The sequence below is a fragment of the Corvus moneduloides genome, chromosome 17 (assembly GCF_009650955.1).
Source record: "Corvus moneduloides isolate bCorMon1 chromosome 17, bCorMon1.pri, whole genome shotgun sequence".
Lineage (NCBI taxonomy): Eukaryota > Metazoa > Chordata > Aves > Passeriformes > Corvidae > Corvus > Corvus moneduloides.
Genome location: NC_045492.1, coordinates 8,709,251 through 8,818,991, shown reverse-complemented (window position 1 = coordinate 8,818,991; position 109,741 = coordinate 8,709,251). Strand labels below are relative to the sequence as shown.

Here is a 109,741-nt window from a genome sequence, read left to right as displayed (position 1 = left end):
CCTGGGACTTATGATTCTCCCCATCACAGCACTAGTGGGATTTTAAGCACGTGCTTGGCCGGATGGTGGCAGCTCCTTCTCCAAAGCCTTCAGAGATATCAAACCTAAATTCCCCTTACATCCCCCAGCTTAGGAGGTGGGAAGAGCCAGGTGGGAAGTGCACAGTCCCTGCCTGGAGCTCCAGGTCAGCAGGGACATTCTGACCACCCCCAAGTCATGGTGCAGGACGAGGACAAAGCCCAGTGGGGACACATTGGCAGCAGCTCGAAGAAAGACCATAGGAACTAAAGTCACAAACAGAACTGGGTTTTATTATGAAATAACCCTGCCAGTACATAAGGAAGTTCTGTCTGCAAAATACATTTCCTGAGGAAAGTAGATCACAGTATTCGTTTTCACAGAATAACATGTAGCCTGCTATAACTTTCAATGTGACTCTTTATTATTTAAATATTAACAGTATTCCTTCACATAAACAAGTACTCAGTCATCACATAACCAACACACAAACAACAAAATAAATATACAACAAGAGCACAGTTCATTTTTTTTCCCGACTTAAATATTAAATAAATAATAAATACAGAATTTTCATTTCCTGTTATCAGTGCCTGAAACAATATGAATGAAAAAGAAAAGAAAAACTGAAAAAGTCTCTCTTCCCCCCAGTGCCCCTGACCCCGCAAAAAAACAAACCAAAAAATTATCAAAATGTCTCAGTTATAAAATATCTTTAAAAAAATTCCCATCATTAAAAGAATAAATAACAAAATATATAAAAAATAACTTGGTTGCATCAAAATTACAAGTAGGAGTTGTAGATAGGGTTTTTTTTCTTTTTTTTCTTTTTTTTTGGAATATCATTTTTTATGGTCAAAGGTTTTAATTTTTAACTTTTTTTTTGCTTCTTTTTTCTTCATTTCTATGGTGCAGTGTCCAGTTTAAAATAAGTATAAAATTAATAAATAAAAAAGTTAAATAAATAGCAAAAAGTTAACATAAGGTGTTGTAAATATAAATTACATACATCTTGCCAAAATTAAATAATTTACAGGATAATTAAACTAACTACTTTTTTTTTCTTCTCTTTCTTCCAGTAAGTGCAATTTCTCTACTTTTAAATACTAACTGAATTGCAGTCACAATCAATTTGGACTCTATTTACATGTTAAGAATGTTGTGTTTTTAACACCTCAAATTTTATACCTTTTTTTTTTACCTTTTCTTTTCTATTTTTGCACTTGGAATGGGTTCTAAAGTAAGTGAACTCGTGGAGCCTGATCCTGCAAACACTTAATTATGGGAGCAAACCCACGCAGGCCAACTGCCCTATGGAACTCAACACGGGGGACGACTCCAATCAAGCCACTCATGGGCTTCCAGGCCGGATCCAGTGGCCATGGTAGTCACCAGGACTTTCCACTGACTTCTCCAAATTGTGAATTACACCTTAAATATCTACAGGATTTGGCTCGAAATGACACCACAGTCTTGCCTTTAGCTGGGGTCAACAAGATCCTCCCCAGTTCTGCCCACCCCATGGCCGGGAGGGATGCAGGATATGGGATGTGGAATGCCCCCACGCTGGGACCCCTCAGGGGGTTTTGCCTCACTGAAGTGTTTGGAGAAGGAAGCGAGCTCCGGATGGGAGCAAAGGTGAGGAGCAGCCCCGTGGGGTGACAGCTGGCCCTGGCCATGGAGTGGCTGCTGCAGAGCAGCGTTGCAAAGACATTCATAGAGTTGTTCTCTAAATGCACAGAGGGCTGCATGTACCCAGCTGCTTACAACTGCTTCTTTGGAAGAATTCCCAATACCTGAATCCTCTTTTTCTTTTCCATTTTTCCCTTTTTTTTTTGTTGCAGAATGGCGCTCGCGCTGTGATTTCACGCAAATCCTAGAACACCAAACCAAACCGTCCTCATTGCCCTGTGGATACGTGTAAGAAATCAACTCCTGGTTCACGGTACATAAGCACTTTTCTGGCCATCAATTAACATCTCTCTTTTTGTTGGTTTTTGCTTCTTTTTGATTTGTTTTGTTTTGTTCATTGCAATCTCAACCGTTCTCTGGCATTGATGTATGATCTCTGGACTGGCAGTACTGCGCCACTGTAGGGATGATCACAATAATGAAAAGAACCAGAACTGTCATCAAACAGATTTCCAAAAAATCATATACACCGGACCATGACACATTAAAGAAATTCTTCTGTTTGAAATATCTGGAATTGGCCTATTCATAATAGCTACTCTCATATTTAAGACAGACAAAGGAATACTGTAGTTGCAAACTCCAAAAGCTTCCCTGAGAACCTTTTTTCCATTGCGCTTTCCACTGGAGATCCAGAACTGCTCTTCAGATTTCTTTCAGAAAATAAAAATAAGCTACTTTATAATACTTCAGAGTTCCCATGCCCAGTGGATATCTGAACACTTCACGGTTGGGAGGCCCAGCACAGGTTCAGATTTACAGGTAGCTTGCAGCTCCAGCACTTGTAGCAACATAGAACATAACTCATGTGTGAGTAGGTGATCTGGACATACGACCATAGACAACATGAGGGTTTAAGCCAGTCATACACTAGTCTTGGATTGGACAAGACCCTGTTCTTGTAACATTTTAACCCTTGGATCAACTCTGCAAGAGCACAGCAACTCATGAAAGATGCCTACTCTTCACCTGCTACCAAGCCCCACAGCCTACTGGAGAATTTAACCTTCCATCCTGATCTACCTTGTGGTCCAGGTAGAAAAAAATCCCACTTTTCTCAAGAAGGTCCAAAGTTAAGTAAACGAGAACATTGAGTTCGATCAGTTCCACGTCTCAGAAATGGCCTCTTGGTTACATTTTGGTCCTTTTTTTTTTTTTTTTTCTTTTTTTTCATTCATTAAACAAGTTTTCTAACTTGTAAACCTGAATACTTGGAGGGAAAGTTCCATCTTACAGTCTGTTTGCTTGCTGCTCTCCATCCCACGGCACTACACCTGGATGCCTTTGACGGCTTGCTTGATGCTCTCCAGCAGGTCCTTGTTCTCTGGGTTCTGGTAGCACTCCTGGTTAGTGTACATGTCTGTCAGCGTGTTCACATAGGCATCAAAGTTCTGCTCACTAATTGGTTCCTGCAGCCAAAAAAAAAAAAGCCAAATAAAAGTGTTAGTAGAAGAGCAGGAAGCGAATGAGAGTCTTTGCAATAAACCTTCTGTGTATTTTAGTGCCCAGAGAAGTTGTGGCCTCTTGAAAGTGCTCAACGCCAGGCTTGGAGAAACCTGGTCTGGTGGAAGCTATCCCTACCCATGGCAGGGGGCTGGAACAAGGTGAGGTTTAAGGTCCCTTCTGACCCAAACCATTCCATGATTCTCTGTATGTACAGACAGATAAAGGTCTCCCCATCGGAGCTTTTTTGTGTGCAGTGCTGCACCTACGGCAATCTCATCATCTCCCTGATCCCACCGGATCTTAACCAGGTCCTTAATTTTATGCACTGGCCTTGTGGAACTATTAACAGCATCAGGTTAAGTGTGTACAGGCAGCCTGACAGGCTGGAGGCTGAATTAAGGCATGGAAATGAAGGGCTGGAGGACGACAGGACTGCTGAAACATCACGGAGAGAACCAAAGTCAAAGTCAGGTCACCTTGGGCTCACAGCTGCCCAGCCCAGCTCTCTGCTGCAGTACAGCTTCTGCTTTTGAGGGGCATTGCAAATATCTAACTTGGGCTTAGTGGGGGAAAAGAGAGAGCAGGAAGAAAAAGAACGGGAATAAAATGAGCATACAAGTCTCATGGGCATCATTTAATTGGAGTTGCCTGAAACCTTGAAAAAATATTTGCTGAACAGTTTATTTGACCTTTATGTGTCAAATATCTTACAAAAAAGCTCTCAGTGAGTGGTTTTCTGCCAGTTAGGCAGCTGGGTGAATACTATCCAAAACTGCTCTGCTGGAGGATGGCTTCTCTCCAGCCAGCCTGAATTTAAATACAAGCCCCAATGAAAAGGATTCCAAAAAAAAAAAAGAAAAACAAAAAAAAAAAAAAAGGATGGAAGAAAAAATAAATCAAAAGCTCGTTCCTCTGATCATTGCAATGGTCTTTATGAGTTGTAAGAGGACAGCTTTCTCAACAACACGAGCCCCACCTCCACACACCTGGTTTTGACAACAGTAATTACATTCCTGGGAATAGAGAGAAGGTAATTAATAGCCTTTTGTGGTTTTACTATTTTAATGCAGTCTTTTCATTTCTCAGTAACTCTATGGTAACATGCTGTGGGCTGTTAGACCTTGTTAAATTAAACAAAATACACTCTCTTTAAGAATGCTATTCTTTAGCTGCCAGCTATTCAAAACTGAATTGAAACTACCTGCATTATAATAGGAGCTCTAAGATCTTTCTGACGTTGAAATCCAATCCCTCCTGATCTCTGCTTGTGCTGTCTTAGCCTAAAAGGCACTGGGTGCCCTTGATAAAGTTTCCTATTTTGTGATAGTGCTTCCAGATGTAATGAGACAGAACAATAGATACAAAGGGAGATCAGCAGAAAATGACAACAAAAGGGAGATAAAATGCAAGCTTCAGAGATAAGGGAAAAGTACTGATTTTATAAAGGACACATAGGTGTACGGAAAGAAATTCTCCCACTCTTTAATTGTGAATAAGCCTTATCATGAATTGGGTTTGGCACAGCTCCCTCGGTGACGCCGGCTCGGGCCGAGCACTGTCGAAGTTTCTTACCATGTGCGGAAGGCGGATATTGGCAAGACTTTGGATGAGAGCCTGGCTCAACCCTGAGAGCTCCAGGAACAGGGCTTCATTTTGCTCCTCTATGATTTTGTTTTCCTCCTCAATGTTCTTCAGGTTCTTCTCCATGGTGGAGATCTGTGGAGCAAGGAGCATGGCAGGGTTACCAACCCTCACCAGTGGCACCCACCAACACCCTGCACCCCTGGGCTTGAATGCATGGACAAACCTGGGACTGGAGTTTCACCATGGCCGCTTCCATCTCTGAGTTGGACTCGTTCAGCTCACTGATCTCCTTGTTCAGCTGCTTGATCTCCTCATCGTTCTCCAGAACTGCGGGAGGGAAGGTCACGGGCAGTCAGCTAATGCTCTTGGGTAAAACAAAAGTGTTGGGCTTTCTGCTGAGCCCATCCTGCTGCACCATCCTCTCTAAACAGGACATACCTCTCACCTGCCTTTTTTCTTCTATTTTTTTTTTATAATTAATGTTTTTATCATCACAGTTCAATGATACTTGAACAGGTCAATATGCAAATGCAAAAGCAAAGGACAGCAGAGCAGTTGGAGTCCAACATATCCCCATACCCAGCAAGGTTGATTGTCCTTAACAACCAGGTCACTTTCTCCAATCCTGAGTTTGGAATGATGCCACTTAAAAAACTAATGCATGTCTTGATGAGAAATTACAAGGTCCATAAAATAAAGCAATAATTCTAGAGGAGGGCAGGTATTTATAGGTTCCAAACTATCTAAGTATTCAAGTTCAATGCCTGAAACTTGTCAAATACCACAGAAAGCTCAGTAATAGCACTGGAAATGCAAAGTGCCATTGCTAACAAAATTCCAGATCCAGAAATATCTCAGTATTAAAAGCCCTGAATAGGTGAAAATTGCTGAATGACTGCAAGGGATTTGTAAAAATGCCAGTGAATATATGAAGGGAAAAAAAAATCTGAATTTCAGCATTACTTCTTTTGCCTTCTTTATTGTTGCTCCCTTAAAATATGTGACTCAAGGAGTGAGACTGGTACCATGCCACCACAAGCACCCAGAAAACCCAAGGAATGGGTGTCCTTGAAATCTGTGTCTAGATTTCAGCTGAAATCTCCCTAGTCTATTAAGAAAAAGATCCACAGGCTCAATACCCTGACACGCCTGCAAGGCAAAGGAGTGAAAAACCTTACCATCGCTGGTCTTGAACTTTGTGTTGAGAATTTCATCCCCTGAGAGTTTTCCTTTCTTCCCAGCAAAAGTAGCTCTTGGACACCCTGACAAACTGAAAAACAAGTAAAAATGGGTTTCATAAACTCTCAGTATTTATAGGTGCTTATGTTCCAACATAAGAGCATGTGCCATTTGGTGGAATTCAAGCTGCGAGACAGTTCTTCTAAAAGCTTTTTATGGAACAGAGGAAATTGCTTTATGAATAATGCCACAAAACTCCCCATTTATAAAGTGAGAGCAATTTTCTTTAAGCAAAGATTAAAAACACATTGCTTCCTAAGAGAGTTGTGCCAGGTGAGGAGGGGGAGATGAGTCTGGTTCTCTTGGGCACCAGACTCCTATTTGTGGTGCTCAAGTTCTGTTCCAGCATGCAAATAGAGATTTAGATTAGAGGTTAGGAAGAAATTCTTCCCTGTGAGGGTGGGGAGGCCAGAGTTCCCCAGAGAAGCTGTGACTGCCCCATCCCTGGAAGTGTCCAATGCCAGGTTGGACAGGGCTTAGAACAACCTGGGACAGAGCAAGGTGTCCCTGCCTGTGGCAGGAGGTTGGAGTGAGGTGATCTTTAAGGTCCCTTCCAACCCAAACCGTTCTGTGATTCTGTGAATATCAAAATAACCACACATTTCTCTGTTCAGTAAACTTCAACCTGACTGAACTCAGCATCAAAAGCACCAGTTCTCGAGCCTTGCCTGAGGAGCTGAACACTGCTCAAGCAGCATCTTGGGGCAGGTAATCAGTCCACAGCAACATCATCACACACTGATTTGAACCCTGGGATTTACCTTCTGTGAGTGAGGAAGCTCCCGTTGGCATGGCCAGAACCATCACAGCCTGGGGTGGGGCAGGTTGGGCCTTCGTTCTTCAAGGACTTCCAGGAAAATGAGGAGCCGTTGAGGGATCCTTCCTTCTGCCTGCGGGCTGCCAGAGGGCACCCGGAGGCGCTCCGGTGAGACGCGTATTTGCCGCTGATGTGTCCCAGCCCAACACAGCCCGGAACCGGACACCTGGGCACAGGGAATCACCCCAAGTTACAGCACAGTAATCAAGAGGAAGGAACAAAAGGAAGGAATAAAGGCGTAAGGAAATTATTGAGGAGCAGGAATGAGGAAGCCTGGGAAGAGAGCGTTTGCATTTGGGTCTCATCTGGAGTTTACAGGGGAGGTACTTGGTTGATGGAAATAGCAGATGGGAAATTAAGAGCTACGAACTGCTCCTTCAAAAGAGCCAAAGAGAATCAAGGAGAATTCTGCGGGAGGGAAGTCTGTGGAGGTCACATCACGTGAAGCAAAAGTAGGTCCCAATGGTGTCAGAAACCAGGTATTTGGTGCCTCACTGGGGACAAAAATGGCAGGTTGGGCTGCCTGACATGGGATCCTGATGTACCCCGAGGCTGACACCCACACTGAACCATCACACACGTACTGCTGGCTCTGCCCGGTGTCGCTGCTGATGAACCCAGACTCATCGCTTATCACCTTCCACTAGCACAGTCAACACAATGTAGGAGCACTGTCTGTGCCCTTGGGGACACAGCCCTCCCCAGGAGCCAGTTCCTGAGCCAGGAGCTGTTCAGGCTGTGCACAAAGAGCTGCAGCCCTGTTCCTGCCAGGTGGGCATCCGAGGGGTTTCTGAGCCTGCACCCTTTCAGACAGGACAAGTCACTGGGCCATCACTCAGCCTGCAGCCACGGCATGGCCTCACTTGCCTCCTCCTCCTCCTCCTCCTGGCTCACATCCTGCCTCTGGGGAGATCAACCCACGCTCACAAGGGGATAAAGTGGGAATTATCATCGAGGCAGCACACGAGCCCTGCCACTGCCAGACTTCTGCCTCCTTATTGCCAGTTGAAACACACAGGAACTGTGAGGAGCCTCGTGGAAGCACCAACACAACTTGTGCTGCTGCCAAGCACACGAGTGGCTCTCTAAAAGGCACCTCTTTCCTCCCTCCTCACCTAATGGCATTCTCCCTAAATCCAGCCATCCCACAAGCCCCATGTATCTATCAGGGTTTCTGCTGGGGTTTGCATTTGTTTTAAAAATGCTTGTCAATTATAAATACAGTTAAAAGTTTATTACTCAAGGGAGGTTACTCAAAAATAGGGGAGGTGGAAGGAGGTAAGAAATGACAAAAACGATCTCCATATCCTCAGTTTGGGAGCAATTAGGGACTTTGAGGCTCCCCAGCAAAAACATTCGCGGAGCTGCTCCTGAAAATCGCAAGCTGTGTTTCACCGCAGAAATTATTGCCCTGATTGTTTACATTCCACACAAAAGGGAGATGACAGCAAAGGGGGGGGCCTACACCCAGCCTTTTCCCAAGATAATTTGAAAAATGCTGATCTCGATTTTAATCAGCTGCAAATGCAGCACAATTCACTTATAATATCCCTGCCAGCAGGATCCTCAGTAAATTCATAACATCATTGCTTTTATATGATCACGAGCAAATTACTGAATCCTCAGGAGGAAAAGGAGAAGGGGGAGAGGGGGGAAGAGCAAGAGAGAAAGAGACAAACCCCAGCATTTCATATGCAGCCATTACGGCCCAGCCATTACATATTTTACACCGTTAATTTAACTTTTATTACACTTTCATTGTTAAAAAATAAACCAGAGCCTTATTCTGCAAAACATCTGTCTTGGACATCTTTTAAATTTTTTTTTTTTTACAATATTATTATTTAGTGGGAGCACCAGTAGCATTTGATCAATTGGACACCTGTGGGTGCTTCCGCTCTGTGGGCTCGCTGAAGGTTGAGGCGATCTGTTCAATCACGTCTGCAGCAAATTACTTGAAGGATGAACAGCAGAAACAACAGGCACTAAATTACTTTCTCCTCGGTGACGATGTGCAAAACTCGGCCGGGTTCCAAGCGGAGCTCGGTGCAGACGGAGGAAGGATTTAGAGCCAAAGCTCCTTAACGTAAACCCACACCGGGCGCACCTTGCCGTGGGTGGTGGAACAAACACTTCCACAGGCTGGGGGAAGGCACCAGCCAGGGATTGTTGTGCCACGTTGTCTTGCACATCTCAGAGGAGCTTCTGTTCCTCCTGGGTGTACTGGAAGAGGGGGGGTTGGTGCCTGGGCCATGGGATGTTAGGGAATGCCTTCACCTCCTGTTGCCACAGAGACCCTCACAGCCCATCCCACACTTCCTGCACCCATGTCCATGGTCCCACGAGGCCTCTCTGGGGGTGGATGACATTAGGTTTCTAGGAGTCAGAAAATCCTCCAACGCCATTTGGAGCCTGGAATCTAGAGAATCTATGGATGCCCCCCCGCCCGAAGTGTTTAAGGCCAGACTGGATGGGCCTTTGAGAAATCTGCTCTAGTGGAAGATGTCCCACCCCATGGCAGGGGGTTGGAATGAGGTGAGATTTAAGATCCCTTCCAACCCAAACAATTATATGATTTCTTGCCATTTTACCTTCCCAGTGTTTGCATCTTTAGGGTGGGCTAGGAGAAACCCAACCCCTGGTGAGGATGCTGGTGGGGACCCTCACTCTGCTGTGGCTGTCCTGCCAGCCCATCCCATGCTCCTACACAAGGCCCAGCTGAACCATAACAAAACAGCCACACAAAAACCCCTTTTCTCCTTGCACTGGGAAGTGATTTCTGTGCAGAGAAACCACACTGGGGAAACTGCTTGGCACATTTCTGCCCTGTCCTGCCCTGAATGGGGAAGGCACAAATGAGCAAAACCACAGCTTCCCCAGCTCCACAGGGCACGTGTCCCCGGGGAAACCATGCAGAGGGGTGACCTCCCAGCTGGGGGCTCCAGCCATGGTGAGAGCAAAGGTACAACAGCCAGCACTTGCACAACACCAGTCTGCTCCTTGTCCTTTCCTTCCCTGTGTCACTGGTTAATGGCACAGCATTGCAACACCACCAGCAATTCAGTGTATTTGAGCCAAAAGAGGCTTTTTTCCCACAAATTCACAAGTAGGTTGCTTAATTTTTAATAAAGTCTCCTAAATCCTGCTAATTATCACACGGCTCATTTAACTGGGAGGCTTTCCTTCCTGTAGACTGAGGAGGAAGAACAGAGCAGATGGCTCAAATATCATCTTTTTCTGAAAGGTTCTTCCCCCCCAGTGGGCACATCCCGGCTTCCCACAGACCCCACAGGGTTCTTCCACACCCACTGGGTCCTGCTTTGGCTCAGCCTCTGCTCCAGGCCAAAACCTGAGCACATGGAGATATCCACCTCTGATCCTCTGTGAGGGCAAGACCTGCCCTGGGGCTAAAATAAGTAAAAAAAGATCCATTTGGAGACAGTGTGCTGGGCCAACGGGGTTTGAACAGATATGCCAGCGCTCAGGGGCAACCAGAAACTCTTGGAGGGGGTTGATAATTTTTTCCATGTTTCTTTTTACCCCCTTCCACCTGCACTTGCTGGGTGAGTGGACAGGCTCCAGAAAGGCTGGAAATGCTCTGAGGTAACAATAAAAAATAGGGTCCTGGAGTCAGTGTTGCCTTTGATGCCCTATAGGTGTGTAAGGAGATATAGATCCAGACCCCACGTGCTGAGCCTGTGATGCTCAGACTTGCTAAAAGTCAGGACAAATGGATTTCACAGCTCGTGAAAACTCCTGAGGTGGACTAAGCAATTTCAAATCTCTATTCCCCGCAGGAATAAACCCCCTTGGATGTTTTGAAAACTTCAGCCTGAGGCAGCAGAGAAAGGTTTTTTCAGTTCACTTCAAATATTCTGCCCTGGCAAAGACTCTACAAAACACAGTTTATTCAGGGTTACCAGGTCCTGACCCAGCTCAGAGCTGGGTAGTTTCTATTTCTGTGTTCCTGGCACACTGTAAGCCAGTCCATCAGCCCTTGCCTGCCCATTGCTTCCCCAAAACCTGCAATGTTTGGCTTGACGTGGGGTTTTACCCTCATTTACAACACTGGTGTGATTTTTCTGGAATTATATAAAGTACAGCTAGCAGAGAGGGCCCTACCAGCCTACCTTTCACATCTGCAGGAACAAATAAGAAAAAATAGAGCATTACCCCACCACCACCCAATTTTTCCATCAAATCTCAGAACTGCAACACCAAAACACAGCAAAGAGCTTCAGTAGAGGATGCTCAAAGCAGCGTGACTGAGGAGGGATGTGGGGTGGGTGCTGATCCCCCACGTAAATCTGTGTGAGGCAAAGGGGATGGAGTGACAAGCTTTGTTCAGGAGTTATTTTCCAGACTTACTTCATCAGCTCTGGGTCTTCTTTATCATCCTTTGTCGGGGTAATCTTGATCCCACTTTTCTTGGCACGAGGGCAGCCTGACAGACTGTGGTTAAAAAGAGAAGAAAGGCCTGTCTCACTGGCAGAATCCCTGCATTTGCTATTCCCCCGCTTCAGTCATCTTTCCCTTGAATTTGGCACAGTGTTTTTGATCTCTCTCGTTTTGCAGCTTCACATCACGAGGAGAAGTCAGAAGGAAAAAAAAATAGTAAAAAATTGAGGGAGATGGACAGTAATTAATGGTGTCTAGATAAGAAGATATCTGCTAACAGCCTGCAATGTTTAATGGAATTGTTGGAACAGAAGGCTCAGATCTCTGCTATTAATGTTCTAAAGCGATAATAGAAGTCATAAATAGGTAGCAATATTAACAGGAACATTGCATCAGCTAAAATCTGACCCTTTGTCTTTTATTCTGTTGAAAGGAGCTTCTAATCAGATGCTGGAAACATCAGAAAAAAAAAGAGAAGTCAGATTAAAGAGATGAAAATAGGCTTCAGTTGTCAGTAACATTAATGTTTTATTCAGAACTTTACAACTCTGCCCACTGCAGGGGAAAAAAAAAAAAAAAAAGGAAAGAAAGCAACACAGAAAGAGGGAGAGAGAAAATAATTTAAGGGAGATCTTACCTTCTATGCGATGCATAATTTCCTGTTATGTGACCAGAGCCATCACAACCAGGAGTAGGGCACCTGCGGAGGCAAGGGAGGCTCGGATTAGCCTGGGGATGTGAGCAGGGGATTGACACTCTGTGACAGCTCTTTTCAAAGAGAAATCTGGGCACTGTCAACACAGGAGCAGGCTTTTCCTTCCTGCGCCTTCTGCCTCTGTAAGGACAAGATTTGGTCTGTAATATCCGTGGTACGGAAGTCAGTGCATCACTGCATGATGTGGTGTTGGAGAGGAACATCTGTGGAATGTTGGGAGCACAGTGAGTGGCTGCTCTCCCATGAGGGACTCAGGTCCCAGCCTGTGTCCCCAGTCTTGTGAAGGGGACAGCTCAGGAGCAGATAATGAGCTAAAAAATCCCTCCAGGACAATGTTTGTCATCTTGAGGAAGCCATAAGGAGACAGCAGGGGCCATCCAGGGCCAGCAGGATGGACCCAAGCAGAGACAAGAAACCAGAAAAACACCCTACAGATGTGGACAGCAGGGCCCCATGGCCACCACCAAGAAGAAGCCCAGCAGAAGGTCTTGGCTCAGTTCCAGGTGACTTTGGGGGCATAATCTCAGTGAGGGCAAATGGGCAGCCCATGGCAGAAGAGTCCTCAGAGTGCAAAACTGGCTGGTGCTTTTGAGGGAAAATGATGAAGGAAGAGGTGGGAAAAGGTTAGGTTATCCCTGGGTCCTGTCCTTCCACAACACCATGGGCAGGCGACAGAGGGTCAGCAGGGGGACAGCCCGTGAGGGGCTTCGGCTGGGGATCACTGGGTCACCACACAGGTGCACCAGCAGCTTTTGGTGCAGAATCTGCCCCTCAGTCCTCAGCCACTGCGTTACAAAGTGACCTTTGAAGGTGCATCCGTGGCCGTGGGGTTCCAGGTGAGCATCCAGCAAAGGCTCGAGAACGCTTCTGTGATCACCCAAACCTGCACAAAGGCTGGTGGGGGCTGCGAGCCCACCCAGCGGCACGAAGATAATGGCCCGAGTTAAGCACCACATCATTAAGGGCTCAGAGAGGGAACGGTGAGGGGATGTGAAGTACCACGAGCACAAAGATCTCTTCCCAATGCTGTAGGTGACGCGGCGGACATAAAAGTTGTCATGGGGACAAGGAAGAGAGGCGAGGAGTGTTTGCAGAGGATGTGCACGCCAGCCTGCCAATTAGCCAGGGCTTTTTGAGTCAAGTGATTAGGGCCAGGGGAGGGGGTGTGGGGAGGAAATCCACGATGCTCAGCTGCTCCTTCCGAGCAGAGCGAGCAAGGCTCAGGGCACATCCACGAGCTTGCAGAGCACCCGGTCTCCTCTTCCTCCATCCCTATTTTTAAAGCTACCGGTGCCTGGTGGGGATGACTGGTTGGTACCTGCAGCAGGGCAGGGGTCGGTGTCCCTCGGACATGCCAGTGAAATGATGGGCAACGTGGTGGTGCACGGGCAGCCCCTGGTGTCAGTGCCCTTGGGAAGGCAAGATGCTTTCCCAAAGGTTGGACAGGGCTCTGAGCAGCCTGAGGTAGCTGAAGGTGTCCCTGCTCACTTGCAGGGGATCGGACTCGATGGCCTTTAAGGTCTCTTCCAACCCAAACTATTCTGTGATTCTATGCTGGTGCTCTGGCCCCGAGAGTCAGTGGAGCAATGGTTTCCACAGGTGACTTTAGTTTGCCAGCTTGGAAAACAGCTTTTTTAAAGTCTTCTTTTTTTGTTCAGAAAATATCAAAACTCTCCTCTTTGCAGCATCTCTGAGGGAGACTTTGGCATTTGCAGGTCTCTGAATAATCTCCACTGGTAAAAAAAATTGGTACCTCACCTTGGGTAGGAGAGCAAGAACATATCCTGGACTCACAGGGGTAACAGGGAGGCTCAGAGCCAGGAAAACATAAGTGCACATAGGTCTGATGCAGTAAGAGCAGGGACACATCCAGCAGGACCTCAATGAGGGTGCAAATTCTTCAACTCATTCAGAAATTACAGGTTTGGGAGATGACTGTGGTATTTCCCAGCTCTACACTGTTACAGTAGAAAGCAAAACTATTTCTCTGTTGTTCTAGCTTCAGGGTGGGAGGAAATTATGAAAACATTAACACCGAACACTTTCTTCCTTTCAGGACTTTTAAAGAGGAGAGAGAAGTAATTTGATTTTTATTTTTAATTATCTGGAGACAAATCATACCAACAGAGACCTTTTATTGCATGTTCCAGCCTGGAGCTATTTTTTTTATATCAGCGATATTAACCCCTGAAATAGAATTTATAATAGAAACACTGACATGGTCTTATCTGGAGTTGTGAAAAGCTATGACTGTGCAATCAATAATATCTCAAAATCCCTTCCTTCTTCCTCTGCTCCCATCCTCACCAGGACATAGAAAAAAGTAGTATTTGAGGAAATAATATTAACAAGCCTTTTTTGGGCCAGAAGTCTCCCATTTTCCACAGTATTTTGATAAAAACCACTGACATTGTATGCCAGAGGGGAACAGGGGATGCTGCACAGCAAGGCTGGACACGATGCTTGGTCTCAGGGATGAGTCTGTTTGCTTTTTGTCTGGCCCTTGCTGGAAGTGGCCACTGCTCCTGAGAGCTTTTGATATCTTTAACACTAATTGTTTGATCACTTGGCTATTCTTTCAAGCTGTTGGAGAAACACCAGTTCAGCAAAGCTCTCTTAAGAGGTCCTTTCAAAACGTGTATCGTCTATGGTGTGTGATTAAGTGTACTTAGCACTAATCACAGCAGCCCTTGCCATCCACCAGCATATTCTATTAATATCAACTAATCCTGCCACCTCTTCCACCTCTGTGATAAGGAGCAGGTTAACAAACACTTTTCCTAGCACCAGCTCCATGTTGGTGGTGGGGCACAGAGGAGTCCAGGTGCCACCACAGAGGGATTTGGGACTTTTCCAGTGACCTTAGTGACCAGTTGGGATCCCACTGACTCACCTACGGCTCCAGAAATCCCTGGTTGCACACAGGACACAGCACATTTGGATTTTTTAAGCCTGTGCAATGTGAAGCCCTTCATGAGGTTTAACTCTCAGTGGAGGCTCCTCAGCTGTAGTTATGGTATCTAATTTGTAACTAATGTGTCTAAATGATCCAAAACCTGGATTCAGCAAAGTGGGGAACTCAGAGGAGACTCAGCCTGCAAGGATAGTCTGGGCCCACAAAAGTGATGATGAAAAAAATTCACAATGAGCTTTACCCCAGAGATGCAGATTCGGTAGAGAGGGTTGGGGTCTCCCCAGTGTCCCAAGTAAATACAATTTCACCTTTCTTTAGGGAAAGCACCCTGAGAGAGCATTTGAGAGAGCCACCTGTGAAGAATAAGCTCCTACTGAAAAGGAGGAGTTTGGAGGAGACAGCAGCAAAGCTGAATACAGGATTTAGAGGAAGATTCCTGAATGAAAATGTCAAAACCAGGTTCCTCCCCTCAGGAGCAGCAATGGAAATGGGGAAGTTGGAATTTCCATGAGCCCTTGCCCACTGGCTCAGGATCTGGCCTCACCATGCTTTTGCTTTTCATTCCCCCACAAACCATGGAAATGAAGAGGAACCTCTCTCACTGCATCCTGAACAGCCCTTAAAATGCAGCATTAAAAATAGCACCCCAGGTTCTCCAAAAGAGTTGGCTTGGCTGTGTGCTGGTGGTGACTTCCCAGCTGTGTCTCTAGCCAAAAATAAATCCAGGCTTTGGATTATTTGAGATGGACAAAAATGTTAAATGAAAAGGGTTATGGCCCAAACTAGGCAACAAGAGCTTGGGAAAAGATGCCAAGTGGCAAAGAAAATAACATGTCTACAGTGCCCAGAGGAAAGCTGCCAGGTGTCCAGGTTATTTCCAATCATTGCCATCAGCCCCCTCCCCAAAATTATCCTTTCTCTATGCCATTGCCTCTTCAATGCAGCATCTGGAAGCTGGACTCCACCAGAGCTCCTCGGAGGCAGGTTTTGATCAGCTCTTTGAAAGGAGAAGGGAGGGGATGGAAAAGCAAAAGCAGAGCAAGAAGTGTGGGGGCAGGAAGGGAGAAGAGAGAAAAAAAGGGTGGAAATAAAGAAAAAAAAGGAGTTCCAAGTTGAGCGCAAACATACTTGAGGTCAGCAGAGTGGGCAGCCATGAGGTTTCTGAGGCTCTTGTCAGCAAGAGGACAACCAGAAAGGCTGAAAGAGAAGAGATGGAATATCTGGATAAGCAAAAAAAAAAAAAAAAAAAAAAGAAAAAGGAAAAAGAAAAAGGGCTGGGGCATGGGGAGGGAGAGGGGCAACAGAAGGGGGGAGGAAACGGAACCAAACTATCCACATGGTCACAAACTATACCAAAAGAAAAAAAAAGTTGTCTTTAGAGTTCAAACCATGAAAAGAATGTCGACCCACCTGCGGTGAGAGGCATAGTTCCCCGTTATGTGTCCACTGCCATCACAGCCTGGGGTTGGGCAACTGGGCAACAACAAAAACAAAGAGCATAAGTGTGGGAAAGGAATTGATTCCCCAAGACCCACGGGTGGGCAAAACCAGCAGAGCCCCCTCAGGGTCTGTCTGGGGGGGTCTTAGTCCAGCCCTGCTGCCTGACTCCTTACACCAGTCCCATCCATCAGACCTTGTGTGTTTCTGTTTGCATGAATATAAACCATCTGTTTCCCTTTCAGCTCCCCTTCCTCCCCTTTTACTTCTAAAAGACCATAAGGATCCTAAAAACACATTTTGAAAAAAAAAAATTGAGAAAAATTGTGTCAAAGGCAAAGAAAGTGTTTAAAAGCCGTAGTTGCTGGGAGGGCTGGGTGGCAGTGGGGGACTGGCAGCAGCCTGCTGGGTGGCATGGCCTGACAGACGTGGCCACCCCTGGTGGCTGCTGCCAGGTTGGATGATTCCTGCAATACTGAAGCTCTGGCCGCAGGAATCATCTTGTTCAGATTTCATATCTGAATGAGGTCCTTCAGATTTCAGCTTCCTGAAATGATTTTTTTTTTTTTTGTTCCTCCCAACCCTTACAGCTGCAAAGAAAAGCTTGCAAACACTGTTTGCTGCAGAAAGGGAATGACAGTAACCTCTGGCTGTGCCTGGGGGTGATGGGAAGATACAGGTGAGGAGCACCTGCCTGGAAGTGGCCCAAGAACTGCACCCAGACACAGAGCATCAGACACAGCAGGTGAGTCTGCTCCTGAGTTAACTACAGCTAATTCATTACAGCCCTTGGGCCAGAGAGGAACAAGGATATTAAACGGGGAGGGAAGGCTCAGGGCTGCCCACCACACCATTTATTTATTCCAGGGCTGTTTCTATTTAGGAAATTTCTCTACCATCACAATAAAATTAAAGCACAGGAGGACTTCAGGGCTCTACCTCAGAAATGGCTGTTCACATCACTGGTGGGTTTTAAAAAACCCTTTACAGCTTTGTGTAGGGCAGCTGGTCTGAGCCTTGCTCATTTAGGGAAGATGCTGCTGCTGCTCTGCCCCCACAGATCTCCTCCCTGCCTGGCTGCTCCCTCAGCCTCCTGCCTGCAGATGAGGGGTGATTTGGATGAGATCGGCAAAACAGTGCCCACTGGCTCTTCCTGCGTAATGTGTGGGAGGGTCAGATGCACATGAAAGGAGCCAGGAACAGCTGGGATGCCTGGAAACCTCCCCATCACTACCTCCAGGCTGATCCCAACATGCTGTTAGACCAGAGCCAGGCCCAAGCTGCCGTGTTTGGCTCAAACTCTTAAACATGAACCATTCCTGTGGGAATCAGTGTGGATGCAGAGCCATACTCCATCTGATAGGGCAGATGTGGGTCTGTACTTCCAGCCACACAATGGACAGACAGATGTGAGCTGGGTCAAGGTCTCTCTCCAGTGCAAAATGCAACACAACAGCAAACTTGCTGCAGCTTCAGGTCCCACTTTGTGACCCTGCAGTATCACAATGCTGGGACCCATTGCTCTAAGCCAACAAATCCTGTCTTCTTGTGTTCAACACCCCATTCAAGAAGGTGCTGAGGTCCCTTGGGTGATCTTGGCTGCGCAGCACCAGCCAGTGTCCCAAACAATCAGGACATTGGGTAGGCACCATCACTGTGCCAGAAACACTCTTGCTGGAAAACATCAGGAAAAACTGGCCCTGAAAGGAGTTTCCCACAACCCTGTCCATGAATCTCAAGAGCACCAAGCTCTCAGGTTGCTTTCATCACTGCAAACTAAGGCCACATAGGAACATACTTTGCTTCATTGATCAGCAGTTGTAGGAGGATGAGTAAGATCAATCACAGTAAGAAGGGGAATTACAGTTCTTATTTTTAAAATGCGTTTACTAATTTTGTTTCCTAGCATCCTGGCTAAGTACCTATTAATAGATTTTGGAGGAAGAGACTAGAAGGCAGGACTCACGTGAGCAGCTCTTTCTTGATGTCCTTTGAGAGGAATTTCAGCTTGAAGTTGGTTAAAGTAACTTCACCTGGGTATTTTCTCTCTTCAAAGTTCTCCTCTGACACTTCTTGCTCATCAGCTTCCGAGGAGGCAAAAGAGTGAGCAGCAGGCTCTGACTGCAAGGAAAGGGGCAGAGTTGTGGTGGGGTCACTGCTGCTGAGCTGTGGTGGGAAAGGATCCCAAGTTCATCCTAGCTGAGGGTTAGTGCACCATTGCCAACATTCCTGAGCCCCCTGCAAGCACCTCACAATACCCAACCCAGAGATCCAACAGCCTGTAATTTCCTGGGGTTTTAGTAGAAATGGGTAAAACATGTCTGTACAGGGATTTACACGTGGCTTTCCCAAGGTCTTGAAGGGATGAAGCTCTGTGCAATCCCCTCACACTATTCCTCAACAGCCTCCCCATGGGCAGAGGCAGGTGATGCTCCCAGAGCCAGGCACCTCAGCCCAGCTGGGGGGTCATGGCTGAGTTCCCCACCTGCAGGATTAATGTCAGTGCCATGCAGGGCTGTAGCTGCTAATGGCAGATATAAATCATCCCAGGAAACATCACCAGGAGCAGCACTGCTGCAAGAGAGCTGACAGGATTTACAACAAAAAAAGCCTTGCAGACACAGGGCAAGGGAAGTGGTGGGTTCTTCCTTCGCAAGGGCATCCCAACAGATCCAAGAGCAATTGCTTCCTGCCTGGTTTGCCCTGGCTGATACCTGATAGGACTGACAAAGCTAGGAATATTTCTTTCCTTGGCTCAAAGGACAAACTGGGGGTTCTGTGGGAAATTGGACAACTCTGCAGGCAAACATGGCATTCAACATCCCATGAGTTGTTATTCAAGCATCAAGAGCCACTGCTCACCTCCTCTGGCTCCTCTTCCCGCTGACGGTTTGGTTTAGTGTAGTCAATGGGTCCATCCCATTCATCCTGGCGGGAGGTCTGGCTGGACTGGGGGGAGGTCATGGTGCTGCTCGTGGCACTGGTGCTGTTTTGGCGCTGGGACACATCTGGGGACTTCATGCTGGGACTACTGCTGCAGCTGCTGCTGCTGGGGAAGGTGCTCTCCCGTTTGCGGTGTTTGTTCATACTCAAGTCCAGAGTCCCGTTTTCATCCACCTCAATGTCCATGGACTGAAAAGTTGGAAACAAACCCAATGTTAGCAGCTGCCAGAAATTCCCCATGGAAGTCTTGCTCCTGTTTGTCTTCTGCAGTGCAGCAGGCAGGTTTTCATGTTGCATCCTCTCCACAGTCAGGTAGGAGGAACTGAATAACAAGGGTTGCTCTTCCTAAATATTTCAGGAACGTGTCATGCAAAGGCACGCCTCTACTACCAGCAGTGTGGCATTTTGACTCAGTTGATTGAACACAGGCATCTAGTGCCACTTAGGATGCCTCATGGCATCCAAAACATCTGCCCAAGGTTGGGAGTGCTCCATGGGACTTCTGGAGAACCTGTGTTCCTCTGAAAAATAGGTGGAGGTCAGACTGGACAAAACTGGGGAATCTTAAATGGCATCAGATACAGATCAGGGAACAACTGAAACCAGCTCTGAGAATCATAGAATTACAGAATTGTTTGGGTTGGAAAAGCCCTCTGAGATCATGAAGTCTAAACATTCACCCACAGCATTGCCAAGCCTGTCACTAAACCATGTCCCTAGGTGCCACATACACATGTCCTTCAAATCCCTCCAGGGATGGTGACTCCACCACTGCCCTGGACAGCCAGTTCCAGGGCTTGACCATCATCATAAATCATAAACTTTTCCTAATATCCAATCTCAGCCCGAGACTTGGCTTGGGATTGATGCTCATCTCACGTGGTTAATTTGAACCACGAGGCACCTCCACATCACTCTAAGAGCCGAGATTCTCTCCTCCAAACCCAAAGCGGGAAGCCAAAGGGGGATTTTGTACGAGTGCCTGCATTCCTTCTATATTTAAAAAAACAAAATGAAAGGAAGGGTAAACCAAGATATTTCTCCCATCCCAAACTTCAAGCCTGGCCCCTGGGCAGTAGTGCCTGGGCACATTCACCCACCTTGCTGGGGGCCTCTTGCTGCTTGGTGCTGAGATTCTCGGGCATCTCCCAGCAGCGGGTGGAGAGGTTGAGGATGGCGGTGGCCGCCATGTGTGCAGCCTCAGCGTCATGGGAGTAGTCAAAGCCTGTGGAGGAAGATGAAGTGCTCTTCACGTAACTGCTGGAGGGGCTGTGGCTGGGGGAAGAGGCCTTTGGAAAAGGTTTGGCTGGAATAAAAAGAGAAGGAACAACACAAGGCTAATGTATAAGCAGCATGAGCAGCAGGGAAAGGTTAAGTCAGTGTGACACGGTTAATGTATGCACAGTTCCTGGGGTTATTCCCGATCCAAGGGCTGGTTTGTTGCCTGGGACGTGCAACAGGAGCAGTGCTGGCTGCAGCTTGTGCTTGGTGTGAAAGGTTAATTCATTAACTGACTCTGCCATCAATACCCAAAACACAAGTGCTTCTCTTCATTAGAGCTGCTCCTTCAGTGGAAGCAGTTAAAGGAGAAAGCTTAGAGAAGCTTGCTGGCTCTTTTTTTATTCTTCTCTTTCTTTCCATAATTTATCTGCAGGGCTGCCTTACAGGGAGATTTCTAGTAGCATGTTTGGAAACTTAAAATTTATAAAATTACATTAATAGAAAAAACGTGGTCATAAAATATGAGCTTCCAAGGATGACACTGGTGAAATATGGATTTTCTGACAGCTGACATATCATTTAAATATGTCAGAGTAACAGGATTTATTACACAGCTGCACACTGCTCCCGTATGTCACAGCAGCAGCAGTGCCAGCCTGGAAATGCAATTTTTCTTCATACCCTGTGAAATGAAAGGTTTTCTCAGGGTGGATGCACAATAAAACTTTCCCTAATAATAACTAATAATTCCCTGTTAATAAAACTTGAAGCTGGTCCCATTTAGAGGCCCTCAGTATTTTCAGTGGGTGCAAACAGGACATCATTTGATTTAGAACAGCCCCAGGATTGTATTCTGAATGAATTATCGAAACCTTCGAATTCTTAATTCATTCCACCGTGCTCTTTCTGGAGGAAACCATCTCCCCTTTAGTGGGAGGCTCACCCAGGGAAACTCATAAGCTTCAGCCTGATCATGGCAAAGCAAAGCCAACCTCAGCTGATGCAGCCGCAAAGTGATTTCATTATTCCCATTACAAACTTGTAATATAAGACACTATAAAATACTAATCTTCCCCAGCACTGCTTTCTTCCTCGTTGCGTGTGTGTATAATGCATATTGACATTAATGGGAGTTATGCACACACATGCGGGGGAATATAAATCCCTCTGGATGAAGATCTCTTTAAAATAAGTTCTCAGCGAAAGGAGCAGATTTCCCTGCTATGATTGGCGATCATATTCATCTTGTCGCTTTGATTAACTCATTGGAGGTTTGGCCACATGGTTATTCTTGTGTCTGGCTGCTTGTTTTCCTGTCCAGTTTAATCCATGTCTTCGAGGCGGGGTGCAAGTATCCGCCAACCCAACCTGACAATATCCAGGATCGGGAGATGCCAATTTCAATTTCACACCGTAGGCTCAGCGATGCTTTTCCATCTCATAAGTATTTCTATCACTAATAGACTCGCAATCAGCAAATTAGTGAAATAAGTGATGAGAAAAAATAGAAAGGATTATCCTAGTGGGTCTGCTGGAATTATTTTTGTCAGTACAATTACCCTGAAAATTCTTTGCTAATATTGCAAATAACACAATCTATTCAGTGAGAGAATCACTTGTACTGGGAAACAAATTACTTTTCCATCAGCCCTAACCCAGGATGACAGTGGCAGTTGTGCTCTCTGGCCTCCATCCAATTTCATTGTCTGATCCTGTACAGATTTAGTACTGTAATAAAGGGCGCTCCCATTGTAGTGCAACAACCGGGATGCTTTCAAGTACGAGCACTTTTTTAGAGAGCAGCTGCATCAGGATTAAACAGGATTGTGGAAGTGGGATTAGCCAGACAGAAAGCCCTCTTGAGGCTGCTGACTTCTACAGACTGGGCTCCTAAATAATTTTTTTACCCCCTCAGAAAAATGTCTTGAGGTGCACAGTTGGCATCAAATAACACGTTTGCATGGGCTGTGTCCCCATGCAGTGTCCCTCTTGCCCCTGGTAGCCTGGCCCCTCAGAGTTTATTCATTTTCACCCAGAGTTATAACCAGTGCAAGGTCCTCAGAACAGAGCAGAGATGGGTGGCTACGACAGGAAAGAGCTGGAAGATAGAGGTGGGTGATCGATAGGTAGAGCTGGAGAGCAGAGCACAGCAGGGAAGACAAATGGGGGGAGTGGGTCATATATAAGATGGAAGAGAAGAAAACTGTAATCCATTTAGCCAGATGAGGAAAGCCAGATCAATAGATATGAGCTGCAAAGCAACGGGGACCAACTGAGGACAGCTGTATAACTTATCCCACCTCGAGACATCACTCAGATTAGTGTTCCCACCACAGTTCTTCCCAAAGCTGAAGTCAAAGAGAATCTCCTCCAAACAAAGCTTTCCCAGCAGCCACTGACTCCCCTCACCATCAAAGGTGCCCACCTTGGGACCCATCTCCCCCTCCCCATCCCAGGAGGGTCCAGCAGCTCAGACCCAAGCCACGATCCCAAGAGCCTCACAACACCGAGAAAGGCAGAAAATGCAAAAACCGAGTCCATCTCTGCTCCCAACTTACATTTAAAGGCTTTAGGTGAGGTTTCGCTAGTCTGAATCTTTGGGGCAAGCATGCGTTTGCCAAAAACCTGAGCATCAAAACTTGCATAATCGAAGGTGACCTTGGAGTACTTCTCCAGCTCCTTGGCCAGGTTGGCCCGGGGGGTTGCTGGGACCATGTTGGGCCGGTAGCTTCCATACTGAGGGATCTCCAGTTGCTTCACGAAGCACATAGGCCTGAGGATGAAACAATGAACAGCAATTATTTCTCTTTTCCTTGACAAGGTGACTGTTGAGAGGGGACCAGACACGATGGGGGTGCAGCTGCACCTTGTTCCTGAGGGCTTACTGGGGACAAGGAGGCAGTGACAGCCCTTTTGCTCTCCCTCAGTGAGTCTGCATCTGGTTTGGATCTCTCAGACTCCAGTTTTATTTTTTCTATCATTTTTAACCTGCTTTTCTTTTTTTCCTCTTTTTAAGCAAAACACCGAGGTGTCAGCCTCATCCAACACAATGTTCTTGCAGGCTGTCATGGTGTGGCAGCATTTTCCAGAAGAGAACAAGCTTGGGCATCACTCCCTCACGGGACCCATGACACAGGGTGGCACACAAAGGCCTGAGGACCCCAGTTCAGCTCGGCCCCTGCTGCAGGTTCATTGCAGGGGCGCCAGGGCCTCTCCCCTGCCTGCAGCCCCTCCTAGAGACTGGCTGCTGCAGGGCTGCCTATCATGAATCAATTTGTCTTGCATATAAATTGTATATAAATGGCCTATTGTTATTCTCCTTCCCGTGACCTCTTTCCACCAGAGAGTCCTCGGAGCGGGAGCTCCTTGGAGCATGGACCATCCTCGTGATGCGCTCAGAGCGCTCTGTGCCGGGCGCGAGCTCCGCTGCAAATAAATAAGTAATCGCCCTAAATGGCCTTTCCAAAGTAGCAAGAGCTGGAGCACCAGGGTGCTCAGCAGTCCTGGTGAGCAAATAAATAAATGAATCAGAGCTCAATGCCTTTGTGGGAGGGCTGCTCGGGGCTCGTACTGTGGTTTTTATCTTGCTCCCATTGCAAAATAACCAACCATATTCCAATCCATCTGTAGCCTCATGAATCACATCAGCTACGGAAGCCAGCATCTATCAGGGACATCCTTAATGGGAGACAGCCCTTTCTCCCAGGAAGAGAGAGACAGGCAAAGTATCAAAATTAATGCGACTGGTTTGGAAACAAGAGGCAGGTTCCTCTCCTCTGAAACATGCACGCTAAGGAAGAAAAGCAGGTGGACTTTAATGCACAACTGCCATGGAGTGATCTGTGGGTAGCCTAAATCTCCTCCTCCTCCTCCTCATCTCCCTCCCTGAGCCCACCCTATTTATAATGCTGGTATAATAACCAGCCCTTGCTGGCAGTTTGTGCTGTGGAGCAATCGGCACAAGTGCCTTCTGCTGCACTGCTAAAACCCTTTGGCCTGTAGCCTCAGCATTAATTGATGCTACAGAAGCAATTCATTGTCTTCAATGCTCTCCCTGGGATCATCAATTAAATACCTCCCCACCTTGGCGAGACCTATGATCATAACAACAGGGCTCAGCAGTACCAAGATACAGCTGGAGGGAGCTGTGGCAGCTGTTCCTGTGAGTGTGGCAGGGTGGGAAGGGCTGGGGCAGTGTGGGGACGTAGAGTTGAGCCTTCCTGTCCCCCTTACCTGAGTATCCGGTCAGAATTGGAGCTGGTCTTCGCAGGATCACCAGATTGGGTCTGTTGCTTTTCATGTGATTTGGCTAATTTTTCAGCAGCAGCAATGGGGCACCCAGATAAACTGTGGGAGTTGGTTGGGGGTTTTTTTGAAGGAGAAAAAAAGAGAGAGGGAAACCAAGCATGAGGAATGAGCACAGAAGCCTTCATTTCAGGGACCCAAACTGCACTGAGCCTGTGAGAAAAGTGTTTGCTTCCTCCACACTGAATGAGTAGTAAGACAAACTCACCTTGCACCTCATCAAGATAGAATCACAGAGCCATGGATTATGGAATGGTTTGGGTTGGAAAGGACCTTAAAGCTCATCTCGTTCCAACCCCCCTGCCATGAACAGGGACACCTTCCCCTATCCCAGGTTGCTCCAAGCCCCATCCAACCTGGCCTTGAACTCTTCCAGGGATGGGGCAGCCACAGCTTCTCTGGGCACCCTGTGCCAGAGCCTCCCCACCCTCAGAGGGAAGAATTTCTTCCAATCTAGCCCTGTCCTCTGCCAATTTGAAGCCATTCCCCCTGTCCTGTCCCTGTGCTTGTGTAAGAAGAAGCCAAAGGTGGTACCTCCTGTGCGTGTTGCGGTTGCTGTTGACGTGACCCTGTCCTGTGCACCCGGGCGTGGGGCATTTCAAAACGTTCTCGTGCATTGCCAAGACTTCGGAGCAAGAAGGGGAAGAGGAGAAGGGAAGGGAAAGAAAAACAACTTAATAAAAATCAAAGAGAAAGAAAAAAGAGAAAATCATCAAGCCTTGTACGCTGGTTTCCTAGAAATCAGGAAACGTGAAATGCTATAATTAGAATTTGCAGAGAAAAAATAAAAGATTTACAATGCAGCAGTGCCCAGGTCAGCACTAGATTAGCATCTCTGCACACAGCCTGGGCTTTCTCCTCATTTTCTGATTGCAATCCAGTTTCCCTCATCCAGCCCCTCCTCCCCACGTCTGTTTTGGAACAGGTCTCCCAGTTTCAGGTAGTTTTAAGTGATTGAAGTTGTAGCTCTGCTTTTATCCTTAGGACTGATCTTTGTTTGATTTTTTTTTTAATTTTTAATCTTCAGGATTATTGCTTCCTGCAGCGCTGACCTTAAAAGTAAAGCAAATAATTTGATCTGCAAGCTTTTGTTAAGCCCGCAGCTTGTGTTATTTATTTATTAATATTTTTGCTTGCATTCCAGCCTGTGAAGATAGCTGTATTTTCTCCTTGTTTCTTCCAGTTCTGTGTTTATGTCAGGTCTGCAACCTTTGAAATTACTGATAAGGAAGGGCTCCTCTTTTTTTTTCATCTATTATGCCATTATCATAAACATACAACATTGATATTTATGTATCTGTACAGGGAAAGAGAGGTAGAAATAAAATCTCTCTCTGTGCATATGTATATACAAAAATCTGTTATGAGGATGATAAATATTTTCTGTAGAATAGGTGAATCTTGGCATAGCACCTTGGGAATTTTGCAGTGATGAGAGCACAGGAGACTCAGCAATCCTGCACAATCCTAAATGACTCCTCTCCTTTCCTGCATGGCAACACATCTGGACAGCAAGGAAGAACAATATTCCCTTTTCCCCTACGTAATATCCCAAGTAGGGAAAAATATGCAACTTCTAGTGTAAAGATGGGCACTTCTTAATACACCTCTGGAGGTGGGCAGGCATGATTTTTAAAGCCCCTCTTTGATTTTCAGAGAAGGGATCTAATTCTCCACAGGATGGTGCTAAAAATCCTTTAAGAAGGACAGGACTTTCAAGTAAATCCCCATCACATTTCCTGTGAGTAGCAATAACACTTTGGTGAATAGCAGCACCCAGGATCAACTTGGAAAAGGACCATCCCATGCCAAAAACAACGTTATACTCCAAGGAATAACATCAGACTTTTTCTAGGCACTCAGTCATCAAATTCATATCATTTGAGAAATTCCCTCAAGAAAATTAGGCTCCAGCCTAATTGAAGCAGCCCTTGGTATCCACCATGTACTCACTCTCGGGGGGGATCCTGTCTTTGTGCGGACAACCGGAGAGGCTGCGATGGTGAGGGTAAAGTCCCGTGACGTGGCCGGTCCCATCGCAACCAGGAGTTGGACATTTGATTTCTCGCTTCTCGGGTCTTGAAGGATCTAAGGATTGTGGGGAAAGGCAGAGGGAAGCAGGTTAGTGGATTTGGAGGTGAAGAAGTGGAAAGAAGACAAGTGCTGAGGGTGCTTCTCACCACTTTTCCAGTCAAGCAGCAAGAAATCTTTGTGTTTGGAGGTTTGTGGGGTTCTTTTTTCTGGAGGTGGAAGTGTAATACTGAAAGTTTCAAAAATTGAAATCAGCAAAGTGATTTGAGGAACATGGCTCGGGGCATGGAGCCACTCACAGCAACTGAGCAGGCAGCCCAGCTCAGAGCCAGGGGATGCTGGAGCCCCTGCCCTCATGTTTCTGTGGCCAGACTCCTACCACTATTTTAAAAACCACTTGGATTTCAGACCACCCCTTTTGCTCAGGCTGAGATTTTCAAGGTTAACTGACAATTTAGCCAAGCAAATCCTCTTCTCAGAGGGAGAAACCCTTGTGACAGTGTAGAGGACACCATCATTTTGTGCATTCACTCTTGACCTCTAGGATGTCCCCATCCCTCTGTGCATTGAGGATTTGTGGTTAAATTCCACCTGTGGTCTGTGAGCTCCCCCCCATCATCCATTGCTGAGCAGACAAGTTCAGCTCTTCCACCAGGGATGTGAAGGAGGGAGATACACAAATGTTTGTCCCATACCTTTGCCGTAGTAGCTCTTCCGGATGCTGTCCAGCGGTTTGTTCTGTTTGTCCTCCACCTGGAAGTGCTTCACGTGCTCTCCCGGCAGCCGGCTCGGCTCCCGCACGATTTTCACCTGCTCAGCTTTCAGGGCAATGGCTTGTTCCAGCAGCCCCAGGTTCCCCCTGGTCATCATGTCGTACATCTCCGACTCATCGGTCACAGCTGATTTCTGGGAGCGGGCATCGTCGTCCTTGTCATCGTCCGACCGGACCTCCACAATGACCGAGTACTCAGGCTTGGGGCTGAACTGCCCTTCACAGTGGCTTTTCTGGGTGTCCTGAGAAGTGTGAGGAGCTTCCTCGCAGATCACTTCAGGAGCCATCTCCTCCTCCTCTTCATCCTCCTCTTCTTCCTCTTCCTCCTCCTCCTCCTCATCCTCTTCCTCTTCTTCCTCCTCATCATCATCCTCCTCCTCCTCCTCCTCCTCATCCTCTTCTTCCGCTTCAGCCTTTTCCAGTTTGCAGGACTCCTCTCCGTTCGCGTCATCTCGGGGCTCTGGACACAACTCGCTGCTGCGCTCGCTGGTGACCTCGATGACCTCCTCTGCGTCCTCCGTCTGGATGATGATCTCCTTGTCGCACTCCTCCTCCATGATGATCTCCTTGTCGCACTCCTCCTCCACCAACTCCTCTCCCGCATCCTCATGGACCAAATGCACAACGCTGGATGCCGGCTTGGAGCTCTGCAGCTCCGCTTCGGGCAGCTGCCCTTCGATGGCGAGGGTTTCCTCTGCTATTTGGCCTAAGTTTAGGAGAGAGTTGGCGATTATTTCTTGGTAGCTGCTGTAGTTGGCCTTGCTGGGCCCAGATGTAGTTGTTGCTGTGTTTTGTCCATAGTGGGTTGATTTCGCTGGGCTTCTCTCTGAAGCAGGGAAAGAATGAATAGAAAGAAAAAGGGAAAAAGAAAGAAAATGTGGAAAAGAACAAAAGAAAAGTGAGGAAATGAGAAAAGGAGGAAAAGAAGAAAGGAGTAAAAGAGAAAAAGAGGGGGAAGAGAAAAGGAAGGGGAAGGGAAAAGGAGGGCGAAGAGAAAAGGAGGGGGAAGAGAAAAGGAGGGGGAAGAGAAAAGGAGGCAAAGAAAGTAATTACATAAACTCATAAAATACAACTTTGTTGCACTTAAATTTAATTGAAACTGGAGCCTGACAGTTCCACCCCTGGAGCTGCCTAATTTATTGAATTTGGGGATGGCAGGTAGAAAGAGGATTTCCACACAGGACTGATCAGATGTACCGTCTTCCCACTGCCTGCCCCATCAGCAGATATCTTACACCCCTGCTCCCAGTGCTCCCCTGGCCAGGGCTCCAAACCAGTGAGCAAGGCAGTGTCAGGACCCCAGATGAACATCCACGTCCTTTGCCACGTCCTTTTCCTATCACTCCTCTGCTCTTGGATAGTGGCCAGATCTGTCCAGGGAGAAGGCTCCTGCTGAGCCCGTCACGGCACCGGTGAGGGACCCTGGCCTCCTTCCCTGCCACACAGCAGGCTCCTCTGTGCTTTCCATGGGTCTTTCCCTAGGGAGCATCCCTGATGGAAAAGCTGTCATTTTTGAGACACTGGAGGCACTGTGCCCTCTCAGCTTAACCAGAGCATTGCCATTGTGCTTCTACCCCACGTAATAACTGAGGGACCCATCCTGTACATAATTCAGAGGAGCTATAACTCCTGGCTGTCAACACTTCCTGCCCTTTCTTCATCTGCAGAACACAGCTCTGCAGTCAATAATGATAAAGCACCTTCTGCTGCCTCGGGGCTGCGGGTCTCCTCCTGCTCCATGGCCTCCGCCTCGTCCTCCTCCAGCATCCCCTCTGACTCATCAGAGCCGGACTCCTCCTTGGCCTCGGCCTCCTCGCTGCCATCGCTGTCGACGTTGTAGCCTTCATCCAAGGCCAGTTTGAGCGGATGGGATTTCCTCTTTGACACCAGGTGTTCAGCCTCCGCATCCTGAAGTTTCCTCTTCTTGGCAAGAGGGCAGCTTTGTAAACTGCAGATGGGATCAAGGAGCAGAGAGGAGGCATTGCCCAGTGAGAAAGGCCTGGCTACCTCATCCCAACTGGTTAGGTAAAGGCAAGTGGGACAAATACACAAATACCACCAAAAAAATCATCCAGCACCCCAGATTTTTAGCTAGTTTAACCCCTTGTGACCAGATGTGCTCTTAGACCTTGACTTTGTGCAACTACATCAACTATTTCCTGGAAATCAGCACATGGATGTTGGGATGTGGCATCCCAGGACTAATGTTGGTGACAGGCACCAAGAAACCAGGCATGGGATGCAGAACCAGCCCCTGGGACACGTCCACCAACTTCTCCAATTTCACCATCATGGCGTGATGAAAACCCTCAGTTAAGGCTGGCATGGCCTCCAAAGCAGCCAATGTGTTCTCATTTGCCTTCCCTATCCATAGAGACACCAGGCAGACCAAAATCTCCACCCATCAGCAGCTCCCACCAACCCCAGACAGTGGAGTCAGGTACTTCTGGCCAAGTTTGGGGTCTGTAGGAAGGCTACTATGAGCCTGGAAAAGCAGATCCCCTCAGGATCCCTTAGGGATGGATGGAGAGCCAGAAACAGGAAGATTTGGGGCAGACAAGTTGGGTTGCTGCTCTGAACCAGACTTTCTCCAGTGAATGCCTGTCTTTGGGTCTGTTGCTCACATTTTTCCATCCCCACTACCTCCAACCCCGCCTCACCTTCTGTGTCTCGCATACTTCCCACGGATATGTCCTGAGCCGTTACAGCCTGGGGTTGGACAGCTTGGGAGGGAAACAAACAACCATCAGGAACTGCAAGAGGACTCAGAGAATTCATTTTTAATTAGAATTGTATTAACTACAGTCAGTTGGACAGGTCCTGTGCCCAAGGAACAAGCCAACTGCAGACAGGAAGGTAATTTCCTTCAAACGGTTCAGTTTGTCTCTTTGAATTCCAAGGGAGGAGGGCAGGAGAACAGCCTTGCAGTTTGATAAAAATTAATGAAATTACTCACCCCATTTAATTAGATGAACGGTTCACTATAGTTTTATGAGTATGTTTAATTAAAGATTTGCATGTGTAAGAGCAAGCTTTTAAAGGCAGACTGCTACTGCACTCTGCCTCCCCGCTGCTACTCTCCAGTTTTCTTTTTCTCAGGAGGAAAACATGGGTTTTTCCCTTATCTGGTGGCTTGTCAGGGACCTGGGGCTCCTCACAGTAAGAAATGTGTGGGTTTTTGGGGAGAGCAGACTGGGACTCTATCAAGGAGGTTTTAGCCAGACACATTAGATGGAGATCACCAGGACTAAAATCCTGAAAACCTCACTTTTGGGGGAATGGATGGGATTTAATTGACTAGATCTCCCAAATCCCTGCAATTTTTTCCTACTGCTCTGCAGAAGAGGATGAGTTAAAGGCTTGCAGGGAGCTCTGAGCCCGCTCACAGCCACTGCCGCCTTTGCTTGAGCATCCCTCGCACGGGACCGCGCACCTCCCCTGCAGGGGTAATTAGTCCCAGCTTCAGGAGCTGTAAGGGCTCCAGATAAGAAGCATTAAAGCAAACATTTTCTGGCAAAACCAGATTATGGCATTGATTATAGGATGCCCAAGTGACTTGCCTGATGTCTGAGGAATTCTGGAGTCGTGTAGGATTAATAACCTCATTTAGCACTGTATCACCCTCAGCCTGGGAAGTTGGAAGTGCTAATGAAATCTCTTGATGACAGTGCAAAGGAAGAAGGCACCGCCAGTCCAGAGGGGATCTGGCCAGCCTGTTATTCTTGGAGTAAAAGACATGGGACAACATTAAACAGTACCAAGTGCCAAGTAAGGCTTTAGGGACTCAGAATTTCTGCTCTCAGCAGAGCTCAGCCCTTGCAGAAGGCTGAGGACACGGAGAGTCTGGCTTCACTAATGGGTGCCAGAGCTTGGGAGCACCAGCGGGTTATTAATGGTTCACCTCCCCAGAATACAAGTCAGATCTTTGTGTTCAAACAATATAATTCAATCCAGAACCGGGGTAGGACAGGGCTGCTGAGCTGTCAGGAGAGCTGGAATCTTTCCTTCAGGGAGACCAGCTTGCTTTAGGTTAGCAAAGCAAATGCTGAGAGGGCAAATGGTGGCAGCGCATCCCTTAAGGGGACACAGTGCTCTGGGGAGGTGGAAGCTGCACCTCATGGCTCCTCCAGATAAGTCCCCCCTTTCTGCTGTCCCCTTTGCTCCTGACCTGGCTTGAACCCGTGATGCTGAACACCTTCCAACGCCATCTCTTGTGGGATGGCTCCCAGCTCTTCCGGCATTCACACACAGGCCCAGACCCACCACGCCTGGGGTCTGGCCTGGCAGCGCGGTGTCCCTTCTCCAGCAGGACACTCCAGCTCACAGAGAACAAGATCTCATCCCACTAATGTGTAATGGGAAGAAGGAGCTTCCTTCTTCGCTGCTTATGATCTAAAAGTCTTTAATTTTAATTGCCCTCAGTCCTGACTGAGGCTGCTCTGTCCCGAGCAGCCCCAGCCACGCTTTCAGTGACTGCACACCAAAAGACAGAGTGGTGTTTATGTCACCAGTGACTTGCCTGAAAAAGGCCTTATTCAATGGCAAACAAGAGCAGCTCTGATGAAGACGTTACAGGCTTTTATAAGTTTTCCTGTATCGATTAAAGCTGATTACCCATCACCCCATTTTTGATGTGGTTAAATGAAGCCTGCAGCAAAAAGTATGTAGGAAAGAGCCAAGCGGTTCAGCATCGAGGTTTGCCGAAGCAGGTGTCGATTTGGAATGTTTCTGGCTTCAGTGTGTTGATTTAATGCCTTTAAAAAGCACCAGCACAAAGGTGATGCCCTACATGCTCTGGGCCAGGCTTTCCCTCCCCACTCTCCGTTGGGGAGGTTTCGTGTATTTTGGCAGGAGTCCCAAAATGGGGAACGGGCTTCGAGGTCTATTAAAGCTGCTCTCCATCCCTCAAGAGCCACCACACCGACCAGCTCTCCCCCTCTCCGCAGCCTTCATCTGCTTGACAAAAGGGCTTCTTATTGTTATGCAGACGATGCCCTGCTTCCAATTAGTCGATTAATCGTCCAGTTATTCAGGCAATTAGGTGACAGCTGCAGAGATGGCTTTGTGGAGCACTCTGTCCTGCCCCTTAGATATGTCACCTGCTCCAATTACCACCTCCACTCAAGTGTTCAGCAATAAAAGTTGGAGAAGGGGCATGCCCAGCGCTGGCTCCTCCCGGCTCTCCAGAGTAATAGGAGAGTGGAGGAGCAAAATGCTCTGAAATTGGGTTGGTTTAGGTCCAATTACTCTTTGACACTCCCTTTTTAAGGGAGGCTGCAAGGAGAAGCGGCCCGTGCTCTTACTGCCTGTCCAGGTTAAAGGCTCCTGCCTCTGGCATAAGCCCCTGTGCAAGGTTTAGTGGGAGCTTAGAGGTGGAGGAGGCTGTTACATCTAATGAGAAGCTCTGGAGGGCTGCAAAGGCTCAGCTCCTGCTCTTTTGGCTGCTGCGGTTGGCATCCCAGCACTGCTTAATGAGTGACAACAGGACCCCGGTGAGTGAACAGGGAACAGGGGGCCCAAGGAGCATCTGGCACCAGAAGTGATGTGACAAATATGTGGAAAAAACCTCTGTTTAGTAGGATGTTGACCCTAATGATCCTGAAACACAAACTGTGGGTATTAGGTTTGGCTGGGGTTTAGATCTGGGGTGGGACAGTGGATGCCTGGAGGGTCTCCAGTCTTATGTGATTCATCCAGAGCTCCTGTTTTAATTTCTTTAACTCTTGTGATTCCTCTGATGTGTTGTCAAGTGGTACCCTGAGGGCTTGGACACAACCACCAATACAAGCCCCCCAGCAAGACCCCATTAGTCCCACGGGCTTGCTCCCCTCACCCAGGTTTCCAAGCTGAGGGGCTTATCTCAAGCCATGTGTCCCACCCATCCCTCCCATAGCCAAGGAGGAGCAGGGTCCTTACCTCACCTCCTGGCCGATGAGCTCCGTGGGCACTGGGAGAAGGGCAGGATGCAGCAATGGAAACAAACACAAGATCAGAAACACCCCGAGGGTGCCTGCCCCCCCCCCCCCCCCCCCCCCCAAGACTGAAACTCTCCCGCCTGCGGCTGGGTTTCTATTGCTTCCCTGGGCATCCCATTTGGAAAAGAAAGGGCCAATCTACCCTGCTGCCATTTGCTGCATGCCAGCCTGTAGTAAATTATAATCCTGCCTTGTAAATCCTCACGCCTGTGCTTATTTTCAAGCAGGTGAGTGCATGTTGGCAGCATCAGGGACTACCTCTCTTCTTTGAATCTGTGATGACTTTGAAGTCAATGGAGCTGTTCTGACATGCATGCATGTAACTCGAACACTTCTAAATAAAGACCGAGTTTTCTCATGCCCTCGTCTCTCTTTTTGCCCTTTAAAGCTGCTCATCAATTTCTTCTTTCACAGTTCACGACTGTTTTCCTGCAATGGCCGCATTCACCTCTATAACACCAGCATTTTTCTCCTTTCCTTGTCACATCAGACTGATGCAGGAGCCACTGCCAATGCTCAGACATATGGTGGGGATTTGTTACTTGGGGTTTAGGGTAAACAGGAGTTTGTAGGATTTTCAGGGAGTATTCCCCACTTGTGAATAAGAGGGTTTCTCACTGCTCACAATAAGAACATACAACAACTTCACATCACAGCTGAAACCTTACATCCAGCCAGAAATCCAAATAATCAACAGGAAAAAAAAAAAAATCCCTCAGCACAAGTCTAAATTTGCCCAGGCTAAAAACCATAACACGTTTGCTCAATTTGTTTGAGCTAATTGGGTTTCCTGGGATCCAGCTCCCGGTGGGATGACTCACAAGCTTCAACAAACTGGAGGCAGTGACGAGTCCCAGGGTGCAGGCAGTAAATTACCTTTTCACATCAAGAACCCGGATTCAAGCACGGGGAAGGCAGGGTGCGAGAAAATAAATAGAATCAGGGCGCTCTCATTTGCAACCTGAACGAGCACCTCTGTGTGTGTGCAACAAAGCAACGAAATCCAAATATTCAAGCTCAGTTCAACACAGCTGGCAACATCTGGGTTTGGTTTTTTTTTAAAAGGTGCAGATGCTGTGAAGAGCAAGAAGGAAGGAAGATGAGGACGAAAGGAAGGTGGTCCAGCCCAGATGTAGGACGAAGCTGCAGTCCCTGCAGCCATCACACCTTTCCAACCTTGTTGGTGTCTCACTTCCAGCCTTCTTTGTCACTCGTCACATCTACAGCCACAAAAATGAACCAAAAAATAGAGGGGCAGGTCTGTAACCATCACACATGGCTATGGGACCACCTGAGGTGACACCCTGGGCTCTATCTGAGCCTCTCACCTTCTCCCAGAGGGAAAGCATGAAAAGAATTTCAGTTCTCCTTTTTTTTTTTAATCAGGAAATAAATTGCAATCAATCTTTGCATTAACCAGTTGTTTGTCCTCCCATCCCTGCCAGGGGATGGCCCATTTGCTTCTCCAGCGTGAGCTACTTCTGCCAGGCGCTCTCAGATGTGCGACTTCAAAGCCGCTGGCAGAGTGAGCGTGATGAAAGCCCCGGGAGCTGATCTGAAGCTCCAGTGATTGCCATCCCCTACAGCAAAGCAGGCACAGGGGCTTTTTTTCCTTATTTGCTTGTTATTTTCCTTCAGCTGGGTATAGAGGATGAGGGTTAAGTATCATAAGGACCTGTAAAGTTTAGTCATTGGGACTTTTGGAGGTTTGTTTAGAGAAATTTTGGTGGGGTTGGGGCGGGGGAAATGAGCATAACTTGATGAGTCAAGCCTGGACTTGAAAAATCAAAGCCTATTTGGGACAAGGAAAGGGCAGGGAGCTGAGGTCTGTACAGCCCAGTGCTCCCGCTCACCTCGGATAGACTTGGATCGCGTGCGTGCTCTCTTATCGTCATTTTCTAAACTCATCTGCAACAGAAGGAAAGAAATCATTACTGAAAGATAACCAGAAAATGATCATTAAGGGACAAGCTCATATGTGGTTGTGGCTTTGTGTAAATACTTGGGCGGCTGGGAAAGCTTTCCCGTGTTTTTGAGATGGAGGCTTCTTGCCTCGATGCTGTTGTTCAACCCACAGTGCACAGATTTAGCAATTTTAAATTCATTTTCACATCCTGGGACACAGGAAGGACTTTTTCTGTCAAGTAGCACAGAGGGACAAACACCCAGATGTGTTGGCTGTGCCTGAGATAGGGCAGAACTGATTTCTCTGGATTTACAGCACAGAACTGCTGTGAGCACCTGGGTGGAATGCCAACACAGAATCAGAAACCTCTGAATATGTGCCTGAGCTGATCTCCTGCCTGAAAAGGGCAATTTTGCACAAGTGCCCTAAAGAACAACCTCTCCTCTCTGCTTAAATTTGCCACAAAGAGGTCTGCATCTAAATAACCCACAACGTGGACATCAAACATGAGGTCTGCAGGGAACACGGGCATGAATAAGTAACATCGGGGACTTCAATGTTCTGGATATTAATTAAACATCACCACATGCCACAAGGTAGCAGAAGGATGAAGTGCAGCCGCCTCTGGAGTGCAGCACCTTTGAAACCAGGCAGTGCCTGGAGGTGGGAGCAGGAAAGCATGGACCTCCATGGCACAGCACAGAAGTGTGGCTGGAATAATATAAATGGGATTTCATTAAAGTTGTCAAAGGAGCTGCTGAAGTGGTCAAAGAGCTGTTTTACGTCTCCCCCTCAACACAGATGCTCTCTCTGCAGGCAGGAGTGTTTGGCAGTAAATGCCAAGGGGGAATGGCAAGATCAGGGTGTGAGCAGGGAGGGGGATCAGAGCCTGGTAGGTTGGGAAGACAGTTTAGGTTTTACTGCAGTGTTACCGTGTGGGACAGTTCCTCCAGAGATTACAAGGAGAGAGAAAAGGAGACGAAAGAACCATTTACAAGTGGGATTTGACATAATAAAAACAAACTCTCTCTGGAATATCCTCTACAGGCCCAGTTAGAGAAGGAACAAACCAGCTCCTGTATCATTCCTAAAGGAGGAGATTCCATGGCTCCAGCACTCCTGACAGAGCAGGGACACCATCAGCTGCTCTCCCCAGTCCAGAGGCAGGAAGGGACATGCAGCAGAGCACGTGCTGCTCCACTGGCAGTCGGGATGGTGCAGGTAGGGTATGTGCTACTGCATCCCCACATGCACCCTACAAAACTTTCTCAATGAATGCAAGTCCCAGTTCCCAGCAGAAGGGCCAGGGCTCCCCATCCTCAAAGGAGGCCCTGCTTGGCTCTTTCCCTGAGGTTTGGGAGCAGCAAGGAGGGAGGGAGGGAGGCTGCTGGGGCAGGCAGGGAGAGGGGACCAAGGTCCCCAGCCCTCGGGGCACCACAGCTAAAATCCCCTTGGAGAGGAGGGATGAAGTTTCCCCAAGCACCTCTCTCCTTCACCCTGCCACCTTCCAGAAATTCAGTGTTAACATGCCGTGATTTGTTAGACAGGAAAGCTGGAGAGGAAAGAAGAAGGAAAAAAATAGTGGGGCTGGGGGGAATCAAAACCTGGAGCAATTTATGCACCCTGTCAGCATTCTGCTCATGGCACGGCAGTGTTGTGCTCCACGTTTATTACAATCTTCCCAATAACACAGCGGACAATTACTATAATTTGTATTTTTAAAGCCGCGGCTCCCTGCGGACCAATGGCTCCCGTTTAAAGTGTGGAGAGGAGCAGGTGTCACAGGGACTTCATTACGTTTATGAGCCTTTCAGCGCCGGTGTGCGCTGAGCTCGCTCCCTAATGCCGCCGCACGCCGCCAGTACAACGGCACCTCGGATTGCTGGGAGCCTCCAACCTACAGGAATTTCAGAGAGGGCTTTTTCTTTCTTTTTTCTCTCTCTTTTTTTTTCTTTTTTGACAATTCTCTCAGGGAATTGGCATGTGCTGGGGTGGTGACCCGGCAATGTGGCTTTTCTGCAGATCAAAGTGGCAGAGGAGGTCAGGCTGTGGGAAGGGCAATGGGCATTGCCTGCAAGGGGCCAGCTCCAGCCAAAAAAGAGGGACTGGGACCCACATGGACAGCATGGAAAAGCAAAGCACAATTTCATTTTTCTTAGCCAGGGAGGTGGGATGGGCTCAAGCTGCTTGTCTATAAATGGGGGAGATCCCATTTCAGGTCACATTTGCCTTCAGGAGTTAAAGATCACATCTGAGCTGGCATCCAGGCCCCTCACTACTCCACAGCACCTCAGAGCAATTCCTCCCATTGCCTCCCCTTCCTCTTTCAAGCCAGGATCAAATGCCCTGGGAAGACAGGAACCGATTCAGTCACCACATGAGGAAAGGGGATAGGAGCTACCTAAGGCAGGGACAGACCCACAGAATCACAGAATTCTCAGGGTTGGAAGGGACATCTGGTGACCCAACCTTGCTGAGGACCAAAGAATGGAAAAGCCAAACAGGCTGCCTTGCCTGGCCTATTATACAAGAAAAAAAACCAACCCAACTCCAAACTTCTAAATTATTGGGAGTTTTCCCCATAGGCAAGACCCCATTACTTGTTTAGAGAACTTGGCACAGCCTCACTGCGGTGTACTTAAAATGTTTCACTTACATCACCATGGGGATGGGGTGGGTTCTGCGCTCCCAGATTCTGTTTTCTACAATCAAGCTCCTTTTTTCAGCTTAAACCAACAGCAGGATCATCCTCAAAAATCCTCGTTTCCCTCCAAAGTGCAGAAACATCAGGAATAAGATCCATTTCATAGCTCAGCCCCTGCTCCTCCCAGGCAACTTAAATAACCGGCAGAGCCATGACTGCATTTCTGGAGCCTCCATGATATCAGGCTCAGATGCAGGAAGGTTACATGAAACCATTGTCCTTTATTGTTGCCATCTCAGCCAGAAGCCCTCTAGACAGATCGTTTTAATGTGAAATTTCAGGTCACACAGTGCATGTTTGCAGTCCTGGAGACCAACAGGGTATTTTCATTAGGTCTCTCTCTTGTTCACGTAACAGCCAGGCTGAGGAGCTGTCTGGATTTCACTCTTATTGCTTTAACTCTGAATGAAAACAAAGCAATCCAAAAGGAAACCTGCAAATAAATTATTGCTGCCAGATGCCAGCCACAAGCACATTAGCCTGGCTAGAAAAGACAGAGGTTCATTCCACACCTCCTCACCTTATCGATGGGTTATCTCTCAGATTAAATCAAAATAAGCATCCAGCAAATTTCCTAACCCAACACTACAGGAAAGGACCCTGTGCTGCTTCTCAAAGTACTCCTCCAAGATTCAGCCCAGTGCTCTGCCTGTGGTAGTCAGGGCAACCTTGGGAACATCACTTTTTCTCTACATGCCCCTTTTCCCTCTCTTCTCCAAAAGTAAGAAATTTTGCCTCATGTGTTTACCCTGCACTAAGAAGCTCCCTGACATGAGCAGAATACAAGTTAGAATGATAATTTGTCAATACTGCAGACCTAAATCAATGATGTTCAGACAGATGAACTTGAAAAATAGTTTAACCCGAGCACAATGTGAATTTTAACAGCCAGATTCTACAGTAAAGGTCTTGTTCTGCTGCCAAGGCAGCAATACAGCACGGATCTGAAGTTCCATTTTATGGAGTACCTACAGGCTTGACATTTTCTTCTTCCTTCTTGTCTTAATACAAATTTCCTTTCCAATGGAAGCCTGAGGAACATAACAGAACACAAAACCCACTGGGAGCCCAGCACATGCTGATGCCCAGGTGTGCCTGGGCTTCGACAGCTCTATGCAAATCTGCCATTAAAGGCCCTGCCGAAATTCCCCCTGGTCAGCAGTAATACTTTATATGTATTCAAGAGCACCACAGAGCTCAGAGAAAATAAACACCCTGAAAAAGCCTTCAGCTGGACAAAGGGAGGTAAGGATTCAGCAGGAATATTTATTTTACACTGAAAGCAGCAGAACTTCCATCGGTGCTTATTTGTGGATGTAGCAAAATGCCAATTGCAAGTGCCTGAGCTTTAGAGGGACAGACAGACACACACTGCCTCTATTTTTAGTTTTTTAAACCCCCAAACTTATATTTGCCTAGCAGCAGAAGGAAAATGCCAGAAGAAATGATATTCTTTCCTATAGAACTGTTGAAAAGGGGTTTTCTGTTTGGTCCTCCCCCTCTTGCAGATCCAAAGAGTCCCTTCTTTAGTTCCTCAAGGGAAAAGGCAGCAAAACTGCCTCTCAGTGAGGATGGGTTGGAATGGCCTGTCCTGATTTCTCTTCCCTTGTTCTGTTTTCCTGTGAGGAATTCCTTCTTGGCTGTTCGAAGGCTGAACACATTTGGAAAGACCTGGATCTGGGTCTCCAAATTTCTCCCCTTTCCTTTTTGTAAAGTGTCACGGTTCCTTTCGTCACTGCAGAAAATGAGGAGGACTTTGTCCTGCTGGACCTTCTCTAACTGGGAATTTTTTAAATAAATAAATAAGGGGTGATGGAGGAAAAAATACCCTTGATCGACAGTGTGCCTCTACTCTTAAAAAAAGGCTCAAGAGTAGCTCCCAGCTGCTGTTTTATAACCACGCTCTGAGATTAGGAGGATTTTTTTCCCTCTGCTTCCTTTAGGATCTTCCTAGCTGCTTGATTTAAATCCTCCTGACGTTCCACCTATTGTGAGTCCTGTTCTCGGCTGAATAAGCTCCCGTCTGCCTTTTGCTCTGACTGCTTCCAGGAAAGGACACCCTGCACGGTGTTCCCGGGCTCGGACTCGGCAGGGGGAGGATTTTGCCTTGACACGTTGAAATGCAAACCCACAGCTTGTACCCACCTCGAATCCGACACTCCAGCTGTGTCACAAACATCCTCCTGAAGCCGTGCTGTCACTTTGCATTTGCAGAAAGGCCCAGCTCCCCCCCTCAAAAGCACCCAGTGCTGCGAGTGAAGTGCTTCCCGAGTGCTGCTGCTCCGCAGCGATGGCAGCAGCATCCGCCACACTCGAGGGAAGCGGAGCAGAAGAGCTGCTCCTGAGCATCACGTCTGACACAGGCGCAGCTGCACCGTTGCCTCCGCAGCGCTGACAGCCCAGCATTAGGCTGGGTGACTTCAGAGGCCGTGGTTGAAGTTGACACACACTTTCCTCTCGACTCTTGGGAAGTGCTACAGCGCTCATTCCCAATGCCAGCGAGACCTAAGTGGCTCTGTACGTGCCGACGGCTCCCACGCCAGAAGAGGAGGGGTAGGGAAGGGGGGGGGGAAAATTGTAGTTCTTCAATCTCATTGTTTTCCAGTTCGGTGATACGACAGCTGCCGTTTCCATGAGATTATCTTTGAGTGGTACAGTGTGAGGGGATTGCCAAGGTGCATCTCTGCGAAGGGGACAGCAGGGATGGGCTCTGCTGGCCCCACCACCATCCGCCCTACCTGTCCTGACAGCAATCAGCCCTCACCAACAACCTGCCTGCTATTCAGCCGCCTCCCAGGAAAATAGAGAAGATTTGAGAGACAAAGGTTCATTTTGCCACCAGACACCGTGGTCCAGGATGAGCCCTGGCAGCAGTACCCAGGCTCAGCTGGCTCTTGTGCAGAGATCAGCTCTCCCCAGCACTGCAGAGATCTCATTTCAAACCTGTCATGGGAAATTTTATCCCATGCCTGGACTTCTTTAGAGACAAAAATAAATAAGTAAACGTGCCCCACATCCCATTGTCCTTCACCGCTGCACATCCTGTGGATTATGAGCTGTGACTGGCATGAAAAACTGCATTTAAATACAATATATATTTATGAGCACACAGAGAAGTGCAAGCATGTGCACACAATGCAGGCCCAAAGGTTAGAGAGTGATCGAGACCTCTCCCCCCGTGAGGTAAGAGGGCTGCACACTCTCATAATATCCACACTCCCTTCAGACTCCCCCTCCCCATCCCCTCCTCTCACCCCGAGCCAGGCACTCAGATAAAACACAGATAAGCAGAGCTGAGAATTGCAGGAAATGGTTAATGTTCCTGATGTGCTTGTTAGAGGCAGAGCACCAGATGAGCACCAGGTACTGGGAATGTTACCTTTTGTCATCATTACTTTATTAACATACGACAATCTTATTAAATCTAACCTAAGTGCTTATTTGGCAGGTTCAATAGAAAAGCCTTAATTGAGCTCATTTTAAATATAGCAACAACTGCTTACTCTGCTTTCTAAGAAGGTGTGAGCTTTCCTGGCGACACCTGCGTGCAGCTGACAGCTTGTTAGTGAAGAAGGATGTTTTTAAGAGTGGATTTTTGCTGGTTTGGGGTTTTCCCAGGGTTTGGTTTATCTGGGGATACAGGAAGAGTTGATAACATCAGTCACCTAAGGAAGCTTCCTCATCACCCAGGTGGGTCCATCCAGTCATTGGAGACAGTGCCTCACTACTGAGAGGCCAAAATAGGACAGGAAGTGCCATTTGTGTAGTGAACAGCCCGGTTCTCTGCTTAATTAAAGCTTCCTAATCTGCTGGGAGTGAATCTGCCAGGAGGTTTGACAGCCTTGGCTGTACCTCTTTCATCAGCCACAGCTGCAGCAGTAAATGAGTGGCTCTGTTGAGCCCCAGGAGCTGTCCAGGGTCCCGGTGGGGATGAATGACTCGCTTGTCCCCTCCAAAGGCACCACAGCTTCACCTGGTGTTCAAGGGGCTCCTTCCGACCAGCCGGAGCCTTGGAGAAAGGGCCTATTTTAACAAGCCTGGGAGTGACCTAAATACCCAGATCTGAGCCACCCTTGAAGGATGGCACCGGAGAGGAAGACAAGGATTTAAATATCTGGACTCCAAGCCAAATTTTGACAGCTGGAAGCCCTCCCTGCCCGGATTCACTATACAGGAGGTTTGGCTGTAGCAAGGGGACAGAGATTTCCAAGTCCTGCCCATCACTTTGTGGGTACCAGAAAGGCCCCATTCCCCCAGGAGCAGCTGGTCCATAAGGAGCTGGAGCACATGTGGCCCTCATCCCATGGCCAACACATGGGGTGGGGGGGGTCACTGTCCTAAAAAGTCCCTGCTTGTGTGCTCACCTTGATGTGTGCGCCGTGCAGGCCGGCGGCTCCTTCGCAGCTGCTGATCTTCTCTCCACAGGTCCACCTCTGATTCAGCAGCTCACCCCGAAACTCATTTTCTGAGGAGGGAAAGAGGAGCATGGGGTCAGGACCCAGAGTCAGCCCAGCATCCCATCAGCAGCATCAACCAGAGGTGGCAATGCAGTATTTATTCCCTGCCTGCTTTCTTTAATGGCCGTACAAATCCTGAGGGCCTCCATGTCCCAAGCAGGACCCCAGGGTTCTGTGCCAAGGCCAAGAGCCCCAACCATAAAGAATTTCCACCCTTAGCCTACCCCAAGCGCTGCAACTCTGCTCAGCTTGGTCCTCAGCTGGAAAACATGCTGTTAACAGCTGAAAATTAACATTGGAAGACTGGTATAATTCAATTTTAGGGTGATGTACATCCAAAATGGTTCCTAAGATAGGTGACTGTCAAAGTCACCTTTATGTATTTGTCCTTAAACAGCTGTTCTCAAGCCAGGAGGGCAGCCAGGGGGACTTTTCAAAGTGTCACAGGAGAATCATTTGTGTTAGAGACTCCAAATCCTGTTTGAAGCACTGTGTTCCAGCCTGGACCTTCAGAAAAGGCTCAGGGCTTTGAGACAAAATCCAAGACTTGCTGAAACATTATTCTGCTTTGGAGAAACTCCGAGGAAAGGGAGTGGGGAGGCACAGATGGCCAAGCAGATGATGAAAACCAAGCAAAATGAGGGAAAGAAGCTAGAAATGGACAGAAGAAAGGAGAACAGAGGGAGAAAATATCAAAAAATAAGAAATAAAGATGTTTCAATAGCACATTCATAGGCCAGCACTGCCTGCCTGCTTATCTAAAGCATTTCCCTCAGCATCCTTCTCCCAACAGCACGTTCTAAAGCAGGAGCATCCTCTATGGGATGCGGTGGGGGCAGGAGCAGAGAGAGGGTTAAACTGTGGAAACAATGGATCCTGGATAGCCCCAAAGATAGCTCAGAAGATTTTTCAAAGGTTGAGAGGTCACAAGATTCAACCATGAGGAGGAAAAACTAGCAACACACATGCAGACTCGTCCTCTCTGGGCCTGTTTTCTCATGTGTGCCCAAGTCACAGGCAAAGGGTGAATCCTGGAAGCTGCTGTGCGTAAATCTGGCTCAAGGTGCCAGCTTGTCCTTGCCAGAGGCCCTATCCCAAAGTCCCGTGCCTTCATCCCTTTAAGCAAGAGGAGAGGAAGGGACTGAGTGTTGGGGCACGGAGCCTTGCCCAGGCTGAAGGTGTGTTGGCCACACCAGCTCAGAGCCTTCCAGCCTGCTCCAGTCACTCTGCCCAGCCCAGCTGGAATGGCCAAGGCAGCTCTGTCAACACTGGAATCAGGTTTCCTCTATTCCATGCTGCTTAAATGCATCTGGTCTCCAGGGAGGATCAGCTTGCACTGCTGGCTCTGCCCTTTCCACCTCCCTCCGGATCCTGGCTTCAGCAGAAATGAAGCTCACTGGTTATGTGAAGGACACATCTGTTAACCCCTGCCTGGGCAACCCACGAGGAAGTGGGGGATATTGCCTTAAATACATTTTCTAGCCCATGGGAAGCAGATCCCAGAGGGAATGGCATATTCTGGGGTCCCCCTCCTGGCCCTGAAGTGGGACAGTGATAGCTCAGAGCCTGGAGCACTTGCATCCACACCCCTTGGAAAATTACCTAGATGCTCAGCTGGTCTGATGGATCACTGCCTGGCATTCACATCCCAAGGGAAACCACCAGCTTTCCCCCAACAGCTCCCTCCTCAGTACCATCCACCCACTCAGGACTGGAGCACACACTGGACTCTCAGACAGGCTGCTTTTCCCCATCAACATTTATGACAAGCCACCGCCATCCTCTGCCAAACTGTGTTCTTTCCCAGACCTTGAATCTCTGTCCCCTTCTGGGATATCTACAGCTGTGAGCCAAAGCACTACAAGTTGTGTGGAATCCTGGTACTAAAGAACCAGTTCCTTGAAATGTTTGGGTCGCCCTCATCCACCCCAAACAAGATGATGTGGAAACTTGGGAGGGAGACCATAGCAATTTGGAGCGTTAATCAGACTAACATGTGTTTTACTTTACATTTCCAATGAGAGAAGAAAGCATTAATTTGCCAGAAAAAAAAAATTAACCCTCCAAAGAATCACAAAAAAGTCCCCCAAAAATAAACCTCATAGGAAGCTTTGGGGTGAGGATGACTAGAAAACAAGGAGGGGGCTTCCTGGTGACAATCAGCTCTCACACATGTCCTCACAGTGCCAGGGGAGCCCCCACTGCAGCCCCGCCCTGTCCCCAAATCTCTGCAGAGGTTACACCTGCTATAGCAAAGTGATGGGGTGAGGGGAAGGTTCTGTAGAGAAAACATGGGGGGGTGCAGGCTTCCTTTCCTCATAAGATGCATCACTGCATATTTAAACTGAAAGACTAGGAGGAAAACATATCAATCTTCATTTGTTCCTCCAAGTGTAAGAAAAGGAAAAGGAAGGGAGGAAAATTTTTCTTCATTTTTCTTCAGGCGCATTTTTCATGGGAAAGGTGAATCCTGAGTTAACGAGGCAGCAGCGTGCTGCAAACAGTCTGGGTCCTTCAGAATCCCACCAGACAATGTGGGCTCACTTCTCAGAGCAGACACTGCAGCCGTGCAAGGGATCAGAGGGAGAATTTTGTGGCCCCAACTTTTATGTGAATTAAAAAAAAAAAATCTCAAAACCAAATTTTACACCTTCTCCAATCTGGAGAAGCCACTCCTGGGCTGCTGCACCCCTCTGCACTGCTGGCTGCCTGACACCCCTGCATTTTATAGAAAACAGGGAGAACAACTTTTTACATGGGCAAATAGTGATGGGATAAGGAGGAACAGCTTAAAACTAAACCAAGATTTAGATTTGCTGTTAGGAAGAAGTTCTTTATTCAGAGGGTGGGGAGGCCCTGGCACAGGCTGCCCAGAGAAGCTGTGGCTGCCCCATCCCTGGAAGTGTCCATGGCCAGGTTGGACAGGGCTTGGAGCAACCTGCAATCATGGAAGGTGTCCCTGACTGGAAAGAACTGGAACAAGATGATCTTTAAGGTCACTTCCAACCCAAACCATTCTGTGATTCTGTGATTTTGCAGTTCATTGCCCACACATGCAGCTCTGTGGCCACTGCCTGGAGAATACCAAGAAGTGAATTTACTTCCCTGCATGGCCCCCAGCCCTTGGTACAATGAGAGCATTCCTGCTGGCAGGTAACATGAGCCTTTTCTTTGATTTAAGGCCTCAGTCTCAGCTCCAAACTGCAGCACTGAATGCCCTCACACGGCTCCCAGGACTCAGCACAATTCATTGCCCCGCGCTCCTGCCCAACCTTTGCCAAGAAAAGACCCCTGTGAGCCAGCACTCCACGCAGCTCAACGTTCCCACTTGCAGGAACACAGTAGCTCTGCATCAGGGTGCTTTTTTCCAAAGGAAAGGAATTAAAACCTCTGTAGGAATCAAAATATACTGAAAAAGTAGAACCCAGCTTCTTCAGCAATTCTCCTGCATTCATCCCCGATTCCAGGAGTGTTGGTTTAGCCCCCTCTCAGGGCACAGGAATGCTGCTGGTTCCAGGCAATTATCTCTGTTTACTGCAGCAGGGCTGTGTTCAGTGCTGCAAATTTAGCTTCCCAAACACACATTTAATTTAAGATCTAATACCGGATGTTAATTGTATATTGCACAGTAAACGACTGATCATTAAAACATATTAATTGAGGTTTAACAGCTGTGTAATAGATATTACATCTCATACTTATCAGCAAATATGATTTAATAATTAGTTAAGATGGGATATATGGATGGGAGGTGTAGCATGGCTGGCTGGATTATGGTTCTACTTTGTTCATTTGCTGGCCTAAAGATACTTTTCCTTATCACATTTAGAGAGGAGCTGGGCAATCACCAGGGAGATCATTGAATGGTTTGGGTTGGAAAAGACAAAGATAATCTCATTCCAACCCCTTGCCATGGGCAGAGACACCTTCCACTAGACCAGGTTGCTCCAAGCCCCATTCAACCTGGCCTTGAACACTTCCAGGGATGGGGATGTTGAGCTTTGTTGTTCACCCCTGAGACAAGTCCCAAAGAGTTTGTAATCTCTAGAAAAAGAAAAATTGAGGGGTCATGAGCAGTTTCCTCCTCAGCTGGGGCTGAGCTGTGGGGACCTGACCCCATGGCTGTGTTTGCACAGCTCACAACGTTTGCTCAGGAGCTCTCTGCTCCTTATCCCCACGTCATTCCCAGCCGTGGCTCCTCTCACGGCAGCACAGAGCCAGAGGGTGCCTTGCAGCACTACATGGCTGTCCAGAGACCCAACAACTCATTGCACCAGTGAACTGCATTTGTGATTCCACTGCCCCAACAAACACAGTGCTGGCTTAACCCACCCTGCTCCCAAACCACACGCTGTGATGTCGGGAAATCTGTGATGCGCACTCTGACCTTTTATTTTCCCCTTACCCAAAGGAAAGGAAGGGTTTGATTTCAGTAGGAACAAGCCTTTCTAGTGCTTTCCCTGCCAAACGGCCCCCTGTAGTACAGCGTGCCTTGCTGAGCCACTGGCTCAGCACCAGCACAGCTCTGAGGTGTTTGGTGCTGACAGCAAAGTACAGCCTGCTCAGCTCTGCGGGTCCTGGGGCACAGGGCACCGGAGGGGAGCACCACACAATGCCAAAGGAAAGAGGTCAGGGCACTGCCAGCACCGTGCTTCTGCTTCCCCATTTCCAGCCACAAGAACCTGCCCCTCTCCTTCCAGCCATTCCTGCAGCCCAGGGAGCATCCGCTGCCTCAGCTCCCTCCTCCAGCACTGCCTGAAGCACAGTGACTCACACTCCTCTTCCCAGCCCCTGCCACCTCACCTCTTGGCTCATCCTGCTTCTGGTGCTGTTGGCTGCCCAGGCAGCTGTGTCAGCCCCTGTGGTCACCTCAGCTGTGCCAGCTCATGCTTTGTCCTGTCATACCTGGCAATTTCGAATGCTCTTGAACTCTTTGTCAGGCCCTTGATGGGAACAGGGAATCATCCCTTCCCCACAGCCCTAGGACAGGACAGTGAGCAACTGGCTGAATCACAAAAAGATTCAAATTTCCCAAGCACAAAAACACGCTGCAATGGGAAGAAGCATGGAAAACTGGTCCTTGGAGAGGGAGCAAAACCCTCAGTGGTGGGGTTCATTAACAAGCTCAAAATCCACCAGGAGCAGGGTACAGACACCACCCTGCTGTGGGACCTGGCATCCCCAGACCCTGGTGATGGCTGTGCTGCCATCTGGGGTCCTCTTTGCACCCCTGCCCAGCACCTCTGCACACCAAATTGTGCTCTAGGGAAGGACCAACATTCCATCCTGACCCTCTGTATCACCCAGGGCTGCAGGAGCCAAAGCCCTGTGCGCCTACAATGCCAGGGAAGCAAATGAGGCTGCGGCGTCTCCTCATTAAGAGCAATATTCATGCTCCAGTGTTCATGGCCAGTTAATAAGAGTTTTTATTAGAGCCTTTTTTCTTTTCCTACCGAGTGGCAGCAGCACAGTGCACAGCAGCAGGACACAGCAGAAGGTATAAAACGAGGTGGTTTTCACCCTCCACCCTTGTACCACTTGTGTACTCTTCGAGAGAGGAACAAAAGCTGCGTGCCCACAGCACCGCTGCTGTCTGCACGGTGTTCTTAAGTATTGATCAAAAAGATTAAAGAGTGAACATTGTTCAACATCCCATTTTCTCCCAGCTCCGTGGGGGAGCTGTCAAAGCACAAAGCTGCTCTGAGTGTGGTGAGCGAGGCCACCAACAAGAGGGGAAACAAAGACTGGGGTTCTCCACCAGAGAATCCTTTTGGTGTTTCCAAGGCCCAGGGCAGCAGCAGGGCCTGGAAAATCTCTTGGCCAATGTAGACCCCTCCAAGATAAGAGCAAGACCTGAGTTGTGGATTTCTCTGCCTCCTGCCTTGGCCCTGCCAGCCACGAAGTGTGAATGTTCCTACTGCAATTGGAGGAACCTCACTGAGATGGCTGATAATTCCTCTCCAAACATACCTGAGCCTGAATTAAAAGAAAAAATAACAATATTAAAAAATAAAAAAGTAAAAAATCAAGCAAGCCCCAGCATATCACTTCCAAATGATGAGCACCGTCATCCTCCTTTCTGCCAGGCTTATTCACAGCAGGGACCACTCCTGCCACTGGCACCCTCTCCAGCATCCATCCTTTTGTACATGCAAAGGGAGCCATTCCCAGCCACGCTCATCCACGCGTGCCCAGCGCATGTACAAGCAGGCGTGGGAGGTGTCAGGCATCCAGGAGAGCATCTCCCAGAAACAGGATGTTGCTTCTTTCTTCTTGCACATTTCCCTCATTATTTTGTTCTAATTTGCCTTTCCTGGTACCTTCTCTATTCAACAAAAGCCAAATGCAAACGGCGTCCCTTAATCTCCAGAACAGCAGCTCACTGCTGAGAAAATAATATAGATGTAACTTCCAGCATCACACACTTTCTTTTCCATTTATATGCAAATGCCGACCTTTCACCCAAGCTGTCTCAAAGAAGTATTTCCTTAAAAATGCAAATAGCATGTTGCAGGCGGTTACTCTGGCTGAGTCTTTCTTGTATTATTATTATTATTTCTTTTAACCTTACCAGCACTGTAAAACACAACAGCTAAACTGCACCCTGGCAATAATTACTTTTCATACCAAATTGAAAGCCTCTGTGGAGCTGACGTGTCGAAACACCAGCAGGAGAATTCAGTGCACATAAATTCTTGGAGATGCTTTTGGAGAAGCATGTCTTGGACCAGTGGGAAGGAAGCAGCCCAGAGACGCGTTGCTGCTGAAGGAAACCACCTGATGGCTCAGGGTAAGGCTGCAAGAGTCTTGTAAAACCCTTCCCATGGTGCTGCTGATGCACAGGAGCCCTCGGGAGTGGGAAAGCAACCTGTGTAAGCCAGGGTGAGAACAGGAACAAGGAGTGTGTCCACTGGCAGTGCCAGTGTTGGGCACGGATGTCCCTCCCCACCTGAGAAGGTCTGGGAAGACCTTTAGGGCTGTGTGTGCTCTTTGCTGTACCAAGGGGCTCCAGGGCAATATTAGGACTCCTGGGCCTGAAGAGGAACAAGGAGAAGGGTGGCTGAAGAAGGGGTTGGTGAGAAAGGAGCCACGATGATTCAGAGGAACAAACGAGAGTTGAGGATTTCAGCTCCAAGACTCCCCCGGTTCACCTCTCTTTCTCCCAGCTGTTGGGACAACCTCTGGGGAGAGCAGCACAGTGCTGCTTCCACCTCCACCATGGCAGCAGCAGTCACAGCACCAGCTCTCTGTGCATCTCCTCAAACATGGGCATGGGGACAGGGCCGTCCCCCCAGACTGGTGACACAAGCCCACCCCAACAAGTTGAGGGGTGAAAGGAGGCGTCAGCAAGTGCTGAAACCAAAGTCCCCTTCCCCACAGCTGCTGTAAGCCTGCACAGGGCAGTACTCCCAGCATGGATGGATGTAAACAGACTGAGTTGGAGGCATTGATCCAGCTTGAGTATCTGACACACTGCATCCAAACCTCTCTATCATCAGCTTGGAAACTAAGAGATAAGGGAAGAGAGAGCCTGAGCATGGTGCTTGCACAGGGGGGTACAAGGCTGAGCACTGAGGGGAAGCCAAATGTAAAAAGGCCACTACAGACAACCTTCCTGGGATGGAGCAGCACAGTGTTCAGTATCTGCTTCTGAGAAGCAAATACAGATTTCCTCAGCGTGCAGGGAAAGAGTAGAAGAAATGGGAAATATGAACTGGTCTTTCCTCTACCACTTTAGCTATCCATAGATTTAGCTGTCAATGATTCTTGAGTTCCTTCTGAGCTCCAAACCTCCTGAGATGCCCCAGTGCTGACTGTCACAGCCCAAGTTACTTTGAATCTGCTGTGGCACCTCACCCTCAGCCCTGTAGGTTCTGGGTAAAAACAACTGCAAAACCCCAAAAGCTAAAACAAAACTCCACATTGTTTCTGCCCAAATTTGGCCCAAGCTGGGCATGCAGATGTGTTTGTGGAACACAAACCTCCTTGCCCCCAGCACAGGACTGGGGTCCATCAACAGTGTCTGCTCAAGGAGGTGTTTTCCTGACAGGGATTTCTACCACATGTGACACCAGGTCGGGCAGAGGAGGGAGAAGCTGCCTGGAAGAGCCAGGGAAGGGGCTGGCAGTGCCTCTGACGCAAAGTTAGATGACTAAATGGACTACTTCCCAGCTGCCAGCTTGTCTTTATGATATTAAGCCTTTTCTCTCTGCTGCCATATAAGAAGTGAAAAGTTGACACGTAAGCATGTGTCATATGGAGTCAGGGAGACAGAAGCAATAAGGCATAAAAGGAGGTGAGATCATCGTGCAGCAACAACTCCCCAGGGGTATGAGGCAGCTCTGCTCAGTGCCCGCTGGCTCTCAGCCCCCACCAGCATCCCCCTCCCAGGCTTGGCACACTCAAACCAAGCCAGAACCCCCAGAGCAGGGCCAGGCACAGGGTGCCACGCTGCCCACCACGAAATGAGGCAATTAATGCCTTCTGAAGGGTCAGCTCATTAAACAGGAGTCACCACTGCAGCACGAGTGTCACAGCCCCCCAGGATTATTGCTGTTGAATGGGCCGGCTGCTGTGCACCATTTGCCTGAAAAAAAGGAGAATCATCAAATATGTTGAGTTTATAGCCCTGCTGGCACCGCTCTGAGCACTCCTGCGGGCTCTGTGTAATTGAAATTAAATAGAGGCGAGTGATACCTTTCTGTCCTTCCTGCAGCCTTCACTTGCTTGGGAATGCAGTGCAGGGACAACAAGGAGGAGGGTGAGGCAGCAGCTGGATGCCCATGGGCACTGCTCCTGGAGCAGCTTTCATCCCCACTTCCAGCTCCTTTCATGGGCTGAGCCCTCTGTGCTGCATCGGTTTTGTCCCAAAACTGAGCCAGGAGCAGGGAAAGCCCACACAGTCCCACAGGTACCCTCAGACCCCACAGCCAAGGATCAGCTTCTACCCATCAAGCTTGAAGTTTCTCCCTCCTCCAAATCATTTTCTCCCAATCCTCCCGTTTCTGGCAGGGTGTCCTCGCTTGGTGGGTGAGTGCAGAGGGAGCAGCCAACCTGCCAGAGCCACCTGCCTCCCTGGGAGCCAGGAAAGCTGCTCCATGATGAGAGGGAGTTGGAAGTTTCTAGGGAATGTGGGACAGGAGCTGACAACTCTGTGCTCTGCTGAGACACCGCAGGCAGAGTTAACCGTTTCGAATGTCATTTTTTTTAAAGCAACAACATTGCTCACAGGCACGCTTTTTTTTTTTTTCCCTCCACTTTCTTTTTTTTTTCTTTTTTATTAAATAAAAAATGGAGCAGCTCTCTCCAGAAGGCTATTAATCCTCTCCTGTCACTTGTGTTCTTGGAGAGCGCGTTTCTCTGGGCAAAAGCAGCGAGTTGCTCACTGACTAATTACATCAAAATATTGAGGGCAACAAACAAACCTTTAACTCCACTTGCCAGAAGCTCACTAGATGCAAAGCTTCAGAATTATGGAAGAGAAACGGATGCACAAGCAGGAGAAGCTGGGACTCCAGACGTGCTCATGGCCACATCAGCATTTAGAGGGATGAACTCTTTCCTCTCTGCAAAGCCACTCAAGTTTGGCTAACTTTGCCCAACATAACTTTACCCAGAATCTCATCCACCCAAGGACTCTGATTTCCTACAAATAAAGATTTTGTTTTCCTTTGCCATGGAAGTGAATTCATTTATTTTCCTCTCATTCCCACACAGGCACTGGGGCTTTGTGTGCAGAGCAAGGACTGGACACATGTTCCCCAGAAAGGCTGAGTTTAGGCTTTAGGCCCCACTAGAAGGCAGTTTTAGGCTGAAATCAGACAACTTTTCTCAAAGCCCACCTGACACCTTCACTTATCCTAGCAGCTCACCAGAGCAGCCTTTCTTTGGGACACAGTATTGCAGATTTGACCCTTCCCTGCCCCAAAACTTTTGCCAGACATTCAGCCAGCAAGGTTTTGGCATTGACAATTCCCATCCCATCACCCTGTATCGCCCACACAGCCACAGTGGGAAGAGTCAGTGCTAAAAGGAAAGCCTAATTCTGCATTTAGGTGCTAAACCTGATGTGCTTCCAAGACAGTTTGGATAGCCAAGAGCTGAAACAGGTGACTTGAATGCAAGCTTTGGCCCCAGACCCACAGCTGCCACAGAGCCACTGCCTGCCACCCCCCAGAGCTGCATCACCCAGGCTGGAGAGCATGAGGAGCAGGGAAATGCTCCAGCTCTGAAATGTGGGTTAACCAAAGGCAGCTGCTGGGGAGGTTTCTCTGCATTCTGGAGGTGTTTCTGTGCTCAGAGAATGGGGTGCTCACCACACATCTTAACCAGCCACACTCAGTGACAAGCATGAGTTGTTCAACGTCAAATTGTTGGTTTCAAGGGATTGTTTGAAAAAAGAGAAAAGATTTTCAAAAGTGCTCAGACTGTCACCTATAGATTTTGCCAGCAATAACTTGGTTTTTAAATACTGTGTGCAAGAAAGCTCCCCCAGAGCCATCTCTTGTACCTTATAATAATATTCACCAGGGGATCCTCCTAATGCTGGGTTTGAATCCTTTGCTGCTGAATGCACCCGACCCTGGACATGCAGAGAGGGCTCAGATAAACATGCCTGGGAGCTGTTGCTCAGAGAGACGATTACAGCCCTCAGCATCGATCAGAAAGGTTCTGATTGCACCCACAAGGAGCGAGAGGCTTCCCCAAAACTGGCACCAACCTCGCTTGCAGATGCTGTCCTAGGGAGAGCCACACGCTTGCCAAACAATTTCAAGCAGAGGAACGAAGAAAGCTGAGTCTCTACTGCAGTTTATATTTAATTAGAGGGAAGGCAGCTTACGCAGCAGTTTCGGAAACATATTGTCTTACAGCATATTGGATATTTGTATCTTAACAGCTCGACATCGATTTCTTTTATGTAAAGGAAGAGGGGGGAAGAGCACGGCGTGCCCTAAGTTGTGTAAGCTCCAAAGAGACGCCCGCACTGCTTGGACTAATGTTTGGAGTAATCAAAGGCGTGAACTCATGTATTATGGATGGGAACGAGAGTTTTCAGGCTTCTGCAAAAAGGAATCTCCAGCGTTTGGTATTTTGTTAGCAGCCTGGCACCATATGGCTCTCCCCTGCTGATATTCTTTCACACCAGAACTTTATGTTCAGATGCTTTAGTTAATATTTTACCCAGCAAGCATAAACAAGATGCAAAGATTGCAGTCGACAGCAACCTTCTCTTAAACCATATATGCACGTTAATAGGGAAGGCTTCTTTCAGCAAGTACTTTACCCAGCACATGCCTGGCTTTATTTTTTCCTTAGGGGTCCAAGCTGGGCCATTTACTTTAACAGCCTTCCCATCAAGCAAAAAGCAAGCAGCAGACCCATGAAGGACATTTTCACTCCCTCCCTACTCTGTTTCCTGGCTGGTCCAAAGCAGCGCTGGATGAGGGCAGGCGACACACACGGGAGTTGTGCTGTATCTCTGCTTCTGCACCATTTCAGCCTACATTTTATCTTGGAAAGGCAGAGTTTCCCCTTCTCCACTCCCTAAGCAGGGATGGAACCCTAGGCAAAGCTCCCAGCCCAAAGGGAAGCCTCACACAAGCACCACCAGCCTAAACTGACCACGAACAACAACATGGAGCATCCAACTTGAGGTCCAAGATTTATGTTTCCCCCTTCCACACACGAAGTTAGACCCAAAATCACTTCGGAAAACTGCAGCTCTGAGACACACACCCCACACACCCCCGCCCTCCAATATTCTTATTAGTCTTTAATATTCTTAAAACAAATAGGACCTAACAGATGTCTTTTCAGCCTGCGCTCTTATTAATGAGAATATTGTAAGAATGGAAATCAGGTCACAAATGTTTAATACTTTGTTTAAAAAGTCTTCAGCTTCTTTAAAGAGTTCCACTAATCCCAACATGACAGATGTACAAGGCAGTTTTGCTTGGGGCAGATTAAAATTCTCGCTCTGATTTGCTCTTTCATTTGGTCTGATTAAAATAACATTGCGATTTTTTTTTTTTTTAACATGCTGACTTCAAAATAAAAAAGGAAAGAATAAAAAGTGACCAGTAAAGGCCAGCATGATCACAATAAAAGCAAAGTTATTGTTGTTAAGATAAAAAAAAAAGCGAGGGAAAAGAAATGGGGGAACAGCCGACTCATACCCAGGTTAGCATTAAAGCTCTGTGTTAAAGATGAAAGGGGAACCTTTCCAAACTATGTTTTTCAATTTGAAAGTGTTTATTAATCTATTCTCTCTGAAGCAAAGAGTTCAATGAAAGACAAAGATCAAAAGTATTTTAATTTAGGTGAAATTTTTTTTCCCTTTTTTTTTCCTTTTCCCTAAACCGAACCAAAGTGAAAATCAGAGCATTGCAGAGCGTGGCACTTCAGCATTCTGCTCTAAGACTGACATTGCTGGGAACAGCCCAGCTGGCAGAACAAGGTGATCCCAGCCACTTTTTCCTCAACTAAACTACGCCTGGGAATTCCCTATTTCCCTTTCCTGACATCCTTTCACACCAGACCACCCCACCCTGGGCAAGATTTCCCAGCTAATTCATTTCCTTGCTGCTGCAAAACACTCCTGGCATCTGAGTCAGACCTGAACGTGTGTGTGGCAGTGGGTACTCCAGGATGCTCTGATGGGAGCAGGAAAGGAGCAGGGCAGCGGGATGGAGCCCCAGCTCACCTCCTGTCCCTCCACTCATCCATAAACAAGCCACAGCCACATCTGCCTTTTCCCTCTTGGGTCTGCCCAAAACCAGCCACAATTCCCGGTGCTGAATCCATCCAGGGCACTGCTGGATCAGTTTCCTACAGGCATTGCCTCACCAAAGGCTCCTGTAGCATGGGGGGTCCATGGATTTAGAAAGGAGCTGGAGCTGTTCACTGTACAGCTGCTCAAAGGGCAAACTCCTGCTTCAAGAGAACATTTCACAGAAAGTGGTCAGTGTGTTTGTCTGGACTTCTCCCACCCAGAAAGCTTCTCTGCCTCCCCACCCACTCCTGCAAACCCTCAGCAAGGCCTCACAGGAGCAGTGTGGGGATGAGTAACCTCAACAATAGAAAACCACTCGTTTTGGGGGTGTATATTTGCCATTTTTCCTAAAAACTCCGGCTTGTGCCTTCTATGAAAGAGTCCATAGAAAATCCACAGTGTTTCAAGTTTTTGAGGATCTGCTCCACTCTGGTGATTTTTAATATTTACAGTCTTTAAGCATAATTGTTCAATACATGTTCCTGCCCCTGAGATGTCCTCACCTCAATGCCCAACTTGAGCCATTTCCAGGGCAGAAACGACCTCCCTGCCAGGCAAGGTGCTGTGGGAAAGCAGCTCAGGGGAGCCAAGGGATACCCTCCCATGCTGCTGCTCCCAGGGAAGCTGCATGGGGGGGAGATGCTTGGAAAGCTCTCTTTACCTTCTGTGTGTCAGCCCTGTCCCAAAGGGCAAAGCCACCACACAGCTGCTCCCAGCGAAGCAGCTCCTGAGCTCGGCAAGGGCAAACGCTGCACTTTCAGAAATCCCCTTTGACAGATTAACCTGACAAGAGGGGAAACTCCAAATATAAACCCATAAAGCCCTTCTCTCCTTGGTGAAAATATTTGTGGGGAGTGGGAGGGGACAGATTCCCCCCCTCCCATCTCTGAAGAGAGCTGAAGGGATGTCCTAACCCTGCTCTTTGTCATTGCTCATTACCTGGATCCCAGATCCCAGAGAAGAAACTCTCACATAAATTCATTTCATTCTAGGAACAAGGTATTTTGGGGCCTTTCTTCACTCCAGAAACTTTTCACAGCCTGTGCTTATCACCCCACTTCTCTATTCACACCGTGATTCTCCTTTCTAAGGCCTGGGCTATGGATCAAACTTCTACTTTGCAAAGGTAAACAGCCTCAGAACTGATACAAAATATTTGAAGATGGGAAGTATCTCACAATCCAGCTTTAAGGGTGTCAGAGACACCAGTGGGCTCTGCACCACACACCCAGGAAGACCAGCATGGGTACATGGGTAGAGTTATTCTTTGTAGAAACCAGTAAAACACAGGAGAACGAAGGAAAAGGAAGAGAAAAGGAAGAGAAAAGGATGGAAAGGCCTTGTTGACAGCAACTTCTGCTCTGTCAAAGCTCCAGAAATACTTGGGAACTGAGAGGCTGTGTGGCACTTAAGCCCAGGCTGACAATCCTTTCACACAGCTTCCAAAACGCCAAATAAACCTGCAGTGTGGGGGCACCTCAGCCTCCCTCCTTGTCTGCACAGCCAGGGAGCAAACAGTATCTGCACAACAAATAACCCAAAGGGGGATTTGTTGGGGAAAGAAGAGTAACACACAGTGGTGTATTCCCAGCTCTGGAAGTTTGCAGCAAGGGTCCTCCATGCTCAGCTCCCGTGCATGAGAAAGAGGAACAGCTATAAAGTGACGGCTGGAGATGCCCTTTGCCATTAAGGGAAGAGCTCTACAAATGCAGCCATAGAGTTTACAGCTGGAAAAATAAGCCTTTCCATCTACAAACTCACACAAAGCAAAGGAAAGAGTGGGTCCTGTACCCCACTCGGCCATTAAAGTTCCTCATCTGACTTCCCCGTGGTAAAGCGATGCTTCCCCGCCTCTCCCTCCCCTTCACATGCCTCATTTCAAGTCTTCTGGGAAGCCCAGCCCAGCCCTGGCTCCAGCCTTTACTGTAAATCCTCCGCTTCCCCTTCCTCTCTCTCTGCTCTCAGGGGGCAGAGGGTCCCGGTCCCCCCAACCTTAGAGCTGGGCACAGCAGCATCCCTTGCTAAATAAATCGCCCCCAAGGCTGCAAAAGGAGGGCTCTGCCCCTCGCCGGATAGGGAGAGAGAGACCATTGAGCATTACACAGACTGATTTTGGGGGTTCAGGAGCATAACCTCACCTGCCCTCCTCAAGTCCTGATGCAAAACTACGGTGGGATTTCAGGGAGGGAAAAGAGTTTCTATTCCTGAGCTCTAAAGCTGTGTCATTCAGCCGCTTCCGAGAGAATTGCTGACTTAGGGCGCACTGCTCCCCCCAAAGCCCGAGAAGAGCAGCGTGTCCCATGCAGAACGCAAGTTTGGAGGCAGCACCCCAAAGCCGAGCCTTCCGGGGGGTGGAGGGGGTTTAGTACTGTCTGCTAAAATGGCAGCTGCTCTGACGCCGAGCTACGTCTTGCGAAGTCAGCCCTGCCCTCATCATCATCATCATCATCATCTGACTGCCGGGAACTGCTCCGGCTCCCGGGGCTCTGCGGGACGGGGCGGGGGCGGCGCAGAGCCGGAGCTTCGCCTGCCCCTGCCCACCCCCAGCCCCCAGTTTGTGACTCCGGGCTGTTGGGAACAGTCCCGGCCCCGCTGGGCAGCCACCGGCCGGGAGGCACCTGTGCCGCCCTTGTCTCCCAGCCCAGCCCGGGCCATTCACGGGTGTAGCCCGGATCTCCAAAACAAGAACCGGGAAGTGTAGGGGTAGCAGGCGTCCCGACCCCTGGTCTGCTGCCCTCCTGCTTCGTGTTCCGCCTGCCTTGGGGACAAGGATGATTCCGGGGGCAAAGGGACCGAATAGCTCAGACCGACGGGGAGTGGAGGTGGTGGAGGTGGGGTGAGAATGGGGGAGATTTGGGGTCTTCAGGGGAGGGGGTCCTCGCCCACTTCCAGCCCAGGATCTGCCAAACGGGGAGGGGTCACCCCCGTCCCAAAGTCACCAACGCCACCCTTGGCAGTGACCTTAAGCACCGTCCGGCAGCGGGACCGCCCTCCAGCCGGGCCAAGCGCCGGGACTCCCAGGAGGAGGAGAGGGGGCCGAATCCCTGTCCTTCCTACAGCACGAGGTGCCCCCGCTGCCCCCTCGCCCCACGAGAGCTGCCGCGGGACGGCGGCAACCCCGCAGGGGAAAGGGATGCGGATTCACCACCCCTCACTCGGGACTGAGCAGGGGACAAGCGGCGCTGCCCGCCCAGGCCCCTCCTCGACGAGACCCCCGGGAAATCGCCAACCCCGACCGCGGCCGCCCAGCCCGGGGGGACCGGGACTGCTCGGTAACAGCACCCGGGACAGAGCCGGAGCCGCCGCTCCGGACCCCAACTCCAGCGGGACACAGGGGACAGCTCCCGTCTGCTTTCCGGGAAGGGAAAAACCCAACTTCCCAGACTTTTCCTACTCCTTGTGCGGCGGGGATCCCACAGACCCACAGTATCACTTGGAGGGGAAAAAAAAATTTTAAAAAGAAAAGAAAGCAAGAGGAAGGAAAAAAAAAAAAAAACCAAAAAGGAAAACCAAGTTCTCCTTGTTCTTCCCGAGGCAGGTGAAGGAGGAGAGAGAAGGGGGGAGGGCACGCAGGTTTGAAAGAGCCGAAGGGGACAAGTTGTGCCCGGGTTTCCCGGCGGTAGCAGCCGGCGCTGGTTTGTGCTTTGCAACACGCGCCTGCTCCAATCTGCGCCGCTCGGGAACAATAAACAGGATCATACAAAGAAGTGGAAAGGCGGCATCTTTGCTTCTGGTTTCTATGACAGCATCAGAGAGAGACAAACCAACTATAAACTCTAATTCCTAGATTCCTCCTCCCCCCCCCCCCCCAAACTCCCTTTTGTCTGCCATTAATTAAAGTGGCCATATGGAAAAGGCTGATAATAACAGCAGATGAGCCAACGAGAGAGAGGGAAAGGGAAAAAAAGAAAAAAAAAATAACTAAAAGTAGCGGCAGGGCGATGACGAAGGTTTAGCCGGGGCTTTTCGCACTTGTTTTCAGCGGCTGCTCGAAGCGAGGGGGCTCAACAATAGCGGGAGGCGAGCGGCTGCCCCCGCACTGCTGCCCGGCTGGGTCGAGGGGGGCAGTGGGCAACCTGCCCCCTTCCCCTGCCCGGCTCCGGGGAGCCGGGCATGCCCCAAGCCTCCTGCTCCGAGAGCGCTGATCCCCACGAGCTGCCCCTTTGTGTGGGAGAGCCTCCGAGGGTGCCGACCCCCCTTCGGGGCCGCCTCCCCGGGGAGGGTCGGTCCTACCCGCCGGCAAACTGCACCCCAAACTCAGCCCAACTCGGCGGGGCCGATGGCAGCGCCAGCACATCCCCAGGCACCAACCCCCTGCCCCTCGCTCCTTCTCCGAATAACCCACGGAACAACAACAACAACAACAAACTTTGCTAAAATTGATAAAGAGATTAGCCAAGCAAAGCCTCTTCCGAGCAAGCTAAAAATAAGAACACGCAGATTTCTGTCGTGGTCAACGTAAAGAGAGAAATCCACAAACATGGCACACTTCCCTTGTGCCTCGCTGCTATAAATAGAGAACTCTAAAGTAGGCAATAATCGGAAAGCAGAGTGGGGGGAAAGGGAAAAAAAGGACAAAAAAGAAAAGTCTGGCAGTGGCAGGAGGGAGCAGCCGCCAGCCCTCCGCACCCACGTCCCCGGGCGAGGGGGCCGCGGAGCTCCCCAACGCCCCAGGAGTGCGGAGCTGCGGACTTGGGCTGGAGTTTTGGCAGGAAGGGGCCTGGGGGTGAGGGGAGAGCGGCGAGGGACGCGTGGAGCCCCGGTCCCGCCCGGCCGTCAGCACCTCCGAGAGCTCCGCGGCCGCGGGGCCGCCGGCGCAAACTCCTCCCGGCGCCCAGGAGCGTCTTCTGCTAACACCTCCCTCCGGATAAACATCCACCGATCTCGCGGTTCACAAACCCGGCAAGCATCCTCTTCCAGAAATATTCAGAAAGTTTCCCGGCTGAATGCGACGTTGTGCTTTTTTTTTTTTTTTTTTAATAAATCTCCTCCTTTCTCATCTTATTCAACCTCTTTTCAGTCAGAAGCATAACATGTCCACTAGCGTCTCGCAGCCGGCGAGAGAGCGAGCGAGCAAAGATGGACCTAGGAGCATGATGATCATCATAAAAATCCCCTCGGTTCTCCAGTGCAATTTTCAAAACAACAACCCAGCCTTCGTGCTGTAAAGGCGAAACGCCTGCGTCTGTTTACATCAACTGTGTGCTCCGAAAGCCTTTCCCCTCTGTCTCAATCCAAGGGAGGGGAGGGGAAAAAAAAAAAAAAAAAAAAAAAGAAGAGGGAAAAAAAAAGAAAAAAAAAAAAAGAAAGGAAAAAAAGCCAGCATAATATGCCTTTGTCAGCGAAAGAACATAATATTGACTTACCTTTCCCCACAGCTATTGTCTGCCCCTTTACAAAATGACATCACGGAAACCAATCATGAAATTTGCATGGGGGAGGTTGTGGGGGGAGAGTTCTTGGAGGGCAGCCCACTTCCCTACACCAGTAACACGCGTGTAAGACGGGTTGTTGGTTTCAATTAAATATCTGATACTCCTTAGTGTGTGAACTCTTAAGCCTGCTAAAGGCAATGTCTCATTTACTTAATGACCGCTCTCATTAATGGAAATGGCACAGAGGGGGCTTGCTGCGCCTTCCCTTTGTAAATACACTACCCATGAACCCTTGGGGTTGCAATATATCTGTTTACTCTCTGAGGTGAAATAAATTTACAGTATAGCATCAAAGAGAGCGAGCGAGAGAGATGGAGCGGCTGCCTTGAGTGCACCGAGAGTTGGGGCTCTCCCAGCCCCGCCGGCCCCTCTCTCCTCGCTCTCCCCCCTCCCCAAGACCCGGCAGAAGGTGAATGATTTTGCCCGAGCTGATTCATAATTAATATGCACGAGGCTCGGGGCTCCTCTGACAGCAGCAACACAAAAGGACGGCGAGCGCGACGAGCGCCGTTCCGTGTCCCCCCCGCGCATCCCGGCGCGTGGTACGGCCCAATAATTCCTAATAGCAGCAAGCAGCGAGTGACAGATGCCCTGGGTTAGCACAGCTCCAGCGAAAGTACTTTACAATATTTATTGGTGGTTAGGAAGATGACCTATCACCATAAAGAACAGACTGGGAAATTTATCGCCTCTATGAACCTGGAAGTATTGCATATTAGCTGATATACATATTCAAAAGCCGGTGGTTAAAAGGTGTATAAATATTTTAATTTTTTTTTCCTCCCCTTAAAAGCAAAAAAAAAAAAAAAAAAAAAAAAAAAAAAAAAAATTAAAAATGACGCAATGTATTCCCAGCAGACAAAACCTCACCCCGGAGAAGGTGCTTTACATTATGGGTGTTGGGATGGGAAGAACAACATAAGGAAAAGTCCTAAAAGAAAACGGTGGCTAAAACAGTTTAGGGATTGTTTCTAAGTGAGAAAAGTGAACGTTCTTGCATTTTGCATCTTTTCCCCCAAAAAAGAGTCACACTTTCCAGGAGTTAGCATCGCCTTTCCATGAAAATGCTCATTTCGTGGAGGTCCGGCCACCCCGGGAGGAGAAAGTACTCGCCGAGCTGGAGGGAGGGAGGCTCCGGGGAGAGAGCCCGGCACGGTGACGCAGGAAGGGCATTAGCACATCGCATCCCTGCCCCCTGCCAGACGGGAGCATCAGCACTTGGGACTGCAACTTTTCTGAAATAGCGGGGGAAAACACAGGCAGGCTGCAGCCCCACGGGTTGGGGAGAGGAGGGGAGGGAACGACACTTTTCTACCCAGTGCTTTTCCCCGCACCCTCGTGCCATCCCCAGCATCGCCGAGACAATTAAGACTTCCCTGTCGTCTTAATGAAGATTTCCAAAAAGGTGCGGGAGCTCACAAATGGACAGAAACCCCAGGAGCCCTGAGAGAGCTGAGGCAGAGCCTGGCAGGGAAAGCTGAATCCTGCTGAGGATGCACTCTCCTGTGGGAAACTCCAGCTCCAGAGCTGCAGGGCCTCAGACTCCTCTCCAGCTCACCCCCACCCTGGGCACGTTAGGTGCAGGCAGCAGTGGGAAAAGCCTCTCGAACTGCCCAAAACCTGGCAGATTGGGCTGGAGTAGGTGCTGCCGGCAACTCCATCTCACCCACAGACCATTGCAGGGCACATGGCAGGAAGGAGTGATTCAATTTCCCATCTCAGGGCTTTTATTGAGGAGAGGGTGGCAGAGATACTAATTTTAAACAGTTGAGGCCGCTTTGGGGGTTGTTAGGATGCCCATTTCCATGGCTTACCAGCCTGGTGTGCTCCTAAACCATTAACATAAAGGAGATATTCAGCAGAGAGTACTCCTGAAAAGCTGTTTTCTATCTCCTTTGGACACACCACGAAGACAGGGATATTTTACATCCTAAACCTTTGGCATTCAGAAATTCTATTAAACTCTTATCTGCAGGCAGCAGGCCTGGTGCTACACTGCATCTCCATTGTTCTGCACCCGCGATAGAATCAAAGGGAGGGCTGGGTGGACTCGGCTCCCCTCCGCTCACAATGCTGCCTGCTCCTCTCCACCGCTGTTTCATTTAGAGCCGTAATGCTAAAACTTGAGAAACAAAAGCACAATAGATTCGGCAGGGAGGCAGCAGGGAAGTGTGTTTACTTGTGTGTGCTCCCCCATAAATTGGAGCACACGCAGCCTGCATGGATATGAGCACACACATGTGCCTCTCCGTGCGTTAAGAGAGGAATTTTATTACTGCTGCTGTTGCATTTATTAACACGCGACGCACCTACGAGCCCTAAGGCAGCTGACAGCTCTGATACCATCCGGCTGAGCTCTGGGCTGCGAGAGGGTGTTCGGCTTTTCTTTGTTCCCAAACTCGCCAGACTTCCCTCTGCTCTCCTCCCAAAACGCTGCAAAGAAGCGGCGCCTTCCCCGGAGTTTCTCACCGCCACCAACTTCAGCAGCGGCAGGAATTCCCATCTCGCAGCCCCCAAATCCCTTCTCACCCCCAGAAAATCTCCGTCTCAGGCAACAGCCCCACACCCCGCGCTGGAGGAGCCCGCGGCGCAACGCGAGGCCACGCGTGGGCTCCAGGCGGCGGCGGGTCAGCACCACGGACAGCTCCGCCCGCTCCCTCCTGCGCACACTTCCGACCTTCTAAACTATTTTTTCAGCCATTTTTTAATCGTGTTTCTCCCCCACACACTCTCCCTAAACCTCTCCAGAGCCACTCCACAGCTGTTTTCAGGAAGAAGATAATTATCGTGCGTTTCCAGGTCTCAAAGAGCCGTCGCTTCCCTAAAGGGAGCCGTGCAATTGAGAGGTCTAAAATAAATGTTCACGTATTTTCATCTTCAGTGGTTTTAAGACGGGGGCTCCGAGAGTCCCTGCCTGCAGGGCGCCTTCAGAGCTGAACCCAGAGAGGATTTTTAAAAACAGATTCCCTTCACGCCCCTCCCCTGCTCTCCATGCCATTTCCCCTCCTTCGTGTTTTCAGATCAGGCTCTTCAAGTTTGAAATTATTTAAAATAAAACTCCATTTGCTTGTGTAAACACAGCCATAAACCCACCACACTGTGTTCCATTGGCTTCTTTGAGTCTGTTTCAAAGAAAATTAGATCTCAAACTTTACGCATTTGTAATTGGCACCAACTTCTCCGATTACCAGCTGGGGGTGAAAGATTTTTTTTTTTCCTTGTTTCTTTCTGAAAGCTTCTATGCAGATGGGCTGGCTGCCTTAATGCCTCAGACTACAATTAGTGCTGTTGTATGCCGAATAGAAATGGCCAGCATTAATATTGTATATGGAACAGCTGAAGGGTTGCGAAGAAACCTGCCCACTACAGGCCCCTGGCAGATGGAACAACATGCACAGGCACAAAAAAACTTTTAATAACCCTTCGCTCGCTCTCCAGCGCGCCCCTTCGCTCCGGTTTGGGCGGGTTCTTCCCGAAGAGGCAATGCCTTTGTCTAAGCCAAATCTAGAGCCCTTTTCTCCCTGAAGAACAACAATTGGAGCAATCACCATCTTTTGCAAAAGGCACCTCGCATTATCCCAAAACTTCCTCCTTTGTGCCTCGGGTAATGCGGGCGCTGAAACACACACCCAGATGAACAGGCACGAACTAACTTTTTATTTAATAACATCCCCCTCACCCCTTTATTATCCAGCAATGTGCAAGAGGGGGAAACAAAAACCCCACAAAACCAAACCAACCACCACCACCCCCTTCCCCAGCAGAACTGTGACCAGAAGCTGCAGAAAACAGGATTTTCTCCTCGCCCCCCTCCCCTTCGCTCCTCGTCCTTTGTAATTAGGTGAAACCCGCGGCAGCGGGGACAAAGCCCCGCCGGTGCCTCGGAGCAGCAGCACCGGGGGTCGCGCACCCCCGCACCTGTAGCCCCTTCGCAGCTGAGCCCGGAGCGCAGCGAGGAGAGGCGGGGGTGACACCGGCACCTCGCTCGCAAAACGCGAACACGGAAGACCTGCGCTCCGAAATATACTCGGGAACCTCTTTCTACCGCCTAACTGGGGGCAAAATACTATAAAACAAGGAGGAATAGTTTGCGGGCTCGCATTCCCCCGCCCTCGGCGACCGAGCCCCTTTGCCAAGGCGTGACTCAGGCAGAATTGAGCAACTCAAGTGTTTTAGAGGAGAAACGGGGGAGACACACTAAGGAATACCCTCCCTACACTCCCACCGCACCCCCCGCATCCGCCGGCGAACGGCTACGAACCGAGGAAAGTCCCGCAGAGCTTCATCCTTGCCGGGTGGCGGTGGCTGCCTGGCCCGGGGTGGCGGGGGGAGCGGGCGCGGAGCCGCCCGAGGTTACTCCATCATCCCTGGGAAAAGTTCCCGTCCGGAGCAAAAACTTATGGGCGGCGGCGGCCAATGGGGCCGCGCCGCAAAATCCTCGCAGCGCACTCGGCGGCCAATCCGGTCCCCCCCGCCCCCGCCCCGGGGATGCGCACCCCCCTCCCGGCCCCCCCTCCGGGCTGGCAGCGAGGGGAGCAGGGGAAGGGGACCCGTCCTCCCGAGCGGGCGGGGGATCCGCGCATCCCTCCCGCCGGTAATGAGGCGAGAGAAGAAGCGACAACGGGCACATCCCAGTGCAGGGGGGAAGGGAACACACACCCCAGTTACTCCCCCAGGCGAAGCATCCCCAGGGAGCCCAGTCATGGAATGGTTTGGGTTGGAAGGGACCTTTAAGCTCATCTCATTCCAATCCCCTGTCACGGGCAGGGACACCTTCCACTATTCCAGGTTCCAACCTGGCCTTGGGCACTTCCCAGGATGGGGCAGCCACAACTTCTCTGGGCACCCTGTGCACACCTGAGCCCCCAGATGACCCTGTGGATGGGGACAGAGTCCACTGCCCTGAGGGCAATCCACAGGCTGGCTGTGGACAGCCAACAGTCCACTCACTGGACTCTCACATGCCCAAGTCAATTTAGAAATGCACGTGTCTAATGATGGTCACATGCAGTTTGTTGGATGCTTTGGTCGAGTCCAGGGTGCACTGGGGAAGGGAAAGGGGGAATTGGTTCTGGGCGAGGCCCAAAATGGAAGAGGATGTCCCCCTGCCTCAAAGGACAGATGGCAACATTGGACTGAACTGATCCCAGCTGGAGAAAACTGGATGCAGGCCAGAAAGCAATATTCTCACTGGCCTCCCAGATGGAAAAGCAGGGAAATAGTTACCAGGAAATAATAATAATAATAATAACAGTAATAATAATAATAATAATAATAATACAACTAACCAGGGATAGCACTGAACTTTGATACCCCATTGGCTTAGAGGACAAAGTGCTGTCTCCAGGTTGTAGACTCCTTGTTCCCAGTTTATCACCTGAGGTTAAAACAAGCCCAGTTCTTTTCATGGATCAGCCCTGGTCTGAAGAGAAGGAAAAGTGTCATTTCTGAAAGTGGGATAGGGAAGGGATTACCTTGCAAAAATTGATTGTCAGCGTAAAAACTCAGCACCCTCACCTGGGTGGGCAAAAAGGCACATTTGCAAAAAGAGAGCAAACCTGGCCCAGTCTCAGCTCCAGTAATTTGGGAAAGGGAGAGGGGAAAAACCTGTGCTTGGAGAGACAGTTGGCACCAGTAATAAGGAGGATGGGACAAGCTGATATTAGCGGAAGGAGAATTGAAAGCATTTTATCTCAGCAGGACATGTCTGCATATTTAGGTATTTGTTATTTCATAAACATAGTGGGGGATGCAGTTGGAATAAATGTTGGCAAAGTCTGCAGAAAAAGAGGACAATTCACTCATTGGGGCAAGACCCTGGGCCAAACTCTTGTTGAATACACCTAACTCCGTAACCCAGATTTCTTTGCAGGCAGAGGGCTGGAAGAGAGGGCAGGGAGGAACACCTTTGCTGGGTTGGGGCAGAGGGGTGTGAATATCTAAGTGCACCTTTTCTTCCACACCTCTATCTGCTGGTCTCAGGGAGATCTGAGAAAATAATGATCTCAATAATCATTATCATTGCCATTGGATTGAAAGTCAGGAGTTTGAGTCAAATTAAAAATCGAACTGTTGAATAGGGGGGCTTCTTTTGAGATCCTTAGTCTTAGAAGGGCCTGGACAAGCCAGCTGGGTCCTGCATCCAGCCTGGATACGGTTCAGGAAAGGAGCTGGAGCTGGGCCCTTGTACAGCTACGTCTGACTGCACAGCTCTCCAGCAGAAAGGGGTGCGACACAGACCGTTTGGGGACTGGCACCTCTTCCCTCTTTGAATTAGCAGCTCTGCCTTTGCAGAATATTCTGTGCTTTATTGTTCCTTCAATCCCCACCTTGGAAGATGAGAGGTGACATTGCGGAGAGCTCTGCGCTTGGAAAATGACTTTCAGAATTACGTTCTGGCAATTTGAAACTTCCGCTCTCTCATCTTCAGCCTCTTGGGGCTTTAATGGGAGACAGCAAAGTGCCTCTTCCTCCTCCCCTCCTTTCTTTTCCTCCCCTGTTCTCTGGCAGCTGCAGCGGCCAGGATTCAGCAAGGTCACTCAACTCCATTGCTGCCTGCATGCAGGAGTTCTCAAATTAGGGGGTGTTGGGAGCAGCCTGTTGAGATGAAACAGCCTTCACTCAGCTCCAGCAAGCAAGGAAACAAAACCCCTTCACAGTGGTTCCAGACTGGCTCACCTTCCCTGAGCATTAGCTGGGGGAAAAGGTAAAGGCATGGAGGAGCAAAAAGCAGGATAAAAGAAGAGTCCCTCCTTGAGCTGCAAAGCTGCTGTCTTTTGTCTAGCAGAGCAAGCTCCAACATTTTATTAGAGACCTTGTGGCTGCAGCCACCTTGTCCACTCCTTGATGTTTTCATCAGCATCTCACCCCAGTTCTTCTTTTCCCAAAATTCCTGCTGCTGTCTCCCTTTCCCCGCCACCCTGTTCAGCAGCAAGGCAGAGTTGGCCTCGTCCATCCTCCGGTCTTGGGGTGCAGTGCAGAGATGGGAGCTCATCCCTGTGCAGGCATTAAGGGGAGCAGAAGAGAACACAAATGGGAATGGAGAAGAATCACAGAAACTCCACTAATATCTGGGTGGTTCCCTGCTGAGGGGCCTGGGAAGCCATGTGGCTCACATGAAAAAGACCAAAGGAAATACCATGCCTTTGTAGTCTGATTTCTGTTGATGCACTGCCAGACTGGGGGGGGGGGGGGGGGAGGGGAGGGGAGGGGGTATTGTTCCATGTGTGCAGTTTTGCATCTGAAATAAATAAAATCACCAAGATATTTCTCTGTGTGCCCCAGCACCATCTCACCAACAACCTAAACATCTCTCCTGGCCCATGGCAGCCCTGGCTTTTCCACAAAGGAGGGGATAGCTCCAATTATCTGTTGACTGTTTTATTCTGTCTTAAATCCCTCTCATGGCTGCGTGAGGGAAAGCTGGAGAAGCCGTATGCAGATATTGTCAAGCTCAACGTGATAGGTACTGTCAAAACTGCCAGAGTGTGGTGACAATAAACATTTTAGCTGGCTAACAATTTGCTGCAAAAAGGGTTGACCCTGAAATCAAGTTCTGCTGTAATGAACACTTTGTCTCTAAATATTTGCATTTTTGCTGACAAGGTTCACTCTCCAGGAGATTTCCTCCGCCCGTGAACAATCTGCCTTCACATGAGATGCAGGATGGATGCGGTTTCCTGAGCCAGTTCCTTATCTGGCGTGAAGGAAGGATGAGCACATGCCCAAAATCAGCAGAGGCACCATGGATGGGGGACATCCAACCAGGGGAGTTGCTCAGCTCCAGGGTGCTGATCCCACTCACTGAGAAGGCCCTTTTCTTTCAGGTCCTGTGTGGCAGTGCAACACTGACAGCCCAACGCTGGAATCAAGGCTTATCCTCATTTGACAGATCGGGAAATTGAGGCACATGGTGATTCTGGATCATATTTGGACTGTGTTTGCTGAGCTGGAGATAGAGCAACCAAAAAAGAGGCAGCCAGTGCAGACTGCCTGTTATCCACAGCTGCCCCAAACCAGCTGTGAAGGAGGAGGAAGAGGAGGAGGATGAAGCCGTACTGGAACTCTCAGCAGCTCCGGTTTGGTGATGCACCTGCTCCACTCCTTCAAGCACATGGAAAGCTGGGACTGTCCACCCTCAGGAGCTGCCGCACTGTCCATCCTCTTCCAGGTGATTTGGGCAAAGTTACAGAGAGAATCTCAGGCAGAGCTAAGAGCCAAGAATCATCTTCCTTAGCCCCAAAGCCAAAAGCCAGGCTGGCTCCTCTGTGTAAGCAATGAGGCTCAGAGTGCCCTCGCTGCAAAGGTTCGTGTGTTTGAGAATTAAACCTCCCAGGATAATTCTGTCCTGGCCACCAAGGGCTGACCACCACCTTGGTGGCCATGTTTTTGTCTGCTCCCATTAATGATGGGCAAACAACTCTGCCTAATTCCCCAGGGACAAGGTGTCCAGCCAGGATGGGGTGGGGATTTACCTGCTCAGGGCATCTCTGTGGGATAAATGTCCTCCAAGCCTCGCCTGGCCAAGTCAAGGACCTCCTGTGCTCTCGACCATTACAGGGAAAAGCTGCAGAGTTTGATCCCACAACCTCCAAGATGCTGTGTGTGGGAATGTCTGCTGGCTGCAAACAAGTGGGTCAGTGCATGGCCTCAAGTCTCCCATGTGACATCTGTCCCCAAGTTGGGCATGGGACAGAGAAACAGTCAGGGCAGGTTGCTGCTTTCTAGCTTAGGACTTCAGCATCCCAGCTCCATTGCTACAATTAATCCTTAACACCAGGGAAAAGTCCCCCACTGGGCAGGTTTTCACACAGAGGGAGAAGATGTGAATTTCATTTCTACTCCTGGCACTGATTGTTTGGGGGTGGCTGTGGGAAAGGGTCTTCATCCATTTTCCCTCAGTCATCTGTCTTCTGTTTCGAATAAAAGGTGCTCAGAGCACACCCTGCCTTTTACTACAACTATTAGCTGTACTCACCAGGCTGAGGCTGTGATTTGTTTGAGACCCCTAAATTCCTAGAAAAGTGCGCAATAAATTGTAATAAAACCTCTCACTGCTGCAGGAAACTGTGGTGGGGGGAAAAGACAGAAAGAATCCTTGCAGGTTTGCAAAAAAGACATAAAGGGAAGGAAAGCACAGCTTATTTCATTTTTATCTCCCTTTCCCCTCCCTGCTGCAAGGAAAGGCAATTTTCACTAGCACGGTGTTGTCGTTTTGCCGAAGAAAAATTCACACTTTTGGCCAGAGAGGAGTATTTTCTTTTATTTTTTCTCACTCTATTGATGTCAGAGAGCTGTTGCATTTCTGGCAGTGGCAGTAGCACTGTGCCTTGGAAGGCATCCGGACTCCCACCTCGATGCTCTCTGGCTCTGCCATCCCACATGGTGCCTCCTCGCTGGGGTCAGCATGGCCCTCACCTCCCAGGGCAGGTTCCTTCAGCCTGGCCAGCATTGGAATGATGAACATTTCAGAGCATCAGCCCTGGCTGGGTAATTTTGGCACTGAAATACGGTAAAGTATCACAGAATTACTGTGCTGGTGTGAGGGGGCGGAGTTAAACGCAGAGTTTTTAACTTAAAATGTTCAGTGAAATGCAAGGTCCTAAATGAGTAAACCAGGCATGAGCATGGTAATTATTACCAGTGAGAGAACCAATGCTTGCTCTACCCACATAAGCCCCGTGAGGAAACAAGTGATCCCCTGAAAAACAAAACTTGCTGCAGTTGCCCCATATGAACACCCACAGAGGAAGAGATGTAGCCACATCCCACAAATCTTCTCCCTATGACCCCTCTTTACATCTTTATTCTGATTTCTTCCTCATGCATGTTGTTACAAGGGAGTAGTTCAGCACTGGCAGACATCATCATCATCCTCACAGCCCTCCTGGCTTCTCCTTCTCCTGGTGGACAGCCTAAAGTAACTCCTAGTTTTCCTCTCCATTATAAACTCTGGGAGCCACTGGGAAGAAAGCATCCTGGTTAAAGGCTACAGGCTGAGTTCTTCCATTCTCCATTGACTCCAAAGACAAAATTTTCTCCCTTTCCTCTTCTTCGTCATCTCATTTCCTGCTCTCAGGCCCAGGAAAATTACCACAGCTCTGAGACACACTCCATGAGCCCCTTGCCAGCTGAGCTGTTCCACCCTGTCCTCGTCACAAGCCGTGCTGGGAAGCCCAGAAAGCACAAGGGAGGGATAATTACCAATCCCAGCACTGCGATGATAATTAATACCCTGCTAAAAGGAGCGCTTGTCAGGTCAGGGAGCAGGAGGGGTGGGAAAACAAATAGGCAAAAATCAAACCTGAGCAAAGGTTTGCTGTGAGGAAGGAGGTGGGACAAGGGGCAGGAGGAGTTGTGGGGTGCAGAGGTTCAGGGTGATGGGGATGGTGCCTGTGGCTGTTGGACAGGAAAGTGTTTCACCCCATCAGTGGCTGTCACAGAGCCTTCCTGTGCCACAGGACCCCCTCCCATCCTCCCTTCAGCACTAATGGGCTGAGAGCCAGGGAAACCCTGCAGCCAGCAGTACTCTAAGCCATCCTGGAGCAGAGAATATTCACCCCTCTGGGGCGGTGAGGAGGCTTGGGGGAAGATTCCCCCAGATTTTGCTGGTTCAGTCACACAGGCAGGCTGAGCCTCCAGTCCTGGGGCTCCCTGCCACCTCATGGTGCAGTTCTCTAAATTTAAGATGGACTTCACCATTTGGGGACATCAGAGGCCACCTTTTAATTGAGGTTGTCGAAGGAAATATCAAAGAAATATAAATAATTCCATGGGAGCAATGGGAAATCTTGGAACCTAAAATTCATAAATCTAAACCCAATAAATCTGAGCAAAGGGAAGCATAAGAGAAAGGAAGGTGACAGCCGGGGAAATGTGGGCTTGGGAATCTCCTGCAGGAGAGGCTTCTGGACAGCTTTGGGCAAACAGGTTTGCTCTTTTTTCCCTTGGTGCCACCACCTGAATGATCAGCAAAGTTCCTCTGCACATGCTCTGTTTTGGCTCTCTTGCAACAACTGAGTTAAACCAAAAGAAATCCCAGAACCATGGCAAGGGGTGAGAGAAACAGAGAAACGCTGGCAAGGGAGAACAATATGTTTCCAGACAAGATTTAAAAAGAAATGTTTTGTTAATACCAGTTTGGCGTCACACTGTCATAACACCATCAAAATGACATGCTGCCACCACTAATACGGCTGTTTAGGGAATATGCAACACGAACAAAAAGGCAATTCACTCAGACACAAACTGGGATGAGTCTATACTGTAAGAAAACAGAGAAATGCTGCAATCCAAGGCAGGACCAGGCAAATGCTCCGGGATTTCTGGTAACTGTGGCACAGGCAGGGACCAGAATCTCTCAACAGAACTTGCTCCTTGTTTTCCATGGCCTCTCAGCCTTTGCTGGGACAATCTGCTCATAAGAGAGAAACAGTTTAAGGACAGCTGTTCTGGCATTAATTAAAGTGCCCTACAGTTCTTTCCTAATAAAATCACTTTTCTTCTAAGGTCTTCTTCCCCAATTTGTTTTAATACCTGTCCCTAATTAAGTCCAGTGAGAGGAATTCACCACTTCAAATGAGTTAAAAACGGATGTTCTCAAGGCACCTGCATCTGAAGAAACTTATTTTTGAAGTCCATGAATTAAATTAAGAGGGGACATTTTCAAGCTGATCACTCCCTTTTGATTAGCACAAACGAGCTGCTCCACCAGCGCTGTGTTAAAAATTGTCACACTTGCTTTTCCGGCTAATTTGGAAAGAGTTCAGCTGTTAGGGTGCTAAATAGTCACATTGAACACTACAGACCTGCAGTGCATTGAGGCTGAGTCCTTTAAAAAGGAGATTGAGCATCCCATCACCTGAGGATGCCCCTCTCCACAGATAGCTATGGAAACGCGCTGCCCAACGGCGCTGACAGTGACTTGTTGACCAACAAAATTCTGGCACAAGCCCCGTGTATCAGCCATGGCAACCGAGCTGGGAGCGTGGCAATGGCAGCTGCTACGCACAGAACAGCGCTCTTAAAAATATCACGGCTGAAACCCATTAAAGAAAACAAAAATAGAAAATATGCAAGAAACCGAGGCTGTGTGTGAAATAGATACCGGGAAGGATGCTCGGTACATTTATAGCTATAGCCTGCCCTAAATTCTCCTGGACTTTTAACCCAATGCTTCTTCACTACAAGCAACCCAAATGGGGTTTTTTTTAACCAGAAAATGTCAAACTTTCTGCCTTTTTTTTTTTTTTTTTAACTCTTGCTAATGTGATCAAAATGGAGAGCTGACCTGTATCAGACTAAAAGCAGAACAGTGGGATCTGCTGATCTCCCAGGCTTCTCCAGACCTGGTTCACAACACAGTTTTCCCTCTGTGCCATCCCTTTAACCCCAGCCAGCTCCATGGGCTGCAGAATTAGAGGACAGGGGGTGAAGGGAGAAGCTTGTTGCCGCACTCCTCCCAACACAGGGTAAATCTGATGGAAAATGGCTCAGAGCCTTTCTGAGGGGAATCTTTAATTATAATTTCCTGCCTCTTGTCAGAGTCTGCAGTAAAAGTGATCAATCAGTGAGGGGTGATATGCTGGGACAGAGCCTAAGCTCTTTGAAAGCCACCCCACCTCCAGCTGAGCCTCGGGAGAGCCAGATCCATTCCTGGTGTCAGCCTGGCCAAGCTCACAATTCTGCAGGGCAGGTTTGGGCTCTGCTGTCTCCTTACGTCAGGGCCCGCTCCAGGAGCTGGAGAGATTGCAACCAAGGATTTACTCACAGAAGAATGAAAAACTGCCCTGTTCCAGCTCTTCCTTCCCACCTGCTGGGCTTTATCTCTTAAAAGCTGAAAAATAAGGCAGAAAGATTGGCTCTGAGAGCTTTGACCCATGAGTTGGTTTTCTCATATTGCTAAAAGCTGAGCATTCAAAAAAAAAACCAAAAAAAATCCAGCCCAGCCTTTGCAATCCGGGATGAATTCCCCATGTTCCAGCAGATCTGCACGGTGGTAGGCTGGTTCCTGCTGGAGCTGGGTGTTTGCCATGCTTTCCTAGAAAAGCTCTCTGCCATGCTCCCTGCAACATTAATTCTGAACAGCAGAGATGGAATGAAATGTAGGTTTGAAAGCAAGCCACGAGGCAGGAAGCACTATTTAGCTTTCCTCTCCCAGAGGTCTCACCTGTGTTGGCACTGGTTTAAAGACATTAGAGTGGGATTAAGGGGCTAAATCAGAGATTTTATTAGTTACAGGAGCCCGTTCTCCTTGTTAAATAATTGAATGCATGTGCTTAAGGCAAAGGCCTAGGCTGGCTGGTGACTCCAGGCCGAGCTCTCACAGAGGATCAGCTGGAGTTGGCAGCACCAGTCTCTCTGTGAAGATATCTGGATTTCCTTTTATCTGGAGTAGACACTGCATGTTACTGTGAACATAAGTTCCTGGAACATTTCTGAGAAGGACTTACATGAGAAGATATAAAGGTTCAAAATTCCTTTAAAGGAAATAATGTTTCTTCTAAATAAGAGCTAAACAGGAGCTGAAATTGTGTCTTCAAAAGGGCTTTTTGTTTGCCAGATCTCTGTCCAGGATGAGAACTCAAAGGCTTGATTAGGTTCAGGTCTTCATGAGACATTGGCCAGTCCAGGAAAATAAAAAGATGAGAAAATTGCAACAAAACCATTTTTAATTATTTTTCAACTATTCTGCAGATTTAATAAATTAAAATACCTCTGCAAATACTCTGAAGCTTTTTAATCTCTGATAACATTTGGTACCTTATCACTTCTAACTGCGCTACAGAGAAAAACACATTATTATGGATTTTGTGATAGATCCTACAATTTATCAACCTAAAAAGATTTCCAAGCAGTAGAGGCTTTCTATGTAAGTTAATATGTCACAGGCCATCTATCACCTGGACTTTGCTGCGTCTGCATTCCTAATCAGTGACTTGACACCTTGAGTTAGTGAACACATAAAGGTTATATCCGTGCTAAGCGATGTGACCACAGCATTTCAGCCTCCAGCAGGGGACACTGGGCACCTGCATCATTCTGGGTGTCCTGCACAAGTGTCCACCACAATTTCCTCACCCTAGCAAGCACCGCTCTGCACACAAGGAGACACTGAAACACCCCAGGACTCAGTTGATGGGGAAAGCCTCCACTTTCCAGGATACATAATTCCATTCTGCCTCCTTCCCCTCTCCCTGGGGCCGGGGAGGAGATGCCTGTCCTTGCAGGCATCCATCACGTCCCGCCCTGGCGGGGCTATGCTGCCCTCCTGGCCATCTGCCACGCTCTGTCCCAGCGGCACTGCTGCGGCTCTGGGTGAATGATGACGGCAGATACGGGGTGTTATGGGCTCTGGGAGGCTTCACATCACTAAATAAATGTAATGAATATATATGATTTCATTTCCCCTCCTCCGCCACGTGCATTTCTACGCTTTGCTCTCATTGATATACGGTGCCTTCACTCTGTGTAGTCCACACGAGCTCCACGTGCCACAGATTGGAGTTGGGAGATCTGTGAAGTCAGACCTTCAGGTGAGAGAGACCCTGGCACCACATGGGCATGGATGTGAGCTGGAAATGTCATATATCCCACTGCATGCCTGTCCTGAAAGCTCCAGGGAATGCAGCTTCCATCCCCTTCCATCCCATTCGCCATCTGAGCACCTCAGAGCACGTGAGCTCGTGCTGTGTGGTGTTTGTGTCCTGCAGACCTGGAAACACGAGAGCAGGGCAAGTGTTTCCAGACCCATGGCAGACTCCCAGACTCTGGGCACGGCCTCCACCTCAGCAGAGGAGATGCATCTTTCAGCCCATGACAGATTTACTCCTGTGACCCAGCGAGCATAGGTCAGAAGACCCTGACAGGAAACAAATGAGAAATGGCATCTTTCAGAAATTCCTGCAGTAGTTTCTTTCCCCTCTGGCTGCTGCATTTCTCCCACCATGCAGATCCGTGGTGAATGGGCCAGGCAGAGAGACCCTTTCGAGCCTGGGTGCCAACTGGGATGTCTCCCTGGGGCTTCCTAGTGCCTCCTCTTGGCCATCTCCTCCCTGATACAGCCTGAAATGCTCCACAAACTTTACACACTGTTGGGATAATGATTTGTAGAACCACCTGCCAGCATCCCCCATTGCTCCTGTTTTGGCTCCTTACAGCTCCTGCAGCCTCCATGCATGTGTCTGAAATAAACCAGATCCATTAAAAAAAACTTTGTCCAGAAGCAGAGACATGGTGCAATTTTGCACGCTCTTTTTCATCTCTGTCAAAGCCCCCATCCCCTTGAGGCCACTCATCTCAGTGAGTTGTTACAGGTCCCTGTCCCAAAGTTTGGCTTGGGAGCCCTTAGCGTGAGGCAGCACATGTATGGGTTCAAATCCTTGCCACAGGAAAAGGACTGAATCCTTTTCCCCCTAACTCCTCCCATTTGCTTTCTAAAATGTCACCAGTTACGAGGGGTGAATACGTTTTAGTAATTTATTTTATCCACTTATGACAAAGACGGTGAACCATGAGTCAGAAAACACAGAAAGAGATGAATTAACTGAGTGAGTTTTCTTCACTGCTTAATTGTTCCAGAGAGGCAGAGTTCTGGGGAGTATAATGAATCATTGTTTAGGAAATATTTCTTGCAAGAAGATGATTTGAAAAAATACATTTATAATTTATTGCAACCTCTTGCTTTGTCAGGGAACAGCAGCCAAAGGCAGAAAGTTCCTCCCTCCCCCGTTCCCCTTCCCTCAGTTCATTATCGCTATAATCTTATCTCCCGTACCCTCTCCTCACCCTTTGAATATTACATCTCCTCCCGCTTGTGTGAGGAGGTGTAGCCGCGTGCGGGAGGGGGGAAAGCCGTCAGGGAGGGAGGGGGAGACTGGGAAAAATCGTCACATATTTCAGGCTGGCTCTATTTAAATGAGTTTGGGATTGTGCTTCTCTGGAGCAGATGGCCCTGGAGATAATGATGCCTGAGCAGCGGAGGCTGGAGCCCCTCTCTCCTGTTGCCATGGTAGGCCACGGGGCTGAAATGGATTCTGCTTATTAAATTTGCGAGCTCTTGTGTACTCAGGATGAATGGCGTTCAGTCATAAAGAGGCCCAACCTCCTAATGTGGCTGGATAGTTTTATCTTGGAAAGCCAGGCACTCTAACTCCACCAGACGAGGGGCTCATTAACCTATTAACAGCAGCCGTGGAGGAGTTCAGCCCACAGGGGCTTGGAGAGGGGTTTCCCAGGAACGTGCCCATCGCCGGCGTCCTCGTGGTGTCAAACCCGGCTGAGGGCAGTCAACCATCCACTCAAAAATGGGAGAATTCCGCTCAGCACATTTCCCAGAGGGGTTTGTGTGGAATCTAACACCACAGAGCCCATCGGAGCTCCAATGCTGCTGTTAACTCCTGTAGGAACAGCAACAACAGTTTGGGATTGTCCAGGCCAGTGAGGCTTGCACAGGGCTGCTGCTTGGCCTCTGATTTACAACACAACCTCTGCTTTTCAAATCAAGATTACACAGAAATATGTACAATGCACCTTGAAGCCACAGCAAGAACTTGGTAGGACAGAGATCACACTTCGTGATAGAAATTGAAGGAGAAAACGGAAACATATGAGATTTAGAGGGCAAGTTTCTTCTTCAAAAAAAAAAAAGAAACAAAAAATCAAAGAAAGGATTGGTGCTTTCTTCTCTGACTTTCCTGTAGGACCAGCCTTGGCTAATGCTCAAAGTGATAACGCTCCTCTGAGAGAGTCAAAAGATTGCAGATTAAATAGAGCAAGCTGAAAGGCTTTACCTGAAAATATTCTTTCTTTCTACAGAAAATCGTGGGTTTGTTTCAAGTAAATATTTATATGTCTGTTCCAGCCATGACAGACAAACCTGGCTATTTCCAGAGCATTGGAAACAGGTGTTTCCCTCCAGTAGCCCTTCCACACAATCCTTTCACCCAGGTTCACTTCAGATCACATGCTGAGACTTAAAATAAAGAATTAAAACTTCTTTTTTAATCAGTGTAAAAGCAAGTTTACTGATGATTTGAAGTGCAGTATGGTTGGGATTTCATTTTCCACTGCGCTCTTTATGTAGGGCCATGCCAATGGTTTGGAAGAACGGAAATTTGATATGCAGTGAGACAATGTCTGTTACATAATAATGCTGTTATCTTTGATTAAGCAGAGGTTGATAAAGTAGCACTGCACTATATTTAGTTCCACAGCACTTTTTTTGCATGTTAGTATGCAAATTTTCACATGGACTTTATTCCAAATGCAACCCAACTCTGTTTTCTTCCCCTGCAATCCTGCATGGCCAACAAAACCCACCAGCCTGAGCTGCACTGGGTGGTTTCCCTGCTCTGGCAGCATCCACCAACCTTGTGATACGAAATAATCACATCAAAGGTTGTCAGCACTGGACTTTTTTCCCCAGGACTAACACAGAGGTGGGGACTGTCTGCTTTTGGGCAAGTCTTCCCACTCCAAGAGAAGAAGTCAGAGACCAAACACCTGCAAATACTTCCCTGACCTAGTGATGGGCTTGGTGTGGTCTGGAGCTGTGAAGCTGCTGGGAGATTTTCTGAGGGGAATATTTTCCCTCCCAGCATTGGATAATGTAGGTTTGTTGAAAAGGGAAGAATTCAAGGAATGGAAATTGGGGTTCTAGATCTTCCTTCTTCCACAGAAGGTGAGCAGGGAGCTTGCCCTCTTTGAATCTAAGGGCATCTTGGCAGGTAACTCCAGAGTCACACAGAAGGGGCTGGAAATAGTTCAAAAATCCTCCTCAGCTTCCAAATCCCTCATCACAGCTGTGAAAAAGTGTCATTGCACATGGCTGGGGCAAATAATCACCCATAGTATGGGAAGGTCATTCTGGCCTCTGTAAATGAAGCACAAAAGTCAAGTCCAGTCAAATTTCTTGGCATTCAATCCTCCTATTTTCAGGACAGATCTGGAGCTTAATTCCTTTAACGAAATAGCAGCAAAAGGGATGTTCACAAGAATTGTGTTCGCTTGGCAAAGCCAGCTGAACATTTAGCTTTAACACTCCGTTTCAGGGAGAGCTGAGGATCTGCATCCTGCAGCTGACTTCGAACATCGTGTCTCATCCAGGGACTCTGGACATTTCCCCCATCAGCTGCTGGCTGGAGCAGCTTCTGCAGCATGTGCATCTTTAAGCTGAGACGATATGAAATGCAACCCTCGCTCGATATCAGCCCTTCAGAAGGCTCTGCAGATCAGAGGAGCAGAAACCTGCCCAGATTTCCACGGAGCTCTCAAAACACAACCCCAGCAGCACCGAGCAGATGCAATTCAAGTTGTAACAGACAGGTTGGAAGTGCTGGTAAGGTGTTTATGTATTTATTCCTGTCCAGCAGTGTCCCCCAGCAGGTCTCCTGGCCTGGGCTGGCCACCAGAGCCGGGGCTGGGCTGGGGGCCAGGCTCATGGATGGATTGGGTGTCCGCATGCGTAAGCCTGCCCTGGCGCCCGGTAGGTGCAGCCTGCAGGACTTATCCAGGGTCACCTTGAGTGGCCGTGTGTGAGCAGAGACTGCAGCCAGCTCTCCTGCACGCCAGGTCTGTGCTCCCAGCCCTGACCCACGGCCCTCTTTGTTCTGAAATCCCCTCCAACAGTGAGGGTGGAGGAGAGGACGGGCAAAACGCTCCTGGGGCAGCTGCCTACGAGGGCAGACCATAGAAAAGGGATTAGCTCCGTCTTCAAAATGCAAATCCCCTCGACACACGCCAAGCTCACGGCACTCCTGGAGCCGGTTGCCCAGTCCTGACTTACAGCTTTTACACAGACATGGCGCTTGCCAACTTAATGTCAGAGGTACGAACACCAGTGAATTAAAACGGAGCCTACAAATGAAAAGCTGATTAGCAGATATTAGAAGGATATTGAGATGGAGAGGCCACAGCGGTGGAGAAAGGCTCCTGGCCCTCACTTTGTAGCACAACCTCCTTCCTGACTTCTGCAGCTCTTTTGCCATGTCTTAATCCCCTTGCACAGGGATTAAATGACACCAGAGGGAAGAGAGGCTTCTGCAGACTCTCCATGTCAAAATCCAGCCCCCAGATTATGCAGAACAAGAAGAAATGAGCCACAGCAGGCTCCTTGCTCCCCAGTCACCACCTTAAGCAAGGTGACAAGAACCAGGTGATCTTTCAGGTCCCTTGCAACCCAAACCATTCTATGATTCTATAACGAGGTGACTGTGCAGCAAAAAGTTTTTTTATTGGCATCAGGGAAAATTTCCAGGCATTTATGGAGAACTGTGACTGAGAGGATTTCTCGTGTGCTGGACATGCAGGAGTTGTCAAGCAGAGCACCTGGAAAGTTTGCTCAAGCAGTCAGAAAAGCTCCGTTTTAGCCCTGCCCTTCATATTCCTATCCTGCAATCAGCATTTACACACATTTCCCTAAACTGGTCACCCATTAAAATGGGACACTTGGATTGCCAAACCATTGTTTCTCAGGACCTCACTACCCCAAACAGATGAAGCTGCTGCAAAGACGTGGTCTTGACCCAAGGTGGCAGGAGGTGGGGTGGTCACTAAGGAGCCCCCCAAAATCCGTGGCAGTCCCAGCAGTTGACACAACGACAAACAAAAGAAGAAAATCCCTTTTTCTGCTCCAACAGGACTTCGAATGGACCAAAAAGGAAATTGTGGGTTTTGGGAAGGGAAAGACTTGGTGATTTCTCACCAACATTGTTTATTCCAGTTCTCTCTCCATCATCTATTGAGGAAACAGTGCTCAGGAGAGGCTGCCATAAGCTGGGCACAGGAATCCTCATCCTCATGGGCTGGTGTCAGCACAGGGAACAGCAGGAACAAGCAGGAGATGCCGAAAGGGGTGATCAAAGATCCCTGTGAATTTCCTTACACTCAGTTTTACGCCTTAGGATTTTTGCAGTAAACAGGGAAAAGCCACTTTAGAAACACTGGCAAAGTCAAGTTTAAAACACAGGATGAAGATTGGTTTTTTCCCTTCATTACCAAAGAACCAATTTGGAACCTGAGATTTTCTTGCTTGTGAACGTTTCTTGTGTCTTCCCAAAGTGGGACATACCCACGAGCAGTTTTATAAATTGAAGACAAACACTTCAGTCACAAAGCCAGCTTAACTTTACAGGCAAAACAAGAACAGCATTAACCCAGCATTCTTGAAGTAACATTTTAGTTTTTCTGTTAAAAAATAAATTACTGACTGCGGGAGGAAGAAAGGAATCATTTTGCTGTGATAATTGCAAAGCACACAAAAAAGGTAATTTTTTGCCTGACTTACATTTAGAAATGTCTCAGCTTTTACCAAACAGCCTTGGTTACCAACAGAAAGAAAGCACAGAAATATGCAAATATTTAAAAACTAGCAAACAAATCCCTGGAGAAGAAGGAACAAAAAAGAAGTGGGGGAAGGGGTGCCAGCGAATACAGAGATGTCACAGGCTGGGAGCTGCTTTTCTGAAGCCTCTTGGAAGTTCTCACCAGGGTCAGCCCAGGAAAGTAACGGCATGAGGACATCCTCGAGGTCCAGCTCTCAAACACACTTGAAGCTCAAAAGCAAATCGTGGCTATGCAGGCTGTGATGTTGGCAGCAGCCTCAGCCTGCCCTCACACACACTCAGAGCAGGATATTTAAATGTTCTTTAGGCTCTCTCAGTGACACTACAAAGCAGAGACAGCTCTTTCCCAGCCTGGATGAAGACCAGATATTCCAGCTCTTTTCTACACCTGGCAGATATTGAAGATTATGTTGCAAATCATGAGGACCTTCTTAATCAAATCAAGACCTATATTCCAGATCTTTCACCCCGATAACTTTGCTTGCCCTTGGTGGCAGGGTCTGTGTCAAGTGCCTGGTCACCCTCTGCCCAAGGAAGGACCATCTGTAACGTGGCCTTGCTCAGGGCAAGCAGTTGGGTGGGGTTTTTTCCCACTTTCCTTGCAATTGCCAACAGTCCCAACAAACACGTGCTGCCAGTTACACCAAAGTGTTCCCCTTTCCAACATACTTTATAGGCACTTAAGGTTTTATTCTGTTGGGTAGTGACTTGCACTGGAAATGGGCATAAAATTGGACTTGCTTGGGCTTGAAAAGTAGCAAACCTGGGCAGGTTGCAAATTCAAAAGAGGCAGAAGGAAAGATCTCTTTGTGAATTATTTGTAGGGCCAGGACAGAAGCCCCTTGCTTGTGAATTCCTGAAAGAACTACAGAAATTCACGGAAATTCAGAAAATACCCCTCCGAACCAACTTTGAGCCTAATGCAGGATTTTCTGGAGACCCAAATCACTCTGTTTCGGTGAAGGATTTCCCACTGCTGTTCTGACCTGTGCAGCCGGTCCCTACAGGGAGCACTTCCTATGGATCTGCAAGTCCCGGGCGCATCTCTCCCTCCCTGCCCATCCCGCAGACGTGCTGGGGTGTCCCCTTCGTGCCGGTGACACCGGGGAGCCCCGGCCGCGGTAGGTGGGTGGCAGAGGCGGGCGCGTGTGAACCGCAGTCGCTGGGTACATTTTCTTCCCTGCGCGCTGACACGGCTCCCTTTTGTTTCCTGAGTAAATAGAAAAGCCACGGTGGCAGGAAGGAGAAAGGCAAGGCAGGGCTCGGCAAGCAGCGCCTGTTTACAATGACAAAGGGCTCTGCCACACTTCGGGGAGGAAATTTTCCTTCCAGACTTCAGGGCTCATTAAGTGAGTGGGCACAGCTAATAGGCTTTGTGTGCGAACGGCCCCAGCCTTGCAAGGTCCAGCTGTCACTGGGGCGAATGTCAAAAATAACAGCGGGCTCAGCCATTCTCCACCCCGCTCGGGCTTTAAAATTTATCTTTAAAAGGGGGAGGAGCAGGCAATGAAAAGTAGCAAGCAATTAATGGGAGACAAAAGCAAATGGACCCGCCGGGGCTGATTGCGGGAGGGGGGAATGTCCCCCGGAGCTGGGCTGGAGGGTTGGTGGGGAAGAAATAGAAAAGCTGAAGAACCCTCCTGTCAAGCAGAAACTCGTTGCGGTGATAAACGCGAGGGGCAGGGCCGGGAGGATGCTGAGGAATTGAGGGTCCCGGCGGTTCCTCTCCCGGCGGGGCAGATGCAGCCGTCTCCCTGCCACGCGTCTCCGCTCCCCGAAATCTCCCTCACAGATGGTGACTCCGAAACAGCGAGCACATGTCTTCCCTCGGATAATCCCGGGGTCAGGCTCCTCCGAAGTTTAGTCTCTCACTGCCAGCAGAAAGCTGACAAAATTATGCAGAAATAAATATGCTTCCATGTTTAACTTTTCTCTTTCACCCCATCCAATCTCAGCCTGCCCTGGAATAATATTTGCATGCGTTTGGTTTATCCCCCTGTCAGCTCCGTCTGGAGGGAGATACACAAATGGCTCGTTTGAGGGTATTTGTGATTCATGGGATGCATCAATGGGAAAAAAAGGATTCAAAATCTCCAGAACTTTTAATAGCTTACAGAGTCTTGGCACCCACAGTCCCACGGAACGTGCCTACTGTATTTTTAGCTAACCTCAAGCTGACTTTGATTTCAGGCAGCAACATCCCACACTCCAGAGCTTTTCTTTGTTTTGAAGAATGCACCCTTACTGCAAACCGAGGTACCCACGTTTTTAAAACACAAGGGTACACCCCTTCGCTTTTCCTGCTGAAAACTGTTTTTCCGTGAATCTTGCGGCTGTTGGGTCCCTGCACCAAGGTGAGATTGTGCTTGATGAGCCTGAACTCATGACATTTACACAGCGCTTTGCTACTTCTGGGTAGAAGACACAAGCAGCGAGCAGTGGGCTCTGTATATCAGATAATTTAGGGGTGAAACTAACTAGGGGTTTTCAGACCAAGAAGTTCTGTCTTTGTGAAACTCCTCCAGATCCCGTGTCAAAAAACAGGGTTCCTGAAACAAAGGCACTTGAAAGAGTTGGCCTTACTAGAAGGGTTTAACCAAATGGTTTAACATCATTTCTCTTTTTGGCAATGAAAAGTTCAACCCACAGAGGCAGTTTGGCCTCCCAGCACCGCAGAAGTACAGGCTGCGCCTTTCCAAGTCCAGGCAGAGCTCCAGACTGCCAGGAAGGGCTGGGATGCACAGTGCTGTGAGGTCAAGGCAAAGGATGCCTGTGAGGATACATTCCCAGAGGAATTCAGGGCACCTACTACAGAGCCAGCCAGCCTTGGAGGAGGTGCTGACAAATCTGATTAAATTCTGACCTCAAAAACCAGATGCACACCTTTCCCATTCCCCATTGCATTCTGTTTTCTCATGTGCATATACACTGTGATAAAAGACAAAGAAAACTCTCCGGAGGAAGTTTTGGGTTAGTTCCAGCCTCAAAATACGGCCACATAAGAGGTGAATCATGCCTGGAAATCCTTGAGGGTGCCTGAGAACAGCGCAGAAATTTTGCCTGAATGAGTCACGCTGGGGAGAGCTCGAGCTCTCAAAAGACGCAACAATACACCTTGATGGGAAGGAAGCGAAGAGAGGGAGCCTACTCCAAACACATCTGCTCAGATCCAGGCTTCAGCTTGTTGCACTTGTATGGGGAAATCTGTGCAAACAAACAGTTATTGAATGGGTCAACTGAGCAGAGTGGCTGAAGGAGCCGAACAATGGGGCGGTTTATTCACTTAATGTATGCCAAGGCCATTCACCAGGCAAGCACCTCTCAAGGAGCCACGTGACAAACAGACTCAATTTGCTGTTTGCCGAGGTCATGCATTTGGGGTGCCACGGACGATATTTGTTAATGGGAGTGACAAGGACAGCGAGGGAGCGGCCTCATTTCCAGCACCTCCACGGTGTTGGGGTTTTGTTCTCTTTAATTGCATGTGGGGAGGAGAGCGGTTTTCTGAGCTCCTCAGCGAGATGTGCTCCTCTCCGAGCCCTTTGGAAAGCTTGGGAAGCCAATGTGTTGCACAATGCCATGTGTCCCTCTGTCACCAGTCCCTCCATCACCAGTGTCACGTCAGGTGGGATTTGGAGTCTAGCAGCAAAGGCAACACAGAGCCATTGGCATCTGGGCAAGAGAACACAAAGAGCAGGGGATGAATTCAGGGTTTCATTTATAGTCAGCCTGGGCCTTCTGAATGCTGCAAAACACTCAGAGATTCAGCTGTACAAACAGTGGGTTTGACAAATTCATCCTCCCCTTCTGCCCAAGGACCCTCCATGGCCACTCGCAGCTTCCCTGCATTTATTTGCTATTCAAACAGATTTGATGGATAACTTTTATTTAAAGTGAGCTGATGGACCATGGCAGTCTCCAGTTGGAGTCTCTCTGCTGAGTGGAGGTGAAGGGATCACAGGCTGCAGTTGATCCCCACTTGTTGATGGAGGATTCGTCCAGCCCCCCTTAACCTGCAAAATCCACTGCTGGTGGTGAATGCCCACCTTTGACACAGGGACTCGAGGAGCGAGGGCGATGGGGTGGGGTTTGACACCATATGCACATTCAGGTGGGGATTTACTCTGCGTGAGACAGCACAGGTCACCCAGAGCTGTCAGACAGCTGGTGAGCAGGATCTAAACACCTCTTTGAGGTATTACCCCAGATTTTCAGCAAAAGACAACAGCAGGGGCAAACAGAAGAATAGGCTGATGAAGGGGGGAAGAGGAGGAACAAGACAAGCGTCAGGAAAGGGAGAAAGGATAAAACAGACAGACCGGGCAGGATGGTGCTGCACTGGGGGGAGAACCCCGCACCCCCAGGCTTGCTGGGACAGCCTGGCTGGTGCCCCCCCCAGTCTGCTCAAAGAAGATGGAAATTTGGGGGCACACATTGTGTAGCCTCGCCTCTCTTCCCGCACCCATGGTCCCCTTCCCCCTCACTCCGGGCCTGACAGGATTTCCTACGCATCTGTATGCAAATCACAGGCTGACGCACCAGGAGAGGCACTTTGTTCCGAGCATCCCCGGCACAGCTGCTCCGCTTCCCGGGGCCAGCCGGGCCGGCCCGAGCCCCTCCGGCCAGACACACCGCGGGGCTGTGGACACGGCCACACCAACTACAGCATGGCACACATTTAGGCAGAGACCCCGCCTGCTGCCCGTTCCACAGCCGGGGTCTGCCGTGAAGTGTCGAAGGGTCTTGGATAGGGGCAGGGAAAAATCAAGCTGCCTTTATAAAGTATCAGGGTAGGTCTTTGGGAAAGCAGCAGGTAAAGAAGGACAATGCCCTAGAAGACCAACCCAGAGTGTTTTTTGTATTGGTGTGGCTCCTCGTGTCCAGCCCAGTACCCGGCTGGGAAACAATCTGCTCCCAGGCTGGAAAACAATTTCTTGCAGCTGAGACTTGATGGCAAAGATTCAGTTCCCTCCAGGCCCAGAGACACAAAGCACAGCCCCCACTGCCCCCAAATATGATACCTTTGGATTTCTTCAGTGTCTCAGCCAAACTACTCCTCCTTCTGCCTTCTCTTTGGATTTTTTTTTTTTTTCAGATAGAAACCCATCATATTCTGGGAAAAAAACCAAAAAGCAACAAACCTACAGTATCTATTGTCTCAAAAACCTGTTTATTTTCAGCAAGAAGTGTTTACAGGGCCTCAGTGAGTTCCCAGCCATCTCTGCAAACATAGAAACCAGAAACACTCTGGGAGGTGATTTTTCAACCGACCAAGACAGGAGCACTAGAAATCTCTGCCAATGATTAAATGAGCCATTGCTCCCCAAAACAGAGGCCAAGGTTTGAGATGCTGGCCCTGAGGAGCTGTGTGGGGTGACTGATGGGATGGGCAAACCTGGACAGCCACCACCTCCTTTCCTCACTACTGGAAATTACAGAAAATATTGGGGGAGCAATGGGAAACACCCCATTAAGGTGCGTGGTGCTTACAGGATATGCAAAAAATCTTCAAAAGTTGGCTTTTTACCAGCATCAGGTTTATGGTCTGGCTCCACGCGTGGCCAGAGTGACCAACCTGTGTGCAAACTCCTCGTGCCTCTCTGGTGCATCTTCCACCCCAGTTGTCATTTGCAACTCAAACAGCCGGTGCCTCAGGGGATCTGTTTATTTTCTTCTTTCTGCCGGACGAGATTCTCTGGCTCAACATTTTATAAAAGCAGATTTTATTTTTCCCTTCATCCCATGCGACACAGATGCAAATGGGGAACAGTAGGATGCCAGCTTATCTTTTATTTGTGCTTTTAGGTTATAATTGCAGTCTGAATCACTGACTTTTAAGTTACGCTACATTCTGCCTCAGCAGAGAAAGGGAGAGGAACGGAAACAGGGAATGATCCCTTGAAGTTCAGTAACACCAAGCAGCTTTGCTTTCAGACAAAAAGGCGTTTGCGAGTGTTCCTCCCGTTCGTTAAAGGCACAAACTATTGCCATGATGAAATAATAAAGAGAGTTAATTGAGACTGGGGGGGAGGGTATCGAATAAGAAAGGCTGCTTTGGTTCCTGTGTGACCATTGTGCTCACGACCGTGGTATCCATTTCCTAGCTGTGATTTTGGGGAGCTCAGAGTGTTTTACCTCACCCCAAAAATCAGCATTTCGGTGGGCTGCAAAGCCGAGCTCCCCAGCCACATGATCCCCATCTCCTGGCGCAGCCCTGCGCGGAGCTGGTGAGGGAATGTCCCTGCTGCCTGTCTGCTGTCACCGCATCCGTCCCACTCCCGCGGGGGCTGGCGAGCCCAGCCAAGCCCTGACCTGCATTAACACTTCCCGCAGGAGCCAGGGCTGCCGGCCCCGCATGGCCGCAGACGGGGGAGGCAATAAAGCAATCCCAGCCCTGCCGGCTGCTCCGGCAGCGTGCGAGACACCTGGAGAGCCCGGCCATCCGCTCCCTCCTCCTCGCCCGCCGCGGGGATGGGGAGTGTGAGGTTGTAAATCCCCGAACAACACGGGCTTAGCCACGGCAAGGGTATTTGCACTCAATGCTGAGTCCTAATTTTCTTTTGAAGGCTCTACATGTTTGATTAGCCAACTTCAGCAGCCCCATAGCATCAGGTCAAGGTAATTAGAGACCTTGTGTTAATGAGTAAACAATGACTCAAAAGCCTAATTGACACTTCCAAGCCCATGCACGTTGCTAATTGCCAAAGCCAGACCCACGGCCCCCGTGCTCACTCATGTTAAACCCTCCCTATGAATAAGAGTTATCCCCTCTGTTGGCAACACCCGGAGATCTTCAGCGGCGGGACAGGGGAGGGAATGCGAGGGGCTGGGATGGGCACTGCGAAGGGAAAGTGTTGGAATGGGCGCTCGGTGCCTTTCTCCCTGCTAAAGGTCCGTCCCGAGGCTCCCGAGCAGACAATGCCACCGCGCCCTGCCCTGCGTGCCCCCGGCAATGACCCCGCAGGACCACCCTCCTCGGAGGGGAAGGGCAGGCGGCCGCCCCGCTCCAGCAGCCCTCTCAATCTTCCCCAGACAAAGCCTGTCTCGGGGGAGCGGGTCCTGGGGAGGGGGCCAGGGCAGGGCTGTCTGGTGGGAAGTGTCAAGACTGGGTCGCACGGCAGAGAGTCCTGGAGGAGCAGGGAGAGAGCAGGGGTGAAAGGGCAGCCCTCCCTTCCCACCAGCCGCCCTCCCCACCGCCTCGGCTCGCTCCTCCTGCCTTTTGCTCCTCTGTCTTGCTGCTCCCCCAGCCTGGCCTCGGAACGAGGGAAATCCCAGCACAATTCACAGAGTATTTCACTCCCAGATAATTTACGGACACAGCATCTGCTGGATATGGGCTGGACACTGGACTTAAACTCAGCTTTCACACTCTCTAGGCTTGTTCACTGTAAATTTGGGGGTTACTCAGGCAGTTGGACTAGGTGATCATTGCAGGTCAAACTCAACTGAAATATTCCATTCTATTCTATTATTTTTTTGCCTACAAATAACCCCCAAAAGGAACTAAAAGTGCCTCTTTGTCTGATCCCAGTTGTAGACCTAGTGCAGTTAATCCAGGCAAACTTCACGGAGAAACTCAGCCCAAGGATCGTGCCTCATCCCATGGGAGCTCAGCCTTGGCTAGGGTGTGATGGAAACACCAAATCAACCTTCATTTCTTTCCTCTGCACACAGCAGGGGCCGAAACCTGTCTCATCAAGTAAAGCCTTCCTTAAATTAGGTTGATATAATGGACTTAAGAAGATCCTGGTGACAGGATCGACACAGACAGGCTAAAACAAACACCTGAGCTGAAAGCAGAGGTGCAGGCGAAACACAGCAAGTCATAAGAGCTTTGAAATGCCCCCCAGCTCACAGCTTGGGTGTCCTGGTGAGAGACATCCCCATGGCTCTGCCTTTGCACAAAGGAGAATCAGAGACTGGAAGTGGGAAATGGGTGTCTCCTTCATGTCAAAAAGAAACAATACCCCCCCCGCCGCCCCCACCAGAAACCACCACTCCCCACAATAAATTTGCCAGCCAAAATCTGCTCCACCCCAGCTGATTTCCCATCCACACGTCCATCTCTAATCATGAAAATTAATTGTGAAAATTAATTTTGAGGCGTGTTGGTATGGACATCTCCTGACGCTTGGGTGAGGGCAGCACCACTTTGGGTTGCACGCCTGGGTTGCAGCCCTTGTCCCTGCAAGCAGAGCTGTCCCCAGCCCCACGTGTCCCCATCCCAGGCTCCAGAGTCCCCAGGCAGTGTCCGGGTGTGAGGGAGCATCAGGCACAGACCAGATGCATACTTCTATATGAGACTCACTAATGGCCTTTCAGGTACAACATTATTATTTTCCTCTAATGGCTGCTTTTCTATTTCTTCCTCGCTGGCTCATAAAAGACACATCATAACTACAGAGGGAGGGGGAAAAAAAGGCGAAAGCTTTGCAAATTACAGCAATCAGAGAGCCTGGACCATTAGCAGCATCTGGGACTGCATTTTACATAACAGTGGACACTTTCTTTGAAACAATTACAGCTAATAATGAATTAGGATTGACTGGGCTGTAAACGTTTCAAATTGCAATTCAGAGACTGTCACTCCTCACCATCCCCTTCTCGATGGAAAAAGCCCTCTTAATACTCGTCACTCCGTGAGGATCCTGGGAGGAGATGAGGTTCTCCATGGCCAGGAGTACAAGGTCCTGTGCCATGGTCTCATCCTGAGCTCTGATGGATTTGGAATCTTGCCTCCAAATGCAGATGCTTCAGGGAAGAGTTTACAGTGTAAATTGATGTATCAGGGTGGATTGTCCTGGTCTTCTTTAACTAATCCCACTTTAAGGATGGATCAGCAGGCTGTCCTTTTCTGAGAAGGAATTGCTTTCCAAATGGATGAAGGGATAGCTCCTCCCTAAGCCACACTGAGGAGTTGCTGTGGCCCATGGGGTGTCCTGTTTGCAGCTTCCCCAGCCCCTGTGAGCCCAGTGCTTCCCTGACTCTGCAGCTCAGTCTAGTCCCATTTTTCTGTCCCATACTGTGGGGTCTGGGGCTCAATTCTCACATCTACCACAGCTGAGACTGTACCCTGGTGGTGGCTTAACATCCATCATAGGCTGGGGCTTCTTCTGCCTCATCTGGGGCAATGACCCCCTCCAGCTGTTGGGCATTTTAAAAGTGTGTGGGTTTAATATAAACCAAAAGAGTTGTTTGAGAGTATGAGCTCTTCTCACCTTGTTTCTGGGGGTTGCACTGGCTCTGCAATGCTTGAGAACACAACAGAGCACAAGGAGAGGAGCCATTCCTGGGCCAAGAAGTCCCTGTGTCCCCCATGAATCTCCAGACACCCCAGACAGAGCAAAGACACAGCTGGGGGGTCACTGGGGCTCAATCCCCCACCATGGCCAGCACAAGCCCCTTCAGCTGGGCTGTGGATCCACATGCCCGACCTCCACAGCTGCCTCAACAACACAGGTACCTGAAGAGAAAGTTAAGAAAAAGGCATCAATCCCTTCTCTTTTGCTGGAATAAAACCCCTCCTTTAAAAGGCAGCAAATATAGAGGGGGAGATTGAGAGGAGGGAACACTCAGGGCCCTCTGTGGGAGCGCAGATGTGCTGTAAATGGGGTGCTCTCTATGCGCTCAAAGCCCCCTTCTCTCCCGAGCTGGCAGGTCCTAAAAGGCCACTTGTTCTGCAAGTTGGCTGCTGTCTCACCCATCGTGCCACCTCAGGTCTCGAAGATCATTCACACAGGCTGATGCTCATCCCCCTTCCCAGGAAGATCACCAGTCACACACTGAAGCAGGGGGGACACGAAGAGACAACGAGGACCCCAAATCTTCCCCAACCCCAGCCCTTCCCAGAGGAAAAGCAGCATATTCAAAAATGAAAGGAGGCAAAATCAACCTTAAGCAAAAGAAACCCCACACGCCTGTGTCTGATACACCCTGAGGAACAGTTTTGTGCCTATTCCTTGATGACACTTGAGTTTTGAAACTCTCAGCAAGGTGCTCCACTGTCAGCAAGCCACAGCCCGTGGCTGCCCCCTCTTGCACCCCGGCACACCTCTCCTTCCACCTAAACCTGCAAGGTTTTCATTAAACAGCATCTCTTTCCCATCTTTGGGGAACCTGAAGCCTGGCACTAAGCATGCCTGGCAAATGGCTGCCTGTTTTACAGAGATGCCTCACACCAGCCTTAAAACTCTAATTATAGAAGAATAACAAGGCTCTAAAGCTCAGAAGCACTTAGATATTATTTCAAGCCAGCCAACGAGGAAGTTACAGCTGCTGTAATTAAACATGACACAGAGAAGTCAAGCATTAAACGCAGGTTCATTAAGAAAGCGCAGGGACTCGGTGATCCATAAAGGCAGGACCTTGTAGTTGTGGGCCAGCTGGGGAGAAATTCAGAGAGGGGAAGTCTCACCCATTTACTTCGAAAAGGCAGCAGCAAAGCTGCTAATTGTGTTTGCATGATGATAACAAGCCACTGGCAGGACTTTCTGGAGGACAGCTCAGTTGCTGGCTGTGGTTGGGTTCCCAGGCCACCACCCCGTGCTGGGACACCAGCCAGGCACTGTGTAGGGTCAGCCCCAGCCCCACAGCACCCAGAGCTTCCCTTGCACCTCTGTGAACAAGCTCTTACACCGACATGTGAAAAGAGAGTGGAGAAGGTGGGATCCTGCTGTCTCTTTCCTGGTTCCCTCCCAGCTTCCCTCCCCTCAGGGTGCCATGCTCCAGCCCAGAGCCCTCAGCCTCTCTCAGGAGCCACAAACCAACACTCACTAATTAAGCAGCTCTCTGGGCTGGTTCCTCAACTCCTGCAGAAACTGGACTGAAGCATCCCAGGCAGGGACCATCTCGGGGAGCTTCAGAGGAGCAGAGATGGGAAATTCTATGATTCCAACGGCAGGATGCCACATTTGGTAGTTTTCAACTTGCAGATCCAGCAGCCATCTGTGTTTATTAGAAGAAAAACTCCCAAACTCGAGAAAATGCTCTTGTTATTTAGGTGCTGCTCCACCAGCGGATACCTCATGCTCCTCAAGCTGCTCTCGCTGGGTGCAGGGCAGGATGGGGCTGAGCCAGGTGGTCTGTAGGTGCTGACATGGGGCAGGGCTGTTTAGTTAAACCCAGGGCTTTTTCCACATGGGAATGGCAGTGGGAAAGGGAGGCAGACAGGCATGCTGGGACCCCACAACTTCCCATGCAGCATCTTGAGGACAGGAGCCATGACCACGGAAGCAGGACCATAACCTACCACTCCACTGAGACCCCCAAGGGGAGAAAAACCCACTGGAGGAGGTGGAAACATGCCACAAAAATAGACACTAATCCCCAACCACCCCCAGAGTCGAAAAAAAAAAATAAACCCCATCAAGATGCAGAAGAGGGGACGAAGAATAGAAGAAAGGAGGATGAACAGCACGACCCCCCCTGACCCGGAGCGTGCAGCCCCGGCTTTGTGCGAGCCCCTTCCCCCCTGCGCCTGCCCTACAATCAGGGCAGCTGCCTGGAACGGGGCCGGCTGCCGTGGAGGAGAGGGCAAGGGGGCAGAGAGTAATTTATTTACTCCTCACAATGTGCTGTTTGAACAGACTCCCAAAGAAAACGGAGGAGGAAGCAACACTCTGCCAGGCGGGAGGAGGAGGGGGATGCGGGGCTGGGGGAGATGGTCCTAAATGGATTAAAAATTTACCCTGCAACTGTGGGGCTTTAATTGATACACGGGGAGGGGGGAAGCGGTAAAATTTCCCTCTAATTGTATTAAAGATACACTAATTAGGTTGATTAAAAACAGAGAGGCTGTTTCTTTCTTTCCCCAGAAGGCCTAAGGGATGGTGATGGGGAGGGGGGAGAAGTGCAAACAGATTGGAGTTTAAAAAAAAGAATACAAGAGAGAGAAAAGTGCTCAGGCCCTGTGAGAGGTGCAGACCCATCAGCTGCCTGGGGCACCATGAGAGCAGGAGAAGTCTCCCAGGAATGGTAGGATGGCCAAAGCTCCACTTTCTCCCCAGAAATGAGGTGCCAAGGTGGCAGAGTTACTCTCAGCAGCTTCAGTACCCCAAAACCCAAGGCTTTGTTCAGCTGCAATGCCCTAAAATTTGGGTCTGCATTAATTTTGGCCCCGTTTTGTGAACTTTGGATCTTCCTTATCTACATCTTTATCTACACAAATATCTATAAATCCTTGTGGGTAAACAGATGTGCACATATATAAACTTTAAAATACAGGCTGTACTTTTGCCCCCAAAAAAACAAACCTAACACAGTGGTTTAACTGCTTAATCCCTGCCCAGGTGATCCCAACCATTAGAGAACAAACACACTGAAAGGGAGAGGATGGGCAGGTTCATCTTCATCACCAAAACCTCCCATTGCAGTGCTTTCCTCCTCTTTTCACTTTCTGATCTCATTTCTCCCTCACTGATACCAACCCTCAGCCCAGAGCCCACTGAGAGGGGTCTCTCTGAAACCCTCAGTGAACTTCTTACCTGGGAATTCCTGCTTTGAGGAGCCACCTGGCCTTTCCTCCTTCTTAAGAAGGACAGAAAAGTACTTTTCAGCCTGGGGGAAAGTTTCCCTTCGAGAGGTTTTATTGCTCGTGTATGAGACAGTTGCTAATTGATCTGTCAAATGGCCAAGCTGTAAAATGGGAATGGCAAATAAAGAGCTGTGACTTTAAGGGAGATAAACAATACTGTGTTGGGTTTTTTTTTTCCTTCCTTCCTCTTCCAAATGACCATTTTATCCTTAGTCTGAAACCACGGGATGAAGGGCAAACTCAAATTGAGGAAGGAAGCTTGATGATTTCTGATGCTTCCATTACTGCATAATCAAGGACTAAAACTGCAATCAACAGAACCGCCTTTGCAACCCAGCAGCTTTCAAAAAACTCAAGTGAAAGGGAGATAATTTTCTTTGTGGGACTTTATGTTCCTGAACCACCACCTCCCTTCCGCCTTATTTTCTTAATGTTTGTTTAGGAAAGAAAAGTGGAGGGCTCCAAGGAGACAGGCAGGCTTGGATGAGCACAGTAAAGTGTGGTTTAGGTGGGAAGGGACCTTTGAAGGTCATTTATGCAGAGGTCGAGTGCAGAGTGATGCAGGACAAAGGCACTGCAGTCCTGAGCTAGTCACCAAAGAAAATCCTGGAATGGTTTGGCTTGGAAGGGACCTTAAAGATGCTCTCAATCCAAGCCCCCAGCAGGAGCAGGGACACTTCCCACTAGACAAGGCTGCTTTGTGTTTTAGCAGCGAGAGTGCCGTATTTCAGCAGCCTCATTTGAGGCTGAGCCTTGATGCGAGCCTCTCCTGTGGCAGGAGCTGGTGCTGGGACTCTGGTTTGGCTGCCAGCAGGTCACTGCCATGTGCTGTGACAAGAGGACGAGGGGTGAATCAACTCGATTTCCCTCATCCAGTGGCACCAGCCAAGCCAGCAGGGCTACCCTGAGCCTGTATTGGCTGTGCCCATCCACACTCCAGCTCCTGGGGATAGGGCTTTGAAACCGAATAGAAAACCTCTGCACTTTCTTCCGTTTTTCCCTTTAATTTAGGCAGTGTTGAGGCTTTGGCAGGGAAAGGGTGTGCAATTGCTGGGGCTGCAGCAACAAGCAATGCAGCAGAGCCGGGATCCTTTCATCTGCGAGTGACGGGGTGCGCACGGCGCGCTCTCCTCTTGAAAGCATCTCTTGGCTTCAGAGGCTTCCCCGGCCCCTTTGACAAACACCTCAAGCCTTTGTAGGTGACTATCACACTCTGCCACAAGTGACACGTCCCGCCAGCTCTTCCCTCCCCTGCGCAAAAAGCATCACTTGAAAGGCAGCTTTTGATGGCGTTTGACTCGGCCCATTTTGAACAGCCTCGGAGCAGCAGCAGTTGGCTCTGGCTGGAGGGGGCCCCATGCATGCCCAGGGTGTGCCAGGGGGTTGGAAGGATGGTGGTGGCTCCTGGGAGGTGGGAAACACTCAGAACTATGTGAGCAACCCATCCTGTTGCACTGCAGGGCTGTCTGCCCCCCTCCACCTCCACACGCTCCCCTGGATGAAGCACCAAGACAACTCCCCGCAGTCATTTCCGTGTTCCAAGGTTCACTGCTTGAACCAGTGGTGCCACAGGGCAGTAGGAGGAAGGGAAAGGGGCATCAGCACCATCACCCAGCTCCCCACCTGCTCCAGCTTCATTCCCCACCACCAGGTCTCCTTTTACATGTCAGGTACTCTTACCACTGTGAATCTAAAGGAATGAAAAGTGAATAAAGCTCTCACTACAGAATCCCACAATTACACAATCCTTTTGCACCATGGAAATGACAGCTGAGGTTGTAAGGCAGTGGAAACCTCAGCTCAGCTGCCCAGGTTGCCCATTGCTCACAGCTTTCGGTATACACAAAGCAGCAATTTATTTTTTCAGTACTACTGTGTTTGCTGGGAAATTAAGTTTTAGAAGGACTAAAAATATTAACAAATTTAGGTTGAGAAAATGGGAGGAGGAGGAGGAGAGCAGATTTTAAAAATGTCAAAACACTCAGATGCAGCATTTTTAATGAAATGTTTCACTTCAGAAATGCCAAAACATTTTGTTTTGACATTTTCAAAGTGAAACTTAATGATTTTTTTTTTCTTAGAAACAGCATGGATCGCTTTGTAATAACCTGTTAAAGAAAAAGGAACGAGGAGAAAACTTTTTGCCATCCTTCCAGCAACACATCGACATAGAAAGAGCATTTTCTTCCCTCCTCCTGCCATTTTGCCAACAAATTTAGGCATTTTCTGTTTCACTTGACATTGCACTAATGAGTTTCCCTCCTTTTCTGCACTGAAAACAGTCTCTCACCTTAGCCTGGTTTCTAAGATCCTCTCTTCTGGAGGATCTCCTGCCCACTGCTGCTCTCCTGGCCCAAAGAGGTTTCAACACAAGCAGCTTCCTTGGAAGAAGAGCTTCCTCCTCTGCGGTTTGGGTGCTGAGCACCCTGGAGAATGAAACCTCTCTCTGTGCTACAACCCAAGCCCAAAATCACACTTTTCCTTTGGCACGTGATCCAAATGAGTCCATGACTTTACCTGGAGTGCTGCGTCCGGCTCTGGAACCCTCAGCATAAGAAGGATGTGGAGCTGCTGGAGAGAGTCCAGGGGAGGGCATGAAGGTGCTATGAGAGCTGGAGCAGCTCTGCTCTGGAGCCAGGCTGGGAGAACTGGGGGGGTGTTCAGCCTGGAAAAGAGAAGAATCTGGGGAGACCTTAGAGCCCCTTCCAGTGCCTAAGGGGGCTCCAAGAGAGCTGGAGAGGGGCTTTGGACAAGGGCATGGCCAGGACAAGGAGGAATGGCTCCACACTGACAGAGGGCAGGGCTAGATTGGATATTAGGGAGAAATACTTCCCTCTGAGGGTGGGGAGGCCCTGACACAGGGTGCCCAGAGAAGCTGTGGCTGCCCCATCCCTGGAAGTGTTCAAGGCCAGGTTGCATGGGTCTTGGGGTAACCTGGGATAGTGGAAAGTATCCCTGCCCATGGCAGGGGGTGGAATGAGATGGGTTTTAAGGTCCCTTCCAACCCAAACCATTCTGGGATTCATGATTTGGTATCCCACCCAAACCTCTGGCAGGACAGAGGCAGAGGGTTGGTCCACAGCCAGCAGCATCCTGAATCCTGAGCCCTCCTCCTCTGCATACACAGTGATAAAATGGGTCATGAAAGTTTATCAGCCGTGAACCAAATGGCTGTTTACATGTGTTTATTATGCTCTTATTTGTGGTCTGCAACCCTTCCCCTAATGCCTGGCTCATAACAGCAGCTGTCCTGTGCCGAGAGCCTGCAGGCTAACACTGACCAGGGCAGGCCTATGGGCTGGGAAGGTGTTTCTGGAACCAGCCTGCATGGAAAGGACATAAAAAAGAAGCTAAGTAACACTAGACCCCAGGTTGGGACCAAGGGGGTACCAGGCATTCTCCGCTTGCTTTCAGGATTGGGTGAGGACTCTTCAGCTTGGAAAGAGGAGCCCATCACCTGGCACAAATCCAGGCCAAAGGGCCCCTCTGGATAAAAATAACCCTTGCAAAGGGAGAAACACAAACAGAAGGAGTTGCAAGCTGTGAAAAGAGTAAACAGAAGCTCAAATCCCCAAAATGAAGTGAATTGGGTGCCTTTTGCAGCCCCCTCGTGTCACCTCCCAGCCCATGGATGAACAGCTGAGGAGCTCCAGAGCTGGGGCAGCTTTTGGCTCCTAGGAAAGGAGGGTGGATGTTTCCTCCACCTCAGGTAAAGAGCTGATTCCTTGAAGGGAATGCCAAGAGCTGATGCAGTTGTGGGCAAGTATGTAAATCCAAAACGTGTCAAAAAAGAGTGAAGCTACGTGAGGAAACAAATGCAGACTTTTGTCACTTGTTCCTGGAAAATGCACACCCAAAGAGGCAGCAGGGGCAGCTGGTGGCATCACTCCATGGGAAGCCAAACCCAGCAAACCCTGGCAAATTTTCCCTGGGGGAAGGAGGTAGAGACCCAGATAAGCCTGGCCTGCCCCTGACCTGTGCTGGGCCAGGCTCGAGCAGGGTCAAAGCTCAGGAGAAGGTGATCAAAGCCCTGAGCAGCCTTTTCCTTCCCAGGCTCAGACACACATTCCACTGTGGGACATTTCTCTTTGCTCAGTGCAGAAGAGATCAAAAATAATGAACTGCTTGCACACCCCCTGCACACGCAGACCTGTATTTACATACAGAAATTAAATCCTTGGGTAGGCAAAGCCAAGCAAATCCAATGGATTTACATCAGGCTCCTCACCGAGGCTTGCTTGAAGTGTCTCCATAGTGCCAAGACTCATGGGCTAAGCCACAGCGTGTCCCTGAGTGGCTGATGGCAGGGGGCAGAGAAGTGTTTGATGACGCTCTTGACCACAGTGGCACTGTGGTTATCCCTGCAGCAAGGCCAGCTCTGTGCTCCTCAGAGTGGGGATTGGACCCAAAACCCCTCCATTTGCTAACGAGAGTTCTGCGTCCTATTTGAAGGACAGTGCTGCCTGTTAAGCAATTTACTCATTTCTAATTAGGATTATTCCGTATAACAGGTTTTGTGCTTGCAGCTGGGTGCTCCCAACTGGCCACCGGCTCAGCAGGAGGAAAAGAGCTTCAAACACCCATCTCCTGTAAGGAGAGGCGTTTTGTGGCAGTAAAAAACTACAGGGAGAAAGCAACAGCCCCCAAAATATGAACTGTCCCTTTAATTTCTGTCGAGGCTAAAGCCCACAGACTACAAAAACAACATTTTAATTTAAATTCCGATTCCACATTCATTCATGGGAGCTGGCTCCAAGCGGGGATTTCATTAAAGGCTTTAATAGATTTTATAGGACTTGTCAGATCCGGAAAGGTTATGGAGCAAATGCATTTTCTCTGCTTCCAGAATTTCAACAACGGCTCAGTAAACAAATTTACCATGAAAATGCAAAGAGTCCAACCTTGTACAGACAAGGAGAAATGAACTTCATCTGAGTGACTTAAAGGCATCAAGATTCACTCTCCGTCCCTTCCCAACTTGCTTCCCTCCTCTCTTTTCCCTTGGCATGCTGTGAAGCTTAGAACATGTTTCTTTCTATTTTGGTGGAAAACCAGAAAAGGAGAAACATCTTTTTCCACGGATCACACTTGGATTCAGAGCTATTAATAAATAAATAATGGCAGCTTTAGCAGCAGTGCAGGGATGGGGGGCTTAGAAGAGCTGCTAAGAGAGCTCTCATCCAAGATCAGCTCAGACCTTGAACAACTGATTGACTCAGGACAGGGTTTTGCAATGAGATATTGTTTTTCCAGAAATCCCTGGGTGTTTGAGGATAGATGTGCTTCAGCTGGTGAAGGTGGTGCGGCTGGGAGACTGAGCGGACAGGAGAGTTTACAACAGCCACGCCTTTGCTGACCCATCAAGGCTTCATGAGCCTTGTCTTAGGGTCTTCTTGACCAGCCCTTCCATTCAGCCAGAGAACGAAGGTGATTTTGGCTGAACAGCCATAAATGCACAGGTTCTGACCAAGTATTTTGCTGGAGTCTTTTCCACCACATTTTAGCCCTTGACAAATCAGGTTTGAAGGCAGGTGCCGATGTCAGGCCCAGGAAGGGGCCCACCAAGGCTGGCTGGTGCAGGCAGATGTCCCACCTAGGGGACACGGTGCCATCGGCTGCAGGATCCGTGCTGGGGTGGCTGCACTCACCAGTGATCGGGAGGTGTTGGGCATCACTGGTGAGAGCCAAACTGCAGGAATCAAAGGCTGATGCCTTGGCAACTGAGTCGTGGCGATGCTGAACAAAGTGAAGAAAAGGCCTCTTGTTTTTGGATGAGCTCTGCAAACAGAGATGAATGTCAGAGGAGATTTTGCCTGAGCATCGTTTAGAGGCTGTATAGTGGCATCACAGGGAGAAATCAGCTTGGAGAAAATTATAGCTAATGCAAACCTCCAACCAAAACCTTTTTTCTGTTAGAGGGTAAGACAAGTTGATGACTTTATTATTATTATTATTACGATGATTATTTTCCCTCCTTATGACTTTGCAATTTGAGATTGACAGGTCCTAACACAGCTGCTCTGGATGCTTTCCCAGCTCCACAAAGAGAGAGGCAGAGTGAAAAGCAGCCGGGCGGTTCAAGAGCCGCTGGCGGGGCGGGAGTGGGACTCGTCAGCTCCACCACAGAGACCCCATAGATGTGGGACCCTGTGCCGAGAGGTGTCGAACATCTGGGAGCCCCTTTCACTGGGAACAGGCACTGCAGGTGGCTGGGATGTGGCTGGTAGCTATGCTGTAATTATAGGAAGCTGGGGAGAGAAGCAGATTTAAATCAAGTGACTACTGAGTTAAAGCATGAGAATTCCTATGTAATTTATGGTGCATTAAATAGCCTAAATATTCTCTCCTCATGAGTTACTCTAATAGCTAATAGCTCTCATTTCAAGGCAGCATTTTCTGTGATGCACCTTAATCTAGATTTTTTTTCCTTGCTGGCAAGTACCACGGTAAAATTTCCTCCTCTGCTGAGTGGCATTTTCTTCAAATGCTCCAAGTTCCTTAGGACATCAGCTTGCTAAACTCCTGTTACATCGACCAAGAGTGAAACTTCAAGCAAATTCACCAAATAGAGTCTCAAAAGCACCTCAGGAAGGTTTATGGCTGTACCTGGGAGACATGGACGGACAGACGGACGGACGGACGGACGGACGGATGGATGGATGGATGGATGGATGGATGGATGTGGCCTCAGGGTCCTACAGACAGACCTAGGACACACTGACTGTTATTTGTGAGGTGTTACGCAGCCTGGATGGAGTTTCTGAAGACTCATCTATCCCGGCTCAAGAAGGGGTCACAGACTATGCAATCTCTTACAAGGCAGAGAAAACCATGTTACATTAGCCCAGCTGAGTGTGATCAGCAGAGCAGAGCAGAAAGTCAGAGAGGAGACTGACAAGCACAGAAAAGCTCTGGATATCCCTGATCCAACCTCCTACTCTGACCATGGCTAAGTTTGAATTTAACTCAGGATGTCAGAGCCTTGTCTGGTCAGGCTTTGAAAACCTCCAAGGATGGAGCTGGCACAATCTCTCTGTCCACATAACTCTTATTTAAACGCCATCTCCTTTATCAGGAGTCACTTTTCCCCCTTGGCTGTGAGGCACCAGTTTGTGCCACAGCTTTTGGACTGCTGTGATGTGTGGTTTGCTGGCAGCATCCCCCCTCCACGTCCCCATGGACACTTCCAGGTGTTTCCCGTGCATATTGCTGGAAGCAGGAGCATGCACAGAAAATTCTCTCAACCCTTTCATCCAAGCCTGGACAGTGACCTAAGTCCAGCCAGGGCTGTGAGCTGACCCAAAAACCCAGAGCCAGCAGGCTCCAAGAGCCAACAGCAGGAAAATACTATCCAGAGCAGAAGTCACAAAGAAATAGGAAAATCTTTTTTCCTGCTGCCATCTACAGTTTGGAGTGTGGCAGGAGGCTGGGCTGAGAGCCAGGGGAAGGCAGGGAAGGGAAAGGCTGAACTCCAGTATCTATCACAGCTCTTCCCAGCCACGGCTCCTCCGCCAGCTCCCGGGAAGCTGCTGCCATCTGCTGATGTGAGGGTGGCCGGCACAGGGATCAACAGGCAGGATGGAAATAACTTCACTGAGCATGAGCTACACACAGCCCAGAGCCTGGAACGGGAGGTCGAGTCCCCACTCTAACAATGTGCTCCCTCAGAAGAGACCCAAAGCCAGCCTCAAGCCTGATGTCCTGCTCAGCAGTTTCTCCCCAGCTGAAGTGAGAGGATGGTGGTTGGAACACCCTCAGGCACCTCCTTGGTGCTTCTCTGAGCTGGGTGTTCCAGCTCATTAATTTGTCACTGCAAAAAATCCTTCCCTGCTGTGAGGACGACCCTGAACCCCGGTGACCCCGGCCCCATCACCACACCCTGGCACTCTAACGCGTTCTTTAGTGCCCCAGGGGTTTTCCCCAAAGTCCTGGTGGAACAGAGCTCTGCCATGCCAAAACACCAGCAACAAGACCCCCACAAATGGCCAGGGCTGGGTGTCCAGGAAGACACATGCCTTTCCCCTTTCCTCCCTGAAATTCACCCAGAACTGGAAGCCTTTACACGGTGTTTTTGAGGCAGCTTGGTCTCCCCCTCCCCTGCCCTGCTCTCCTGGTCAGATATGATGACATGAGGGGACAGTGTCCTCTCAGTGCCATCCCCCCCAACTCTGAAAACTGCTCTGCAAACTCCAGATGGGATTTTAGTCATGTTCCTCCTCCAGAAGCACTGACATTTTTAGTCTCCTGCATATCTTTTTCCAGAAGTAGCTGATGGCAAATGGAAGAATCCCTACATCTGCGCCTCCCCGGGCACCATGCAGAGCTTTCGCAGCAAGAAAGGAGACAGGAGGAGAATGGCTGAGTAACTTCATGGCTTAGAGTCAAAAAATCCTGTTCTGTACATCTTTGGCTTCCTCTGCATGATTAAGTTGCACATTCATCCTCACCAGGCGGCTTTTGGATCAGCTGTTCCTCCTTCCCTGTGCAACTTGAGTGGTGGGTTGGACGGAGAGCGTGCCCTCTGGGTTCAAGAGAGGGGATAGAGGACATCAAACCACACCAAAAGGCCAGGGCAGAGCTGTTCCAGCCAAGCAGCGATGACAAAGGGACACACACACCTCAGGTGATCAGGGATTTGCAGCAGGAGGCAGAGAAAGGAGCTGCCACCCAGGTGAGAACTGTCATAAAACTGGCAACAGGGTTCATGCTGCAGAGCTCAAAGGGATCCAATCTCATGCAAGGGGGGGTTGGGAAAAAAAGTACTAAATGACTCTGAAGTTAATTTTGAGATGGTTCATTTTGGGGATGCACAAAGAAAGAGAGCAGGACAGGCCCCACCCAGGAAAGATATGTGGGGATCTTGTTCAAACAAACGAGAGAGTGACACAGCTTTTGGATTGATAGGGCAGAGGGAATACACAGTGGTCTGTGCTCCGGGGGAAATGAGGTCAGGCTCTGTCAATGCATCCCTCAGCAAGCAAAGACAACTCCAAAGCGCTTCAGACTCACTCAGAAAGGTTTCCAAGGACTGAAAGGAGCCTCTCAGTCCATCCCCCTCCTTCAATGCAGGCTTTGTAGTGCTCCCACTTCCAGGACAGGCAATATTCCTTCCTGCTCCGTCTCCCTCCAGCCTCAGGGCTGCAACAGAGCCAGGTTTGTTGGATGGCACAAAGGGACCACAGAGCATCTCCCCCAGATGCGCAGCTGAACTCGTCCCTCCTGCAGCTGCCCCCCTGCCACAGCCCCATTCTGCCTCTCCACACTCAGCATAAAACACCAATTTCCCAGTCACAGCCTAAATACCAGCTCAGTTTGGCCTGGCAGCCAGCATCACCCAGATCTGTGCTCTGCCCACACCCCTCTGAGCCCACCCTGGAGTGTCCTTTGTGCTTCCCAGGGACTCTGCCACCCCGATGTCACACTGCTGTTCCCACCACGGGACAGGGCAGGGAATGAGGGAGCAGAGGGGTGTGAACACTGCCATTTCCAGCAGTGCCAGAAGGATTTTGCAGAGTGAAATCACTTCCCTCCATGAAACAGCTCAGAAGGCACCAGGACAGCATGGCTTCTCCAAGGAGTAAAAATAAAAAAGGCCATATTTTGAGAGGAAACTCAGTGGTGCAGAGCCTCAGCGAGGCTTTCCCAGCATCCTCCCAGCAGCACACTAAATTATCATGTCTGACATTTCCCCTGCCCCCCCACAAAGGCCAAAATAATTCCCTGGCTCTGGATACAGATCAGTTGGCAAACGGGATTTCAGACACAATTATTTTGCCCTGAGAGGATTCCGAAACTGCTCCTCTTTTTCTTGAGATCAATAATAATCCTGCAGATTATCCTACAGTTTGATGCTGTTAGCTCAAGCTCCCTTGTTTGCTTTATTTCCTTTAAGAATTACAACTCTTTCTGGCTGGGGGAGGGAAGTGTGTTTATATTCTGTATTGCCACAAATGAGACCTGACATCATAAATTGTCTATAGTTGCTTGGAAATGAATTTTGTTGGCTTTTTAGTTAAATTGAAACCCTTCCTGAGCACATACCGATTTCAGGTGGTGAGTCATTCCTTCCCAAAAGAGCAGAGCAAACAATAGCAACCACTTAAACAAAAACAGAGCAGATTTTCTTCCAAATCTAGCACCTCTATTCTTTTAAAGCAAATCAAGTCTGGAGGAGTTTATTCTCCTGCAAAGTCCCACAGGTGGAAGGCAGAAGAGATCAGAAACCTCTTCTGTGCTTTGGAGAGTTATTTTTATTTGTTTTTAACCCATCACACTGTTCTGAGCATCCAGAATAGCAACTCTTGACTATTTGTGGCTAAAAAGTTTCTCAGATGGTAAATTTGAAGAGATGGGGAGAATATCTCTGCTACTCCTGGGACAGACAGGATGTTCCTAAAATAAAGTTTTACCTCAGAATAACTGCCTCAGAGTATTTGTTTTCTGTCCAATAGATCTGATTCATAAAACTGCATCAAAAGCATCCTACCTGTGGGATGAAGGAATCTTCAGAACATGAGGGACTTCTGAGGGATTGCTGGAACTCTAGTGACAGAAAGGAAGGGAATGGCTTCAAACTGAGAGTAGATTTAAATTAGATGGTAGAAGAAATTCTTCCCTCTGAGGGTGGTGAGGCCCTGGCACAGGGTGCCCAGTGAAGCTGTGGCTGCCCCATCCCTGGAAGTGTTCAGGGTCACACTAGACAGGGCTTGGAGCAACCTGGGACAGTGGAAGGTGGCCCTGCCCATAGCAGGGGATTGGAATGAGATGAACTTTAAGGTCCATTCCAACCCAGACTGTTTCATGATTCAGTTAATTTGAGACCTTCAAAAATCCCTCTGTGACTGAGGCGGACACAGGGAGCTCCAGGTCCCTCTCTTGATCGGCCTCCCAAAGCAGAGGGAGGTGACATTTTGTATGTGAGCTCCAGGTCAGCACATGGTACCCCCACAATGCCACAGCACCTCATCAGTGTGGGGTTCAGCTGGCAGCAGCCACCTCCCAAAACCAGCAAACACCCCAAGGTACTGCATAGTCTGGTCCTGAGCTGCAGACCTCACCCTGCTCCTCTCACATCCATCGAGATCCTGCACAGGAACACTGAGAGCACCAAAAAGCCATCAGGGCAGAGCACTGGGGTCAATGCAAACGTCACATTCCTTCCAAGATGTTGCACTGAAACTGTAACTTTAGCATCAGGTTTGACCTTTGAGACACAACCAAAGGATTTCCAGCCATGTTTTCCAAGGCCTGGCAAATTTGGTTTTGGAGCTCCCTGTAAGGTACAAAGTAAGAAAAGGGATCTTTGGGTATGAAACCAGCCAGGTAGATGAGGCGACATGGCGACAACCCCACAAGGTGGCAGAGCTCCATCGCTCATCGCCCGAGCACGGGGATGCACCAAAAGCAGCCGGCGACGGATGCTCCACACCAGCGGGTCCCCCGCGACACTGCTGATGGCGAGGGGCTCCCTGCTTGGCTGCCTGAGCCTTCCCCAGTTTCCCTAAAATGGGAGTAAATCAGGTGTAAAACTGCTCGGAAAATAGGAGCAGCAGTTCTCGGGGGCTTGGGCACAGGTGAACAGAACAGACAAAAACTCCAATTTTATTTGTCTGCACTAAGGTTTCTAAGAGAATTTTGCTGGGAGCTATTAGGAAGTTCTTAACCCACTCGAGGGAATTGTAAACTGGGAAAGAAAATCCAGACTCTCAAGCAGGCAAATGCTGCTTTTATAAATTATAACAGTGGTCCAGAACTGAATGGGGGGAATACCTGGGATTTCAGCTTGTCAGATTTCTTTCCAAGCTGTTCAGAAATGTGCAATTTCTTCCTGTCCTCTCTGGACCCACCACACTCCAGCTCAGTTAAACAAGTGGCAATAAACTTGTCATAAATACACTTCAACACTAAGTTTCTAAGCTTCAGAACGATTATATTAAAAAAAAAAAAAAAGGAGAAAGAACTAGCAAGAAAAAAAATAATTAGCATTATCTTGTCATAGTTCGTGATCAGTTGAGGAAGAACAGTAAAATAATTGCAGCTCCCAGCCCTGCTGCCACCTTCTCTCCCTGCTGGGCAGAGGCAAATTCGGTTTAGTTTGGGTCAGTGATGTCCTTGGACTTCAGGGCAGACTCGTGATTTTCATCCCTGCAATCCACTTACTTTCTATAGGTCTTGAGTCTCCCTTGTCAGTAAGGACTCAGTTTGGAGCTATCTCTGGTTTTAAATAACCAACAGGGCACAAACTTGGAGATTGGTCTGCAGAGGAAAGAAGTGAATCACAGCCAGTCCAGCAAATGGATAAATGGAAGGTTTCATGCTCTGAGAGGAAAGCAGAGAGCTGTGGTCTTTAAAAAGGATGTTCTCTGAAGTCATGGGAAGCTTCAGGAGGAATTTTGCGACAGAGGAAATCACACTCAAAGAAAGGGGATAATTTGCTAAAGCAAAATTAAACCTTCTATCACTCAAATACCCAAATCAGCAGCCTGACAGAACAGTTACTGTAGCAACAGGTGGGAAAAAATGCCACAGAAAACATAGATATTCCCCTACCCCCCAATAAACTGAGAAAAAACGGCTTCTAATTGCACCGAGCATCACACAGATGTGCAGTGGCTCAGCCACTGTGGGTTGGGGTTTGTGCTGGGATGCAGGGCCAGGGCAGAGTTCACAGTTTGTTACTGCAAACCCTTCCTCTTCATCAGCCTGAGAAATGCTGGGAAACCCTGACTGATCTGTGAAGGGCTTTCTTCGCCTGATTTCCAGGAGAAGGAGGAAGCCTTCAAGGGAGCTGCAGTGTGAGTTCTCCAGGAAAGGGAAAGAAAAAAGGTTCCACAAAATTGAATTTATAATAGATAGATTTGGCCCATGGGGCCAAAGAGGTCCAAGTGCATTTGCCCCCACCCCTGTGCAATGCATTTCCAAGGAGTTTTCCAAAAAAATGGTATTTCCAGTGGGATTGATCAGACCTTGAGCTGTGCAGTCGGGTGCAAAGCAACCAAAATCAAATGTACCCCAAGGGCTGTGATCTGCAGCTTCCCTAGGCTGCCAGTGTCCCAGGGCTCCTCTCAGTGCTGTCCAGCAGCTGCATGTGAGAGAACAGACACAAAAATCCCAATTTTTCTAGCTATGGCACACACTAGCCTCTGCAATTCCATTGACTCCTGTCTCTTCTCTAATTACTTCTTCAATTATGTCAAATAACTGTATTTATGCTGGAGAGGAACCATTGCTCTGGGGCTGTCTCATGGCTGAGGCTGTTGCTGTCAGGACAAGCACAAAAGGCTTGGTGGACCACAAACTCTGCAGGTCCCACCAGCACCTCAAGGAATTTGCTCCTGCACCTCTGCTCATCGTCCATCCTGAGCATAGCCCCTCACCTTGAGGCTCCAAATCCCAAACGATGGGCTGCAATAAGGGCATGTTTGCTGCTGGTCAGTAGAAACTAAAACAGAACAACCTCTGCAAACATCACACCTCTCCACAGAGGCCTCAGACAAACCAAACAGCGCTCTGCCTTTTCATAAAGGCAGCATTTGCCCGGTCCAGGAGGTAATTACTGGCTCCACAGATGCCTCTTCCTCCCATTTGTGGGTATTTTTATCTTGCCAAGGAGCCAGAACTTTCCTGTGAGCTCCATCCTGTGCTGTCTACTCTGAAGGGCTCATCCATCCCTCGCTTGCCTTGTTCCATATATTTCTTTAATGCCTTTTTCTTAACAAAGCAGCTTTTAATTCTGGTGTGATGCTTCCAGTTCTCAGAAACAGCACAAAAAGGACATTACAGTCTCCTCAGGTTTATATAAACATGTTCTTTTTATTAACCCTCATCATGGCTGTCTGAGCTGAAATGCTAACATTTGGCAAAAAACCAGTAGAAATGTTTTGGGCAGCTCTCTTAGGTAGGTCAGTAAGGTGCTCAATTAAGGGAAGAGTTGTTTCACGGCTGAAAATATTCTCTTTGATCACTTGTTTTCATCTTCCAGGTCTTTCTGCTTGCTCTAACAATCCCCCTATAATCCTATAGACTGGCAAAGCCCCATCAGCACCCAGAGAATAGTGTTTCACTTCTCCCCTTCTCTGCACTCCTCTATGGAGCCATCCAAAAAAAAAAAAAAATCTCCCCCCAAAAAAAGTCTTTGTTTTTCCTTTTTTCCCAAAACTATCACTTCCAACCTGTGATTCCAGCTAACTTATAACACACCACTGCAAAGCAACACTGAATTATAGAGAAAGACCATGGGAAGCTTTGACACCATTAGTGTTTGGAGGAATTAATGGGAGTAGATTGCTAAATATGATTATTTTCCTCTGTCTTTCCTTAGGATGCCGATCACTAGAGCACAAGTGCCACGTGCATTAATTAATTGAAACAACACATTTACATGATTAGGGATTAACTCCTGTGCTTCTCCATTGACTAATTAGTGTATCTATAGATCTATTTAGAAAGAAAATACCTTGGGGAAGGCAGGAGCCTTCCGAGTTTATTTCATATAAACTGGCTGTCAAATTCAGGGATTAGAAAAACGTTCACTTCTCCTTCCCTCCCCTGGCACCTCATATTTGCTTCTTTTATTTCTCTTGACTCCCATGTGGCATCTGCCACAAGTTTTACCAAGAAAACACTGCTGAGTTTTTCTTCCCTCATTTTGGTCCCAAGTTTCCTGTTGGTTGTCATCCTCGGGCTGCTCATGGGCTCCAACTGTCAACACACTCTGGTGGAAAAGAATATTTGACATTGGAGATTTCAGCCTGATGGATTAATTAACTTTCCCTTCTCCTTCAGCTCTCTGTGCTCAGGGACTCTCACATTTCACCCCCAGGATGACCAGTCCCCATTTAATTTTCTTTTTCCTGTTGTAGGACACAGGACAAGAAAAGAAGGGGTAAAGCTGCCCAGCTCAGGAAGCAACACAGGGCTTTGTGATAGTCTGTAGCTACAGCCCCTAAAACGCTCCTTCCCCAGCAGAAAATTACACAGAATGTTGACTTTTAACACCAAGTAGCCCTTTAAAACTTTACCTGATTGCACAATAACTTCCCACCACTGCTCAGAGAAAAGGCTTTGCTTTCCCTATTATCCCTCAGAGGCTTTTAGAGACCTTCCTGGCGGCTTAAAGGCAGCACTTCAAGGTATAAGAAGCACAAAAAAAGAAAACCAAAACACTCTTCTGTCCCTCTAGAGCCTCACTTGTATTCATTTAAAGGAGTCTTGGCCAAAATCTTGACAGAATAACCAGTTTCACCATCACCTCAACCCAGAAGCAGCTCTGCTCCTTTCCAGGGCTGGCTGGGTAGGAGGATGAGGAGGAGCAAGGAGAGGAGAGTGAATTCATTAATTACCTGTACCTGATCAGAGCTTCTTTCTTTCCCCAGCTCCAATAGTGGAGCGTCCTCTGCTCATGGCAGGCTGAGGAAGAGGAGGCTGAGTCCCCTCCTCCTGCTGAGCTTGTCCTGTGGCTGAACACAGCAAACTTTGGCAATAGATCTCCTCTCCTTTACCCCTTTATGAGGCTTTTGGATTGAAATGGAGGGAAATCCTTGCTGGGGTTTTCTCTGTAGAATAAACACACTATATATTCACGTTATCCCTGAAGATTTGCAGTCTGCATATCCCCATTAACACACTCACATAAACACCTCTGGATCCACATACTTTATTTACACTGTATTGCCATACCTCCTGTCTTTTGACATCTGGACACATGCAGATGTTACACCTTTGCTGCACAAGTGCAGAGAAGACCAGGACTGGTTTTCTATATCTAATCCCAGGATCCTACCCAAGGCAGTCTGGGGAGCAAAACCACCTCCCATTGCTGAAACGTGTCCTCAGTGGGAAATTTCAACAGAGATATGAGCACTAGCCCTCTTTTTGGCCAAGATGAGATTGTTGGAAAACCTCCTGGAGTGGCTTCCACTGGAAACCTTGTGATGCTGCAGAGCTGACACTGCAGCCACTCTCACTCCAGGTCCCCCTCAGTACCAGGGAAGTGTCATTTCACACACACCAGCATCACCCAGCGTGTGACAGAACCCCCAAACCTGGTGGCTGTGAATCGGATTTAAGATGCTCTCTCCCAGGACC

At 48.9% G+C, this 109,741-nt stretch overlaps 1 protein-coding gene across 7 annotated transcripts; it reads right to left on the bottom strand.

Moving 5' to 3' along the window:
* Positions 1–285: 285 nt before the first annotated feature.
* On the bottom strand, positions 286–65,144 carry MYT1 (myelin transcription factor 1). Of its 7 annotated transcripts, none has more exons than XM_032127184.1 (23): positions 65,043–65,144; positions 42,482–42,582; positions 35,361–35,415; positions 33,449–33,479; positions 30,193–30,255; positions 29,233–29,480; positions 27,456–28,358; positions 26,683–26,817; positions 25,264–25,354; positions 24,658–24,771; positions 22,983–23,197; positions 20,304–20,509; positions 19,123–19,392; positions 18,227–18,381; positions 16,234–16,296; positions 15,952–16,020; positions 11,832–11,894; positions 11,165–11,248; positions 6,741–6,962; positions 5,919–6,010; positions 4,964–5,067; positions 4,729–4,872; positions 286–3,119 (listed from the first exon to the last, which is right to left on the bottom strand). In XM_032127184.1, the coding sequence occupies exons 1-23, from the start codon at positions 65,065–65,067 to the stop codon at positions 2,979–2,981; spliced, it is 3,594 nt and encodes a 1,197-aa protein (XP_031983075.1). In that variant the 5' UTR covers positions 65,068–65,144; the 3' UTR covers positions 286–2,978. The 7 variants fall into 7 exon arrangements, with proteins under 7 accessions (XP_031983075.1, XP_031983077.1, XP_031983079.1 ...); XM_032127186.1 differs by having other exon boundaries at positions 20,304–20,428; XM_032127188.1 differs by lacking the exon at positions 65,043–65,144 and adding an exon at positions 60,713–60,961.
* Between the last annotated feature and the right edge of the window lie 44,597 nt (positions 65,145–109,741).

What these genes read in the sequence shown, in the direction of transcription:
- MYT1 (XM_032127184.1), bottom strand. Translation starts at nt 65,067, where the DNA reads ATGAAGCTCTGCGGGACTTTCCTCG. An exon ending in TGCACGGCGCACACATCAAG is followed by an intron (nt 35,416 to 42,481) that starts GTGAGCACACAA and finishes CTTCTGTTGCAG; the next exon opens with ATGAGTTTAGAAAATGACGA. An exon ending in AGACAGGATCCCCCCCGAGA is followed by an intron (nt 25,355 to 26,682) that starts GTGAGTACATGG and finishes CTTGCTCCGAAG; the next exon opens with TCTTGGCAATGCACGAGAAC.